The sequence below is a fragment of the Mustela erminea genome, chromosome 6 (genome assembly GCF_009829155.1).
Source record: "Mustela erminea isolate mMusErm1 chromosome 6, mMusErm1.Pri, whole genome shotgun sequence".
NCBI lineage: Eukaryota > Metazoa > Chordata > Mammalia > Carnivora > Mustelidae > Mustela > Mustela erminea.
Genome location: NC_045619.1, coordinates 119,036,626 through 119,171,391, shown reverse-complemented (window position 1 = coordinate 119,171,391; position 134,766 = coordinate 119,036,626). Strand labels below are relative to the sequence as shown.

Genomic DNA, 134,766 nt, shown 5'->3' with positions numbered 1-134,766 from the left:
TAGTACCGACATCTGCTACAATATGGATGAACTTGAAAAACATTATGCTAAATGAAATAAGCCAGTTGCAAAAGGACAGATACTGTACAATTACACAAATACCTAGACTACACAAATTCATAGAGCTAGCAGGTAGAATAGAGGTTACTAAGACTGAGGAGAGAAAGGAATGAGAAATTCTTTAATGAGTACAGAGTTTCCATTTAGGAGGATGAAAAAATTTTGGAAATGGTGGTGATGGCTACACAGCATTACAAATGTATTTAATGCCACTCAATTTTTCCTTGAATTCCTTTTTTTCTTCTCATTCTCATTTCTTCTTTACTGTTTTTCCTCATTTTCCTTTAAAAATTTTTTTCACCCTTTTTATTTAGTTTGTTAGTATTTGGTTTTGTTTATTTGTATGCTTGTCTGGCATTGTGTTTTGATTCCATTACAAAGATCAGTTCATCAGGTGGACTCGAATTTATTTTCTCTTGAGGTGATGTGGGCCAAGCTTCTCACCAGCTTCTCCCAATTTTAAGTTGACCTTGGGATGCCTTGACTCTGAGGTCATTAGTAAAGTCCACCATGCTGCTGGGCCTCTCAGCCGTCTCTGCTGAGGAGGAGATCTGTTGGGCAGTCACTGGCCCTCAAGGTCATCACCAAGTGTAACTTGACTAAGCTGAAGTTGGCTTGGCACATCCTGCCTTAGGAAAGAAGTAGTCCTTAAGATCAGTGACAAGGTGGGGCGCTGGGTGGCTCAGTGGGTTAAGCCTCTGCCTTCGGCTTGGGTCATGATCTCAGGGTCATGGGATTGAGCCCCACACTGGGCTCTCTGCTCAGCGGGGAGCCAGCTTCCCTCCCTCTCTCTGCCTGCCTCTCTGCCTGCTAGTGATCTCTCTCTCTGTGTCAAATAAATAAATAAAATCTTAAAAAAAAAAAAAAGATCAGTGACCAGGCTTAGTAGAACTCCTCCAAACTACAGACTGTCCTGTGAAATACGAATGAAGAAGGCCTTGAACCATCCCAAAAAAATCATTTTAAAGTGATCTGGACTGAGTAAGCCCTCTGCCTTGTCGTGGAGTACTCCAGTGAAAGAGAGGTGCTTGAGTTCCTAGTAGCTCGTGGAAGTCTGTAAGAAAGGCCACAGGCAAATTCTGTCAGATAATGTCTGTGGGTACAGTCCTGAGAAGTGTGTTGTTCATAGAGTTAAAGACAACACCTGCTCTTGGCAGCTGACATGCTAATGAAGTTTGAAGACTTTGGCTCTGGTAAGAGTTCACCTTTGGGAACAACTGGATACTTCCTTTGGCAGCACCGCGCCCCCCCCCCCACCCAATGCTGCCCTGGAACTCTTCCAGGGCCAAATAAGATGGACCTGCATGGAGGTGTGGAATCTGAGGGCCATGGTGAAGACACGAGTCAGCGGACCCCTTCATGGAATACACCGTATCCCTCTTTACATTCCAGGGAAGGCAAAAAACTGCTCAAGAAATTTCTCCTCAGTCCCAGCAAGAGAGACTTTGGAGCTCAGGATCCATTGGTGAATACGTGTCTTGGGGAAGGACTAAAGCCTTATGTGGAGCCACTCCTTGACTACAGGGAAGCTGGGCTGGGTTGATGGTGTCTGTGTGTCACACAGGGGAGAGATCCAAGACTCGCTGATGGGCCGTAAGGGCAACAAAGTGATGGCCACCTATTTGCTCCCAAGTCACAAGAGAGCCGAGCTGGAGGGCCTATCCCTGCAGGAGCCTAGGGCCTCCATGGCCTCTGCTTTCCTCCACACCCCACCACTGCACCCCAATCTCCCAACAAGACCCCATCTGCACCAGGGATCCACGTGCCACAGCCCAACCAGGCCTCAGGGCTATGCCCCCAGAGGGGACCTGTGAGGGGCCCCGGCCCAGCACAGACTCCCACAGACTTATGTCCCTCTGGCCCCTTCTTCCACCACACATCAGAAGCCATGGCACAGAAGGAACCAGTTATCCCCCATGCTGTGTCCAAAGGAAATTCCTTCCACCCGGCAACTTCCTACAGGTGAGCCACCCCCTACTTCTGACAACAGCCAGGGCCTGCAGGGAGCCCCTGGAACTTCAGCAGGTTCAGGTTCAAGTTTGTAATGAGACATCTGTGTGTCAGGTTTGCCAGAGGAACCTGAGAGCAGACACAGGAGACACTCAAACCTCCCAGAATGGGAGCAGAAACAGTGATAAAGGAAACGTGGGGAGGCCAAGTGGTGCTCTTTACACTTGACAGAAAGGATTAAAAGCATGAACTTCATGGAGCCCTGTTAGAAGATACAGGAGGCCCACCCTGTGCTGCCAGCAAACCGTAGCCTGTATGGGCTGAGCAAGAAAATTTGTGCTGCTGCTGGGTGTGCTGGGCCTGCCGGCCAAGGGGATTTTGCGAAGTGGACAGAGGGGGTCCAAACTCTCAACGGAGTTCCATTTAAGTGGAGAGCCAGCTGCGCCCCTGTGGCCTTCAAAACCACTGCCTCCCAAATCACGGCCCCTTAACCTTGACTTGGCAGCCAGGAGCCTCCTGGGAAACAAAAGGAGAAGAGGCCACCGTGCCCCCTCCCCTGGCAAGACTGCAGAAGCCCCACCGCCTCGTTTGCGTTTGCACAGGGACCCCAAGGTTCTGCAGTGCTTGTGGGGGAGGGGAGTTGGTGTTTCCAGAAGGCAGCTTGGCAAGGTAGGGGAGCCCTGAACAGGTAATTTTGGGAAAAATCTCCTGGGTGACTTTCACTGAGAGCTTCACTGGAGCTACATCTAGTGCCAAAAATAGTTCAGAGTTTATGGTAAGAAAGCGGGGTGTTACCGACATGTGCTCGCACGCTCAACGCTATGACACTCTGAATCCAAGTGGAGAGTGGGTGCGATAAAGTAGTTGGTCTTCGCCTGTGCTTGGCTGTGGCCTTAACCACAGGGGTTGGAAGTGGAGGAGGCAGCAAGAGGAAAATCAGCTGAAGTGTCACTGGCCCTGGTGTGACCTTCTGTCGTTTGTGATCCTCTCCATTCAACACAATCAATTCCAGAATACAGTCAAGGAAGGATGCTCTCCTGACTTGTTTTCTGCACTGGCATCATGCTGGTACAGAGAAAATAAATATATAAAAGTCTAAGGAAGGGAAGTTACAAAGTAAACATGGATGAAAAACACTCTCAAAATATAGCCCACAATCTAGTAATGCACTTAAAAAGAGAGAAACATTTCGTCAAAGTAAGCTTGAGATTAATAAGGAATGCAAGGTTGGTTTAGCAATTGAAAAATGAATTAATGTTGGGGCGCCTGGGTGGCTCAGTGGGTTAAAGCCTCTGCCTTCGGCTCAGGTCATGATCCCAAGGTCATGGGATCGAGCCCCGCATGGGGCTCTCTGCTCAGCAGGGAGCCTGCTTCCTCCTCTCTCTCTCTCTCTGCCTCTCTGCCTACTTGTGATCTCTGTCTGTCAAATAAATAAATAAAATCTTTTTTTAAAAAATGAATTAATGTAAGCCATTTCTTTAAAAGATCAAAGGAGAATGGTGCCTGGGTGGCTCAGTTGGTTAAGTGTCTGCGTTTGGCTCAGGTCATGATCCTAATGTCCTGGGATAGAGCCTGAGTTTCTCCCTTTCTCAAATAAACAAATAAATTCTAAAAAATAAAAAAGATTAAAGGAGAAACCATATGATCATCCCAGTAGAGGATAAAAAAGCTTTTGATGAAATTCTACATCCATTCATGGAAACAAATTTTGCCAAACTACAAATAGGCAGAAACCTCCTTAACATACTAAAAAATATATATCCACTGAAATAAGCCAGCTGCAGTGAACATACCACATTTGATGGTGAAACTCCGAAAGCATTACCTTTAAGAAACCATATACTACTACTCCAGTCAATATTATACGTAGGTCCTGGATAGTATAAAAAGGCAAGGAAAAGAAAGATCTGAGGATTGGAAAGAACAAAATGAAACTGTCATTATTCATAGACTATTGTTTGCTAAATAGGAAGCCTAAAATAATTTACTGAAAAATCATTAAAACTTCAAAGATTTATCAAAGTTGTTGGAATGAATTCCCTTTCTCTGTACTAGTTACAAAAGGACAAACAATGGAATTTTTAAAAACACTAACATAATAAAAAATTATAAAGTTATTTAAAAAGAAATTCACATGGAGTGCCTGGGTGGCTCAGTCGTTAAGTGTCCAACTCTTGATTTTGGCTCAGGTCATGATCTCAGGGTCATGAGATCAAGCCCCACATTGGGCTCTATGCTCAACGGGGAGTCTCTCCCTCTGCCCCTCCCCCTCTCTAAACTAAATAAGTAAGTCTTTTTAAAAAATGAAAAAAATTAGTCCACGTAAGATGTACAAGATCTTCAAGGGAGAAAATTAGAAAACTGTCTGAAAACATTAAATAAGGAAATTGATTGAAAAAGATACATGAATCATGAATAGTGACTCTCTGTGTCACAAAGATATCAGCCTCTCCACCCACACACAACGCAATGCCAAGAAAAATTCAAGAATTCTCTTTTGTGGAACTTGACTCATGAATGTTAAAATTTATAGGGAAGAGCAAAGTGCCAAAACAACCCTTCATGAAGATGAACAAAATAGATAGGATTTATTAATAAAGACAGTTTGACATAGGTGGAGGGGTAAACAAAGGGAAAGTCCCCCCAAAATGATTACAAATTGCCGCTCATGGGGACACCTGGATGGCTCAGTTGTTAAGTATCTGCCTTCCACTCAGGTCATGATCCAGGGTCCTGGGATAGAGCCCGGCATCGGGCTCCTTGCTCAGTGGGGAGTCGGCTTCTCTCTCTCCCTCTGCTGCTCCCCCTGCTTGTGTTCTCTCTCTCTGTCCCTCTCTCTGACAAATAAATAAAATCTTAAACAAACAAACAATAATTGCCCCTGGTGTTTTCTGAAACCCACTCTAATCAGCCTTCGCCCCCCACCATTGTACTGAACTTCTGTCAGTGTCATCCATGATTCTGACAAAGACGAAAATCCGATCGATAATTCTCAGTCCACGTCTAACCTGTCATGCTTTCTCATTTGATATATTTCTGCATACTATATTCTTTTGGTTTTTCTCTCACCCAAAGACCACTTCTTCTCTGTCTCATATGCTCGTTCTTCCTTTTCTTTCCAAGCTCTTTGAAGTGTTGCAATGTTGCAAACTCCCATGGCCCAGTCTTCAGTCCTTTTCTCTTTCTTCCTCTTTATCCGTTCAGTTTCTAGGGTCATCCAGTCTGAAGCATCTAAATACTGTCTCTGTGTTCATGAGTCCCACCTCTAGATGCCCAGCCCAGATTAGACTTGATATCCATCTGCCTATTTGACATCTGCACTTAGATGTCTGATGTCTCAACAGTAACATGTCCAAAACAAAACTTCAGATCTTTGCTCCTCACCAAACCTCCACCAGTGGGCCTTCCAGTTACTCAGGCCCACAATCTTGGAATTATCCTGACTCGTCTCTTTCCCTCACACCCATGTAGAATCTACCGGAGACTATCGTTGACTCTAACTTCAAAATATATCCAGGATCTGAAATACTTCTCACTAGCTACCCTCCCCCACTACCACCTGAGTGTGAAATACCCATAAGTTCTCTGGATTCTAATTATAGTAAGGATTTTGCTGCCAGCCTTGTTCCCCTATAGTCTCTTTTCAACACAGCAACAAGAGTAATTTTTTAAAAAGATTTACTTGTTTATTTATTTATTTGAGAGAGAGAGAGAGTGCAGTGAGGGGTGGAGGGCAGAGGGAGAGGGGCAGAGAGTCTCAAGCAGGCTTGGCACTGAGCCTGATGTGGGGCTCAGTCCTACCGCTGGAGATCATGACCTGAGCTGAAACCAAGAGTTGGTCACTTAACCCACTGTGCATTCTCCAGAATGATCCTTTTAGAAACTAAGTCATATCGTGTCAGATCTTAATCAAAACTCTTCAACGGTTCTGTTTCACTCCCACTTAACACCAAATGCCTTTGTGTGAGGCCATATACAATCTGGTCTCCATCTTCTGTTCTCTGACCTCTTCTATTCTGCTCTGGCCACTCTGGCCCCTTACTGTTCCTCACATCTGCTATGGAAGCTCATTCCTAAGGCCTTTGAAGAAGAGGCTGCCTTTGAAAGGGAAGTTCTTAGGGTCAGCTCTTTTACCCTCCTTCAAGCTTTTAATCAAATGTCATCGTCTCAAAGACACCTACCTGACTACCCTATTTACCATTGCATGTCACCTCTTAGATCCCACAGATCCAAGACGTCCTCTTTTGCTCTGCTCTTTTTTAAAATAGCACTTATTACAGCATATCTTTTAATAGACGATGTAATTTGCTTATTATATGTGTTATTGTCTGTAATCCCGAACCAGAATGTAATGCAAGGAGAAGGATCTTGTTTGTTCTGTTCCCTAATGTTTTTCAAGAATGAGCAGTGCCTTGCTCATACTAGGCACTCAATAACTATTTCAGTGAATGAAAGAATGAATAAGGAAGATAGGATGGGGTGAAATCAGGAGAGTCACAAAGGTAAAGGTAATGTTCTATGTCTTAAACTGGTGGTAGGTTCATAAACATGCCCTTTAGTTTTAGAATTTTACATATATATATGGATGTATGCATGTTGGATTATAATCAATCTTAAATAAATAGTAAAAAGGAAAAAATGGAACTTGATTGTCCAAATTGACTCACTCCCTAAGGAAAGCTGGGTTTTTATTGTACCTAGTAAATTATCACTGGGCAGAAGACATCAATATTTCCATTGTCTTTTCTTTCTTTTTGTTCTGCAGAACAAGACATCATGGTTCTAGCTTCTGTTCATAGGAGGGCATCTCAAGAGAAGAACATTCTAGACTTAGAAAATAAAACAGAGCACAGTGTGACTTCCCTTTTCCCTTTTCCTGATTTCTTATAATGACTACAAGGCCCAGATGCTTCAGCTCTAGACACAGATAGATACTGGAGTTCACTCCCAGTATTTCCCTACTGAAACACTGCGAGGGCTTCCTCAGCAGAGAAAGCTCTCGCTGTTCTGAAGTTGCCGTTTGCCTTTGTACCCCGACAGTGTCTGTCCCATCACCTGCAAATTTAAAAATGAAAAACCAAAAAATCCTGGCCAGTACGTTTTGCTAACATTCGTTTTCTGTCTTTTAGTTGGAAATTCATTGATTACACCATGAAAGTATTTTGGAGGATAAAATTTAAAAAAAAAAACCAAAGAATTTGCATGCAAAGGTAAAGCAAATATATTTTTTTAAAGATTTTGTTTATTTATCTGAGAGAAAGAAAGAGAGAACACAAGCAAGGGGGACCGGGAGACGCAGACTCCCCACTGAGCAGGGACCCTATGTGGGACTCCATCCCAGGACTCTGGGATCATGACCTGAACTGAAAGCAGATACTTAGCCAACTGAGCCACACAGGCGCCCCAAGCAAATATTTTTAAAATGTAGTTCTATGCAAAAACAAGCTAAAATGTTTGGGAACCATTTTTCTCCACCACTTGCGTTGTTATATGTTAGACGTTTCCGATCAGTAACTCTCTAAACCCTGAATTTGTCAGGTCTTCCAGTCATTTCGCTCCAAGAAGGTTTTTTCTTGAAAGAGTCGGAAATGAACTCCTTTGACCAGAAAATGCTGTTCCAGTTCTTTGAGAACTTAATCAAGTGTGCACCACAACCGCCTTCTGTGTTTCAGCAGACTTTCAGGGACACTGGGTTTGTTGCCCCGGAGAATGGGGTCAGACTGAATAGTGCGTACTTCTGTGTCTTTACAATAACCGAGAACCCGTCAGGGTGGTTGCAGCGCGTGTTCAGGGTGTGTTTTTGCTTTTTAAAGAGAAGATGCCTTTTTCACTCCTGATGAAGTGTGCCTAGTAGTACGAGAGGAGACTTGAGAGGTCTCAAAAACCTGCCATCCACGTTTCTAGGAATCAAGGAGAGGGCAGAGGGATATAAGTACGAAAAGGAATCCCCACTGAGATCCGTGCCCTAGGGAGATTTCTGTGGATTTCCTGCAAACGACCTCTTGAGAAAGAACTGGGGAACGAGCCAAGAGCGGAGAGGAACTCATTTAAATTCCCTGCTCCTCGCTTTTCCAGTTGGAGCGGCGCTGGCTGCAGACAACCCTCTGCGCGGCTTGGGACGCGCGGGCGGGCGCTGGGGGCAGGGCAGGTGCCACTCACCGCTTATCCCCGCCTCCCGGACTGGTGGCCAATGGGAGCCGGCCGGGCCCACAGCGCAGCCAGTGGGAGACGGCGGGCGGAGGCGCGCTTCCATTTAAGGACGCCCGACGCACGGGCTCCGGGGACCGGCGCCTCAGGAGTGCGGTGTCACCATGTCTTTGCAGGTGAGTCGAAGGGTGCGGAAGCCCCACGAGCGGGTTTCGTCCTCAGAGGGAAGAGCTCGAGTGGGCATGGGGCAGGCGTGACGCCCATGGGTGGCGGGCGAGTCAGAACTGGAGCTTGGGACAGCTGTCGCCCGCGGTCCTCGCGCCCCGAGTCCCCCCACACACACCGCCACCACCGGGAGTTGTACGGAGTGACCCCGGGGACACTTCCACCCCCATCGCGAGCGCCCGCTCATTGCAGTGGGGACCACACCTGTGCCATCTGTTGACGGCGACCTGGGGCTCCCCATGGCAACACTTGCGAACCCCGGGGATCCGTTACTCGCGAAGTAAGAGCTGCCCCCGGGAGGGCGGAGGCCGGCTTGCTCCCGGGGGACCAGGCGGCCCTGCTCCGCCTGCCCCTTCCGTCTGCGAAAGGGAGGCGAGAGCGGCTGGGGCCTCACCCGCGCCCCCTCGCTCCTTGGTGAGACAAGTGTTTTTCTGAACAGCAGAGATCTGTAAAACTACAAAATAGTAGTTTTGCCGATATGCGAAAAATTACATGTTCAGGGTGGGAAATTTGGGGAAAGAGCAAATATAAAATAAGTGAGAACTATTAGGAATTCCTTCACGCAGGTGATAACCACTGCTAACATGAGGGATTAATTTTATACTGTGAAAAATGTGTGTGTGTGTGTGTGTGTGTTTGTATGTACTTGCATGTGCACACGAATGTACACACGTGTGTATATATACACACACACTGATTCAGTTATACTCAAGTATATACAGTTTTATTCCTGTACCTGTAACTATATTAGGAACATTTTTCATCATTAAATAATCTTCTAAAATAAAATTTGAAAAAAACATCTGGATACAATTTCACGGAATACGGATTTTTTTTTTTTTTTTTTTTTTAAGATTTAAGTTTATTTTAGTGGGTGAAGGGGGAGGGACAGAGAGAGAGAATCCTCAAGTAGGCTCTACACCCAGCACAGAGCCCCAGATGGGGCTGGGGCTAAATTCTCTCTAAAGCCTTTTGCTGCTTATTGCCTTGAATCTCTCAAATCTTGATCTTCTAGCCTTTGAGCCAAGTGGCTTTTAATCTGGCCCATAGACTGTACTTTTTGTACTTTTTTCAGCTTTCTTGGAATCACTTCCTTTTCACATCCTTTGTTTTTCTTCTGCAAATGAATTTCTTTCAACTTTTCTGATGATGTCCTTATGTTAGTCTGTCCAGCTGTAATTAACGTCTCAAGAGTCTAATCTGGAAGTTTTTTTTGTTGGATAAACAGCTCATCTTCTTCAGGAGGGCTTTATCTCCAACCTGTTCCTCCCCTTTACGCTTCTTCCTGGGTGCTGATCAGTCAGCTCCTCCCCAACAGGCTTTACCAGGCTGCCAGACCAACAGGTGGTGCTCTGCCTTCTCCTCGCTGTACTCCCGAACCCTGCCCAGGCAAGGCCCACCCAGGCAAGTTTTCCACCTTCTCCTCCCCACAGGTGGCACTGTGCCCCCTCCACCTCCCCCAGGTGGAGTTCCCTTTGCCTCCTCTCCCTACCTCCTCCCTCCCCTCCCTGTGGTTCTCTGTCTTCCTCCCCCACCCACCAACCCTCACCCCAGGCATGCTGGCCCTCCTCCACCATCATTGATGCAGGGGTGTGGGCTGTACAAGGCTGGAGCTGCACCATGACCCATGCAGCATCAGATCACCTCCATTTGTATGTCTTTGGAAAAATGTCTATTTCATTCCTTTGCCCATTTTTAATTGAATTTTTCTTTTTGCTATTGAGTGGTGTAACCTCTTTATATATTTAGGATATTAACCACTTCTTTTTAAAGATAAATGATTTGCAAATATTTTCTCCCATTCCATAGGTTGCCTTTTCATTTTGTTGATGATTTCCTTTACTGTACAGAAACTTTCTAGTTTAATGGAGTCTCACATCTTTATTTTTGTTTTTGTTTTGTTGCCTTTGCTCTTGGTGTCAGATCCAAACAATTGTTGCTCAGACCAGTGTCCAGGAGTTTACCCGCTCTGTTTTCTTTCTTTCTTTCTTTCTTTTTAACCCCCTCTGTTTTCTATTGAAGAGTTTTGTGGACTTAGGTATTACATTCAAGTAAAATCTACACAAAAGGTCTTACTTGACCTTATATTAAATCATATGAGTTGGTTTTTGTGCACAGTGTCAGACAGTGGTCCAGTTTCAGTATTTTGTATGTGACTGTCAGGTTGTCACACACCATTTGTTAAAAGAGACTCACCTTTCCACATTCTATGTTCTTGACTCCTTTGTCATAAATTAATCGACCATATATGCATGCTTTTATTTCTGGGCTCTCTGTTCTGTTTCATTGATCCATTTGTTTTTAGGCTGATACCATACCCTTTTGATTACTATAGCTGGAATATAGCTGGAAATCAGGACATGTCATGATTCCAGCTTTGTTATCTTTTCTCAAGATTGTTTTGTTTGGGGGTGTCTGGGTGGCTTAGTGGGTTAAGTTTCTGCCTTCGGCTCAGGTCATGATCTCAGGGTCCTGGGATCAAGTTCTGCATTGGGCTCTCTGCTCAGTGGGGAGCCTGCTTCCCCTTCTCTCTCTGCCTGCCTCTCTGCATACTTGTGATCTCTCTCTCTCTGTCAAATAAATAAATAAAATAAAATCTTTTAAAAAAAGAGATTGTTTTGTTTGTTCAGGGTCTTCTGTGGTTCTGCATGAACTTTAAGATTGTTTTCTTGACTTCTGTAAAATATGCCATTGGAATGTTGATATGGATTGATTGCCATGAATCTGTATATTGCTTTTGGTAGTACTGACATTTTAACAATAATATTTCTTCCAGTCCATGAGCATAGAGTATTTTTCATTTATTTATGTCTTTTTTAGTTTTTAAAATTTTCTGAAATTTTTTAAAAATTTAAATTTTGTTAAAATTTAATTTAATTTAATTTAATTTATTAAATAAAATTAAAAATTTTTTTTTAATTAAGTATTTTCAGTATTAGGGCACCTGGGTGGCTCAGTCAGTTAAGCATCTGACTCTTGATCTCAGCCCAGTTCTTGATCTCAGGGTTGTGGGCTCAAGCCCTGCACTGGGCTCCATGCCCAGCATGGAGCCTACTTTAAATTTAAAAAATTTAAAAAAAAGGAATTTTTCACTAGTAACAGTTTTATGTGGTTCTTCATATCTTGTCTGCATATCAGGTAAGTACCAGGAGAGGGATCCATAAATTAAAATAAATTAGGATAATACTGGAAGAACTAGACCAGTAATAGCTCTGTTTGAAACCGTCCTCTTTCTTTTTAAGTTCCTACTGTCTGGTGGTAAAATACCTGCAAAATAAATAAGCCTGCTGAAAGTTAGTGAAGGCACTATTGGCCTTTCTTCCTTTTGTGTTCTAGGCTGATTTTGATAGGATCACAAAAGATGTGAGGAAGCTGAAAACAAGGCCAGATGATGAAGAACTGAAAGAACTCTATGGGCTCTACAAACAATCTATAGTTGGAGACATTAATATTGGTATTGTATATGTGTGTGTGTGTATGTGTGTGTATATATGTATATATGTGTGTGTATATATATCATATTTTAAAAAATAATACATTTCATTTGAGCAATGTTTATAGAAGCAGTGAGTAAAAAGTAAACTTGAAAATATATCTATTCTTCTTTTGGCAGAGTGTCCAGGAATGTTAGATTTAAAAGGCAAGGCTAAATGGGAAGCGTGGAACCTCCAAAAAGGTTGTTAATTCTTAAATAAGTGAAGTAAGCTTTCTTAATTTCCCAATACATCAGTCCGTAAGATAATCTGTTTTGTGTCTTTCTAGGGCAGTCGAAGGAAGATGCCATGAGTGCCTATATATCTAAAGCAAAAGAGCTGATAGAAAAATATGGAATTTAAAATTCAGCTATGAGAAGGTTTTTCTTTTGAGGTCTTCATAATGCTATCATGTCCTATATCTAGGGAAGAAATGCACTGTTAATTCTACATGTCACGAATATGTTTGCTATTAACATGAATTGTAACCCTTAATTAGAGGTATGCTGAAACTACTTAATGAAGTTTTACTTGCTAAAACAAGATGATTTTAAAATTTCTTTTTTTAAAAAAAGTATTGCTCTGGTTGTATGTCACACAAATATTAACAATATTTTTTGGCATATCTGTTTTCCTACACTGAGTTATTATTATTGGTATGTGATCAAAACAGTTTACTAAGAACCAATAACAAGTTTCTTCCTTTGTTGTACGTGTAGCTCTGGGATTCTCACTGAATTGGGGACTTGGAAATCATAAACATACCTGGTTTCATTCCATACTCTATAATTCTTTACTAGGTGACCAGAAACAAATTACTTAAGCTTGCTAAACCTCATCTACAGAGTAGAGGGAAAAATCAGTCTCACAGGGTTGTAAGAATTGAATGATTCTTGAGGTAACGAGGATTGATAATTGAGGTAACTTTAATGATCCTACCTTCAATTTAAAGCATACATTATATAAAACCTAACAACAAATAAACTAAAATTTTTAAAAAATAAATTTATGAGTCCATGACTATTCAAAGAAAGAAAAAAGCCATCCACCCATTATTTTTCTTTAAATTTTTACATTTAAGACAGAAAAATCAAATGTAGTATCTAATGACAATAAAACGTTCAACTACTGTGCCTCTTACATTCAGTTTTATCGGAGTGAAAATGCAGAGTCTGGAATATCATAGTGGCCTAGTCCTCAGTCTTTCTTGCTGCACACAGGTTCCCTGAAAGAACATAGTCTTGTTTTAGCATGTCTAAAATCTGTTTGAGATCGCATAGGGTAAATATCCTAAAAAACAGTGTACTTCTACTCCCTGGATAAGGGTTGGGGTTTGGTATGCTAGGACCAATGAGGGATAGATTGATTTCATGTGACTTTAAAAAAAAATTATCTAGATTGACTAGATGAATTTCCAGGGAATTATTCTGTGTGAAAAAAGCCAGTCCCAAAACGTTGTGCAGGGTAATTTATGTGACTTTCTTGAAATGGCAAAGTTACAGACATAGAGAACAGAATAGTGATTACCACAGAGGACAGAATAGGGAGGGAGGAGTGACTTGAAAGAGCAGCAGGAGGGATCCTGTGTGGATGGGATGTTCTGTCGCTTGACTGTGTCACTGGGAACATCTGGCTGTAACATTACACTGGGCTTTTGCACAAATTACCATTGGGGGAAACTGGGTAGTTCTATATTATTTCTCACAACAAAATGTGAATCTACAGTTATCTCCAAATAAAAAGTTTCATGAAAAACAAATCTAGCTTGATTCCTATTCTGGAAAATTTTAGAAAGTAAAGATGGTTCTCATATCTATGAAGTCTTACCTGAAGATTATCCGGAGTCTGCCATGATGAAGTCAACATCCATATGCAAGAAAAGGGAGACATCAGCAATGACAGGGCTGCTCCTTCCAATGGAGGGCTTGGAAACTCTCAGAACTCTTCCCACATGGACCTCACCTCTACCAGGTAGAGAGGCAGGTGAGAAGGCCCAGGCCAAAAGCCTGGCATTGGCTACATCATGTGATTCCCACTGTGGACCATATTAACTAAAAACTTTTCAATTGAATAATCAAAATCAATTTTTTTAAAGATTTTATTTATTTATTTGACAGAGATCACAAGTAGGCAGAGAGGCAGGCAGAGAGAGAGAGGAGGAAGCAGGCTCCCTGCTGAGCAGAGAGCCCGATGCAGGACTCGATCCCAGGACCCTGAGATCGTGACCTGAGCCGAAGGCAGTGGCTTAACCCACTGAGCCACCCAGGCGCCCAAAATCAAATTATTTTTGTGCCAATCCTTCCATAAGGGAGCACTGGAAATGATGTCACACCAAAGGGTAAGCCATAGCGGGTACTAAACATGTATCATAATTTACTTCAGCCTATTATAGCCCAAGTCGATTGCATGAATCCTAACCCCTTCCGCAATGAATTCTTCTTATGACTTGCCCTTTGTTAGAAAGGAATGATAAATTCTGCAAAACATCTCCCTGATGCATTTTGCTCAATCTTATTTATTAAGATTCTATGAATATGATTTTAAAATCTTAACACAAACATGAATCCGTATTATGTGACCATAAACAAATGGATGCTTTAAAATTTAACAATATATATTGCTGTGTTAAGTACTTTAAGCCTTGAGGAAGAGACGTCAGTGACACCAAGTAGTGGAATTTACTGTGAAGATCCACGAGACATAGGAAATCCGCGTATCTGAATGAACAGCCAGGATGAGTCTGGAACTCACCAGAGACTGCAGGAGCCAGGCAGCTCCAAGGGGGCAGTGCCCGTTCATTCCTATCCACTAGTGACTGTGAATCCCATTTGTAGTGTTTCGCCTTATATGGCAAATATGTTTTGCCTTATATGGACTCGGCAAATTTTCCCAATTTCTGCTTTTTTCCCTTTGAGCTCCTGTTTTTCCCAATTATTCTGCTTTCTCCTTATGTCAGCCTCAAACTGTCACAGAGCAAGACTGAGACATCCTGTCGGGCATGGCCTTTTTGCTTGGCCTTCCTTATGCCAGGGACCAGACACCAGACTGGTTGTCCTCGGCAGGACTCCCAGTGGCCCTAGTCAGTCACTGCTGGGGCAGCAGCTGCGCCCGCAGAGCCAGCAGGCACTCAGTGCAGGAGGAGCCGCTAAGGAGGGGGCCCGGGTTTACGAGCCTTCTGCAGACTTGCCTACTCAGGAGAGGCATCAGTGATCACTCAGGACTATCTTCTTTTAATAAAGCAGTAGGTTACATTTTCTCATTAAATGGGATGTACCCCCACCAAAATGGATGTCCCTACATTTCACAAGATTGGACCAAGCTTTTACCATCGTGTGCTGATGGAACAATTTGTTTTCTAGCATTTTCCCTTCTCATTTCACTGTTGAAATAATTGAAGGGGGAAAATGGATAATTTACCTCCCACAGATAAGATTCAAATGAGATTCTGAAAGGAAAATAAAGGACCCTGCCAGAAGTATTCTTTACCCCTTTGTCTACTGTCTCCGGATCCATAAGCTCTCTGTGAAGAAATACATTTATGTGTCACACATCAGCCTGGTAGTAGAGAATGTGTAATTCCCCAACCTCTGAAAAAAACCAATGAACTACTGAAAAATTAAGAGTATCATATAAACACTTTGGACTCTCTTCAAACTAAAAGGAAAAAAATCTCTAAAAATAGGCATGTGTCAATAGTTCTAGACCCTTGGTTACATAAGTCTTGACAAGGGTCTCATTGGCAGTTTCCATAAGTTAAAAGTGATTTCCTGGGAGTGTGTGAACATCAAAACTTCCACAAGTTACCTCTTTCCAGGCTAAAAATAAAATTACATTTAACAACAAATGATGCTTACCACCACCACCAAAAGATATATTTCCAGATACTGTTTCTCTAAAGCTGACACCAGGGGGTAGAGTTACTACAGAGGTCTCATGTTCCGCGTGTTCTGTATTTTTAATTTCTCTAAGACCCATCAGGACACAGTGGTATTAGCTGCACTCTCTCACTTCCCACATGACTGACCTCTCTGCACTTAGGCTAAGTAAAACCTGGGCCAAATTTCTACTTGTTGCAGTAATGGCTAGTTGATATTAGCTGGAAATCATCAAACAAATTTCTCCAAATACCCCAAACCATCAAAACAATTTCACCTTTGCTACATGTTTAGATCCAACAAAACATGTTGAATCGCAAGAAGAAACATCCTCACGTGAGGTATCAAAACAATAAATCGAAAAGAGCCGGTGAGTAACTTTCTGTACGCAGCACCTCGGAGCCTCTCCAGGATAAGTTCCCTTAAATGAAATGTTGTGTGTCCTCCCCTTTTCCAATTTCCAGTAAATCAGACTTTTTCTTTTTCTTTTTCTTTCTTTCTTTCTTTTCTTTTCTTTCTTTTTTTTTTTTTTTTTTTTTTTTTTTTGCCGGTGGTACCTGCACCTGTCAGTACCAATGTCATCTGACTTCTTGAACAATGCAGGGGGGCAGCACAATGGTGCCTGGGCACCCAGTTCCACTCAGGGTGAGGCTAGTATCAGCTAGTACCTTGAGCTGTCGTTCCCCAGAAATGTCAACCTATTTCCCAGTTCTCCATGGTTAGCAGACAGTTGTCGGGTGCAGAACAAAAGCAGGCTCACACAAGCAGGGCCCTGAGTTGGTTCCACCTGTTCCCAGTGGTCACAACAACAGCAGTTAGCATGTCCGGAGCTGGGTGCTGGCTGTTGGGTTCACCACTGGGGATATGCAGATAAGTAAACAATCTTTTCTGCAGCTTAGGCACTGGCTGGGACGTGACTAGAGAGAGGCACCAAATGCTGCCAGGGTCAGGGTGATCCGGGAGCATGACAAGGGGAGGGACACCAAGCAAGGTCTCCCTGGGGAAATGGAGTGGGCTCTGAGATCCAAATGAATAGGGACAAAGGGAGAGAGGCAACGGGAAGAGGGGATAGAATGAACACAGGTGCGGCTGCTGTTCTGAGAGCAAAGAAGGAACTGCGACAAATTCAAGTGGACACATCTCGGCCTCCTAAGGGATTTTGGCCATCCTAAGAGGGACAGGAAGCCACCAAAAGGATTGAAGGTGAGATATGTATTACCAGAGTCGACTTATTCCTTTGGGTAGTGTAGGGAATGGACTGGAGGAGGACAGAGTGTCCAAGAGGGAGTTGCTGCTTCTGCCTGGGATGGAGGAACTCTGCTCCTCCGTCCCCACCAATAAGGGGGAAAAAAAGCCCGACAAACTACAAAATCCTAACTTTCCTTGAACTTAGCTGACAAATACCCAGGAGGGGCAGGCCCCTAAAGGGAGAGGTGGAGCATGTACCCCGGCTCATGTAGGCAGAGGACAGGAAGAAGGGGCGTGTGCTGTACATTCCAGAAGAAATCATCTAAAAGTTAACAAAATGCTGGAGATCCAGTGAGGGCCAGTGTGTCAGGTGGGGCGCATATCAACTTACAGCCTCCAGTAGTTCACAAGAAAGTCGGAGCAAGCCAGGGGGCCAGAAGCAGCCCTGTCTGGTCTGCGGAGCAGGCTGGCAGCGGGAAATCGTCTGTGACCTTGAGATGGGTGCTGACCCCACTGCCCAGGCCCTTCCCTCCCACAGGCAAAAGCCTCAGCTTACTGGAGAAGAGACACCCAACCCTTTCTCCCTGGTCACAGGCAGAGACACACGGCTGCAAAGGGTTGAAGCATTAACCTTCTGCCCTTGAGGAAGGAGCAGAGAGAGGGTTTGGATCCACATGGATACCACAACTACTTCTGGGAAGGCACAGCGAACTTCCCCCACCAAGACCAACCACAGATACAAGAAGGGGCAGGTGTGCTGAGAAAGGCCCTCCCACAAGGCCCTGGCATGAAGGGCTGCTTAAGATCAAAGCTCACATCCCTCCGGGACCTCCAAGAACTCCCGCACGTTACCCCGGGGGCTAACAGGGCTATCACTGACAAGCAACAGCCTGCCAGTGGGACCTGTTCTATGAAGCACTAGAAAGACCAGAAAATTGAGAAAACGCTTTAGCAGCCTGGACTCCATGCTGGGTGCGCAGTAACACCGGGACCTGTTAGCTGTGTTGCCCTACAGTGCCCTGGGTGACTGGCCTGTCCACTCCAGATGGGCTCAGCTCCCCACAGGGCCCCGCAGAAAATGATTGACTTCCATCTCTGTTTTATGCACGATACCCAGCTTTCAAATGAAAAAATGATCACACCCACAGGAAAGCAGGAAATAACTCCATGGTCGAGAGCAAAGCAATAAACAGCATCAGACTCAGATGAGAGCCAAAGGGTCAGATGGAACTTCTAGATGTAAGTAGCACTAACAACGAGGAAACAAACCCCTTAACATCAGGGGAAGCAGCTGTGGGCATGTTCCGAGAACCCGGAGGTGCTCAATAGAAATGAACCAAACTGAAACACAAAGGGAAAAAAAAGGAATTAAAAAAAAAAAAGGACAGGACATCCAAGAGCAGGGGACACTGTCACGTGGCCTGATGTATGTAATGGGGGTCCCAGGAGAGGTGGGAACAGCAGCTTGAGTGAGGGGTAGGGGCGGTGATCCAAGGTCTTTCCAGCTGTGACAGAATCCACGTGGGCACCAGGCTCAGGCCTTGCTGGTCGGTGGTGGGGCGGGGCTTTATCAGCCCCACTGTATGCGCTTTGGAAAAAGCCCAGGGGCTGCTGGGGAAGGAGAGGGAGTGGAGGGAGGAGCGGAGTCCGGGAGGGGGTCTGGAGGGTGTTAGTGCTCTGCAGAGAGGGAGCTGACAGTGTGCTATTGTGATTTGAGTCACTGGAGGGTGAGAACGCTTAGGAAGGTTGTTTGTACTCTGGGGGCGGAATACCCCAGAGAGTGAGTTATCTTCTGTTTTGGGCTTTGGGGAGGTTTCTTTTTGCGAGCTGTGAAGAAGTGAGTAAGCCCCTCTGTAATAGTGCCTCGGCACCCACCCTGTGGGGTCAGCAGCCTGCGGCCCTTGAACAGCGCTCCCCGAGAGCGTGAGCTCGTGCCCTGGACATCACAGGTGAGGTACGTTCCGTACCACTCCGCCACCATCCTCGCGTCTCTCCTGCCTCCCAGGTGGAGGCTTTCCTTTGTGTCTCCTTAGAGGAGACCCCCGTGAACCTTACCCAAACCCACTTTTTCGCTGTTTGAATTGAGCAATCGCGCCTTAGCCTGGGACTGCCAACGTGTACCCGCCCCCACTCGTTCTAACAGAGGCCTGTGCTGTAGGTCCTGCCCCTGCACCTGGCATTGACCCCCCGCGTGGCACCCGCAGGTCCTGGACCTCCTCCAGGACCCTCAAGCAGTAAACTCTGCTTCAGTTTCTCTGGTGGTCTGTTGTTGAACCCTGTCTCACCACCCCACAGCTGGGACACTACTTGAGAAATGTTAATTTAACAAAACTCCCAAGAGCTATTGGTAGTGAATTGTGTGTGTGTGTGTGTGTTTTACAGATTTTATTTATTTGACAGAGCGAGATCTCAAGTAGGCAGAGAGGCAGGCAAAGAGAGAGGGGGAAGCGGGCTCCCTGCAGAGCAGAGCGCCCAATGCGGGGTTCGATCGTAGGACCCTGAGATCATGACCTGAGCCAAAGGAAGAGGCTTAACCCACTGAGCCACCCAGGTGCCCCTGTATTTGGTTTTAAAAACTTGCTTGTGGTTTTGTGCCAAACTGTCAACTAAGCGTGGCCTCATTTAATCCTCCCCCCAACACCTGGGGTTCCTCAGCTCCCTTCCCTGACAGGTGAGACTCAGCTCCGAGTCTCACAGCTCCGAAGGCCCTAGGCAAAGGGTTTCCATCCTGCTGAGTGGAGGATTGATATTTGGGCAAGGCTTAAGTATCAAAGCCCAATATTGCTTTGAATGTGCACAGCGATTTGGATTATTTTTCCATTTTTAGGGGGTGGTGTCAGACTGCGGTTTCTTTGATTCTGACTCTGTGCTAGGTGACCCCCCCACACACCCCTTGTCCCCATGGGGATCACACTTGGGAGGAGGCAGTAGGCAGGAATGCAGAGAGATGGGTCCACCCAGGGAGCCCCCAGAGGCGGGTAGTGGTCTTTTTGGCCCATGGGAGGTGGGCAGTGAATGGAGGGAAGTCAGGATGGGCTTGCTCTGTTCTCAAGATGCAGCAAGTCTGCGCCACCTCTCGTAGCTACTTTCTTAAATTTCTAGTCCCCAGCACTGGTCATGGTGACCCTACACTCAGTTCCAGGCTTTGCAGAGAAAATAAGATAGCATCTGTCAAGGATCTGCCTTCTAGAAACTTCACGAAAGGAACCAAAGCCAGGCGAGAGAGGAGAAAGTCATGGCAGTATACAATGGTGACAATGGGCCAGATGCTCACCCCTTGGTCACTGCCCCGGGGGAAGTTAGGACAAGAGAGCCATTTGTAGGTTTGGATTATTGGGGAAGGCTTTGTAGGATGTTTGGACTCTGTCCTCTTGGAAGGATCAGGCATCCATATACACATCTCCCGAGACAAAGGACTGAACACGGGCGTTGGAACTAAATGAGCTCTGGAACAAAATTGACCAGAAGGCAAACCACTTCTGTCCCCTGATTTACCCCCACGCTTCATGAGTAGGGACCTGGTCCTGCTGACCCCTCTAAGGGACATGAGAATGCTCCAGCATTAATTTATTCAACAAATGTTTGTTAAGTGACGAAACATGTATGTTGAACCATTTCTATATTTCACTGGCTTCCAATGACTCCTGGGCACAGAAATTGTACCTGTAAAAGCTTGACTAGAAAATATTTTTATTTAAAAAATATTTTATAGATATAAATATCTGTGCCCAGGCTCCATTGCAAACCAATAAAAATATCGCAGGTGGCCTCAAAGGAGATGAAATCAAATTCTTAGAATGTCATCTTCCTGGATCAACAGCCTTGAGAACTGCCAACCCACAGTTTTCTATGGAAAATTATATATTAAAGAAACCCACTGTCTCACATGTAATTACTAACAGTGGGTACATCTGCCATCAGTTTGGGAATATATTCTTGCAAAAGTTGTTGTTGGCAAAATCCTTGGGAGAGCCTCCAAAATCCACAAGGAAATGACCCATCTGGTTTTATATTTGTTTGTTTTTATTTTTTTTTAAGATTTTATTTATTTACTTGACAGAGAGCATAAGCAGGGGGAGGGGCAGGCAGAGGGAGAGGAGGAATCAGGCTTTCCCACTGAGCAGGGAACCCAACATGGGGCTCGATCTCAGGCTCCTGGGATCATGACCTAAGCTGAAGGCAAATGCTTAACAACTGACTGAGTCACCCAGGTGTCCCTATGTATCTGTTTTTATGTCAATACCATACTGTTTTGATTACTAAAAATACTTTCTAGGGATGTAAGGTAAAGCACGGTGATGATAGGTAAGAATATTTTATGTATATTTGACCGTTGCTAAGAGAGTAGATCATAAAAATTGTCGCAGAAAAAATTATAGCCAATATAACTGATGGATGTTGACTAAATGTGTAATCATTTTGCACACATACATAAACCATTATGTTGTTCACCTTAAACTCACACAATGTTACATGTCAATTACATCTCAGTAAAACTAGAAAAAAATCAGAATAATTTAATACACAGATTGGCAAAAAAAAATCCATAAAAATTTGATAATATTGTCAAGGATATAGACCACTAAGAATTTTCATATACTGCTTGTCAGTGTAAATCCCTACAATTCCTTTGGAGAACAATTTGGCAATATTTTATATTGTTGAACACTTGCATACCCTACCATCCAGAAATTCCACTCCTAGACGTAGACTTTCTTACACACCTGTGTAAGAAGACATATATAAGACTGCTCATAGAAGCATTATTAATAAAAGCAAAACAATGAAAATGACCTTAATGCCTATAAAAAGAATGGACACATAAATTGTCACACAATGGAATACTATATAGCAGTTAAAAATCAATGAAGTAGGGGCGCCTGGGTGGCTCAGTGGGTTAAAACCTCTGCCTTCTGCTCAGGTCATGATCCCAGGGTCCTGGGATCGAGTCCCACATCAGGCTCTCTGCTCAGTAGGGAACCTGCTTCCCCTCTCTCTCTGCCTGCCTCTCTGCCTACTTGCAATCCCTGTCTGTCAAATAAATAAGTAAAATCTTTAAAAAAAAATCAATGAGGTAGAGATAAAGATATCTACATGATGAATCTCAAGAAAGTAAATTGAGAAAAACCAGTTTTAGAGAAATGTTTACAGTGTCATACACATATATAAAGTTAGAAATATGGGAAATGATACTGCATCATGTTTAGTTCAGTATTAGAGGAGGCCAAAAGCAGAGAGAGAGTAGATGCAATTGGAGAGGAAAGACTTGGAGACCACACTTAGAATGCCTTACTCTTTGAGGGGAGCAGTGGGCATGGTTAAGTTTGTGGGATTATTCTTTATTCATTAGTATATATTACCTATTTAAAATGTGTTTAAAGGAGCAGCTTTTAATTGTCTATACTGAACCTTCAGCTGTTGATGAAAAACCTCAAATGAAATTACTTTCAATAATTAAAAAATATACATTAATAACAGGACTTTCTTCCAATAAATGGATTTTTTTGTTTTAGTATCAGATTCATGGCTGGTGAGTAGAAAGAAATGGTGTTGGAACATGTGAGGGAACAGAGGGGTGTAGTGTTGGGAAGTCCGCATTTCCCAGGGAGGGAAAGGCATCTTGGAAAGGGGAAGTATCTCTTAGAAGTCTGTTGGCAAAAATAAAGAAGGAAGGGCCTGAAGATACACAACACGGTAACAGCAAAGAAGCAGAATACAGAATCCTTCACTATTCAAACAAGGTGCCATTTAACTGCCCAGAAGAGGGCACTCTTGAACCAAGAAACAGAGTAAGCAAGTTGGACCCAATAGGACAATCTGTTATTATTGCAGGCCAGGGAGAAGCCAACAGGAATAAACATAACAAACAGAATACAGAAAGTATAAATCAAACTTTTCAGCTAATGAAAACGGTATTTAAACTCACAAAGCAGAAAATGACTTAATACAACAGTTCAACGTGAGTTAAGTTTAATCCAACAAGTTACGGAAAAGCCAGAACACTGTACCTCACAAATGTAAAAGTCTGGATAGGAACAGACAGTTGCAAAAAGAGCTGGCAGAATCCTGGAAAGAAATGGAATCAAAAGGCAAAAGTTATTTCAAAAACGACTAAAAGAAAGTTGTCTCTGAGATAATAAATAAAAAGTATTTAGCTGGATAAAAAGGACAGGAATTTGCGTAAGACATAACAAAAGGAAAACAAAGAAAGAAGGAAAGGATCCCCAAAGAAAATAATCATTGTAGAAGGCAGAGAATGCTCCAACACAGGGATAAATGGAGACCTTTAAGTAAGCTAAACGCTCAAAAAGAACTACTTGAAATTATTAACTATGCAAATTTCACTGAAATGAAATATGAAACTATCAAAAGAACCTATGATATCACCCATACTATCAGAATTTGAAGATTAAAAAAAATTTAAAACCCTCCGGACCTGAAGACAGACTAACAAGTCGTTTGATTGGGAAAGTAAATGAGGATGGTATTAGACTTCTTGATAGCAAAATGCAAAGCAAGAAAACAGTAAAGCAAATTTTTCAAGGAATTTTGGGAACATAGATACAACAATAATTTATCTCCTGTATCAAAGCAGTGCTACAGAGGCAAGAACTGACAAAATACTGTAATCACAAGCCTTACCCAAGGAATCTATTAATCAGGACCCAACAAATGATAACCCATTGGTCAAACCACTGCCTCCTGTTTTTGTAAATAAAGTTTTATTGGAACACAGCCATCCTCGGCTTGTATGGTTTGTGTCTGACAGCTTGTGTGCAACGACAGCAAAGTTGAGTCGTTACAACAAGGACGTATGGTCCACAAAACTGCTAATATTACTTAATGGCCCTTCACAGAAGGTTTTCAGTTCCTGTGCTAGAAGCTGAACTTCATCCAATCAAGAGATGATTGGGGAAAATTTGGCAAAAGGACCAGTAGGGAGCTTAGAATATTTTTAATCTTGGTTCTAAGACTACCAAAAGGCAGAGAGGGGAGGAGGGTGGAAGTTCAACATCTAAATGAAGTTTCTGATAAAGTAGGAATAATACAACTTGTTTTTAAAATTTTTATTTATTTATTTATTTGAGAGAGAGAGAAAGTGAGAGAGAGCATGAGAGGGAGAAGCCAACTTCCCGTGGAGCTGGGAGCCCGACGAGGGACTTGATCCTGGGACTCCAGGATCATGACCTGAGCTGAGGGCAGTCACCCAACCACCTGAGCCACCCAGGCGTCCCTACAACTTGTCTTTAAATGGGAGAAGGAAGACAAGGGAAAATAGAGTAAGTTCACTGGTTTCATACAGGTAAGAGGTGTGTGTCTAAGGATATTAAATCTGACAAAGCAAAGAGTAGAAGCCTAATTAAGGAATAAGAAGGCCAAGGAAATTATATAAAGTATGAAGGTAACTGCAAAATTATAAATATTGTTACAAAACAAAATTACAAATATTCTTAAATAAAAAATACATACAAAATTTAAAGAGATAAAATAATTGTGCATAATGAAAAACATGACAGAATAATATGACAGAGCAAAGACCAAACATATTCTTTTTTTTTTTTTTAAAGATTTTATTTATTTATTTGACAGAGAGAAATCACAAGTAGATGGAGAGGCAGGCAGAGAGAGAGAGAGGGAAGCAGGCTCCCTGCTGAGCAGAGAGCCCGACGCGGGACTCGATCCCAGGACCCTGAGATTATGACCTGAGCCGAAGGCAGCGGCTTAACCCACTGAGCCACCCAGGCGCCCCCAAACATATTGTCTTAACAATAAATGTAGATGAACTTAATTCATCCATTCAAAGAAAAAGATCTTTAGATTGCCATGCAAAGCAAAGCTAAACTCTATGCTGTATACAAGAGACAATGGCAAAAGCCGGAAGGAGGAAATATAAGTATGCTATTGTAATGTTCATAAACATTACCTAAAATTGAACAGCATATTAAAAGGACCATAGAGTATGCTCAAGGGGGATTTATCCCTGGGATGCGGTGATGATCCAGTATATGGAAATCAGTCAGAGTGATACACCACACTAACAGAACGAAGGATAAATCAAGTGATCATCTCAATAGATGCATAAAAAGCATTTGATACCTTTCATGATAAAGACTCTGAACACATTAGGTATAGAAGGGAGCACACCTCAACATAATAAAGACCATATATGGGGCGCCTGGGTTTTTGGGTGTCCCCCTTCTGCTCAGGTCATGATCCCAGAGTTCAGGGATCCAGCCCTGCGTCTGGCTTCCTGCTCACGGGGAATCCGCTTCTCCTTCTGCCCCTCACTCACTCTCATTCTCTCTCTCTTTCAAGTAAATAAATAAAATCTTAAAAAAAAAATAAAGGTCATACATGACAAGCCCAGAGCTAACATTGTATATAACAGTGAAAAGTTGAAAGCTTTTACTCTAAGGTCAGAAACAAGACAAGACTGCCCGCTCTTGCTACTCTATTCAGTGTCGTTCTAGAGTCCTCACCGGAGCCACTAGGTAGAGAAAAGATAGAAAAGACATGGAAATTCTGTGTTTTCAGTTGATGTGGTCTTATATACGGAAAATCCTAAAGACTCCACCAAAAAAACTGTTGAAATTGATAAATGAACTCAGAATTGCTACAGAACACAAAATTAACATGTAAAAAATCACTTGTGTTTCTATATGCTAGCAACATACTATCAAAAGAGAAACTCTTGAAAAATCCCATTTACAATAGAATCAAAAACAATAAAGTACTTAGGAATAAATTTAGCCAAGAATAATATTTGAAGATATATTTTGAAAAGTTAAAAATGCATATTGTAGGGCGCCTGGGTGGCTCAGTGGGTTAAGCCGCTGCCTTCGGCTCAGGTCATGATCTCAGGGTCCTGGGATCGAGTCCCGCATCGGGCTCTCTGCTCAGCAGGGAGCCTGCTTCCTCCTCTCTCTCTCTGCCTGCCTCTCCGTCTACTTGTGATTTCTCTCTGTCAAATAAATAAATAAAATCTTTAAAAAAAAAAAAAAAAAAAAAAGAATTTAAAAAAAAAAAATGCATATTGTAAATTTTAAAGCATCCACTAAAAGAGTAAAACAAGAACATACGGCTGGGCCTCTGGGTGGCTCGGATGGTTTAGTGGCCGACTCTTGATCCCGCTCAGGTTATGATCTCAGGGTTGTGGGATTGAGCCCTGATTGGACTCTGTGCTGGGTTCGGAGCCTGCTTAAGATTCTCTCCCTTGTTCCCCCCCCCCCCGCTCCCTTTCTAAAAATAAAACAAAAAGCTCACCTATGGCTAATGCAATAGTGGAGATAACACGGAATATTTTTTAACATAGTCTATTAGTTCACAAAGGAGAAAGCAGGCAAAATGGAACAAATCACAGATGGGACAAACTGAAACAATTGCAAGATGGTAGACTGAATGTAAGGGTATCAACCATTACATTAAAAATAAGTGTGGGGGGCACCTAGGTGGCTCAGTGGATTAAAGCCTTTGCCTTCGGCTCAGGTCATGATCCCAGGGTCCTGGGATCGAACCCCACATCGGGCTCTCTGATCAGCAGGGAGCCTACTTCCCCCTCTCTCTCTGCCTGCCACTGCCTCCTTGTGATCTCTGGCTTTCAAATAAATAAATAAAATCTTAAAAAAAAAAAGTGGGTGATTAAAATGTCATCTCCTAAAAAGTCCTTCTAGCTCTACTGAAAAATAACAAAACGAAGGTAACAGAATTTCTTACTTTAGAAATATAAGAATCATTTATTGAAGAGCAAACTTGAATGCCTATTATTAATTATCAGTGAGGAAATTCCTTACATGTTTCCAGTTTCCTATACATGCATGACATTTGGTCTTATAAATCACTTGGTGATGAAGAGTAACATACTTTCCAGTGAATTATGAATCTTTTGGCCCCATTTGGCAAAATAAAAGGAGCTATCTCCTGCTCAGGGAAAGCAAATCATTCTAAAAATTGCACCGGGGTTTTGGTATAAGTAGTTCACAACTTTTTTAGTACTAAGGAGAAAATTCAGATATATTTAACATTACATAAATCAATGAACCCATCTGAACTGAATTAAGTATGTTATAATGGAGATCTTTATTAATTATATGGAAAATATGTTCAAGTATAAAGTGAATGGCAATTTTTCCAAAAAGAAAGGCCAAAAAATGTTTTCATGCACTTGATTTTGACAATTTGAATATAAAAAAATCTTAGGGATGAAGATGAAATAATCTATAACATTTAGTAATAGTTCATAGGCACATGTAAAGTGATATCAATGTTTATTTAGAAATCCCCTTTTTCACAACTCAGGGAATATTTTTATCTTAACAGTTTATAGGGGCACCTGGGTGGCTCTGTTAGTTGAGTGCCCAACTCTTGATTTCATTTTGGGTCATGACCTCAGGGTCCTGGAATTGAGCCCCATGTTGCACTCTGTGCTCAGTGCAGAGTCTGCCTGTCCCTCCCTCTCTGCTCCTCCCCCCAACTCGTGCATACATTCTCTCTCTCTCCCAAATAAATAAAATCTTTAAAAAATCGTTTACGGGCAGCTTCTATCTACTAGAGCCAGTATTCACATCATCTGCAAGTTTTTTAGAGCACTGTTTTCACTCCTTCTGAGTGTTAAATACAGCTTTTATTTTTCTTTTTTAAGATTTTATTTATTTATTTGACATACAGAGATCAGAAGTAGGCAGAGACACAGGCAGAGAGGAGGCAGAGAGGAGGAAGCAGGCCCCCTGCCGAGCAGAGAGCCCGATGTGGGGCTCGATCCCAGGACCCTGAGATCATGACCTGAGCCGAAGGCAGAGGATTAACCCACTGAGCCACCCAGGCGCCCCTAAATACAGCTTTTAATTTGCATATAATGTTGTCATTGAAAAGTTCCCCCAACATCCAAGCATCTGTTGTACAATTGTAGACAACACTGACTCCATCTTTGGCCCTCCAACGTGTTCATGTTTGCTCTTAGGACTGTGTTCCAAGCCCCTTGGAGATTGATACAGACCTTAGAAATACCCACTAAGGCTAGGATTAGGGGAGGCTTCTTTTGGCCATGAATTTGTTAGAGGTAACATAGTATCTTCTCCTTGATGCACAGGTGATGACCAAGATCCAGTTAAAGGTTAGCTTTCAATTAGGGGCATGCAAGCCCTTGGAGGTGCATTTGAACACTTTGATCTCATGATCTGCATGTCTCCTCATTCTGTAAAAATCTCTGGACTAACGTCTAGGTTTTGCAAAGAATACTTGTGCGACTGCCATGGATTGTTGCCCACCCGATGGCCTGAATACAGTTCTGTATAAACTGTGTGGTGGGGCCTCTTTTGGTTTTTGGTCTCAAAGTGCCTTCTCAGTTTGGAACTTATTTTCTGGTCCCCTCTCTACTTTTAATATCCATCCACTGAGTATGAGGATCATTTCTTTTTAAAAAATTCAACCTAGGGGCGCCTGGGTGGCTCAGTGGGTTAAGCCATTGCCTTCGGCTCAGGTCATGATCTCAGGGTCCGGGATCAAATCCCGCATCGGGCTCTCTGCTCGGCAGGGAGCCTGCTTCCTCCTCTCTCTCTCTCTTTCTGCCTACTTGTGATCTCTGTCAAATAAATAAATAAAATCTTAAAAAATTTAAAAAATTCAACCTATATGTTTGGATTCATATTCTCCACAATCTAAACCCTTCCTATGAGGTTTTCAAATTGACCATGAAGTTGTTTACAAAAATATATAGTCTTTGTCAATGTGAGGTCATCACCCCTAGAGTAATGATTATTTGATGTTTTTTTGCTTTTTTTTTTCGGATTAGTTTTGTCAACAGATCTCTATAAATAACCAAACTATCACTGATTGAGAGCATTTTAAGGTAACATTGTTCTCTAAAGAGGACTTTATTTTTCATATAAAATAATTGAGAGGACACTCATAATATGTGAGACTTCATACAGATAAAGCCCAAGTTAAAATCTTTTCTGGAGAGTTGAGTTTGCTAAGTTCTTTATAGATTATAAAAATTAATTAAAAAAAAATCTTTTCTGGGGAAAGAACATTTTTGAAAAAAACTCTTTGCCTTATATTTGGGAAATTATGTTAATAATTGCTTATTTAAAAATTAAAAACAAAGGAAACTTTTAATTTGTCTTTTGAAAAATATTTGTACTGAAGGAATGTTCCCACTAAGGAACCCCCTTCATTGACAGTGGATCAGCCTTACGTGAGAGTTTCATGAGGATCTACCATTTTTTTGGTAGAAAAACACTACTGTCATCTTTTTTTTTTTTAAAGATTTTATTTATTCATTTGAGAGAGAGAGCATAAGCAGGGAGACAGGCAGAGGCAGAGGGAGAAGCAGACTCCCCGCCGAGCAGAGAGCCTGATGCCGGGCTCGATCCCAGGACCTTGGGACCATGACTTGAGCCGAAGGCAGATGCTTAACCCACTGAGCTACCCAGGTGCCCCATTACCTTCATCTTTTAAGGCAAGCAGGAAAAATAATAGAGTAAATGAGTGGCTTTTCTGAACATTTTTTGGCCATTGAAAAGTTAGAAAAATTACTTGAATTCAACATTTCTTTAAAGAAATTCCATATTTTTAAAGTCAAGAAGCCCTGCTTCCATCCATTTAAATTATCTACATTCTTACTAACAGTAATGTAGTAATGTACACAAGAGTGGGTGTAGACTTTGCAGTGCCTAACGCCTATGTAATTTGCTGGTGTTGGGGAGTTCTTTAAGAAAAAGAAAACAAATTCATGAGTATAGAATTAGGTGCAGAACTTTTGATAATTAGTTTCAAGGTAAAAACCATCTTCCCTTGAGCTAGGGATGGGGATGGAAGGTGCCTTGCATGTATATAGAGTGATGTCAGTCTTAGTGGGTCCTCAGAACGCATGCTGATGGGATACCTACAACGCACAGCGAACTCATGACCAAGATCTGATAAAAGGTTGAAACTGGGAGGGGGATGCCCATTGCCTCTGAGCCTGCATGGTTAGTAGAACAGCTCTCACTCATGGACTCTTGACTGCCGACCCATCCATCCAAACTCTTCTCTCCAACTAGAGACAGAATCATAGACCAATAAAAACTGACCTTGCCTAGGGCCACGAATCCTCCAGGTAGAACATTTCTACCTGAACTTTTCTTCTGCTTAGGTCCTCCCTCCTCATTTTTGGTTTAAATAATAGGATTCTAAATCTTTAGAGTTGAGATTGATCGGGGAAATCCTTAAATCCACTCTAACAACTTAGTGACTAAGGCTGAGGTAACAAAGAGACTGGGGTTCAACTTCTGGCTACAACCCTGTCGATGTGACATCACACAAATGAATGCTTAAAGTCTCCATGTCTTCATCTGTAAAATGGGGATAATAAAAATGTCTTTCTTATATTTGGATGAAATGTATCAAACATGTTGAAGATGGTTTTAGGCACACACTAAATAAAATGAATGTTACTTACTGTTATTTGACCACTGAAAAAATTGAGACCCACAGACGTTGTCACTTGCCCAAGGCTACCCAGAAGTTGGTGACAAATCAGGAATTAAAACACAAATCCTATTAATGCTAAAAGCTACTTCTCCATTTATTCCTTTGCCCATATTCTCAGCATCAACAACCATAGACCATGAATTGGCAGGAAGGGGAAAACACATCTGGGAAGCTTTGGGTCAGAGAGTTGGGCCAGAACCTCTTCTCCACTTGGGTGGGTAACTTGAACCTTACTTTCACCTCTCCTAATCCACAAGAGTACTTGAGCCAAGTCATGGATTTACAATTTTATTTTTTAAAATCACCACCAAGTCAATATCTTTTTACATAGTGAGAAGTCAGTGCCATGTGTAAAACCTTGCACTAGGGACAAAGGCTACCAAACAGGGCATCTGTGACAAGTTCCTTTCAGTCTAACAAGGTGACTATACAAAGGCAGAGTGTTATAGCACCTATGGTGGAGGAAGAACCAGGTTGCACACGGAGTGGTCCTGGCCGTCCCAGTCTTATCTATCCTCTCTGTGCTATGATGAGATGCTACGGAATTGTTGGGCTAGCAACCTGTTGGGCAATACCAAATTCAGTACCTCTTTCTAGGTAAGACCTCCAATCAACCTTGTGCAAAAAGAGAGACCAGACTTCTGCTTTTCTTGTTAAAATAAATTTATTCATTTATGTAAGACCTCCAATCAACCTTGTGCAAAAAGAGAGACCAGACTTCTGCTTTTCTTGTTAAAATAAATTTATTCATTTATGTACTTATGTATTTATTAATGGGGGGCAGAGAGAGAGAGAATCTCAAGGAGACTCCCTGCTGAGCACGAAGCTTGTCATGGGATTCCATCTCACAACACTGAGATCATGACCTGAGCTGAAATCAAGAGTCTGACACTCAACCAACTGAACCACCCAGGCACCCCCATATTTCTTTTTAAATCTCTTAACTATATTTACCTCACCAAGCCCTATTTAAAAGAAGAAGAAGAAAATGATTAGAAGCAATATAACTGATGTAAAACAGGAGCAAAGAGTTCCTGCCTCAGTTCCTCTCTGATTACCACTAAGTCCTTCTGTTAACCAAACCTCCAGCTCATTTCCAGAAAGACAAAGATGCAACATACCTAAACTCCACCACCTAAACAACTCTGCTGGCAAATCAAGAAGAGAACACTCAGTATCCACTAGAAAACTGGGGTAAGAATGGATATTTGTTTTCAAAATAGAAATATCTTGGTTTTCTAAATATTTATAAAGTGCTCTCTTAAAACTTGAAGAAGGGGTGCCTGGGTGGCTCAGTGGGTTAATCCGCTGCCTTCAGCTCAGGTCATGATACCAGGGTCCTGGGATTGAGCCCCGCATCAGGCTCTCTGCTCAGCAGGGAGCCTGCTTTCTCCTCTCTCTCTGCCTACCTCTCTGCCTACTTGTGATCTCTGTCTGTCAAATAAATAAATAAAATCTTAAAAAACTTGAAGAGTTTGGAAGTCTAAGAAAGACTCAGTACAGTGCCAACATTCCAATTCAGTATGTTGCAAATATTCGGAAAAGAGAGAAAAAATACTCCCTCAAACTCCCCAAGAGTAAAGGATTTTATCCCCTTGTTTTCTAGGAGCAGCTTGAGTCCCAAATCATGTTAGGGTCCCAGTATACTCAGCTGTGAATCTCCCTGTGAACCGTCCCTGGGAGCCTAGGCTGCGCCCTGAGCCTGCCCCCGGACCCTGTTTCTGGTCAGGAGTGCGATGCTGCTGGAGGGACAGAGCCACTTGCTTAAACAGAGGAAGAAAGTTCACCCAGGGCGGGGACACCATTCGTGTCTCTGAGTCTCACTAGTAAGGGTCCAGAGCCATCAAGCACCCTCAGAGAAACCGCCTGATGACTCACTGGGATTTCACTGACTGTGTGTGGGAGACAATGATGTAAAATGCAGGCAAGAATGGGAACTTTCAGCAAGGGGAAGTGGCTGTCAGGGGTAAACCTACAAAACTTCAATAAAATTAGGCTAAATTCCTCCGGCTCTTTCTTGTGAAAGTACGTAAAACCCTTCTTTGATGTCATTTCTTTGGCTTGGCACACCTCATGATATGTGGGAGGATTAAACATTTACCCAATGCTCAGATTTATTCAATAGACATTTGCTGAGGGCCCGTAATCCAGGTCCTGGGTCACTTCTCAACATTATCCTCAGGTTGGAACAGTAGCGACTCTGCCCTCAAGAGAAAACCACTAGATGCATCCAGTTGGAGTCCCAGAGGAGAAAAGAGAGAGTCTGGTAGAGGCAGTATTCAAGAGGTAACAGGTTGGAGTTTTACAGAACTGATGTATGATGCTGGTGGAAATTCCAAGCAGAATAAATGAAAGAAAAATCCACATATGGATGCATTATAATGAAATTGCAAGGCAGTAAGACAAAGGACTAATATTAAGAGCAGCCAGGAAGGTGAGAAAGTGGGCGTGGACTACTGTCCTGCAGGGAACAGCAGTCAGACTGCAGAAAGCTAGAGGAGGTGTAAGGATCTCTTCAAGTGCCAAAAGAAAAACAGCCAGATTAGAAATCTTTTTTTTTTTTTAAAGATTTTATTTATTTATTTGACAGAGAGAGATCACAAGCAGGCAGAGAGGCAGGCAGAGAGAGAGGAGGAAGCAGGCTCACCGCTGAGCAGAGAGCCCAATGCGGGGCTCAATCCCAGGACCCTGGGATCATGATCTGAGCCGAAGGCAGCGGCTTAACCCACTGAGCCAGCCAGGCGCCCCGCCAGATTAGAAATCTTAAGGCAGATCTTTTCCTGTATGTTTTTTTGTTTGTTTTCATTTTTTATTTTTTAATTAAACTCTAGGCCCAGCGTGGGGCTTGAACCCACAACCCCAAGATCAAGAGTCTCGTGCTCTACCGACCGAGCCAGCCAGGCGCCCCTCAAGGCAGATTCTAAGAAACAAGTCAAAATAAAGGCATTGTCAGATCAGTCAAAACTAAGTTTGTTACCAGGAAGACACGCATTAGATGAAATCAAGGAGATCCTTCGGGCAGAAAGTCAGTGATCCCAGATGGAAGACTTGGGATGCAAGAAAGGATGAAATATGTCGGCAGATGTAAACAAAGAGCGCCTGCCTGGCATAGCAGTTGTACTATCTGGTGGGCCTTGAAATATATATGGAAGTAAAATATCAGAGAAAAATACCGTGTAAGTCGGGAGCCAGTAAAGGAAGGTTTGATTAAATTTAGACTTGAATAATTATGCTTGATTTGTAAGACAAGTGTTTAAAAGAATAAAAGCACACCCTAAGTCAAACGAATTGGAAGAGAAGAATGCTTGGTTAATCACAAAGCAAAAAGTAAAGACAAAGGCAGGGTCCGAGGACCCAGAGGGGTCTTGCAGGACCTGCTAGGAGAGTAGGGTGGAAATCAAGCAGGAGGCAGCAGGAGATGAAAGCAGGATTTACCGAAGGTATAGAGAGAGTGAAGGTACAGATGAGCGTCTGGGAGACTCAGGAAAGGAGGGAGTCTCATCGTGGCTCTGGGTCTGGGTTTTTTCTTCAGGGTTGCAGTCTGGTGTCTGGGTCCTCTCGGGCATCCAGAAACTGGTTAGAACAAAGACGAGGGCCCAGGTGTTACTCATTAGAGCCAGGGGTCTTGGGGTTGAGATGTTCAGCACCAGTGTCTGGAATATACATATGATGGCTTTGTCCGGTCATTCTCACCTGGTCCTTCTGTAGATGCTATCTATTCCAGAGGAATCATTCATTCCTCCTTAGAAGGAGCACAGGCACTATGTGTGCTCAGGTGTGCATGAAGTGGAGATGCAGGTCCTTCCAAGAACAGGAAAGCAGCAGGAAAAGGAGCAAAAGCAGCTCTTTTTGAAGTCCTTCAAGTTTCCCTGCCTCACAAAGAAACATGGAACAGGGATAATAATTGAAAAAGGCAACACAAGATGGCAAGTGTAAGCCCCAAATATCAGTAATTGTACTTTATATGGTAATAGACTTCATTCTCTAGTTAAAAAAATAGATTGCATCAAAAAATAAAACCAATCCAGCTCTGTGCTGTGTATATAAGATGCACCTAAGAAGATTCCGTTCTTGTGATTTTAGAATAATTTTACAGGTTAATCTCACTTGCCGGGCTCTGGGGCTGGCATGGAGGAAACATCACAGAAGGGTGACTAGCTCTGATGCAGGCAGGCGAGGTCCCAGGACCCAGAGGGGGTCCTGCAGGAACAGTCAAGAGGGTCCTTGGTTTCCTGCAGGACAGAAATCAAACATGAGCAGAGAGGAAGTGAGAGCAGAGGTTACTGCAGATACAGAGAGAGCAGACACAGATGGGGTGTCTGGAGACTCGTCTTTGCTCCTGGTCTGGGGCTTTTACTGACCATGGTGGTGTGGTGCACGTGTCCTCTCAGGCTTCCAGCAAATGGTCAGAGCAAGGACGGGGGCCAGGTGTCCTTCATAAGACATTTACTCCCTGGAGCCGGGGGTCTTGTTGTTAAGATGTCTAGCACCGGTGGTCTGGAATGCTCCCCTGATGGCCTCACTTGTCATCCCTTAACTGTTATCTGTTGTGCTGGAAGTCTCCACAGAAATCATTAACTCTTTGTCCCTTATAAGGAGGATATACCTGGCAGGAGTAAGATGGGAACACAGGTCCTAGCAAGAATAGAAGCAGGAAAAAAGGAAAAGAAAAGAAAGGAAAGGAAACTAAAGGAAAGGAAGGAAGGAAGGAAGGAAGGAAGAAAGAAAGAAAGAAAGAAAGAAAGAAAGAAAGAAAGAAAGAAAGAAAAAGAGAGAAAGGAAGAGAAAAAAAAAAAACCATTTTGTTTCTGCACAGGGTTGTCAGCTTCCTCGTCTCAGCTGGGGCAGGCCACAGCAAAGAGGGTCATGGAGCCCATGGTGGCCCGAGGACAGGCAGAGAGAACAGCTGTGCCACAGCCCCATGGAGAGGCCGTGCATGTGGTCAAAGAGCAAGAGAAAAGGATGCCTGTGGCTGGAGGGCGAGCGTGGCCGGCAGGTGCCAAGGGAAAAAGCAAGGATGTAAGTAGAAGACAGAAGGTGAGTGACCTTGTCAGCCCCGGGAAGCATGTGGGACTTGCGCTTCAGAATGATGAGAATCTGTGGAGAGAGCTGCTGACCAGAACCGCCTTCCGGAATGAAGGTCCCAGGCTGCGGGGTTGGGGCAGAGAAAGTGAGGAGGCTAAGCTTGGGGAGCACGGAGAGCGGGCCTCACCACAGTGTGAACAAAGCCAGAGCCCCAATGGAGGGCCTCGCGTTGCTCCTGGCTTTTAAGATGTATCAGGGCTTCGGATTCTCAGTGATGTGGGCACTATTCATAAAAATGAGGAAAATATTGCTATTTTCAGCATTTTGGAGATGAAAAAATCAGGCCCAGAGAAGTTAAATGTGTCTGACAGAAAGACATGTGTGGTTGGGGAGCCGATGGGCATAGTGCAGTTCTAGAAGCCGAGCTCTCAGGCCCCCACACAACCCCTCCATTCCAGGAGGAGCTGAAGAGAAGGGGCTCGGGCTGCCCACATACTGGGTCTGGGGAGGGTGTGGGGCAGGAATCAGGAGGACTCCCAGCTTTCTGGCTGGGGCAGTGAGGTGCGCTATGGTGTCTTTTACTGAAACAGAGAGCCCAAGAAGGGGAGTGGGTCTGGGGGAACAGTGATGTGTTGAGTTTGGGATCGTTACATTTGGGGTACCTGAGAAGCCTCCCAGGGGAGATTTCCAGCAGGTCTTTGACCATAGGGATCTGGCTTTCAGGAAAGAGTCTGGGAGAAGTTGGGGGTGTCTACGTTGCTGGGTGGTTGAAGCCAAGGGACGGAGTGAGAAGACCTTGCAGAGAGCAGTCTTCTTCCCTGGGCGGGAGGCAGAGCAGGGACCCAGAGCCTCCACCAGAATCAGATGTGTACTGCGGACCTTCTTTCCAGAAGCCATGCTTGTGCCTGTTTGTTATGTTTGTCATGTTGGCACCCAATGCTGTTTTAATGGGGGTCGTGGACCTCCTCCCCCAACCCTATCAATGGACTCACTGAGAGTCGGTGGATTTCAGGTTCAGGAGGAGGAGAAAGTGGGCTAGGACAGAGTTCCGAGATTTAGATGGCGGGCAGGGAATGCCTGGGTGGCTCAGGCGGTTAAGCGTCTGCCTTCAGCTTAGGTCATGATCTTAGGGTCCTGGGATGGAGCCTTGCATCGGGCTCCCTGCTCAGCGGTCTGTTTCTCCCTCTCCCTCTGCCCATCCCCTGATTTGTGTCTTCGCATGCTCTCTCTTTCGCTCTATGACAAATAAATAAATAAAATCTTTAAAAAAATTAAACGGTAGGCAGAAAAAGAGAAGCTGCAGAGGGGACTTGGATGTGGAGGCCATGAAAGTCGGCCGGCAGGCATGTGGGCCCACAGGAAGGGGTCCCTGGCAGCAGCAGTTGCCCACATGCCGGGTCGGGAGCACGAATTCCCGTCCCTCAAAGATCAGCCCAGCTGGGGGAAGAATCTGATTGACATGAGACAGAGTAACAGGAGAGAATGGAATTTAATAGGTGTGTGTATGGGGAATCCACACAGATGCGGGAATCCCAAAGATAGTCAGCCAACACGAGGCATGTGTGTCATTCTGAACGAGGGAGAAGGGGGCAGGGGCTGGACTTCAGCCAAGAGGATGCCCTTTCCAGGGCCATAAGAGGAACCGATGTCTGCTCTACCCTACAGATGGCTCCCTCGGATACTCACCCTTATTCTGGGAAAGACCCCCAATCTAGATTTTTCTGTGTGGTTAAGGGAAGGGCAAAAGAGCCTTTGGCTCCAAATAAGCCACATGCCAGAGTGGCACATTCTGGGGGGGCTACCCCGAGCCCTTTCACTGGATACCAGGTGCAAACGTGAGTGTGGTAGGAGGGCGTTGAATGGGTGTCTCAAAAGTCATCTCCAAACACACCTTTCTAAGGAGGTTTTGTAAACAGCTTTTCTGTGAGCTGCTCTTCCTCAATCAAGATGCTGAAAGTTTTTACGAGAGTTGAGCGGTTATGCTACGGATGCCTGGGGTGACTGGCGGATGCTCCCAGGACCTGCACCCCATCACTCTCTCTTCCCATCTTCCCAGAGACTTCCCTCCCATTGCACCCCTTCTCCTGACATGTCCCTCACACCACTCTGGGTACCCATGGCCCCCACAGGCCTGCAGCTGGCCCGAGGGCTGGGGTGCAGCCTCTCCTGGTCTGTCCTGGCTGTGCTCCTAGCCCATTGCCTGGCTGGTGCAGAAGACGGCGCTCTTCTCTTGGCCTTGCTCTTGGCCAACGTTGCTGCCAAACACACAGAGCGGAGAACGGGGCTTATGATGACGAGGCCACCCAAGTGGAATGCACCCCGAATGCACCCCGAATCCGGGCCCAGGAGGAGAGGCTGTAGGGTTTTCCATACTGCCCTTTGCCCTGCTCTGACGCACCCTGTCCTGTGGGGGGCTCAGAGGAGATGGGTTGGCTGTTGTCTCAAAAGTCATCTGGTATCGGTTGGGGCCAGGTATCACCCCTCCGCCATCTGCTAGACAGCTAGTAATGCTTAGCTCCCACTGTCACTTATTCTAGAGGATGTGACAGGAAGTAACTATAGCCATAATTAAACATAAAGACAGAAACATGACTTGAATGAACAGTTATTGGCCTCTGGCCCAAGGCCTCTTGAGAGGTTCTTTTGTTCTTGTTCCTCGGTGGACTTGCTGCAGCAGGTGGTGGTGTGCAGGAGAGGTCTGGGCTGAGTCTAGGATCTCAGCCACAGTGGAACCTCAGGCACACTTCATCCCTCTGTGAGCCTGGATTTCCTGAGCTCTTGGGCCACAGGTCCTCTGAGGCTTGTTTCAGTTCTAATACCCTTTGATTCTGTGACTTTCTAAGTTGGAAAATGGTATGCTCAGTGCCTTTCTCCCCTTTCCTCACCACAGGGTCAGTTCTACTCTGTACTCTGTCCTAGGGTCCCCATGCAGTATGGCAAAAAGAAAGTACGAGATGCTTTTGACTAGGAGGAAGAAGTGGGACACAGAAGGTGGTGGTGCTCACACCATTCCCCGGATTTAGACCGTCACCACTCCAACAGGCCATCCCCTCTCTGATCTGTGGTTTCCTTTTCTGGTTTTGCTTTTCCATGTTCCTGGAAGGGCCCTCTCCCACTGCATTCTCTCCTAGCTCCCACTCGACTCTTACTTCTAGAAGTTCAATGAATGACCCCAGCTTTTCAACTCTGGGTGCTTCACTTTGGAAAAAAACTGACCCTACAATCCGAGACACCCTATGATTTCAGCAAAGACCTCAGTGGTGCCCAGCATTTATTTATTTGTCATAGAGCGGAAGAGCGAGTGTGTGAAGACACAAGTCAGGGGAGGGGCAGAGGGAGAGGGAGAAACAGACCGCTGAGCAGGGAGCCCGATGCAAGGCTCCATCCCAGGACCCTAAGATCATGACCTAAGCCAAAGGCAGACACTTAACTGACTGAGCCACCCAGGCATCCCCTGCCCGCCATCTAAATAGCATCCCAAGATGCTAACTCATTACTTCCTCATGGAGCACACCTGCAGGACCAAGATGGCAGGGCCACAGGCTCCTTCCTGCCCCTGCACACTCCGCCATGGCTCATCTTGCTTAGCTACCATTAGACCAGCTCTGTGACCTGCAACCAGTTACTGAAGCTCTCCACCATACTGGGTTACTGTGAGAATTTGAGAGTCTGAAGTACTAGCTATAGTTCTTTCAACAGAAAGAAATACAGCAAAATTATATTTTATGTGTGAGCCTGGATCCATAGGTGACTTTTGATTTTCCTACTCAAGGTAAATTCCTAAATGTTCTTTAATGAACATGCATTATTTCCATATGTAAAAAAAAAAGGTAAAAGAAAAAGAAATGTATCCAGTATTTCCCAGTTCATTCTGATAACAAATGATTCCTGCCTTTATCCTAGGGCTCTATGGAAGTTTTAATGATAGAATTCTATTTTATTAGTCATTAGTAGAATGTTATATTCATTCATTCTTCTCTCCACCCGACCTTTCTAGAACTACAGTGCTAAGAGATGCTGAGAGAGAGACACTGTAGGCGTTTGTCTCTGTGAGTTCATAGTCTCGCCCAGGAAGAGGGTGGGCAGGTATGATAGGAAAACAGATTTATAGCAGAACATGCTAAGTGCCTAAATAAGAGTGCTGTGAGGTCATGCCAGGGAAGGGCGACTAACCCGGATTTGGATTTGAGGGAGTAAAGGAAGTGAGGAAAGGCTTCCTCTGAAGTGAGGCCACGGTGAGAAGAGCAAGTTGAGAGAGGGAGCTCGCCGGGACACGCTTTGGGGTGGTTTGTGGGGAAGTGGCAGCCAGCCAAGGAGAAAGCTTGGTTAGTGAGAAAAAGCTGGGTGCCTTAAGAATCTGAAAAAACCTTAGTCAGGTGTGGAGGCTGGAGCTTCTCAGAGAAGAGGCCGAAGGAATAAACAGCAGCAAGGTCGTGAAGGGCCGTGTAGGACATTGGGGGACATTGACACGTCATCTTTAGAATGACAGGGAACATCTGAAGAGTTTTGTAAGCCAGTCAGAGTCAAGTTCGGCACTTTAGAAGGCTCACTTGGGTTGCCGTGGAGGGGAGGCTGGAAGAGGCGTGAACATTCCTGTAGTCTTCTGGAAGGGAGGAGAAGCAGCCTGGCTTAGGGTGGCAGCCGCGGGGACGGATACTGTGGAAGGCTTGGGGAAATATCCCCTTGGAGAACAGGGAAGACAGTAGAATCCAAGTGGACCCTCAGACCCTCAACTGAACGTTCCCCACAGGAAAGAGGAAACACACTTGAGGCAACATGCAAATGATGTATTAACAAGTCTCTGAGGAGCCACTTCTCCCAAAGCAAAAGAATGCAGCCTTGTTTTTTTTATTTCTTTGCAAATAAGGTCATCATGAGGAGGCTTTTCTGTGACTAAACTACAAGAAGATTCTCCCGGCTGTTCAAAGATCCTTTCTGTTTGTCTGTGAGACTATTCATGGGCCCTTGATAAAGCGATGAGGTGATTTCATACTGCAGACAGTGGCCGGTACCCCTGAGGGCTCACGAGCACGATACAGAAAGATGCCATAGAAGGAAGGGAACATGGTCTCTGCACTGAGTTCGGCAATGACCTTGGGCAGGGTTGAGGCTGTGTGTATGTGCAAGACTCTGGGATAGGAGATGGACATGTGGCTCCGGTGAGATGCTTGCCAGCACTATCTAAATGTTATGTGTGGAAGTGTTCCAGAAGAATCAGGCTGGAGACAGAAGGAGGCAACAATTCTTATACAAATCAGTGGTGATCCACTGCTACTCAACTGTTACCATCCCCAGCTGAGAGCCTGCTGGAGCAGCCTGTGACCCAGAAGCTGTCTCTCTGTCAGTGTTGGGTAATATCTCTGATACCATTGCTGGGCCAGCTGAGTGCAGGTTTTCCTGTAGCTAAGTATCCTCTTTGACTTACCTACGCAGTCCTTTGTCAGTCTAAATGTATCCGTGGCATTTCTCAATATGGCGGCTTTGCCACTGTCTTCTTTCCTTGATTCATTCAACAGACATTTATGAGAGTGTTTACCCTGCTGAGCTCTGGACACAAACATGAGTGAGCCATCATTGCTGCCCTGCAAGGGGCCACCAAACCTAATTAGAGATTTACTCAGTGAGACCCAGGCCATTCAATATCTGTGACTAGGTTCTGTTCTGCTCAGCAGATGCATCTTTCAAGATTCCCATTACCTCCCCTAATTTTTCCAGTCTCTAGAAGTCATCTTTTATCTATCATGTTCTGGCATCAAATAATGGGCCGCTAGGTTGTTACTCACTTTGTTCAGAGTTTGTTACCTTCTTAACTACATTGTGGGTTCTAAGTGGGACGGCTGTGTTAGGCAGCATTCTCCAGAGAATCAATGGGAGGTATAAGGAATTTTCTAGAAGGAATTGGCTCAGGTGTATATAGAGGCTGACAGGTCCCAGGATCTGCAGTCGGTCGGCTGCACAGCCAAGACAGCCGAGGGTGTAGTTCTAATTCAAAGACAAGAAAAGCCCCGTGTGCCTGATTGAGCCGTTGAGCAGGAGGAACTTCTCCTCACTCACAGAGAGAAGGCAGGTAGTGTCTCTTTGTTCTTTTCAGACCTTCAAATGACTGGATGAAGACCGCTCATGTTAAGGAGAGCAATCTGCTTTACTCAATCTACCATTTCAGATGTTTGGGTTGTTTTTTTTTTAACTTAAAAAATAATAATTTATTTATTTTTGTTTATTTTAAGTAAGCTCTCTGCCCAACATGGGGCTTGAACTTATGACCCCAAGATAAAGAGTTGCATGTTCTTCTGACTGAGACATTCAGTTACCATAGCATTTCAAATGTTATATCTTGTCCAAAATCATCCTCATGAACTCACTCAAAATAATGTTTGACCAAATATCTGGGCACCTCATAGGCCAGAAAACTTGACACATGAAATTAGCTACCAGAAGGGTCTACCCATGTTTCCCATCTGTTAGTAGCACCAGCCCTTACACACCAAGGGCATGTAAGCAACTGGTAATGTTTGGGGATTGGGGCAGCCTCAGGCCTCAGACTGCAGTGCATGGAGCCCTGGGACAATTAGAGAAGCATTATTTTGCAGGGGTGGAGGCATGGGCAGAGAGGCTCTGAATTAAAGAACCAGATACACAATCCAAAAAAGTCATCAGTGCATAGAGGAAGATTTTGGGTTCAAACCAGCAGAACAAAACCCAGACAAGAGGGAGACAATTCAAAGCAAAAAATGCCAGCTGGAGTCAGGAGAAACTCCCTGATCTGGGGAGTGCAGGAGACGTTTCTCTTCCTGGTGTAAGTTGGACCCGGGGTCTGAGAATGACCAGCCTGAACCCAGGGTCTTCCTCCCTCAGCTCTAAACTCCTCCCTGTGACAAAGGAGTTGGAGGATCCCCACAGCCTGTGGGAAGGAGGCACCAAAGGTGTCTGACACACTTCAGGAAGCTTTTCATAACCACTCTTCTTGCTGAGAGCGTTTTGGGGGGACCAAGTCATGAAGAGGTCACAGCCCCCTTTCTGCCGCGTAGTCAGGTCCTCCAGCGCCAGCTGACGGGGCAGTCAGGGGGTGCCAGACAGGAAGTGTGTGGAGTGAAGCCATGAGGAGGGTGGGTGGGCAGTCAGCTCTCTCCCTGAAGAGAAGCGTGTCGGAAGCCTACCAAACCCCCTGTTCTACATTCCGAGGATCGCTACAGTGTACACAACAGAGCCTTACGCTTGTAGAACCTACATTCCAGCAGGGGGTAAAATCAGATGGTAAACAGAAAATAAATAGGGTGACAGAGTGAGAAGGAGGGAGAGTAAGAGGTGCAGGGGGGAGGGAAGGAAAGTTCTGGAGATGGTGGTGGTGAGGGGCCCCACCATTCCCTCCGATTGGCCTGGGTGGGATTATGAGAATCTGGGCCAAAAAAAAAAAGGTGGCAACACCCTCCTTCCAGGCCCTGGATGAAAGCAGAGTACAGCTGGATGCCCTCAGGCAGTGGTTTTCCGACATTTTTTATTTGACATGTAGGTCAGGAAAAACGTTTTGCATCAAAATGTGGTCAGTCCATACATTCTTTTCTACCTAATTTTTGAAAAAAAATTAGCACCTTGAGCCTATGAGCCTATGAGCCACTGGCCATTGGATCCTACGCCGTGGCTGCTGGTTCAGTGTCCCTGCCGGGCCCTGCAGAATGCAGATGCTAACACCACACCTATGGGGGTTCTCAGCTGGAAAGTCTGGAGCAAGACCTAGCAGCCACATTTTTAAAACCTTCCAGGTGATTCTAATGTGCGGGGTTGTGATCCATTTGTGCTGTTGGGTAGTGACCCATGTTGTCAAAACCACTGCGTGATGGGTCGAGCTAATCGGCAACCATGAGGTTTTCCCATTCTCTGGTCCATCATCCTACCTGGTGTGCAAGACATGGGATGGGAAGAAAAATCAGGCTGTTGTCCCTGCATCCACTGGGGTCACTGGACAGAGAAGCGCTGTCCTAGTTTGTAGAGCAGTTTTGACGTGGTGAACCTCTCATCAGGAGTGGAGGGAACTCCAAGTGCCCAGGGGCCAGAGAAGGGCAAATCTTGCAAGCAGGCTTTTCTGAGGACTGCAGTCCCAGTCCCATGATGCTAGGTCTTCTCTGCACACTCTTCCTTATCCTTGTCCTATCCCTTTTGACCACTTACCTCTGCTTTTGCCACCTAGGGAGAAACACAACTTGGAGCCATATGACATCATAATGTATTCAGGCTGTCCCAGGACAGCCTTCTTGAGGGAACTTCCCAGACAAGATGGTAGGGGGCTTCGTTCCTTAAAGCCTTGAACCCCGCCCCCTGGTAGAGTTCAGGCATTGCCGGAAGCAGTAGAGGTTTCCAATAATAAATGTGTTGATACTTTGGTCATCTGCATAAAAGAAGAACTTGCCACTTTGGTTTGCAGAGATTGGCCAGAGAGCCTGATGAGTCCTGCTCCAAGGGCCTTAGCTACAGGCTCTAGAGGCACACAACTGGGGCGATGTGATGTTGCTCAAAATGCACTGCACAGCCACACACGTGAGGTTAGTTCCTCCATAGCCAAGCCTGAAAAATCTCTGCATACGATGACAAATATTTGTCTGGGATCCAGGCCCTCCGGTGGCGGTCAGGAGATGATTGGATTTGGGGTCTGAATTGTATAGAAAACAAGAGCTGAGGGCAATGGCTTTTGACCTTGCTTGCTCATTAAAATCACTGGGGGAGTTTGTGGTTTTGCTTTTTTAAAATTTAAAACCAATGCCTGTGTCCTAGTCCTAGAGATATGGTTTAACTGGAACAGGGTGGGGCTCAGGCGTCAGTATTATTTAAAATTTTTTAAATTATTTAAAAAGCATCTTGTGATATTATAAAATGCAGCCAGGTTAGAGAACCACTGTCTGGAAGAAATACATAGTTCAAGAACATTTGCCAGCTTCTGGAAAAAATGTCACCATATGCAGTTCCATGGGAGCAATCTTATGGGTGTCAGATACCATGGCAACAGGGGTCCTTCTGCAGAGGAAGAGGAAGGGCAGTTCTCTTGAAAGGGAAAGCTGTTTCCATCATGGACCGAAGCCTGTAGGCCAAGTCTCACTGAAGAGCAGGCAGTCTAGAAAGAGCGGGTGGCAATGGTTGGAGACCCCGCTCAGAAGCACCGCAGTGGTCAGCAGACACAAGTACCTTACAAAATTGGCAAAAAGGGAGCCATCGAGAAAGTGGCTTTCCATTTTCTAAGAAAGATTAGCACGATAGGAAAGCACTAGCTATACTCCCTGTAAGACCCACTGGGAAAACATGGATTCAAGGAACCAAAATCTCATCTGATGGTTCCAAGGGCCATATATCTGAAGAGAGTCTTGCTTCTGGAGGATAAAGGGGCATGTAGACCATTTGAGCTAGTTTGTGAGAAGGTTCCAGGCAAAAAGGGCCCGGCCAACTGCCTTGGCCTGGATATTATTCGTAACGTTCTCTGTGCTCCCTGGTCAACAATGGCTGATCATGATTGAAGCTCATGCAGACTCCGTGGCTGTGAATGGGGGTATTTCCTTCATCCATTCTGTGTAGGAATATGTTTCCTCTGGCTGCTGTAAAAATTACCACAAATGAAACAATACCAGTTCATTTTCTTATAGTTTTAGAGGCCAGAAGTCTGAAATAAGTCTTATTTGGTAAAACCAAGGTGCTGGCAAGATTGCGTTTCTTCTGGAGACTCTAGCCATTTGCTGGCTTTTTCTAGCTTCTAGAGGCTTTCTGCATTCATTGGATTTTGGTTCCTTCCCTACATCCCTCAGACCTCTGCTCCTTGCCACACCTCTTTCTCTAACTCCGACCAGCCTGTTGCTTCTCTAAGGACCCGAGTGATTGGATTGGGTCGACCCAGATATTCTAAGATAATTTCCCATCTCCAGATCTTTAACTTAATCACAACTGCAAAGTGTCTTTTGCTGTGTAAGGTACCATATGCTCAGGTTTCAGGGATAAAGGTGTGTTTGGAGGCAATGCAGATGTCAGGGGATGTCTTCTATCACAGCAGGTTAAAAAAAAAAACAAAAAGCATTGTCAGGATTCAGAAGATCCCTTCTGCTCAGTACGGGGCTGGCCAAATCTGGAAGAGGATGATAAAAAGCTTGAGCAGAGAGGGACAGATCAATGGCTTCAAAGCCATGAGATGATCCCAAGCAATGCTGGGAAAGACATAAAAGAAGGCATAAAAGAAGTTTATCCTTCCTGTGATGTTTTTGCTCAAAAAGACAAACGACGAAGAAGCACAACATTGATTTGTGAAAACTCATGCAGCTTCACAGTGCATACAGTTCTGGAAAATGAGAACTAAAGTTAGATGAATTGATGGGTGTGATCCCCGTATCCAAAAATCTATTTAAAGATAAGGCTTACGAATGGTGACAAAAAAAAAAAAAATCTAGTGAAAACATAGTTAAAGGAGAAAGGGTATCTTTCCTTTTTTTTTTTTTTTCCCCCGATGCAAAAAGGTGATTTTATTCAAACACAGGGACAGGTCCCGTGGGTAGAAAGAGATGCTGCCAGAAAGGGTGTTTTTCATCTATTTAACCTCAAAGCACTCAAGACTCAGGAATTTTGGGGACTTCATGTGTCTTGCAGGTTAGTTATTGCCTTGCTCATTAGCACTCAGACCATTTCTGCAGTGATTCCAGGCAGCACTGGAACAGGAACTGTCTAGATTGGAAACCCAGAAGCCAACCCTGGGACAAGGCTCCACATACAAGGAGCTGATGTAGGAGGAAGGGAACCCCTGGCGTGGAGTGGGGGAGTGGCAAGGGAGGGAGACAGCCAGTAGTCTATGTGATACAGCCAGACACTGTTGCAGGAGACTGAAGCTTCATCCTGCTGGTAAACTGGTAAACTGGGCACCACACACCTCTGATGGATTCCTCTGAGGCAGCAGGTGGTTGGGGCTTTTGAACACCTCCTCCCCAGTAGTCATTGGTTGAGGACTGCTCCTAGGGGCCGGCAGCCCTTGGCATTTCCAGTCTACTCAGCAAGAGGCAAAGGCAAAGCCTCTAGAAAAGAGGCAAGAGAAAGCCCTAGGGCCACAAGAGGCAGATCTGACAGTTCAAAATGGTGGTCTTGGAAAGTGGTAAAGGCTGGGGGCAGGGGTAGGGGTAAACCTGTAAACAACTAGCCTAATCACTGGGATGGTTTCAAATTGGGTTGTCTCTTTCTGTGCATCATGGTTACTCTACCTCGGTTAAAATAATCAGAAGAACAGGACCAAGACGAGTACAACTTTAATGCTTCTGCAATTATATTTTAGAATAGAACAGGCTGATTGATACCAGGTTTCATGGCTTTTGTGTTTCAAAACATTCAACTGAAGTCTGCATTTTGGATTATTTTGTAAAATGACATTTACATGATGTAGAATGAAGCAATGAAGTCTTAGATGATGACAACACGAAAGATGTTAGATGAAGCAATGATATAGAATGAAGCAATGAAGTCTTAGATGATGACAACACGGCAAGAACGAAAGCTAGTAAGCATAAATTTTGACTTTGTGGACTTCCTTGTCGTCACACTCCCTCTGTTTGTTGTAGTAATAGAAAGTATTGTCCCTTCTCTGGAGTTTCTTCACGTATCCCGTCTCTGGCCAACGATCTACCTGCACATCAGAAACCAGAATACAAATACTATGATGCTGGCTTTATTTTTATATAATAATTTATTATCAAATAGTTAATAGTATATCTCACATCCAAAAATTAAAGCATAAAATTAAATCTAAAAATACTTGAGCTCTCAAGAGAGTATTATGCACACCTCAAACACACCCTAAGTTGTACCCTTATACTGTAAAATAGCTAAGTTGGTGCTTCTTTCTAGATCCCAATTTCTAGATTTAAATTTCTACTCAGTGGCCAAGATAGAGGAAACATTCAAAACACTCTAAGCATTTTCTTTTATTTACAAATTATTTCAAACATCATTACTTCCTGGGACGCCTGGGTGACTCTGTTGGTTGGACGACTGCCTTTGGCTCAGGTCATGATCCCAGAGTCCAGGGATTGAGTCCCGCATTGGGCTCCCAGCTCCGTGGGGAGTCTGCTTCTCCCTCTGAACTTCTCCTTGCTCATGCTCTCTCTCACTGTCTCTCTCTCAAATAAATGAATGAAATCTTTAAAAAAAAGCATTACTACTTCCTAATATCTAAAAGTAATGCCTGAGGAGGAAGTTAGAGTCAGGCCCCACTCTGAAAGCACTTGGGTGCTGAGAATCAATGTCACAGCAGTGAGAGATGGAACCAGCTAGACTCAAGATACCTAAAGGTGCATATACAGTCCTCAAGTCCATATCACAAGTTCAGCTTGAAAACCAATTTTTTAAAAAGATTTTATTTTTTAAGCAATCTCTACACACACCATGGGGTTGGAACTTAAAACCCCGAGATTAAGAGTCTCATGGTCCACCAACTGAGCCAGCCAGGTGTCCCTTGAAATCCAATTTTTAATAGAAATTTGAGGTCATGAATCTAAATCTCCACTATCTTTTCTTACCTTTTCCCCACTATTCTTTCTCATACGTCATATAGGTTTGTTTATCATTTGGCTTGACCTAGTTTGGACATTTTTCTCCCTTTCCTCTCCAAATTCATGTTCTACTTTCTTGATCAGGTCAATGCACTTCTCTTGTTGTTTGGTATATTTCTTCTGGATTCTGTAAGATCTACTCTATCATTGCCAAAACCTGATCACTCAGGTATCATGGTCTAGATAATCAAATCTTCACCACCGCCTCTATAGGCAGCTTGTCACTTCTCATATGCCCCATCCATAAATCACAACTTTCCACTGGGATACGAATAGATCATGAATACAAAGGAATGCGTGGCCTTTGTTTTCTAACAGCACATTTTCATTTTTTATGTTGTCTCATTTATTTAATAATTGATGAAAATAGGTAGAAACATATTGGACAAACCTTGGCAGGCTCTCTGACATATACAGTATAAGAAAAAAAAAAAATCAATGGTTCCTGTCACTTAGGTCAGGTTTTTCTTTCATAGCTTCCATTGCCCCCAGCAGAGAAAGGAGGATGTTTTCAAGACACCATTATAGCTCTCTTCTTCTTGGGGCCAGGAGCAAGCTCTCTTTCATTTATTAGGGTCCTAAAAAGCATCTCATGCAGTGAAGAAATACCCTCCACAGAGCTATATTGGTTCCTATGCTCATCAACCCTTAGTCATTTTAAATAATAGCCTTTGTATTTTACAACTTTTTCTTCTTGGCTTTTCACTTGAGGACTCCCATTCAATGGAGGAAAGCTTCACTCCTTTCAGTAGAACAGAGTGGAGTGGTTTGGTCCTCAAGACCAGCTACAGAGGTCAGTAAACTTGAATAGCTCCTATGTCCCAAATGGACATATTCTTCAGGTGAGGAAAAATTAATTTGCTCAAACCCTTCCCACCTCTACCCACTGGTAGAGATATACCAATCAAGGCAAGAGTTTAATTACCATCCTGGCCTACCTTCAAGGCCCTCTGCAAATGTCTCTGGGGGCATGAAGCCCTTTTGGAGGATTGTCCCCCAGAGGATGTGATTTTGTCTTTCCCTAAATTCCTGCATCTTTTAAAAAGGCACATGTATTTTGACTTGCATAAATTTTTACTGTTCATGTCATTATTAATCTTCTATTCCAAGATAATAAAAGCTGTCAATCATTAAACACTTATCCTTCATTCACTCAACAATTCATTAAGCACTACAATGTTGAACACTTCAAACACATGATTTCATTTAATTCCTGTAACTATTTTCTAAAGCAGGCACTGCCATTACAATTCAACTGTTGAGCTCAGTCAACTTAAGAACCTTGTTCAGGATTGCTCGACGAATGAGGGAGAGGAACCAGGATTCAGACCCTGGAGAGGTTCCAAATCTGGTTCTCTTCCTACTGGCCCAGTCAGTTTCTTGAGGTCAGGTACTCATATTTTTATCTCCTAAACACTTGGCACGGAAATTTGCACATGGTAGTGACAGGGCTGAGGGCACGCTGCCCTAGAACATGGCACTTTGGCATACTGATGGTTTCTAGTTAAAGTTACTTGAGAAACTAGAGCATAAAGACTCTGGCCCTCCTCTCTGTACCCCTGAAAGCAGGAAAGAAATCCCCCCCCCCCCGCCGCCGTGAAAGGCACGCTCCCTGCACCTGGAGGTAGACAGACATCCTTATCACCAGAGACAGAGAATTCAGAGCCAAGAGGGCTGTGTAAATAAACTCTGTTTCATTTCCCCACTAATTAGTCCTTAAGACCAAGTCACTTTGTCTTGTCAGTTCTTCACACATTTCTTATTTCTTTTTCTAAAAGGTATATAAATGGCCTGCTTTGGTCACTTCTTGGGTCTAATATATTTGAGGCTCCCATATGTATGAAAGTGGATTAAACTTGTTTTTTCTCCTATTAATCTGTCATGGGTCAATTTGATTGTTAGACCAGCCAAAAGAACAAGGGAGAATTTTCTCCTTCCTTACAGTTTATACCCAATTAGTATTTACTGAAGTGAAATGCAAGACCTCTTCAAAACTGCCAAGTCATACAGTGAATAAGCTTGTTCTTCCCTATATCACACACACACACACGCACACACACACACACACACACACACACTCCTCTCACTTTGTGGGACTTCCCCTTCAAGGAGGTTCTTTGTGTTGTCTTAAATCTGATTTTACATCAGTCACATTATTGGGCACGAGAGTGTAATGCACAACCACAGTCATGGGCTCTTTAATAGTTCTCTGTCACTTATACTCTCCATAATAAAATCTAACCCCTTTACAATTCAGGATAAAAAAGAAACTGGAAAGAAGTTAATAGGTACACAACAAACTGAGTATCTGGCAATAGAATTACGTGAGTAAGGGAAAATGACTCTGCTTTTGTGGTGATCATCAACCCTTTATCTGGCAGAGCATGGTTGTTAAATAAAAGTTAGAAAGTTCTTAACATTTCCATGCTGAGGGACCACCTCTCTCTCTAGTCTACCTGAAAACCACTCCTCTGGGCCTCAGTCTCCTCATCAATAAAATGAGAGAATTGGAGTAGAGCTTTCTTTTAGTTATTCTCTGGTTCTTTGTTTGATTTTGATACTTTTCACTGAATATTTTGAGTTCAGGTTTGTAGACACATGGCTTACCATAGAAACTTGTTTCACTTGTTTATATTCAATTTCATCCCGATATCCTGCTTGCTGAAATCTGTACAGATTTTCTATCTCTTCTGACCATTTTTTGGCACGACTTATTGATTTTGGTTTCACGTCAGAGCTAGCCATGGCTACAGGGATCTTATTGCCAATTATTTCTGAAAGATGTTAAAACAAAATTAATAGCATAACAGCGACAACTTTGAAAGTCTCTTTTAAAATGAACACAAGTGGAATTAAAAAAAAAAACCTAGAATGAGAATCCCATGAAGTATATTAAATTTTAAACATTCAATTTCAAGACTGAGGAGGATTCATGCTCTACTTTGGAAATAAAAAAAACCCTGAAAGATACATAGGGAACTGTTTATTTCTTCATCACATAAAATTGCATTCTGAGCATAATGTCTTACTTCTGGTGTCCTAGGCAATAGTAAACACATTTCTGAAGTCACACTCTTATTTTTAACTACTCAGTAGATTGTCAAAACATCTCACCAACATTCCATTTGACTATATTCAAAACCGCATCCCCCACTTTTTTTTTTCCCTATAAAAGGAACACAAGATCAGTCTTCTGTCTTCTTATTCGTCTTGCTGAGAAGCAATGGTTTCCCCTTTTCCCATACCTTAACTACTTGGAGGTAGTCCAATCACTGCAATCCATTTACTCAGGAGGTCACTGTGACCCTGCTCCTGTGACAGCCCGATGTGAAAAGACAGACGCACACAAAGCCCATGAAAGCTGTATGACTCTATGATACTGAGATCACTGATTTTAAAACAATGTAAGCAGGCACCAATAGCTTTTGAAGTTCAAATAGTTCACTGGAGTATGCATGATTGTCTAGTCACCAAACTTCTAGAGTCAGTTTTTCAAAGACATGTCTTGCAGTTGTTTTCTCAGAGCCATCTTATTACCAAAATATGTATCAGTGAACTGAAATAAAGTGCCCAGAATTTTCACCATGATTCCTTCAATCCATTCTTCTATTAAAATATGTTTCTATTGGCTGAAATACATTAAATATAGACCTCATGAGTAGGTCCTCTAAATGGATCCTTATTTTTAAATTTTTTTCAATTACAATGACAAATACTCATTACAATAGTACCTCTGCACTCTCTACCTTGACTGCAGTCTGGAAGCAGGTGATCCTCATTCTGACCTAATGTAAGAAGGTCAATGGTAGCCTAAGGCTACATCCCAATGTCTATGTCATTCACCTCACTTGATCTCATCATACAGGCATTTTATCTTACATTATCACAAAAATAGTGAGTATAGGAAAATACATTTGGACAGGCTACATTCACATAGCTTCAAAACATATTATTATAATTGTTCTGTTTTATTATTGTTGATTTAATCTTTATCATAGACAGGTATGTACAGGAAAAAACATAGAATTTATAGGGTTAGGTACTACCTGTGGTTTGAAGCATCCAGTGGGGGGTTTTGGACTGTTACGCCCATAGATAAGTGGGGGCTAGTATGTGTTGAAAAGGTCAAAAATATATTGAAGTATAAAAAAAGAAAAGTCAAAATAATCATCACATCAATTAGAAGTATCCATTATCATCTTAAACATAAGATGAGTTAAGGCAGACTTTAAAAGTTTTATAAAAAAGAGTCTTACAATAAATGCTTTCAGAAGATTAATAAATTCAGCTCAGCCTGGATTTAATGAGGGGGAAGTAGGAAATGGACATAAAATTGATGGAATTTTTGAATTTCAGATAAATATTTCTTTAATGTGAAGGACGTGACCTAAAATTTCTCTCATAGTTAAAAAAGAGAGACTAGTGGAGACTGTTATTTTAACAAAAATAGATTAGTGGAGACTGTTAGGAGGCTAAGAGTCATTTGTTTGAATTTTATGTATCAATCATGTGCAAGTACCAATTGGCTCTTCCATGAAAAATAAGGGAATTGGTCCTATGCATCCCCCTAACTTCTGTAGACTTACAGAACTTAACATTACTTAACATTCTTTTTTTTTTATTTAAAGATTTTATTTATTTATTTGACAGAGAGAGATCAAAAGTAGACGGAGAGGCAGGCAGAGAGAGAGAGAGAGGGAAGCAGGCTCCCCGGGAGAGCCTGATGCGGGACTCGATCCCAGGACCCTGAGATCATGACCTGAGCCGAAGGCAGCAGCTTAACCCACTGAGCCACCCAGGAGCCCCCTTACTTACCATTCTAAAGGTTGTGGTATTCACATTCAACCTGAAACCAAAATTCTCACATTTGTTTGGGCTTAGCTCCAGATTTAAATGAATTAAAATGAAGTCATTTGAGTTACACAATTCACTCTGATGAATGTAGCAACTACCCAAATGGTTATATCATTAATATTGTTTGCATTTTTTTCATAATGCATACTAATTATATCTATATCAATATGAATATAGATATAGACTAGACCAAAGAAAATTAAGGTATTGTTAATATTTGACATTTTAAAAACTTTTGACCCTTGTTTATTAATTTCAGCTTAGGCTCATGTTGTATTTTAAGGCAATATATTGTTATTGTATGAATTTATGTAAAATATGGACTACCTGACAAAACAATAAACAAGCCATATTCCAGTGAAATCCTTGCCTTTCATTTCCATTCATTTTTTCAAATTTTCAAATTTTTATTTTTTGTTATTTTCAAAGTTTATTTTTATTTATTTATTGGTTTCTTTTTTAAAAAATTCAAATTTTATGAATTAACATATAATATATTAATAGTTTCAGAAGTAGAGTTCAGTGATTCATCAGTCTTATGTAACACCCAGGGCTCATTATATCACATGGCCTCCTTAATGTCCATCACCCAATTCCCCTATCACCCCCAACCCCCTTCCCTCCAGCAACCTTCAATTTGTTTCCTATGATTAAGAGTCTCTTATGGTTTGTCTCCCTCTGTGATTTTGTCTTTTTCTATTTTTTCCCTCCCTTCCCCTAAGATCCTGTTTTGTTTCTTAAATTCCACATATGATGAGATCATATAATTGTCTTTCTCTGACTGACTTATTTTGCTTAGCATATTACCCTCTAGTTCCAACCATGTCATTGCAAATAGAAAGATATCATTTTTTGATGACTGATTAATATACCATTGTCTATATATATACAACATCTTCTGTATTAATTCTCCTATCATTGGACATCTGGGCTCTTTCCATAGTTTGGCTACTGTGGACATTATTGCTATAAACATTGGGGTGCAGGTGCCCTTTCAGATCACTACATGTGTGATGCCAAGTGATATGGAGCATTTTTTCATGTTCTTTCGGCCATTTGGATGTCTCCTTTGAACAAATGTTTGTTCATGTTTTCTGTTCATTTCTTGACTAGATTTTTTGGTGTTTGGGTGTTGAGTTTGATAAGTTCTTTATAGGTTTTGGATACTAGCCTTTATCTGTTAAGATGTTTGCAAATATCTAGGGGAAATACAAATCTAAACCACAGTGAGATACCACTTCACACCAGTCAGAATGGCTAAAATTAACAAGTCAGGGAATGACAGATGCTGGCGAGGATGCAGAGAAAGGGGAACCCTCCTACACTGTTGGTGGGAATGCAAGCTGGTGCAACCACTCTGGAAAACAGCATAGTGGTTCCTCAAAAAGTTGAAAATGGAAATATCTTATGACCCAGCAATTGCACTACTGGGTATTTACCCTAAAGATACAAATGTAGTGATCTGAAGGGGCACGTGCACCCGAATGTTTATAGCAGCAATGTCCACAATAGCTAAACTATGGAAAGAACCTGGATGTCCATCAACAGATGAATGGATAAAGAAGCTGTGGTATATATATACAATGGAATACTATGCAACCATCAAAAGAAATGAAATCTTGCCATTTGTGATGACGTGGATGGAACTAGAGGGTATTATGCTTAGTGAAATAAGACAAGATCATATGATCTCCCTGATATGAGGACATGGAGATGCAACATGGGGGGGGTTGGGGGGTAGGAAAAGAATAAATAAAACAAGATGGGGTCGGAAGGGAGACAAACCATAAGAGACTCTTAATGTCACAAAACAAACTGAGGGGGGGCAGGGGGAGAGGGGTAGGGAGAGGGTGGTGGGGTTATGGACATTGGGGAGGGTATGTGCTATGGTGAGTGCTGTGAAGTGTGTAAACCTGGCAATTCACAGACCTGTACCCCTGGGGCTAATAATACATTATATGTTATAGAAATACATTATATGTATATAATACATTATATGTTATAGAAAAATTTAAAAATTTAATTTAAAAAAGATGTTTGCAAATATCTTTTCCTATTCTGTCAGTTGTCTTTTGGTTTTGTTGACTGTCCTTTGCTGTGCAAGAGCTTTTTATCTTTTAAGTCTCAATAGCTCCTTTTTGCCTTTGTTTCTCTTGCCTTTGGAGACATGTCTAGCAAGAAGTTGCTATGGGCAAGGTCACAGAGATTGTTGCCTGTGTTCTCTAGGATTTTGATGGATTCCTGTTTTACATTTAGGTCTTTCATCCACTTTGAGTATATTTTTGTGTGTGGTATAAGAAAATGGTCTAGTTTCATTCTCTTGCATGTGGCTGTCCAATTTTCCCAACACCATTTGTTGAAGAGACTTGTCTTTTTTCCATTGGATAGTCTTTCCTGCTTGGTCAAAGATTAGTTTACCGTAGAGTTGAGGGTCCATTTCTGGAGTCTCTAGTCTGTTCCATTGATCTTTGAGTCTGTTTTTGTGACAGCACCATACTGTCACAAAAATTGTACTAGGGCTTGAAATTCAGAATTGTGATGTCACCAACTTTGGGTTTCCTTTTCAACATCACTTTTGCTATTTGAGGTCTTTTCTGGTTCCATAAAATTTTGGGGATTATTTGTTCCAGCTCTGTGGAAAAAAATTGATGGTATTTTGATAGGGATTGCATTGAATGTACAGATTGCTCTAGGTGGCATAGATATTTTAACAATATTTGTTCTTCCAATCCATGAGCATGGGATATTTTTCTATTTATGTGTGTCTTCCTCAATTTCTTTCATGAGTATTCTATAGTTTTTTGAGTACAGATCCTTTGCCTCTTTGGTTAGTTTTATTCCTAGGTATCTTATGGTTTTTAGTGTAATTATAAATGGGATTGCCTTAATTTCTCTTTCTTCTTTCTCATTGTTAGTATATAAAAATGCAACCGATTTCTGTACATTGATTTTGTATCCTGCCACTTTGAATTCCTGTATGCGTTCTAGCAATTTTGGGGTGGAGTCTTTTGGGTTTTCCACATAGAATATCATGTCATCTGAGAAGAGTGAGAGTTTGACTTCTTCTTTGCTGATTCAGATGCTTTTTATTACTTTTTGTTGTCTGATTGCTGAGGCTAGGACTTCTAGTACTATGTTGAACAACAGTGGTGAGAGTGGACATCCCTGTTATGTTCCTGACCTTAGGGGTAAAGCTCTCAGTTTTTCCCCATTGAGAATGATATTTGCTGTGGGGTTTTCGAATATGACTTTTAGGATATTGAGGTATATACCATCACCATATTGTGAAGAATTTTAGTCAAGAAAGGATGCTGTTCTTTGTCAAATGCCTTTTCTGCATCTATTGAGAGTATCATATGGTTCTTGTCTTTCCTTTTATTAATATAGCATATCACATTGATTTGTAAATGTTGAACCACCCTTGTAGCCCAGGAATAAATCCCGCTTGGTTGTGGTGAATAATCCTTTTAATGTACTGTTGGATGCTACTGGCTAGTATCTTGGTGAGAATTTTTGCATCCATGTTCATCAGGGATATCAGTCTTTTTGATGAGGTCTTTGTCTAGTTTGGGATCAAGGTAATGCTGGCCTTGTAAAAAGAGTTTGCAAATTTTCCTTATATTTCTATTTTTTGAAACAGCTTCAGAAGAATAGGCATTAATACTTCTTTGCATGTTTGTTACAATTCCTCTGGGAAGCCATCCAGCCTGGACTCTTGTTTGTTGGGAGATTTTTGATTACCGCTTCAATTTCCTTGTTGGTTACAGGTCTCTTTAGGTTTTCTATTTCCTCCTGTTTCAGTTTTGGTAGTTTATACATCTCTAGGAATGCATCCATTTCTTCCAGATTACCTAATTTGTTGGCGTATAGTTGCTCATAATATATTCTTTTTTTTAAAAGATTTTATTTATTTATTTGACAGACAGAGATCACAAGTAGGCAGAGAGACAGGCAGAGAGAGAGGAGGAAGCAGGCTCCCTGCTGAGCAGAGAGCCCGATGTGGGACTTGATCCCAGGATCCTGGGATCATGACCTGAGCCAAAGGCAGAGGCTTTAACCCACTGAGCCACCCAGACGCCCATCATAATACATTCTTATAACTATTTGTATTTCTTTGGTGTTGGTGATCTCTCCTCTTTGATTTATGATTTTATTAATTTGGGTCCTTTCTCTTTTCTTTTTGGTAAGTGTGGCCGGGGATTTATTGATCTTATTGTTTCAAAGAACCAGCTCCTATTTTGTTGGTTCTACTGTTCTTTTGGTTTCTATTTCATTTCCATTCATTTCAGTGGGAGGCTCACTGCTTTGTTGCTGCACACTAGGTATGGCCAACAGTGAGTTCGACATGTGTGATACAGCCTGACAATCCATTAACATATACAACCATATATAACCTATTTTTTATAGAAAAATAACACTATGAAACATGAAAGGAAAAGTGCAAATTCGCTGTATAAAAATACTTTCAGAATTAGTCATGTTTGTTATATGAATTTAGTGACTGTATTATATTGCTTTTATAGATAAAGCACACTTTCTAAAAGTCGTGGCACAATCATACTTTTTGTTTTACCCAAACCATTTTTGCTTTAGGCTTGACTTTTTCATACCTAACAAAATACTTTAATATACTCGTATTCATTCAAAAACTATTTTCCTGAATGTCATCTAGATAACATTTTGCCACTTTCCAGCAAAACAGTTATGTAAACTATAAATATAAAAATAAAAATGCTTTCAACAAGGGTTCCTGGGTGGCTCAGTTGGTTAAGCATCTGCCTTTGGGTCAGGTAATGATCTCATGGGTCTTGGGATTGAGTCCTGCTTCCGGCTTCCTGCTAGGGAGTGGGTGGGAGTCTGCTTCTCTCTCTCTCTCTGCTCCTCCCCCTCTTGTACATGCATGCATGCACTCGCTCTCTTTCAAATAAATAAAATCTTTTAAAAAATAAAAAAAAATTGCTTTCAACAGAAGAGCTGTCCAACAGAAGAGTTGAACTACTGCAGGAAAAAGACCCATTTTTTTCCTCAGTGGAAATATGTATCCTCTACACATATTAGCTATTTCAAAACTTTGTTTTCCCACAATAGCTAAAGGGAACATAAATGCATTTTCACCATAATACTGTAACTACAGGTTACTGTAACTATACTATATAGTGGTGGTGCAAACCCCCCCCTAAATTTTTGTCTCCCTTATTACTTACTTTCTACTTATTAAAAACAGAATGAAACTAAAATTGGGAAAGATCAACTTACAGTTTTTCAATTAAATAATTAAGTAATTCTGGGAAGTTCAGTGACAATATTAATCCCGCTAGTAACATTCAGCACTTTGAAATTTAGTGGTTTTACTTTGCCAAGAGTTGTGGCAAAACTACAACACTATGTTGTAGCTACAGAAACAGGAAATGGCAATGGTTGACTTTCTAGTTTTGCAAAATTCTAATTTTATTAAACAGTATTAAGTTTATATAGGTATTTTAAAAACTCAGCAATATCAAACCCTTGACAATCTCGTTTTAATCTGAGATCAAAGCCTTTGATGTACGTTATCTCTAACTCCTTTCTATGCAAAAGTCCTTTTCATTTCCTTGTTCGCTCTGAAAACTGCTTTTTGCCTTTAGTTGTATTAAAACCCCAAGAGCATTAATTAGTATTGCCAAACCTCCATTTCTTTACCTATTTTATTCTGTTCCTAGATGTATCAGGATATGGCAAAGGAGCTGATCAGTTAACATTCCTGGGCTTGTTCTCCGAACCGTGAAAAGGTCTCATTTAGAAGGTCTTAGGTCCGCTTGGAAGTTACGGGGAAATCAGATTTTGAAAGTCAAGGAGTAGCAGGTAAAGACCCCTGCTAACCCAGAAAATTAGAGAAGCAAGCCGGGCAAATCTCAGAAATCACAAAGACGGGTCGGAGCAGAAGGGGCGGAGCCGAGGGTTCCGGGGCGGGGCCCGGGCGGGCACAGAGTAGGGGGCGGGCCGTTCGGGCCCCTCGGGACGTGTCCACCCACCCCCTGGGTCCCGCTCTCCGTGGTTACCCTCGCAGGCCGACCTGGAGAGGCCGAGGCACCCCGCCCGGGAGCTCGCAGGAGAGCGCGGCGGTGCTCGTGTTCTCCACTCAGGAATCCGTGGGCTGGGCAGCGAGAGGCCAACTGTCGTGCCTCGGCGACCGTCGCATCCCCTAGCAACGCGTGGCGCCCCTAGCTCCGGCCCCACCCCCTGCGAGAGGGCCCTAGCGCGCAGGTGCGAGGGCGGAGACGGGCGGTTTGGAGAGACAAAGCTGACGCCAGGATGGGCATCCTGCAGGGGCTGACCCCTAGGCAGAGGAATCGAGCAGAATGTGTTATTTGTTTCTACAGTACCAGACAGAATTCCATTGGAGATTTTGGTTCCTGCGAGTAGATCCCTCATGTCTGTCCCACCCTATTTCTCATTTTGTTGAAACTAAATGAACCGGTCAATTCACAGATTAGAGCTTAGTGATTGGCAATTTATAAACCCACAATCAACAACATCCATAATTTAGATGACTTTTCTCTATCATTACCTTTATCTGTATATTTAAAATACTATCGATTTACTTAATAATTCCCAAATTTATTTCCTCAACTCAAATCTCTTTCTGAATTCCAGACCTGTATCTCTCTATCTCTCTCTGAATTCCAGACCTGCCTATATTCAACATCCACCTAGTTGTCCCAAACAGCCCTCTCCAAAGTCCCCTCCCCAGCCTTAACTAACTGGCTCCTAGAGTCCACTCTGTCTTGCCCTATTTATCCGTCACTGTTAGCTTTTCTGTTCCCACGAAGTCCAAGCCGCTATCACCCCGCCCCCCACGCTGGTTATTGCAATAATCTGCAACAGGTGTCTCTTGATCCCCCCTGGTCTATTGTCAACACAACAGTCTGTGAAATCTGTTTAAGACATAACTCAGATTGTGTCATTTCTCTCCTCGCAGTCTTGCAATGGCTTCTCATCTTACAGAGTAAAATCAACAAAACCCTACAAGGGTTGCATAATTCCCCTTCCCTTGCTCTGGAGCCGTCCATCACTCCATTCCAGCCACACTGATCTGCTGGTTGTTCCTGGCCAAGCTTCCAGCTTGAGGCCTTAGCTGTGGCTGCTGCATCAGGCTCTCTATCTTACCCCTTACTACGTTCTAGTGTTTCTTCCGTCCACAGCACTTATCACCACTTATTATACTATTTAAATTGCTTCTTTCTTAATTTTATTGTTTATCTTCTGCAAGAACATAATTTCCACATTTCCATAAAGACAGAGGTCTTGTTGACCAAATTTCTAGAATAGTACCTAGTGCACAAGAGGTGCCAAAGCAATATATTTCGAATGAATATCTTTCACCACCATGGCCACTCGGATGCTCTGGGAGCAGTATAGCATCACGTCTAAGGCATGACCTTGGATTTGGATCTTGTTTCTACTACTTAGTTGTCTAGGCTGCGGTAGAGATCTTGCATTTCTAACAGGTGCTCTCCCAGGGCCCACACATGGAGAAACACTCTTCTGATTCACTTATTATTCTCTTGTTTCAAACCATCCAGGCTTCTCGCCGTTGCTCAAGTTAAAGTTTGAACTGTTTGCCTTGGTGTATAAGGCCCTCGTGGTCTGGTCCCTTAGCTAGTTTAACCTTGACTTCCCCTGGTAAATCCCTATTATTTCATCCCTTTGACCTAAGTGCTTTCGATTAAAAGGAACTATTTGCAGAATGCAGACTGAATAAAAGCCCATTCCAGGGACTTCAGTTGTTCCTGTGCTCAGAAGCTGAACTTGAGTTAACCTTCTCCGCTATGTTTTTCTTTCTCCTTGCAGAATTGAGCTCTTTTGCTCGGTCTTTGCACTGCATTCTTAGCAGGTTTCCAATAAAATTCTGTAAAACTTCTTGCATTTATTTCCATGAGTTTCTACTTCTGCCAGACTGTAAGGTCTCATGCCAAGGATGATTCCTTTATGTACAACCGGGTTCAAGCACAGTGTTTGGTATTTAGTAGATGCCCAGTAAATAGTAATAAGAGCTAATATTTATAGAACATTTACCATTGTCTGGGGCTTTGGTTAGACTTTATTTAGTTAGTTTGTCTTAGTTGAATAATAACACTTTAATCAATCAGAGGGTTGAGAGTAGGAGGTGTGAAGAAGAGATATGGGTGGTGAAGACATGCATGAAACTAATGCAAAATAAACATACATAGTGATTTTTTCAAAGCCACCTTCTGTTATGTGAGTTAGCCATGCAGTGTCTTCTTAACTTTCTACAGAAGGGATATCCTTGTCCATCTGGTTCAGTTTGTGTACCTTCTCCCATATACTCTCCAAACATTTTGAAAATAAATCCATTGAGCGATAATTGAAATGCAATAACTAGCACATATTTAACAGCCTATAATTTGAGAAGTTTGACATATGCATACACCTGTGAAATCATCACCACAATCAAGTTAATGAACTTGTTTCCTGTGCCCCCAGTCAACTATTGATTTGCTTTCTGTTGCTTTGGATCAGTTCACAATTTTCATAATTTTATATAAGTGGAATCATAGAATATGATCTTGGATTTCCAGCTTCCAGAACTCTGAGGCAATGAAATTTCTGTTGGGGAAGTCACCCAGTCTGCGGTGCTTGTTACAGCAGCCCTAGCACACTTTAAAAAAATACATTATCTCCTTGTATGCTTCCTTGTAGACATTTTATGTCTGTTATTATGAAGGAATAGCATAGAATATAGTAAATTTATAATGTAAGTTAATTTAGATTGACAACAGTTTATAAGTGAAGAAAAATATATCCTGTAGTTATTTCCCAACAGACTTACACCTACCTCAATAATGATTTTTTTGGTATGTAACATGCACTTAGTAGCAGTTTTCAATTCCTTTTAGGGACATCAAGGACTTAGAAGTCTGAAGAGCTTGGACTTGCAGAAAGATTCCTGATGTGGGATGAGGAAGTAGAGCAGAGCCAATGTTGTTGAGTACATTTCAATTTTCTTTACTAGCAGCCGCAGGAGGAATTTCTCTTGGGACTCAATAATCAGAAAATTGGACTTCTCCTGAAAATCTGTTATAGTTATGTCTTGAGGATGTGTAAGGCTAGTGATTATGGCTTCTTCTAGAAGAGCCAAATAATTGGCTTATGTTTTCCAATGGTTTGTGCGTGTCTGTGGCTCTACTTACCCACCTTCGCTGTTTTCTGACCTATCTGTTCCCCCTTACCCTTTACTCTGTGACACTGTACCCATTGTGGAAAGAAGAGAGAATAAATAAGTGGTTAGATAAGCATATGACTATTATCTTGACCTGCCTTACCAGGAGTTCCACATCCTGTCAGAGGTAGACACACCAGATTCTCCAGATCCCAGTCTCACTGCAGAATTTGTTTTTAGGTATATACAGCTTAGCCCTCCTTTATTCTAAGACAAACCATCCTATACCAAATCAAAGGTGTTGGCAATAGGTACTAACAGAATGCTTTACTCAAATGATTATGATGTCTATACTGCTCCTACTCTGCCTCATCTTCCTCCCTTTCTTTTTCGTCACCTTTGAGAAATCTCTATTTAAATAGAACTCCGAGTACCATGGCTGCAGGAAAATGCTGATATTCTGTGAGGGTGGCACTCTGATTCTTGATTCCACTGCTTAAAATTCATTGTTCTTGGATCTTCCCCCCCGAATTATTTTGTGTCTTTGTGGAAGCATTTGTTTATCATATTCTGCAAATGTCCTGTCTCCAAATGGGTTGAAAACCTACCTGAAGGCACATCTTAGTCATATATGTAATAAACTGCAAGGCTTATTATAATGTAATACACAAAACAACACCTCAAGAGTGTTTGAGTTGTTTCTGATTATTAATATTGTGGTGTTTAAGGAGACTTGAACCATTCAGTGGGATGGGGTCCCTCTTGGGCTCCTTGCTCAGCTGGGAGCCTGCTTCTCCCTCAGCCTGCTGCTTCCCTGCTTGTTCTCTCTCTCTGTGAAATAAATAAATTAAAATCTTTTAAAATAATAAAAAAAAAGTGAATGAGTAAATAAATGGAAGCGGGAACTAACAAGTTATTGAATCTACCATGAGTCACATACAATTTTTTTCTCATACAATCCTCATGGTTACCCCCTAAGGTAGAAACTGGGAAGAAAAGTAAAGAAGGGAAATTGAGTTGGGCTTTCAGGCTCTCAGTAGACAAGCAGGAGGTGGAACGAAGTCTGATTTCAAAGCGAAGCTTTGCATAGCCCTTCGCATCTTGGCATCCTTGGGTAGAGCACCTGCTACAGGTGTTCAGTTTCCTTTCGCGATACCGTTCCTGCACAGACAAGGACACACTGCACCAGGAAGGCCACGCGTGTTGAGTCAAGGTTTCCAGCAGGAGGCACCCTCGTCTCGCCACATCCTAGATCCCAGCCAGCTGCCCCAGCCCAGCATCCCGCCACTCGAACAATCAACCACGCGATTCGCCGGCAGCGGACTGTCCACTGAAGTTCCTCGGCACCGCCCCGCCGCCGCAGGGCTCCTCTGATTGGACGTGGCTGCATCCGGCGAGCCAATGGAGCGGCGGCGACGGCAGGTTCCCGGAAGTGGCGGCCCGGCGAGGAAAACCTCAGCTTCCGCAGGCGGCGTGGGGCCGGGGCCCCGGGGCTGTGCTGGCGCGATGAGTTCCTTCAAGGGGCAGATGGCCGAGTATCCAACCATCTCCATAGACCGCTTCGACAGGGAGAACTTGAAAGCCCGCGCCTACTTCCTGTCCCACTGCCACAAGGGTGAGTGAGCGTGACGCGCCGCCCGCCCCGGGGACGCAGGCTGCCTGTGTTCTGGCCCCGCGGGGAAGCCGCCCGGCATGCGGGGGGAGCTCGGGCAGCGGAGTGCAGGCTACGGGAGGCCGGGGCCCAGACCAGCAGATGCACCTTGTTCCCCGCCTGGCTCTTCGGCCTCTCTGAGGCTTTATTTCTTCATCTGTACGACGGGACGGAACCGAAACTTGGGCAGCACCCCCCCATCTCCGGGCCCGTTGGACTAGGGATAACACTTGGGTTATTTTGGTAGCACTCCTAGCAGCGAAGAGTCAGAGGTCAGCGAGGATTCTTTCTTGCTTCTTCCTTTACATCTTCGCTTCCACGTTATAAAGAAAACAAGTTTCAGAAGAAATCCCATCCTACCCGCCCCCCAGTATTTATTATCAAGCAAGCACCCGCACACACACTCAGACCTCGTGTCCGAAAGCTCCTGTAGTGCATGCTCCCCCTCCTTTGAGGTGTTCTGCCCGCCTCCAGTATAAAAATTTCGTTTAAGGTGAAGCAGCCAGAATACTAAGATTTCACAGCTGCACACAGTAGGTAATCCCTAATCATTAGGGATTAGGCCCTAGTGATAAAGCCTGGAGGTTAGAGACTCCAAGTGAGGCGGGAGAGTCTCTAAAACGTTCTAACCGATGTCCAGAGCTGGAGGAGCCCTCGTTTTGCAACCGTTGGCTGTGTGTATCACCTAGGATGCCTGCGTTCGCCCTTTTGGAAAGTGCCTCTGCTTTCTCGCTCTAGTCTACGAATTTTCTCTCGTCAATGCGGAAAATCTGAATTTCGTCTCTTGATTTGTCAAATAGCACTGTGAGCCTCTTTGAGGGTCTTTCTACTTATTCACCAGAATAACGTTTTTGGTTTTGGTGTGTTTTTCATTGTGAATCCCCCGCTGGGTGGGGATACCTCTGTTTCACCTTTTGTCTTGAGTGTTACTGGAGTTTCTGAACTCAGAATGTGCTTAGCCATGATTGAGGTGTGGCGCAGGGGCTCGCCCTTGATGTCTACAAGTAATGAGTTTGGAAAAGGAATCCATCTAACGGAATCTGAAATCACGATCATCTGTTTGTATGTTAAGCAAAAAACTGACTCCCTGTTATTGAGCAGTTTATAATCACGGTTTCTGTTCTCTAATGACATGTGAGTCTGTTTACTCAGCCTGAAAATAATCTCATCAAGGGCAAGAACTCAGCTTCTGCTTTTGGAAATTTCCCACACTGCTTACTGGTAGTTTTCAACCTTTTTCAGAAACAGATTTCTTTGATGTGCTGTGGACTGAATTGTGCTGCCCCACCCCCTTCATATGTTGAAGCTGAAACCACCATGTGACTGTATTTGGTGACTGGGTTTTTAGGACACAGTTAAAATTTAAATGAGCTGGATCCTAACTCATTAGGATTGATGGCCTTATGAAAAGAGGAATAGAGATTGCACTCTGTCCACACACTCTGAAGGGCCATCTGGAAGCCAGGAGGCTTCCACTTGAGCTTGGAATTTAGCCTCCAGAACTGTAAGAATTTTTATGGTTTAAGCCACCTTGTCTGTGGTATTTTGTGTCATTCTGAACAGACTGATAGAGGATATCTGACAAAATCTGTGGCCTCTTTTGGTAGAAAAAAAATCACATTTTGATAGAACGTCTCATTCCATGGCCCACTCAGTCCTGCTTATGAGCCATCTGAAACCCAGTCCTATGCTCAGGGCAGGCTTTGCTAAGCATTAGTAAGGTCTGGAGGTCAAGAGGGGGACCCGTGGCCTGATAGAGTAGCCCAGGGTTGGAGAAGACCCCACTAGGGGACAATTTCCAATGACTTGATTTGGTTCGGGAAAGCAAAAAGGCTCTGGAAAGGAGACTCTGGGTGCAGTCCTTGCAGCACCAAGTAAGCTGGCTCAGGTTCTCTTGCTGGCAGCCTTGGAGGGGTCTACAGTGGTCCAGGGCCAGCTGGTCTGGTCCTGGGCTGTCTTGATTAAAGCAGCCACAGAGGGCTGCCCGCTGATTTAGTTTGGGAGTATGGAACTGAGTCTTGATTCAGCCTCTCTTTTGCCATGGCTCAAATTCTTTGGAAATCCCAACCAGTGCCACCAGAGGTCCTAAAAGCCTGGACTAGGAGTGATCTGAGGGGATTCACCCACCGAGGGAGCAGGCACAAGTCCAGTCAAGGTCTGCTGTGCGGGGTGTGGTGACTGCATTGTTTTCTCTGGAGTTAAGGATCAGCACAGGTGATTGTGTTGAGGACGCGTGTGTGTGTGTGTGTGTGTGTGTGTGTGTGTGTGTGTGTGTGTGTGTGTGTGTTTGGGTGGTAATTTGAATAATTAGGGTTTGTTGATTCACCTAAACTGAGAAGGTGTGGTCATTGCTATCTAGTCCTTCCCATGCTGGAGATTCAGAATGTATTAGAATGACTATGTTTAAAGGCTGTCTTTCTGTATGTGTTGCTTTGGAGGGCTGCGAAGCAGACCTGTGTGGATAGAAATGCCGCATCTTTCTACCCAGCAGTCACAGTAGGCTGAGAAGAGAATAAAACCTTCTCTTGCTGACCTAAGCCTAAATAAGTTCCAGATGGACTCAATTCAGTGCCTGGAACTGGATGGGTCACATAAAGTGGGCACAAAGGATGGTTGGATTAAAATGAAGGAAGAACATGAAAGAAAGTGCTGGAAGCAGTTCTGAAGTGAGTCTCGTCACTCATTCTTCTGTGGCTACTCAGAGTGATTTAGAATCTGTCCTAAGATGGAGGGGATTGTTCTTGTAAATGATGACCAGAGATGGTCAGCTTGCAGTGGTTCCTGCCCTGTTTGCAGCTGCATTTGCCACCTGCAGAAGAGTCAGTAGCTCACACGAATCAGTTCTCTTATAAAGGTGAACCTCTTGGGGCACCTGGGGGCTCAGTTGCTTGAGTGTCCAATTCTTGGTCTTGGCTCAGGTCATAATCTCAGGGTCATGGGATCCAGCCCAGTGTAGGGCTCCCTGCTCAGTGGGGAGTCTGCTTCAAGATTCTCTCCTCTCACACGGATGCAAAAATTCTCACCAAGATACTAGCCAATAGGATCTAATAGTACATTAAAAGGATTATTCACCACGACCAAGTGGGATTTATTCCAGGGCTGCAAGGTTGGTTCAAAATCCACAAATCAATCAGCAATTGACAAAGTACAGCATCCTTTCTTGATCAAAACTCTTCACACTGTAGGGATAGAGGGCACATACCTCAATATCATCAAAGCCATCTATGAAAAACCTACAGCGAATATCATTCTCAATGGGGAAAAATTGAGAGCTTTTTCCCTAAAGTCAGGAACATGGCAGGGCTGTCCATTATTACCACTGCTATTCTACATAGTACTAGAAGTCCTAGCCTTGGCAATCAGACAATAAAAATAAATAAAAGGCATCCAAATCGACAAAGAAGAAGTCAAACTCTCAGTCTTTGCAAGTAATATGATACTTTATGTGGAAAATCCAAAAGACTCCACTCCAAAACTGCTAGAACTCATATGGGAATTCAGTAAAGTGTCAGGATATAAAATCAATGCACATAAATCAGTTGCATTTCTATATACCAACAACAAGTCATAGGAAAGAGAAATTAAGGAGTCTATCCCATTTACAGTTGCACCCAAAACCATAAGATACCTAGGAATAAACCTAACCAAAGAGGCAAGGAATCTGTACTCAGAAAACTATAAAGTACTCATGAAAGAAATTGAGGAAGACATAAACAAATGGAAAAATGTTCTATGCTTATGGATTGGAAGAACAAATATTGTGAAAATGTCTATGCTACCTAAAACATTTTACACATTTAATGCAATCCCTATCAAAATACCATCCATTTTTTTCAAAGAAATGGAGCAAATAATCCTCAAATTTGTATGGAACCAGAAATGACCCCAAGTAGCCAGAGGAATGTTGAAAAAGAAACCCAAAGTTGGCGGCATCACAATTCCAGACTTCAAGCTCTGTTACAAAGCTGTCATCATCAAGACAATATGGTACTGGCACAAAAACAGACACATAGATCAATGGAACAGAATAGAGAGCCCAGAAATGGACCCTTAACTCTGTGGTCAACTAATCTTTGACAAAGCAGGAAAGAATGTCCAATGGAAAAAAGACAGTCTCCTCAACAAATAGTGTTGGGAAAATTGGACAGTCACATGCAGAAGAATAAAACTGGACCATTTCCTTTCACCACACTCAAAAATAGACTCAAAATGGACGGAAGACCTCAGCTTGAGACAGGAATCCATCAAAATCCTTTAGAACACAGGTAGCAACCTCTTTGACCACCGCCGCAGCAATTTCTTCCTAGAAACATTGCCAAAGGCAAGGGAAGCAAAGGCAAAATGAACTTTTGGGACTTCATCAAGATAAAAAACTTTTGCACAGCAGAGGAAGCAGTCAACAAACCAAAAGACAACTGATAGAATGGGCAAAGATATTTGCAAACGATCTATCAGATAAAGGGCTAGTATCCAAACTCTGTAAAGAACTTTTCAAACTCAATACCCGAAGAACAAAATCGTGAACAACATTTCTGCAAAGAAGACATCAGATGGCCAACAGACACATGAAAAATGTGCTCAAAAAAATTAACAAGTCAGGAAACGACAGATGTTGGCGAGGATGCAGAGAAAGGGGAGCCCTCCTACACTGTTGGTGGGAATGCAAGCTGGTGCAGCCACTCTGGAAAACAGCATGGAGGTTCCTCATAAGGTTGAAAATAGAGCTACCCTACAACCCAGCAATTGCATCACTGGGTATTTACCCTAAAGACACGAATGTAGTGATCCGAAGGGGCACATGCACCTGAATGTTTATAGCAGCAATGTCCACAATAGCCAAACTATGGAAAGAACCTAGATGTCCATGAACAGATGAATGGATAAAGAAGCTGTGGTATATATATACAATGGAATACCACTCAGGCATCAGAAAACTGAAATCTTCCCATTTGAACGATGTGGATGGAACTAGAGGTTATTAGGCTGAGTGAAATAAGTCAATCTGAGAAAGACAGTTATCATATGATCTCTCTAATATAAGGAATTTGAGGTGCAGGGCGGGAGGTCGTGAGGGGTAGGGAGGGGATAAAATGAAACAAGATGGGCTCGGGAGGGAGACAAACTATAAGAGACTCTTAATCTCATGACACAGAATGAGGGTTGTTGGAGTGGAGCTGGGTGAGAGGGATAAGGTGGCTGGGTTATGGACATTGGGGAGGGTATGTGCTATGGTGAGTGCTGTGAAGTGTGTAAGCCTGATGATTCACAGACATGTACCCCTGGGGAAATAATACATTATATGTTAAAAAAATATATATAGTAACCACACTCCAGATTTTAAAAAAAGATTCTCTCCCCCCTCCCCCTGCCCTCCCACTCACGCATGTGTGTGCGCGCTCGCTCTCTCAAATAAAAGAAATCTTAAAAAAAAAAAAAAAAAAGGCGAACCTCTCATATATTTTCTCTTAAAAGAAAGCTCGAAAAGAACAGACAACTGTTTGCTTGGCTTAAGGAATCCTCTCAAAAAAAAAAAAATGTGCTTATAGTTTTTGATTCTTTTGTTTTTAGATCACATGAAAGGATTAAGAGCCCCTACCTTGAAAAGAAGGCTGGAGTGCAGGTAATTTATTTTCCTCCTTATTTGTGTGTTTTTTTAAGTAAACGTTTTAATTGAGCTGTGACTGCTACACAGGGAAGTACGTACATCGCAAGGGGACACAGTCAGATGAGCTTTTGCAGGTGAGCGCATCTATGAACCTTCCACCCAGATCGAGAAACAGAATAGGGCCCGTGTCCCAGAACAGAGCCCCACCCTCCTCCCGGTCAGTCCTCGTCTCAGAGGCATCGGTATTCTGACTTTTTGTCATCATGGTTTAACCTTGGCTGGTTGGGAACTTTGTAGAGTCATACTGAATAGACCCTTCTAGTTGTTTTCTTTCACTCGACATTCTAACTGTACGATTTATCATGCTGTTTGGGGTAGCAATAGTGTGTTCATTTTCATTTCTCCCTGTGTGTGTAGTTCTGTTGCGAAGACAGTCATAATGTTTTTGGATCTTCAAGCCGAAGTACTGTGTTTTTTTCCTACAGCCCGCTTTGCCTAAATGTTAATTCCAAATCCCCAAGCTGTGTATTGGAAAGGGCCCTGTTGACTCTTTAACTTCTGACCCAGTGGATGCCAGTCTTCTCTGCAAAGTGCTATTACGAGTCTGTGTTCGTGATGAGCGGTAGCCTGTATTCACTGAGTACTTATATAAATGTCAGGCCCTATGTGTTGTTTAGTTTGCCAGTTTCTTTGAGAGCCTGTGACAAGTCAGGCACTGTACTGGACATTGAGGCTATACTAGTAACAACACAGATGAAAATCTCTGTCTTCTAGGAGCCAACATCCTCATTAGATCCTCTTGATAACTTTTGAATAGATACCATTATTATTTCTATTTTACAGATGAGGAAACTGAGGAACCAGAGAGGTTAAATTAGTTGCCCAAGGTCACGCAGCCAGTAAGTGGCAGGACCAGGATTTCAACCAGGTCTGTCTGATTTTTGAGCCCGTGTATTAGTTATCTATTGCTGCGTAACAAATTACCCCCAAACTTAGTGACTTTAACCCACTAATCATATGTTCTCTTTCTCAGTTTCTGTGGGTTGGGAATGCTGACAGAGCACAGTCGGGGTTGCTGGTTTCTCCCTGGCTGGGTGTCTTAGGGGGACTGCCATTATCTGGGGGCCCATCATTCAGTGTTTGACACTGAGGCTGAGAGGAATCAGGCAGCTGGGGCATTTGGGCAACTCTGTCCCTAGAAAACTTTTCAGCATAGTGATTTCAAGGTAGCCGAACTTCTTAAATGGAGACTCGGGGCTTAAAAGTGTATGTCCCAAGGGAGAGCTAGCAGGGAGCCATGTTGCCCAGGAGACATAGCCTCCACAGTCCCGAGACCTCCCTCTGTCACGTTCTGTTGGTTGAGGCAGTCACAAAGACAGGCTGAAGTGGGGGGTGGTGGTGGTTAAAATAGACCCCTCTGTCAGCAGAGGGATTTCCTTATCCATCTGTAAACATAGCATGTGTGGTTGGGAATATATTAGTGTGGCCATCTTTGGAAAATACGGTCCATCACAGACTGTGTTCTTAACTCTAAGCTTTGTTTTTGAATTTAAAAATTTGAAAGCATCCCCACCCCTTTCCCTTCTTGAGACGTAGCTTCATGTGGTGGAATCGTTCCAGACATTCCTGATCAGGTACAAACATATATCTTTAAACTCAGAGTGATGGGGGACCCCCTTTTGAGGAAGTCAGAGGGCACAGTATATTCTCTTCTTTTGCTTCTTCCCTGTTGTTCCTCTGTACACTTTTTTTTTTTTTAATTTAAATTTTAAGGTGGGGCTCCTGGGTGGTGCAGTCTGTTAAGCGGCTGGCTCTTGATTTCAGCTCATGTCATGATCCCAGGGTCATGATCCCACTGTTGTGGGATCAAGCCCCCTTGTGGACTCCACGCTTAGTGGGGAATCGGCTCAAGATTCTCTCCCTCTCATTCACTCTTCCCTTTTCTCTTTCTCTCAAAATAAATTTTTTTCTCTCAAAATATAATAAATAAATACATCTTTAAAAATAAATTTATTTTTAAGTAATCTCTGCTTCATATGTGGGGTTCTAACTTACAGCCCCAAGATCGAGAGTCGCACACTTGTACCGACTGAGCCGGCCAGGCGCCCCCTCTCCCACTTCGGTCTTGATGGGACCTAGATAGTTACAGGTGGTGGCATGTGGGGAACTGTTCTGACACTTTTTGAGCCAGCTCAGTGTCTGAATGATTTGAGATAACTGATATGTGGTGAAATGTACTTTTCTGGTCACCCCGATGGCTCACTATAAAGCTGCACTGACCCAGCTTTTCTAAATTTCTTCTTTCAGCTTGAAGGTTTGCTTATACTGTTCACCTGTTACTAAAGAGTTGTTGTTAACTAACCCGAAGTACAGATTTTGGGAGAAACGAATCGTAAGTTTTATTTTTTTATGACACTATTTCTTTACCTCAAGGGGAAATATTTTTCGAGGTCGATTAAACAAAGCATTGGGATTTTTCAAAGCCCAGTTAATCCTACACTGTATTTATCCACATTAATTACAGTATTGATGTTTAGTCTTTGTAATTCCTCAGTTTAGAAGAGGCCAACATTTAGTTGTTGCAGATTTGTATTTCTTGTCCATCAGTGGCTTGATTTCAGGTCTTAGTTTTGTTGGTTTAATTTCATTAACTCTTGCTAAATTGCATTTTAATTAACAATAATTGCATCTCGGATAAACCTCATTGGCTACGATACTGCCACTGTGTAAAGCTGCTAAGTTGCATTTTAATACTGCAGAGTGTGAAATGTTTAACTGATAAATCCTATTACTTAGGTCATGACATAGTTTAGGAAAAATGAACACATCTTATGGGTTACGATAAAGGGTAACAACTGGAATAAATAGAGTGGACAACTTTGAATCTGACAGAATGAAATGGATGTGTCCAATGCAAAGCATATAGTGAAGGGAGAAACAAGGGAATGGTATATGGAAAATGTAAAGATGCCAGGAAAAGTCCTATTATAACAATAATTACTAGTTAATTTTCTAACTAATGATTTTCTCAGTTTATGTTAAGGGAAGAAAAAGGAAAGTTCCAACAGTCTTAGTCTACAAGAGGTTTAGATAAAACAAAAAGATAAATGCAAGTTGAAATGGAGTTAAAAAAACAAAAAAAGGAAAAGGTGTACTAAATAATTAGAAGCTAAAAAATCCAGAGTGGCAGTTTTTTTTGCCATACAAAATAGAATCGAAGGTAAAAAGAGATCTTGTTCCCAAGAGGATGTTATTTATTGTCAGAAGGAGCAATGGATCAAGAAGATTTGAACTTAACATGCAATTGACAAACATGCAATTGACAAACTGGATAAAGTCCTCACTGATCCCCCAGTGCTTGACCAGAGAAAGAGAAGCGCTGGGGAAATACAGTTAGGGTGCACACTATGGTTTAAACCTTAAGTTATTGTGGGAGCTGGCAGAGAAGGCCAAACAAGTGACAGGGTCTGTTTGATGTTTGCCTGCTGCCGGCTTTCAGCTCTCACATCCTCTTTCCACTTCTGCCCCACATTTGGGCAGGCTGATTTAAAAAAAAAAAAAAAAAAAAAAAGCCTTGGGGCCCCTGGGTGGTTCAGTCAGTTAAGCTTCTGCCTTTGGCTCAGGTCATGGTCCCATGGTCCCAGGGTTTGGGATCAACTCCTTCATCAGGCTCCCTGTCAGGAGGGAGACTGCTTCTCCCTCTCCCTCCGCCTGCCACTCCCATCTCCTCTTTCTCTGTCAAATAAATAAAAAAAAACTTAAAAAAAAAAAAAAAAAAGCCCACCCCCTCCCTTGGCACTGATGTGAAGTTCGAACCATGGGAGCCCAGGCACACCCCCAAACCACAATAATAACCAGGGCCACTCACTGCTCCTGTCTCTGGGGTGGGGGGAAGAGCCACTTCCTCCCAGCTGGGGCACTGCTCTACTCTCTGCAGAACCTCCCTCAGGGTGGGAAAAACAGTGTTTTCACACCCTGTTGGTGCACGTGTGGCGCGTTCCGGCTCGACTGCTGACTGTAATTGGGGTGGGGTCCATCCCCACTCCACAGAGTGGCCCAACACCAAGGCTGTAACCTCAGCCTGGTATTAGGCCTGAGTTTGCCGTGGACCTGCAGGTCAGCGGCAGGAAGCCGAGTGGAGAGAGAAGTGGAGAAGGGCAGAGATGGGCTGGAACCCACAGGGAAGCCTGGAACCCCTGTCTCGCACACTCCCCACCCTGGCTAGTGCTGCAGCCCTGTGGTGCTACTGAGTTCCACACTCCTGGCCCAGGCCTTCGAGAAGCTGAAGGTGGGGTCACTGCAGTCCTGTCCTGTCTGCCAGCTGAGCCAGCAGGTGCTCGTACCTGAGCTGGTAGACCTTCTGCCTGCCAGTTCACTTTGGCTTGCCCGATCTCGCACAGCGGTTTCCTGTGGCCAGTGCCAACCTGGAGGTATGTGTGGAGGGGACCTCTGGGACAGTTGCAGTGCAGCGAAGTCAATGGAGTATGAGGCCACCTCTCAGTCTAAGAGCAGCTAGGACACTCATTGCTTGTAGCTCGAGCGCTTCACACACCACTCGCAGAAACTGAAAGAGGGGGGCACCTGGGTGGCGCAGTCAGTTAAGAGTCTGCCTTCAGCTCAGGTCATGATCCTGGGGTTCTGGGATCGATCCCCACATCAGGCTCCCTGCTCAGTGGGGAATCTGCTTCTGTCATTCCCCCTGCTTGTGCTCTCTCTGTCTCTCTCAAATAAATTAAAAAAAAACAAAACAAAAACAAAAACTGAAAGAGAAAAGAAGCAGGACATAAGATAGATTTGAAGGGCTTGATTAATAAATGTGAACTAATAGCAATCTGAGGCACCCAAAGGGAAAGCAAGATCTTTGGTATATAGGAAACATTTACAACAATTGACCATGTGCTGTGTCACAAAAGTAGGAAATCCTACTGGTCTGTTCTCTGAGTACAATGCGGTTTTGCTGAAGTCATAAATAAAAGGAGAGCTAAAATCATCCCACACATGGGAACTGAAATACTAAGCAACCTTTAGGTTAAAGAGGAAATTGTAAAGAAAAGCATGTAATACTTAGAGTTGATGGACAGTGAGAATACGACATGTCAAAATACGTGTAACACAACTAAATTAGCGCTTGAAGGGAAATTGACAGCATTGAGTACATTTCTTAGAAAACAAAGACCAGAATTACATGGAATGAGTTCAACTCAGTACGAAGGGAAAGGAGCAACAAAGGAAATCTAACTATATGGGAAAGAAGGAAATAATTAAGGCAAAAGGACAAGTTATCAATACAGAGACCAATAACTACCACAGAAAATAAAAGGCAAGATTAACAAAGTAAAAGCTCATCTTTAGAGGAACAAAAATAGATTTCTGCCAAGATTAAAAAAAGATGCAGGGGCGCATGGGTGAGATGGGTGGCTCAGTTGGTTGAGCAGCTGCCTTCAGCTCAGGTCATGATCCTGGAGTCCCGGGATAGAGTCCTGCATCGGGCTCCCTGCTAAGTGGAGGGTTCGGCTTCTCTCTCTGCCCCTCCCCCTGCTCATGCTCTGTCTCTCTCTCTCTTTCTGTCAGTCTCCCTCTCAAATGAATAAATAAAATCTTTAAAAAAAAAAAAAGATGCATATAGGGCGCCTGGGTGGCTCAGTGGGTTAAGCCTCTGCCTTTGGCTGAGGTCATGATCTCAGGGTCTTGGGATCAAGTCCTGCATTGGGCTTTCTGCTCTGCAGGGAGCCTGCTTCCTTCTCTCTCTCTCTCTTTCTGCCTCTCTACTTGTGATCTCTCTCTCTGTCAAAAAAAAAAAAAGATGCATATAAAAATACAGAATGATAAAAGGAAAGTAAGTATTAATAGTAGCAATGCATTTTTTGAAAATTAATGATAGTATATTTGATAATTTAGGCAAAGTGGATACCTGGCTAAGTAGGAAAATACCAAATTGAGGCAAGAAAACTGGAAAACTTGAATAAGTAAACACTGAAGAAATTAAAACAATTTACAAAGATCTCTTCTTCAATAAGCCCCAGGTCCAGATGGTTTTATAGGTGCATTTTGCCACATGTTCAAAGGACAAATAATCCCCATATTGGATGAGTTTTTGTGGGATATAGTAAAGAGAGAAGCTGCTCAACCTTGTTGGCAGAATTGATCATGATAGTGCAAGGAGGAGAGAAGCCATTTCATGTATGACCATGTGAGCAGCCTGGTTAAGCTAACTGAATCTCAGGGTAGCAAAAAAGTGCGTTGTGAACACAGTCCGGTGTTTTTATTCCGGAATACAAGGATACATATATTTTTAAGATTTTATTTATTTATTTGAGAGAGAGAGTACGAGTTGGGCACTGTGGGGGTGCAGAGAGAAGCAAACTCCCCACTGAGCAGAGAGCTGGACACAGAGCTCAATCCTAGGACCCAGAGATCATGACCTGAGCCAAAGGCAGACGCTTAATCAACTAAACCGCCCAGGCGCCCCCAGAATGCAAGGATATTTTTAACACCTGAATCTCAGTTACCCTAAGTTTTAGGATATCTGTGGACTGAAAAGATGAATTGTGTGCACTGATTCATCAACTACCTACTGAATGCCTGTCATGTAAGTTGCTGTCATAGTAAAATGGGCCAGGCCGCCTGGGAGCCCCTTGAGGCAGCCTGAATCTGAACAAGGCCAGCACCTTGTGGACAGATCCAGGCTGCGTTCTGCAGCGAGAAGCCTAAGCATGCAGAGCCTGTGGCCATGCGTGTGACCGAGGCTCAAGTTCAGAGGGAGCAGGCAGTGGGAGGATAGGGATGGGGAGTGACGGGAGAATTGAATTCATGGAAACAGAATTGCCGTGTCAAAGGATATGTAAGTTTAGGAGGCATTTAACCCACGTTGCCACATCAGCCCCAGGAAAGGCACTATATTAGCTCTATCCTGTCTTCAAGCTGTTAAAACATTTAGTATTGCGGAGTCTGAAATTACGACTCAGAGAGTCCTAGTAACTTCTAAGTCTTTTTCTGTGTGTGTGTTGGAGATGGCAGAACCATGTAAATCCCTGAAAAACTGAAAAATACTGAGTAAGATAGTACATATGATCTCTTATTTTAATAGGTATCCATTGAAATAGAAACTCCTACCCAGATACCTTTAGTTGATGAAGCATCAGGTGAGGTAAGTAAATACTAAATATAATTTTAAAAAATTACTATTTAATAATCTGATTGTTTTTCTCTGTGATTTTGAGTGCTGCTCTTATCATAAATGAAAGTTATAGTAATTGGATGACTTTGTAGGGGGAAAATATATATGTATATATTTGTGTTGTATTTCTTTTCTACACGGTAGTCTACAAGGTAGACTTTGGCTTCTGTGTGAATTGCTCTTTTTTAGTATATTACCTGTTAATGATGAGAACTCCCATTGTTAATATTACTGCATGATGTCATTGTCACTTTAATTACATTTATTACGATATTCAGGATATAATATGGTGCTTAGTGCTTTTGTAGCAAATACATGTATTTGTGATTTTCTTATTTTCTGAATCATTTCTTATGGAAGAAACAGTGTCCACGTGGATCCAGTATATTTTTTGTCCTTAAATTTAGAAGCAGGTACTTTTGCGTTGTGAATGTTAATAATAAGCAAGATTATGGACCTTTTATTTATTTATTTTTTACCTCAAATTCTTCCTAGGGCCAGAAGTATTTTCCTACTGTCTGGGAAATCTAGGTAGGATTAGTTCCCTGGCCGGGTTATAACCTGCCCTGCCGACATATTGAACTCTGAAGGGTGTCCGTCATCTCTCCAGGATCAAGCAGGGGCTGACTTTGCCTCTCCTCTCTGGAGAAGATCAGCCTGTGAGGTAGTCCTCCCCAAATTGTTCAGCAAGGGAGGGCTTCAGGACTGGTTGGGGCAGGTTAAAAAGGAGGGGAAAAGGACAGCCTGAAGGTTCCCGGATGCTGTGCTGACCTCAGTTAGCGAGCGCTCGACTCCCCTGATTGCCTCGCTGTCTTGCCACTTATGTTGGCAAAAGACTTGAGCTCCTCCTGTTGACTGGAGTCTGGCGGTCCCACTCTGGTCCTGGGTTTATTCTCATGCACCACAGCTTTGTGTGTTGTGTCTCCAGAACTAACCAGGGGACCTTGCTCTAATGGGGCCATCGGAATGAATGACCTTAGACTTCTGGGAGGAATTGCCATTCTCACGTAGCGAGCCGGTGTGTCCTAATACTGGGACAAGTACTTGTAGAATGGTGACTTGGGGCAGACGACAGCAGGCTTTTTTTTTTTCCTTTTTTTTTTTAGTTTAATAATAACTTTACTGAGATATCATTCATATACCGTACAGTTCTGTCCATTTAAAATGTACAATTCAGTGGCCTTTCATATATTCACAGAGTTGTGTATTCACCACCACAGTTCTTTTTCGAATATATTCATCACCCACAGAGAAACCGTGTACCCATCAGCAGTCATTCCCTATTTCTCCCTCCCCCAGCCCATGGCAACCACTACTCTAGTCTGCAGGATTGGCCTGTTCTGGACATCGCCTATCAGTGGAATCGTACTGGACGTGGTCTTTTATGACTCACTTCTTTCACTTTGCATAATGGTGTCAAGGTTTATCCATGTCGTAGTATGATGTGAGGATTTCATCTCTTGCCGTGGCCCAAATAACATTCTGCTGTATGGGCAGATCACGTCCTGTTCATGTGCTCATCAATTGAGCGACATTTAGGCTGCTTGTACTTGCTGGCTAGTATGAGCGGTGCCGCTGTGGACATGCGTGCCCAGGTTTTCGTGTGATTGTCCGTTTTCATTTCTCTTGTGTGTAGCTCAGAGTCGAATTGCTGGGTTACACTGTCGCTGCGTTTAACCGTCATTCTGTGGGCAAGGATTTCACGCGTCTCCAGGATTTGGTGTGTGAGGAAATGAGGAAAGGCATACCACATTCTTGAGAAGTACCTGAATCTGTTTGATTAAGGAGAGCTGGGTCCTCACGATAACTTCTATTATTTTTTTTTTCTTTATTTTCTTTTTAGAAGGAAGAGGTTGTTGTGACTCTCTTACCAGCTGGTCATTGTCCAGGATCAGTTATGTAAGGGGGCTCATCTATTTTGCCATTTTCTTACACATAGATATATGTTGCATTTGTAGAAATAAATGTTTAGGGTCTAGAAAATAATATGTGTGGGGAGATTATTTCTTGAATGTGTAGATGGGTATTTCTTTAATCTTTGTTTCCAAATTGAACTTGGGCAATTGAGGTGAAAATCAAGTTGGAAATGTGGCTTTCTTATAATGGAAGTCTTCAATGGCCATTTCTCTGTTGACTTTGCATTTTCCTGTCCCATGGATTTTTCTCTCCATGATTAGTGGAGAGTGCTAACACATTTCAGGGGATGTCTGTTGCAAATGCGGTAGTACAGTCCATAATGTTTTCTAACCCCCCCTCCCGCCCCCTGAGAAAAGGTGGCGGCTGAGTGCCTGGTATGCTGTAGAGCTATTAAAATCCTGCTAATACCGTATTGTAGGTGACTATGTTTGGCAGGAAACGTTTACTATGGGTTTAGTGTGTTTTTGCTTTATGAGGATGTTGTATGAGACTTAGAAGTCACCAAGATCTATTTCCTTCTCAGGTTTTTATTTCAGGGCAATAACGGAACAGTCTTGTACACGGGAGACTTCAGATTGGCAAAGGGAGAAGCTGCTAGAATGGAGCTTCTGCACTCTGGGGGCAGGTACTGGACTTTATGTCATTCCTTTTTCTTTTCTTTTCTTTCTTTCTTTCTTTCTCTCTCTCTTCCTTCCTTTCTTTTTTTTTTTTTTTTTTTTAAGAGAGAGAGTGTGCATGAGCAGGGAAATGGGGAAAGGGCAGAGGGAGAGAAGGAGAGCATTCCAAACAGACTCCACGCCCAGCACGGAGCCCCCCGCGGGGCTCCATCTCATGACCCTGAGATTATGACCTGAGCGGAAATCAGAAGTCAGGTATTTAACTGACTGAGACCCCCAGGTGCCCCAGACTTCATGTAATTCTTGAGTGGGGGACTGAATCATCTAAAAAGTTTTACTGCTCCTTTCCTCCCAAATATAAGCCTTTGTTTCAGGTAGAAGTCGAAGTTTGTTATATGCGTGACAGTAAAGCAAAATTTTCTTCTTGGAATGGGGTGATGGTGACATTCTATATGTTGACTGGGGGCCGTAGTTACGTGAATTTGTCAAAATTCACTGAACCATCTTTACAAAATCTGTGTAATTTATTGTGTGGAAATCATTTCCCCAAAAAGTTGATTTAACAAAAAAATTCCAAATTCAATGGAACACCCTCTAAGATTACTACGAATTTAAACTTTACGTATATTTTATTTAACATTAGATGGTTAACACCAATTGTTATTGTTGTGTTTTTTTTTTTTTTTTTTCCTAGAGTGAAAGACATCCAGAGTGTATACTTGGATACTACTTTCTGTGATCCAAAATTTTATCAGATTCCTAGTCGAGTAAGTCTCCCCAGAGATGTGGGCATGGTAACCAGGGTGTGGCTGTCTATTTCTAGTAGGAAGTTTCTAGAATAACATGTCAGATCATAATCGTCCCATAATTAATTGGCATTAATAACATGAGTGTTGGGAGTGCAAAGGGTGAGTGATGTTCTTAAAGTATTAAATGCCTTTAAAAATTCCTGCCCAGGAGGAGTGTCTGAGTGGAATAGTAGAGCTGGTTCGAGGCTGGATCACTCGGAGTCCGTACCATGTCGTGTGGCTGAACTGCAAAGCAGCTTATGGGTATGAGTACCTGTTCACCAACCTAAGTGAAGAATTTGGAGTCCAGGTACTGTGTTGGCTCTTTCTTGTCTGTTGCTCCTTCCATCCTCTCCTTTCCTCCCCATCCCTGCCCCCCAGAACCAACCGCAGTAGCAGAGGGAAGCAGCCCATGAAAGGGTGTGGGTGGGGGGCTTGGGTGGCTCAGTCGGTTAAGCGTCTGCCTTCCGCTCAGGGTCCTGGGATCGAGCCCCACATCGGACTCTGCTCAGCAGGGAGCCTGCTTCTCCCTCTCCTTCTGCCTCACTCCTTGCTTTTGCACTCTTTTTCTCTTGGGTCAAATAAATAAATAAAATCTTTAAAAAACAAACAAAAAAAGGGCATGCGGGACGGGGGTTGGCAGCCCCTGTGGAGTGAGAAGTCATCTCTGTTTGTTCATGTCCTCAAGGGAGGAGCCGAATGCGGCCCTGTGGCTGGGAACTGCTGTGGCAAAATGTCCCGTAGGGGAAATATTTTTTTTTTTTCCAAATATTTTTTATGACTGTGGGTCATAAAATAGATGTAGTGATCTGAGTGTATTGCTTGCATTCCGAGTAATTATCGTTTTGTGACCACTCACATAGGGAATGAGACACGTGCATTTACGTACGTGTGTGCGTGTGTGCACTGGGTTGCGCTGGGAAATCTATTTCTTACTGCGGGTCCTGGTCCCGGTGTGTGGAAACCGCTGTCGAGCTCGGAAGCTTCAGGGCAGGCTGGGAGGGAGTTTTATTTCACCTGTCCCTTCCTCAGGGCTCAGTGCTGGGCTCTCGGACGGAGCGGCCAAGCCTGGGGCTCCTGCTCTTGTCCCCTGAGAGCAGACGGAGTTCTGGCAATGACCCTGAATAAAACAGAGTGTTAGGGCGAATTAGACATTTAAGTTCCACTCTGTTTTGCACTTTTTTTTTTTTTTTAAAGGTTTAAAAAAATTATTTGACAGAGAGAGATCACAAGCAGGCAGAGAGGCAGGCAGAGAGAGAGGAGGAAGCAGGCTCCCTGCTGAGCAGAGAGCCCGATGCGGGGCTCAATCCCAGGACCCTGGGATCATGACTTGAGCCAAAGGCAGAGGCTTTAACCCACTGAGCCACCCAGGCGCCCGTGTTTTGTACCTTTTAACATTGATCCCCCATCCAGCAAACTTGTGCCAAGTCAGTGTCATTCAGTAAAATGAAAAAGATCTAGCTTTTCTGCATATGAAATTTTAAAAATTCTTCCCCCCTCCCTTTGTAAGTCTTGACTCTCTCTGTCTCCTTTCCTTAATTTTTTCCTTCCTTGGGTCCCTCTGTCAAAATACATTGGTATAAAGTTGTGAATTCTCCATTTTGAGAAGGATTTGCTTTCATTCTGAGATTGTCATTCCTGTTTTTTTTGGTGTTAAAATGGCCTTTTATTTTTTTTAATTTTTATTTTTTTAAAGATTTTATTTATTTATTTGACAGACAGAGATTACAAGTAAGCAGAGAGGCAGTCAGAGAGAGGAGGAAGCACGCTCCCTGCTGAGCAGAGAGCCCAATGTGGGGCTCGATCCCAGGACTGTGGGATCATGACCTGAGCTGAAGGCAGAGGCTTTAACCCACTGAGCCACCCAGGCGCCCCTAAAATGTAAATTAAAATCACAGTGAAAATAGGTTATACACACACGTACCCACGCACACATGCACACACATAGACTGATCTCTATTATCTGCTTTTTCCCTCCTGTCCTCTTGGTGAAGTACAAAGGTAGCAGCTGCTTATCAGTCCCAAATTCCCGTTGTAAATACTCGTGTGTGTGTGAAATCTGGGAAGGCCTTGCAGGAAGGAACCTTGGGCTGAGGAGGGCTGGGGTTGTGGGAGAGCAGCCTTGGGGGGTGACCCTGTGACCTCAGAGTTCCCCTGGCATGAGCCCTCTCTCAGGCCCTTGAAGCCCTTTTCGGGGAATAGAAACACTTTCAGGTCAGGAATTTAAAAAGGGACAACAGGGAGGTTTTTGACTAAGGGACCTCAGAGATGATCTCTGGCAACTTTTCCAGGCTTCTTTATTTTTGTTGAGGGTAAAACTTTCTGTATCTCTGGACACCTTAAAATTTACCCCTTTTTATTTTCTTAGAGAGTCCAGAAAAGCAAATTTGTTGTTACTCCTTACTAGTCATTAGTAAACAGAATGAATGGAATAAGGCACAGGATAAAGAAGTAGTTACATTGGATTCTTTTTATTCTTGTCTTGGTATTAATTACCACAGCGATTTGACATTATTCTAATCTGTTAATCAGATTTCAAAATGAGAGCGAATACTTCTTATTTGTGCTATTTCACAGTCCCAGTATCAATTTAGGTACATGTTACTTACTTTGAAGAAGAGTCTTTTTAAACGGATACTCTGGTTAAACAATTTAAAATGTATCAGCCTTAAAATTTTAAAAGTGGCTAAGCTTGCCCCCGCCAATTTCCACATCTGTCCTCCCCCTTTTAATCCCATAAAGGGGTGTGTTGTAAGGGGGGGGTCTGGATCTCTGCTTCCTCCCCCAGCTGTGTTCCCCCTAAAACTGCCCTTAACTCATGTGGCATGTTGGGGGTGTGTCTCCACAAGTCGTGATTCTTGGTTATTCACTGCAGTATACCCAGTATTTAAAATAAAACTTGACCTGTAGCAGGTGCACAATAAATATGAATTGAATGACTCTTGGCAGATTGAAGGACAGTAGAGTTGACCCTTGAACAACATGGGTTTGAACCACATGGGTCCATTTATTTATTTATTTTTTAAAAGATTTTATTTATTTGTCAGAGAGAGAGGGAGAGCGAGCGAGTGAGCACAGGCAGAGTGGCAGGCGGAGGCAGAGGAAGAAGCAGGCTCCCTACCGAGCAAGGAGCCTGATGTGGGATTAGATCCCAAGACACTGGGATCATGACCTGAGCCGAAGGCAGCCGCTTAACCAACTGAGACACCCAGGCGTCCCACACATGGGTCCATTTATATGTGGATTTTCTTTAATCACTACAGTATTGTATCATATATAGTACTGTGTGGTGACAGATAGTGGCCACACTTGTGAGCACAGCATAACCTAGAGAGTTACAGCACAGCATAGCCTAGAGAGTTACACTATGTTGTACACCTGAAACTAATGAACTTCGTGGGTCAACTGTACTTCAGTAAAAAAAAAGTGCGTACTCTAAGTGTATTTTCTCTTATGATTTTCTGAGTAGCATTTTTTTAGTTTGCTTCATTGTAAGAATACAGTATGTGATACATAACAGAATGTGTGTCAATTGACTGTTTATAGTATTGGTGAGGGGGCTATTAGCGTTTAAGTTCTTGGGGAGTAGAAGGTTATGGGGATTTTTGACTGTGTGGGGGTCGGTGTCTCAACCCCTGTGTTGTTCGGGGTCCGTTGTATTAGCACGATTCAACGAGGTTCACCAACTGAGTCTCCAGAATGTTTTAGTGCCACCGCCTATCGGCACTAATGCTGACTGGTTGGAATATGGTTTCTGTCCTTTGCCTCCTGACATCCCGACATATTACCGTGTGCACTGAAATAGCAAGTTAACTAGGTTTTTGTTTTGTTTTAAAGCTTTTATTTATTTGGGGGGCAGCACATGCAGACTTGGTACTGAGGGGGAGCCTGACATAGGGCTCTATCCTAGGTGCCCCTCCAAAAACCAAGTTTTAAGAAAGAAGAAAGTTCACTAACTGCATGATTTGCCCGGCAGCATCACCCTTGAACAGGTTTGTTTGTTTGTTTGTTTGTTTTTAAATAGGAAATACAATTCAGGTAATATGCTTGTATGTCTTATTTTGCTCAGATTCATGTGAACAAACTAGACATGTTTAGAAACATGCCGGACATTCTTCATCATCTCACAACAGACCGCAGCACTCAGATCCATGCCTGTCGCCATCCAAAGGTGCGGAACAAATTGCTTTTCTGATTGTGGGTGTGATGCGTGGGAAACAGAATTTTAGGTTCGGAAGGAAGCTCTGAAATCCCATATTCTAGACCCTTCAGTTTACAGATGTGAAAACCGAGGCTGAGAGCCTCCGGTGTTACCCCAGGCCACACAGCTAGATGTCACTGTGTTCCGTTGCCGTAGATGGCGTGGCAGTAAACAGACACGGCTCCCCTTCGTTTTTTAATGAAATAAATCCATGTGCATTTGATGCATGTTTATTTGTAATGAATTACATAATGAGTAATGTATTTATAATGAAATTAGTAATATGTTAGAGCTTATAACTTAACGATTACAATCCATTGTTACTTATATTTGAGATTCACGACCTTTGTGCATGTTCATAACCTATTTTTCTTCTACCCATTTGAGATAAATACTTAGATATAAATATAACTTTGCTTCATACTTTGAAATGTTTTTAGGTATTGCTGGTCCGTTTCAGATGAGTGTTTTCCAACTCATTTGTAATTCATTTGTAATTCAAGGCCACCATAGAACTCCCTTCACTTATTAGATGCCCTTCTCTTATTAAAGGTCAGGTATTAAATTTTGCATTTGCCCTTAACATTTTTTTTTCCTCTCAATTTATATAGTCAGTTGGCATCACTAATCCTAAATCAGGATCTTCAGAGGTGGGGGTGTGATGGCCATGATTTTCCTCTAAATTTTTAAAATATCTGAACATTCAAATGCTGAGTGATTTTTATTTTAGTTAACACTGCTTTTATTTAGTGAGTCAGTCATTGTGGTAGTAATATTTGCTCCATTGCCAAAAACCCTCAAGTATACTTGCTCAGCCCTAAAAAAGGGATAATTAAAAAAAACTCAAACCACCAACAAATTCTTATCTATATCGTGGAATATTCTACTTGAGACCACTGTAGGAGAACTACAAGGGTAAGACGTTATCTTGATGATTGGTAAGCTGCATATCATAACCCGAGTCACGGATTTATTTCATCCTTTTGTGGGTGTCTCCACACACACACACACACACACACGCATGCACACACATCCTCACTGAATTCACGGTTGGATCAAAATCACATAGATTCAGAATAGCAACTGTTTTGTCTCGTCGGACTGGTAGTCTTTGGTCCTCACAAGCCCTGTAAATCTTTTAATTGGCAGATTTCTCTTTATTCTGAGTTTTCTTACATCCTACAAAGTAGCTGTGTTTCGAACTGTCACCTCTGTCATTTCCTACATGGCTAATTGCCTTAGAACACTCCTTCAGGCGGCTTTGTTCTTAGTCCCGTAGCCTCAGGAATACCGCCCTCAGCCCCAGAGCCCCAGCGCTCTCCCTGGCGCCCCCTCCTCCGCAGGACCTGCACCTAAGGCCCCCTGATGGCCTTGGATTGGGACTGAGCGGTAATGGTTTTGCAGGACCCGGATCCGAGCATGACATCTTCAGGAAAATAGTCCCATTGTTTTTCAGCCATTTATTTATTTATTTGTTTGTTTGTTTATTTATTTATTTATTTATTTATTAAAGATTTTATTATTCATTTGACAGACAGCAAGAGAGGAAACACAAGCAGGGGCAGTGGGAGAGGGAAAAGCAGGCTTCCCGCTGAGCAGCGAGCCCAGTGCAGAGCTTGATCCCAGGACCGTGGGATCATGACCTGAGCTGAAGGCAGATGCCTAAAGACTGAGCCACCCAGGCACCCTGTTTTTCAGCCTTTAAAAACACTTTTGTGGGGCGCCTGGGTGGCTCAGTGGGTTAAAGCCGCTGCCTTCGGCTCAGGTCATGATCTCAGGGTCCTGGGATCGAGTCCCGCATCGGGCTCTCTGCTCAGCAGGGAGCCTGCTTCCCTCTCTCTCTCTTTCTCTCTACCTGCCTCTCCATCTACTTGTGATTTCTCTCTGTCAAATAAATAAATAAAACCTTTAAAAAAAAAAAAAAACACTTTTGTTACTTTTTCCTCCAACTTTATTTTGAAAAAAATTGAATGTGTGGCCCGTATTCATTCTCCCTCGTTGTGTAGTTGTGTCCTTTTCAGCATGTGAAGGGCGAGCAGGGCGTCCCGAGTGAAGGACAGGTGTGTGTTGCCATCACTGTGGCCTCTTTTGTCTCTTGATGTAGATCCAAGTCTCCAGGCTTTTGCCCTTCTTTTAGGACATTGATATTTTCGAAGCAACCAGGCTAGTCATTTTGCAGAGTGGTCCTAAATTTGGAATTATCTGATTGTCTCCTTAGATCTACTTTTTTATTTCATTATAAACATTTGTCTTTGAGACCCTGCGTACAAACATATTTGTTGAAAGCGTAGAACTGCTTTTCTGTTTTTAGGCAGAGGAGTATTTTCATTGGAATAAATTACCTTGTGGAATTATTTCCAAAAATAAAATTCCACTCCACACAATCAGCATTAAACCATCCACTATGTGGTTTGGAGAAAGAACCAGAAGAACAAATGTCATTGTGAGGTAAGAAAGGAACCTGTGTTTTGAGACAAATCTTGCTTTTTGAGGTAATGTATCTGATTTATTTTAGTTTTGTTTGTTTCTTTTTAAAGGTTTTATTTATCATGGTGCCTGGGTGGCTCAGTGGGTTAAGCGTCTGCCTTCAGATTGGGTCATGATCTCAGGGTCCTGGGATCAAGCCCCGCATCGGGTTCCCTGCTCAGCGGGGATGCTTCTCCCTCTCCTGCTCCCCCTGCTTGTGCTCGCTCATGCTCTCTGTCAAATAAATAAATAAATAAATAAATAAATAAATAAATAAATAAAATCTTAAAAAAAAAAACAAAACCATGATTTTATTTATTTGAGAGCAAGGGAGTGAGTGAGAGGAGGAACAGTGGGCAGGGCAGAGGGGTGAGAGCAGCAGACTCTCTGCAGAGTGGGGAGCCTGATGTGGGCTGATAAGGCCCACAGAGCTGAAGGCAGTTGCTTAACTGAGTGAGCCACCCAGGAGCTCTGATTTAGTTTAGTTTAAATGCAGTGTATCCTAACTCAGAGAGGAGGATATACTATAATTGTGGGGAATAACCAAAATTTAAACCTGTTTAAAGAGGTGCTACTTCCAAACCTGCCTAATGGCCAATGCCATTAGCCAGGATTTCCCGAGGTCTGTTTACGGTCGGTTGGCCAGAGAGTGAAGGCATCTTGCTTGTCAGGGAGTGGGGATCTGCCTTCGTGGGGGATAGAAGCCCTTGATGGAGTAGAGGAGCACCGCAATGATCATCGTATTTTGGCATTAATATTGGGTATTCAGAATGTCTACAAATATTTCTGCTTCTGGAAAGAGTTCCCTCTTATCCCAGGGAGAAACCCTTGGTTGTGGGGTGATTTCATATTGGAATAGACTAAGTGGGAAGGCCTGAAATTGAGAACTTTGCTTAGTTTTGATAAGTGACCTTTTCATTTTATGTTTTCTTTTCCTTTAGGACTGGAGAGAGTTCATACAGAGCTTGTTTTTCTTTTCATTCTTCCTACAGTGAGGTAAGAGGATCGATCCCATGTACTCAGAACCCTGTTGCTAGCTGCTTTGCCAGCCCCTTCCTGTTTGACAGCAGTAGTGGTCCCTTTGGCGACCAGGGGCCTCTCTTTTCCTACTGCTTAAGATTTGGTGTGGCTTTTTCCAAAGAAATTCAGGGAAAATATCAGTAGGTGAGCTGTGTTTACTGAGTAAGAGAGGAAATTGGCTATTATCAGCTGTTTTCAGCCTAAACGTTGAAGAATACTGATGATTAAGGGTTTCTTCCCATCTTGCTTCCTGCATGTTTTAACTTTCCCACTTCAGTTCTGTTCACCTGTCATAAGAGGATCATAAATCTTACATAAGGGAGTATTACAGATAAAATCTCACACCGGCAGCCTTAAGGTGCTGTCCAGATTTCTGTCTTCTTCCCAGCTTGTATTGTGTCGAAAAACTCTTTAAAAAATAGTCCTGAATATTTGGCAGGGGGAAAGAGCAAAGGTGATTGAGGTAGAGACCTTGTTCTTAGGAAGGACATATATACTGGAATTACCCAGCTTAAGAAGGGTTATTAAATGGTTTCGTAGGATCCTTTTTATTTTTCTCTTTTCTTTAACTTGCCAACATGTAAAACATCATTATTTCAGATGTAGAGTTCAGTAATTCAGCTGTTGCATTGTTAGGATCCTTTTTATACAGGAAATTGACCTTCTCACTTGAGTGGGAACATGTTATGTGTGACGTATTTGCAAACTCCTCATGCATTTCTAAAGTAAATGCTAGCCTAGCATCTAAGAAGTGCTGAGTTTTAGTAATTTCATGTATGTATCAGGAGAAAAAGGTGTATAAAATCAGACTGTCACATACAATTTTAGTTTGACCATTTTGGCACTTAAAAATTGATTTCCCTGATAACTATTATTTTTGTATTTGGGATACATGGATACAGCCCTGCAGCAGTGAGCCGTGGACGTGTTAATGATTTGAACAGGTGGATTCTTCCAGAGCTCCAGGTAGTGGCTTTCTTACCAAGTCAGCTGTAGTATTGTAAATGATTCCTTATCTTATTATCAAAGTATCATAATGATCTCTCTATTAAATGACTGACCTTAACTTTCAGGTACAAATAGGTTATCTGAGAGTAGCTTGGAAGGAACTCATTGTGATAGTATAATGTAGTTGATGTGTTTTCCTCATTTTATCCTGAAATCTCAGATTATTGTCAGAGCCTCCTCCTAGGGGTTTGTCTTTGGTTTGGCACTGGCTCAGCGTCAGGGTTGATGAAAATCCCTCCTGGGACTTTATGCAGTTACCCCCCCAGGAAGGAGATATTCCCTGATGCTTGAGTGGAGAGAGGAAGCAGATGAGCCCCCCTGCCCTGCTGTCGGACGCGCATGCTCCCCCTAGATTAGCACTAGTGACCGTACCCATAGAGGGTCACCTTGAGCTCCGTGTGGTCATCTTCTCTCAGGGTGGTGGTGAGGAGACAGGCTTTCCTGAAAAGTGCTCTAATTAATAGGCCTATCCTAAGTATAGATCATGTTGAAATCCATTTAAAAACATAAATTATCAGTTTTTAAAAATGAATGATTTTAGAGCATGCACTTGGGGGGTGGGCAGAGGGAGAGAGAGGGGATTTCAAGCAGACTCACTGCAGAGGCGCACATGGGGCTCGATCTCATGACCCTGAGATCATGACCTGACCCGAAACCAAGAGTTTTCAGCTCTATCAAGTGAACCCCCCAGGTGCCCCATAAATAGTTCCTGTCAGTGTTTATTCTGAATACAGCGGGTCCTCCTTATTTGTGGATTCCTCATTTACAAGTTTGCATGCTCACTAAAATTTGCTCACGACCCCAGATTAATAGACGCGGTGCTGCGCGGTTGCTTGCAGACATGCCCAACAGAGTGGTGAGAAGCGGGAGTCCCCGGACATGCTATTTCCAATTTAGGTCGAAAAAGGGGGTGCTCTGCCCTCTCCGCTGAGCTCATAGGGCCAACAGGGGCCCTTTTGCAGTCAGTTTAGTGCTTCATTGTACACGTTTCTGTGCTTTCTGTTGGGGATTTCACTGTTTAAAGTGGCCCCCGAGTGCAGTGCTGGGGTGCTGTGTGTGTTCCTAAGCACGGAGGCGGGGGTGTGCTTTATGGAGAAAATCTCTGTGGCATGAGGTACCGTGCCTTGAACTGTGAGTTCAGGAGTTATGAATCAACAGTACACACAGAATAGGTAAACTTTTTTTTTTTTTTTTTAAGATTTTATTTGTCAGAGAGCAAGAGTGCACGCACACTCGTGTATGTGGGTGTGCACGTGTGGGTGGGGCAAAGGAGGAAACAGGCTCCGCACTGAGCAGGGAGCCAGATGTGGGGCTCCATCCCAGGACCCTGCGATCATGACCTGAGGCAAGGCAGACGCTTAACTGACTGAGCCACCAGGCAGCCCTGAACTGGTATCTTTATTTTTTATTATTTTTTAAAAAAGATTTTATTTATTCATTTTCATTCATTTGAGAGAAAGAGCATGAGAGGGGAGAAAGGAGAAGTAGACTCCCTGTGGAGCTGGGAGCCGGATGCGGGACTCCATCCGGGGACTTCGGGATCATGACCTGAGCCAAAGGCAGTTACTTAACCAGCTGAGCCACCCAGGTGTCCCTGAATTGGTGTCTTTAAACAGCAACACACATAAAACAGGGTGTGATGCATTGATAGGTTGACAAAAATGCAGTGACTAGAGGCTTACAGGAACCTTCTCTTCCCCTTAGGAGTAGTGATTCAGTGTTTGCTAATTCACCATTCCCAGTGACCTCAAGGAACATGACCCCTGTGGATAATGAGGATAGCTGGTGTTTATGAGTTGTTTTAAGGCAGGCATCTGACGTAAGGACATCAGCTTGTACAAGGGACAGAGGATGCCCATCTAGTGGGTGTCTCTTGTCTCCTGTGGTCACTTCATTTCCAAGTAGAAGTGAATCATTTTGGTATAAGTTGACCTTGCTTTCTTTATCCCTGTTCTCTTGAAAGGCCTCAGATTTCTGCCAGCCTCAACTTTGAGTTAATTATGCAAATCATGTAGGTTGTGGACAGGTAAGAGTTCCTGACTGCACGCCTGCTCTGAAAATACAAAAGAATTTATGAAAAATACCTGAAGAATGAATGTGTCTTACTGGTTTTTTTCTCTTATTTTAAGTAAGGTCGCCACTTTATTTTAACACGGAATTACTGTTAATCCCTGGGTTCCTACCTCTTTTGATCTGGTAAAGTTGGGTTCTAAAAATTACTCAAGAGCTCAGTTTCCCCACTTGTAGAAGAAAATAAAAACCTTTGTGTTGTCATTGTCATCTCTGCGGTGGATAATTTCATTGAATGTTAAACATATGCCAGGGGCGCCTGGGTGGCTCGGTGGGTTAAAGCCTCTGCCTTTGGCTCAGGTCATGATCCCAGGGCTCTAGGATTGAGCCCCGCATTGGGCTCTCTGCTCAGCAGGGAGCCTGCTTCCTCCTCTCTCTCTCTGCCTGCCTCTCTGCCTACTTGTAATCTCTGTCAAATAAATAAAAATCTTAAAAAAAAAAAAATGCCAGGTGCCAGGCCAGACACTTCAGATGCATTATCTCTCCCTTAAACTTTTAGATGAAGAATCTAAAGAGACTTCAGGTAACTTGACCAAGGTCACCTGCTCACCAATGAGTAACAACGCTGAAACTTGTCCGTGTTGTAGAGATGTTTTGAGGAATAGTGACAGAGTTCCTCTGGTTAGCGTTCTAAATTTTGCACAAAGTCAAGGTATTCATGAAATTTTTGCATGTAATTTTCCTCTAGATTAGAATAAAACTAGAAGATGTAATTTCCTTATTTTATTTGTTAGAGAAAAGAAATCATCTCTAAGACCTTGTTTCCTTGTGTGTATTAAGTATTCAGCTTAATTCTAATTTATTTGTAGGGAATTAGTTAATTGCAGGTGACTTTATTAGACAAGGAAACTAATGTCATTTAAAGAAGTATAGGGGGCACCTGGGTGGCTCTGTCAGGTAAGCATCTGTCTTTGGCTCAGGTCATGATCCCAGGGTTCTGGGATTGAGCCCGATCATGGGCTCCTGCTAAGCAGGGGGCCTGTTTCTTCCTCTCCCTATGCCCTTCCCCACTGCTTGTGCTCTCTCGCTCTGTCAAATAAATAAATAAAATCTTAAAAAAAGAAAATAGAATCTTTGAATTCCATTAATCAGTAATTCCTAGTCCTTACTGTGGAACAGAATCACGTGAAGGACGTTTTAATATCCTGATTCCCAGTCCCCACAGTAGCTCAGTAGGATTTTGGGGGGTGGGCCTGAGAGTTGGCTGTTTCTTTCCGAAGAGTCCCCGGGTGTCCCCCGTGCGGCTAGTATTGAGAACCGCACCGTAAGAAATTCCTGCTGCTCTTTCTCCTGCCCTCCCTTTTGTTGCTTCTTTAACACCCAGATTTTTCAGCATAGAGATAATCGAGCCATTCTGTTTTCCTTCTTCTAGATTAAAGATTTCTTGAGCTACATCTGTCCTGTGAACATATATCCAAATGTCATTCCAATAGGCACCACTATGGATAAAGTTGCAGAAATGTGAGTAGTTGCTCCTTGTGGAACTTCTGTTGTTGAACAGGATGGATTCTGAGACTAGGTTTGGGCCTAAGGACAAGGGCCGGGCTGTAAGTAGGATGGACATGGCTGTCAGTACTTTCCTGGTTGGGAGCCTGGCGGCTTTCTTCCAGTGATATGTTCTAGTAACCCTAAAGGCTTCTGGGAATCTGACACAAGGAAGCAGTTGGCAGTGAGGCCCTCCAGAAAGGAAATAAGTCATTTCCGTGCACTTCCATATTTTATCATCACTGTGCCTTAGCTTTCTGCCTCTAGAATGAGGAGATAAAATTTGTGAGATTCTTAGGAACCCCATTAAACAGGGAAGAGTAAGCAGCCAGCTGTCCTGTATTCCGTGAATGCCAGGTGTCACTGTATTACCTGATAGTCTTATAGAATTGGGACCTGCTTTTCCACAGTGCAAGACCAAATACAGGGGTTAGCCTTCGCTCAATCCTTCAGTTAGACAGCTGTGTGATGGGTTGTATTTAAGTGCTTTTATTTACCACTTTATTACAGTGAAGTGGTTTTTTCATTATTAAACATGGCTTTTAAAAGTAGTTATATGATTTTCCCCATGGCCAAGTTTTTATCTTCTCTGTAAATGATGCTTATGTTCTAGCATCATAGGAAAAAATAAAATATTCATATTCGTTTCAGCTTAAAGCCTTTATGCCGATCTTCCCAAAGTACAGAGCCAAAGTATAAACCACTTGGAAAATTGAAGAGAGCTAGAAAAACTCACCTCGACTCCGGTAAGAAAATGGGCCCTGGGTTCAGAGGTGTGGGTTTCCATGCAAAACTTTTTTCCAGGCTATTCTGGTCTGGTGAAAGCTTCATTGGGCAGAGGTGGGCCTGGGACCTTCTGTCATTCAGACTTGTCACCATGCTCTCAGGAAATGCTTTTCCTTCCTTTCGCAGCCTGTGAAGCCAGGAGTCCAATCTCTTTCACAGGCTTAAAACAAGTGACCTTAGAACTGTGCCTGTATTGAATTGTGTTCTCCGCTTTCTGGAAGTAGGCCCTGTGGTTTGTGTAGGCCATAAGGAGAGGCTGTGCTATTAATCTTGCACATTTCCTCTAAGATACTAGTATATGCTGGTAATGGGAACTTTGCTTGTCATCATTTCCAACCAGATTGATCAGCAGTGCTTCTACTAATGGATTTTCTCTGTACTTTCCTGCCTGTTTTCATTGCTACTTGGGTTTTCCAGCGAAGAGCAGAGGTAACCTCTGAGGAAGAAATCGGAGCTTCAGATTCCTAGCAAAGCTCTGCTCCTTCACAGCGGCCAGATTGCGTAGTCAGGATTCTGAAGTTAAATTGCTTTGGAGGAGGGTCTGTTACTGTACCATGGAGCTAATACATGACCCAAAAAGAGTAGGTAAGAATGATAGCATTTATTGAACCCCTGCTGTATATGGCAGGTGTTGTGCTAGGTCCCTTACATACATTACAGCTAAACCCCAAACCTTCAAGGGCTATCATCCCAATTTTACTCTCAAGGAAAATGAATTTTAGAGAGTGAAATAAATCCCCCAAGGTCCAGTCAGAGTGAGTGATGGGGCTGGGATTCTTTGCCCTCCTTAAGACTCATCCCCCCCAAACCCCTCTCTCTTCTAAAACCTTCTGTTTGTTTCCTGGAGTCCATAGTCTCTCATGGTTCGTCTCCTGCTCCAATCTCCCCCTTAATTTTTCCCTTCTCCTAATGTTCTCCATGCTATTCCTTATCTTCCACAAATAAGTGAAACCATGTAATAACTGATTTTCTCTGACTTATTTTACTCAGCATAATCTCCTCCAACCCCATCCAAGTTGATGCAAAAGTTGGGTATTCATCCTTTCTGATGGCTGAGTAATATTCCATTGTATATATGGACCATATCTTCTTTATCTCCTTGTCTGTTGAAAGCCATCTTGGCTCTTTCCACAGTCTGGCGACTGTGACCATTGCTGTTATGAACATTGGGATACAGATGGCCCTTCTTTTCACTCCATCTGTATCTTTGGGGTAAATACCCAGTATGCAATTGCCAGGTCATAGGGTAGCTCTATTTTTAATTTTTTGAGGAACCTCCACACTGTTTTCCAAAGTGGCTGCACCAACTTGCATTCCCACCAACAGTGGAAGAGGGTTCCCCTTTCTCCACATCCTCTCCAACATTTGTTTCTTGCTTTGTTGATTTTTACCATTCTAACTGGCATAAGATGGTATCTCAATGTGGTTTTGATTTGAATTTCCCTGATGGCTAATGATGAATACTTTTTCATGTGTCAGCTCAGGTCTTCTGCCCATTTTTTGATTTATCCGTTTTTTTGGGTGTTGAGTTTGAGAAGTTCATTACAGATCTTGAATTCTAATCCAAGCCTGTCTTTCCCATCTCCATTTCTGCGTTTCACTTAGAATCAAATGGAAAACCTTAAGATGCAAATTCCAGGACAGGTTCTAGGAAAACAGTTGTATTTTCAGATGTTATAGCTATCACGTACTACATTTTCTAATCCTTCGTATCTACAAACTTAATTGTAGGGTTTTGTTTTTTTTTTTTTAAAGATTTTTTCTTTATTTATCTGACAGAGATCACAAGTAGGCAGAGAGGCAGGCAGAGAGAGAGGAGGAAGCAGGCTACCTGCAGAGCAGAAAGCCCGATGTGGGGCTCGATCCCAGGACCCTGGGATCATGACCTGAGCCGAAGGCAGAGGCTTAACCCACTGAGCCACCCAGGTGCCCCAATTGTAGGGTTTTTAAAGAAAGCTTTACCAAGGTATAATTGATACACAATAAATTGCACATGTAAAGTGTCCAATTTGATAGACTTTTACATATGCATATACTTGAGAGGCATTCACCATAACTAAGATAATGAAAATATCCATTACCCCCAGGTCTCCTTTGCCACTTTGTAATTCTTCCCAGCTGCCCCTCTTGCCTCCTGTTGTCTTGCTGTGTTGCTGTGGCAACCACTGATCTGCTATACGATAAATTAAAATTTTCTAAAATAATCACATACAAATATGGCTTAATTCACTTGGCATATTTATTTTGAAATTTATTGATACTGTTGCAGGTATCAATAGTTCATTCTTTTTTATTGATCAATAGTATTCCGCTGCATGGATATACAATTTACTGATCCATTCCTATTATACATTTGGGTTGTCTCCAGTTTTTGGTTATTACAAATAAAGCTGTAAAGATTCATGTACAAATCTTTGTATGGATGTATGTGTTCATACTAGGAGTGGACATAGGGTAGCTGTGTCTTTAAGAAATTGCCAAATTGTTTTCCAGAGTGGTTGGACCATTTTGCTTTCTTGCCAGTTCTCTTGCTCTACTTCATTGCCAGTATTTATCGCTATCCTAATGCGTGTGCAGTGCTATCTCATGGTTTTAATTTGTATTTTTCTAATGCTCATGAGGCTGAGCATCTTTTAATGTTCTTACTGGTGTCCATATATTTTATGGTGTCCATATATTTTCCATATATTTTCATTGGTGAAGTTCAAATCTTTACCCATTTAAAAAATTATTTTGTTACTTTTTTATTAACTTTCCGAGTTTCTGGATATAAATTATCATTTGCATGCTTTGCAAAACCTTCCAGTTTGTGACTCATCAGCAGTCTCTTAGCAGAGTCTTTTGAAGTGCAGAAATTTTAAATTTTGACGCTACATTTACTAATGTTCATTTATTTATTGATAGTATAATAAGAACTCTATGCCTGACTCAAGGTCACAAAGATTTTCTCTTCATTTCCTGGTAGAAATTTTTGTCGTTTTAGGATTTACATTTAGGTCTATGATCCATTTTCTGTTTATTTTTGGTGTATGGTGCAAACTAGAGGTGCAGTGTTGTGTGTGTGTGTGTGTGTGTTTCTCCTGCATATGGACATCCAGGTGGTCTTGGGACCATTTGTTGAAAAGAGTTCTCTTTTTTCTACTGAATCTTCACACTTTTGTTGAAAATCAATTGACAATATATGTGGGGATCTACTTCCGGACTTTTTGTTAATGTTCTGTTATCTCTGTCTTGACAACCCTACTGCCCTGTCTTGATTATTGTACGTTTATAAATTTTGAAGTTAAGTCAAGAATCCTGGGAAGTTTGGTGAATACACACAGCTTGGCAACCACTAACCCTATAGATCTGTCTCTGCTGGACATTTCATGTTAATGGAACTATACAACATTTGGTCTTCTGTGCCTGACTTCTTAGCATCACCTTTTCAGAGTTCATCTGTGTGGTATGTATCAATACTTACTCCTTTATACTGCCACATTTTGTGTATCCATTCATCAGTTGATGGACATTTGGGTGGTTTCTGCTTTTTAGTTATGAATTATGCTGCTTTGAATATTTGCAGACATGACTTTGTGTGGACACATGACTTATTTACTTGGGGTAAATAACACAGGAATAGCATTTCCAGATGATGGTGGGGGTGACCGTTGCCATAACAAAATATCACAGACTGGGTAGTTAAGTAACAGGCATTTCTCATAATTGAGGAGGCTAGAAGTCCCAAGATCAAGGTGCTGGCAAAGTAAGTTTCATTCTGAGGCCTCTTTGCTGGGCTTGTAGGCAGGTAGCTGTCCTATCAGTATGTGCTGACATGCCCTTTCCTGGGCCTGTGCCCGGGGCAGAAGGCTGTAGGGGGAGAGGGTCGATGTCTCTTATAAGGGCACTAATCTGTTTGATCAGGGTGCTGTCCTTACTGACTTCATCACTTCCTTTGAGGCTCCATTTCCGAATACAGCCACACTGGGGGTTAGGGCTTCAACGTGTGGATTGGGAGGAGGGCACATTTATTGCAGAACATACAGTTAATCTGTGTTCTGACATTTTACCAAACTGAGAAACTGTTTTCTAAACTGAACACATTTTCATTCCCACTAGCTGAGGATTCCATTTTTCTCCACATTGTAGCTCACACTTCTTGAGGGTAGCCATTCGAGTGGGTATAAAGAGGTATTTCATTATAGTTTTGATTTGCATTTCTCTATTTATATTGAGCTTAATTCATGTGCTTATTGGCCATTTTATGTTCTTTGCTGAAATGTCTGCTTCAGTCTTTTGCCCATTTTTAAATTGGATTATTGATCTTACTGCACTGTAAATTCTTTATAGACTCTGGGTATAAGTCCTTTATTAGATATGGTTTGCAGATATTTTCAGTCTACAGTTTGTCTTTCTCTTTCTTGATGGTGTCTCCTGTAGTGTGAAATTTTGAATTTTGATTAAGTCTAATCTGTCTAATTTGTGTTTTACTTCATGTGCTTTCAGTGTTGTAATCAACTGTTGCTTAATCCAAGATCACTCCCATGTTTTCTGGATCATTTCAGTTTACCTTGTTAGGTTCTAATTTTGGATTTCAAAGAATATTCACGCACTTTGCTCTGGCATGTGGTTAAGCGGCTTGGCTACAGTGTGATCCTTTTGTGTTTTGTTTTTCATCTTGTTAGGCAGGAGCAGGGCATTTGGTCTAGAATTAACTCTCCCACTACTAAGGCCTCTTTTAGTGCTCCTTCAGCTGCCCTGTGAATTATGAGGGGTTCCATTCTGGCTGTCGGGAACAGGCATGCTCCTAGCACCGTGTGCATTCTGGGCACTGTTTCTTTCAGTTCTTTGGAGTAAGTTTTCGTTGGCCTCGGGTAGTTAGCTCACAAACATGCACTGATCAGTTTGCTGAGCACTAGAGGGGGCCCGCTCTCCAGGCCTCTGTCCTCCTGCCGCTGTGGCTTCTCTACCAGCAGTCACACCTTCTCAACTACATGACGCTCTTGAGCTCTACCTGGGTGTCCCCGTCCTGCCTAGAAACGGTCACCAGGTTAACTGGGGCAGTTTTAGGGCTCCCTTCATTTGTTTCTGTCTCAGGTGTCCTTGTCCTTCATTGCCTGATGTTTGATTTCTTGAGAGCCTTGGTTATATTTTGTCTGGTTTCTTAATTTCAGGTGAGAAGTTAATTGTAGTCCGTTACTCTTGGCTGGAAGCAGAAATCTTAACATTTTGCACCTTTTAAACATCTACCCCATGCCACTTATTTTTGTCTGCGTGTTTATTGGGCCACTAGTTCTTTTTTTTTTTTTTTTTAAAGATTTTATGTATTTGAGAGAGACAGTGAAAGAGAGCATGAGAGAGAAGCAGACTCCCTGTGGAGCTGGGAGCCCGAAGCAGGACTCAATCCTGATACTCCGGGATCATGACCTGAGCCAAAGACAGCTGCCCAACCGAGCAACCCAGGCACCCTGGGCCACTAGTTTTTGAGTTTCCAGATTGACATTTGTTTTGCCATTTTATTGCTTTTTTTTGTTGTTGTTGTTAGCTTTGACTTTGTTCCTTGTTGATTCCTTAGCATTTTTATTCCTTATTAATATAGCAATTTTTATAGTTTGTATAGGTATAGATCTTTCAGCAACCCTCTGGTGTCAGTCTAATAGTGGGTTAGATGTGTTTTGTAAGCCCTAGGAATCATGTTTGCTTTGGTCCATGTCACTGACTTTATAATTCTGTCCTGTGCCTGTGGTTTTTTAAAGTCTGTGGTGACTTATACTATTGTGTGGGGGCGGTTTTTCAGTTTCTTGTCTGTTAAATATGTTCTGTTGAAGCAAATCAGGGTTAGTACCCATAGAGTACTGGACAAATCTTAAGAGCAACTGATTTTTCTGAGGGGCAAGTTTAGGAGTCATTCTCATAGACCTCTTTTGAAAAGCATTTCAATAAAGCTCTTTGTTCTCTGATATTTTAATATTTATTTTTTTTAAAGATTTTATTTGACAGAGATCACAAGTAGGCAGAGAGGCAGGCAGAGAGAGGGAAGCAGGCTCCCTGCTGAGCAGGGAGCCCAATGTGGAGCTTGATTTCAGAACCCAGAGATCATGACCTGAGCCAAAGGCAGAGGCTTTAACCCACTGAGCCACCCAGGCACCCCTTAATAGCTATTATAAATTATTATAGTTAATTGAGAAAATAGTTCTATAGAATGCCACAACTCTGAATTATTTCGAATAGCATTTTATTTCCTTCTCCCCATTCATTTATATAAATATCCAGAACTCAGAGGCATTAAAAATGTTTTAAAAAAACATTGTTTAGGCACCACCAAAATAGCAGTAACCATAGTGCAAGAACAGGGTCCTGAAGCTCTTCAGTTGTGTAAGACTTCCGGCTGGGATTGTGGAGAGGTGGACAGCAGTCCTTAAGTAGGGACCAGGGCTGGGGGAGGGACACTTGCAGGCTTGTGCAAGGGCTGTTTACTAATAGCTGTACAAGTGTAGAGGTGCATACAAGCTGAAAAGCAGTCAACCTTTTTGTGTTAAAAAAAAAAAAAAAGTAGCTGCATATGTTGCATTATGGCTATATAATGGTGTAATCCATCTTTGTACATTTAACGTCACTTTAAGTCCGTCTCATACCTCTCATTATTGGGTTAAACTGTAGAAATTAAGGTGTTTCATTTGTTGCCCAGTATGGTTATACAGACATGACAGTGGAAAGTATCTGTGAATTGTAGTATCTGTCCTTTTAAAATTGGGCTTAGGTGTGCTTATCAGCTTGTTAACACTTTTTGTTAGATGCCTCCGTTTTCATATAGAGAAATTTAAAATTTTTATATCATAAGAATTCACAGTATAAGTATACTGTTTTTTAGATATATACATACAGAAAAGTTAGAAGAATTAATGTGAAAAATGTTTTGGCAGAGTTTTACAGTTGAAACATCATACCGTGATAGTGGTATAGTTACTAATCTAAGAATATGAGACTGTTCAGCTTAGAGATATAGAAATATTGCCTAAAATGTTAATTGTGGCAAAAACAAATTTATAATCCGTGTTTTGAAATAAAGCTATACCTTGGAGCTGAAAATGATTCCAAATATAGTCACTAGATATCTTAGCCACCTTAAGTCCTTCAGAAAAGGAGATAAATCATTGCTTAAGGATTAGGCAGAGCCAGGAATCCAACTGATCGTGTCTGGACCCAGAGTCTTGTCACACCTCCCTAGGCAGGTCTCCTCATTGGTAGAATGGGAGCAACCTGACCTCGGTGGTCCATTTTTTAAAAGCAGCTTTTAACTACATCCTTTATCACTGGAAAAATGTTATCTTTTTAAATAAGTAGTTCTAAGGTAGTAAGGTAACACTTAATTTTCTTCTTAGATAAGGTGTCATTAGAAGGTGAAAGTAATTATGTATACCCCCACCCCCGCCATTACATGCCTACTCAATTTATGAGAATTTCATTCTCCAAGTAAGGTTTCCTCCTTTTAAGAATTTAAGGGGACTGGTTTTTTTATATTGCTAATGTAACATGCTTAAAAAAACAAAACAAAACAGTAAATTCCTTGGTTTCCAGTTCGTGCCACTTCAAAGCGAGCCCCATTTGGCACATTTGTCCCCCTTGGTATCTATCATAGCCTCGTACACTTAGCTGGCTCAGGCTGCTGTGACAGATACCAGAGACTGGATACTTAGCAACAGATATTCTCACAGTTCCGGAGGCTGGGATGTCCAAGGTCAAGGTGCCAGCAGATTTGATTCCTGGAGAAGACCCATTTCCTTGTTGTAGACCGCCGCCACCTCCATGTGTGCTCACCTGGCCTTTCCACACGCCATCCATGCATAAAGGACAGTGAGAGATCTGTCTTCCTCTTCTTATGAAGACACTAATCCCGTCTTATGGGTCCCATCTCCAGATACAGGACATTGTTGCTAGGGCTCCAAATTAGGAACTTTGGAGGACACATTTTAGCCCATAAGGTGCACAAAATAGGTATCAAAATGTTTACAGAACAAAGTGAATTCAGCCAATTCACTGAGTATCCACTATTTGCCACGTAAATTAAATGCTCCTGAGACTACTGTCCATGCCAGAGCATACAGTCTGCAAATCTGGCTGTTGAACAGAAATAAAAGCACAAATCAAAATATTGGGTCCCACCTTCAGGGATTCAGTAGGTCTAAAAGGAGAGACAGAAAGCTGTATTTTTTTAAAAAAGGATTTCCAGGGGCTCCCAACTGGCTCAGTCAGAACAACATGCAACTCTTGATCTCAGGGTCATGAATCTGAGCCCCATGTTGGCTATAGATTATATAAATAAATGAATAAAAAATTTAAAAGCTTTCCAAATGAGACTAATGAACAGCCAGGTTTGAGAACCAATAGTATAGGCATTATGACCTACTTGGGGAATGCAGATCTATATTCTCAACTCAAAATCTGCCATAAGTTGATAGGCAGTCATTAAATTATTCAAAATATCCTAAAGGGCCTTTTTCTTAAAGAGTGAACTATTATTTGCAGTTCCACCAAATGAAAACATAGCTAAATGCCACAAATTGGATTTTAAATTAAAAGCACAAATTGGCTCCCTTTGCATTCTGTGTTTCCCATATTTCTCCTGTGTTTTTCCGCAGAGGAGGAAGATGACCTCTTTGATGACCCTGTGCCATTACCACTAAGGCACAAGGCTCCATACCAGCTAACTCTTCACCCTGAGGTATTTGTAATGACCGCAGCACAACCCCAGCCTGAACAGAGACAAAGCACTGGCTACCTCAAAGCAGAGGGTATGCAAACCTCTCCTTGGGCAAACTTTGTAGATTGTGAAGAATCTAACAGTGAGAGTGAAGAAGAATTACAGACTCCAGCTTTGTCTCAAGAAGACCTGGGTGCCATTACCCACCAGCAGCCAAAGGCTGATGTAGAAGTACCACAGTGGGAAGTATTCTTTCAAAGAAATGATGAAATCACAGATGAGGGTTTGGAAAACCCCTCTTCTTCCACAGAGGCAGGGGGCTCTCAGTCACCAAAGCTTTTTAGTGACTCTGATGGGGAATCAACTCACATCTCTTCCCAGAATTCTTCTCAGTCAACACACATATCTGAACAAGGGAGTCAAGGCTGGGACAGCCAATCTGATACTGTCTTGTTATCATCCCAAGAGAGAAAGAGTGGGGATATTACCTCCTTAAACAAAGGTAGCTACAGACCAAGAATCAAAGAGCATATTCCTGCCTCTCAGATGGAACAAAGTGTACTTTGTCCAAAGGAGACTCACTCTGACTTGAAACACAGAAATCAAGACGTAAAGATCGTTCCCAGTGCTGGAGAACCAACTGCTCCAAGAAGTGGGATACACATACCTCAGGAGAAAAGTTCGCTAAATCTTAGCACCACTGCAGACTCCCAGAGCTCCTCAGATTTTGAAATTCCCTCAACACCAGAAGCAGAGCTACCTAAAGGAGAGCATTTACAATATTTATATGAGAAGTTGGCAACAGGTGAGAATATAGTCATTGAAAAAAGAAAAAGCTCACTCTTAGATACTTAAAAATTAAAAACCTTGCGTTCTAGAGCAACCACTAAAAACCCTACACAAAGAGTTAAGAGTCCAAGTGGTAACAGACACAGGAGAGTGGAGTACTGAAAAATGCTCCTGTAACCTAAAACAGCACAGTGAAGGGGAAGCAGAGAACAAAAAATAGTGCTAAAAAAGAGAAAAGATATGGTAGAACTAAATCCCAGCACCAATAATTACGTTAAGTGAAAATGGTCAAAACACACAAGTGAAAACAACCCTCCCATATGCAGTCGCTGAGAAACTCACTGCAAATGATGCAGGTAGGTTAAAAGTAAGGGATGGGAAAAGATATCTAAATACCTTAGAGCTGGAATGGTTATATTAATAGCACACAAATTTCTAATGATAAAAGGTCCAGTTCACAAAGAAGACACAAGGCTAGAAGTGTATGTGCCTAAAAGCAGCTTCAGTGTATACAAGGAAAAAACCAAGAAGACAGACAGACTAATGCAGAGTTCTAGCTGGAGACGCTCCCACTCCTCTCTCAGTAACAGAATGAGCGTACAGAAGGTAAGCAAGAATACAGAAGAACTGCAGAGCACCACCAACCAACTGAAACTAATGGACACAGAACACTCCACCCATTAACAGGTGCCCGTGGCACACTGACCACGCTAGACGACCGTAACTTGCAGGGTCATAAAAACATCAAAAAACCAACCCCTTATTTATCTCAAAAGACATATCACTTAAGAATGTTGGTGTGAATACAATGACAAATGTAAAAGTGGAAAAATTAGGACCTGAAAGAAAATAATTAAATGGCAAAAGCATACGTGTGTTCTGGGAGTCGTTTGATTTCCTTCAAGTCCATCTGGGGGTTATATTTTTGCATAGTTCCGTGTTTCACACAGTCCTATTAACAGATTTTCTCCAGCACTTTGCGGTATGCTGGCATTTTACAGATTAAGGAAGCAAAGGGAGAGATGGCACTTAAAACGAGTTTAAGTGGCATCTCTAAAACAGTTTGCAGATCCATTTAAATGATATGCAGTATCGCCAGGCTGCACTGATCCCTTTTTCCTAGCTCAGCAGCTACTCCCAGCTGTTGATGAAACACATTCCACAGACTCCACATGACTGAAGTAAAAATAACGCGGATCCCATTTTGCCCCTCTCTCCTATGAGTACTATTATCTAAATGCCAATGAGTAATAAAATCACTAGAGACTAGTAGAGGTTGCAGATCATTGGTTGAATATCACCTCATAACTACAACAGGCCTAATACAAGAACCCAGAGACTTCATTTTTTATTTACAGCTCTAAAAATTTGTTACACTTCATTATTACAAATCATATAATCGAATGTAACTATATGTTCACTGACACCAAAGACCTCATCTTAACAGTCTAGTTTATAACCCAAGGTGGGAACTCACCACACGCCTGGACACATTCTGCTGAAGTTTTTAGCACTTTATAATCACATCACCAATTTACATTACACAGTGCCATGTTCTGTTTTCTAGGTCAACCTGGCATAATAAATGTCAGCTGAAGGAATTTAAAGGCTAGGAGCACTCAAACAAACTAAAAAACCACCACCACCACCACCACCATCACCTTGTTGTGCTCACCCAAGATTTTAAAGTACAGGCTCGCAGTACGGAATAACTAGCAGACACTTACGTACGGCGCTTGCTCTGGGATGATGCTCCGTTCTCTTATACGCTGGATATCAACTCCTTTATTCCTCACCAACACCCTTTGAGGTAGATAAATTTATTCTCCCCATTCATAAATGAGGAGGCTAAGGCACAGAGAGGTTAGTTCACACAGCTGGGAAGGGGGAAAGCCGGGACTGAAAACGCAGGCTGTCCGAGCTCAGAGTCTGCGCACTCAGCCGCTGGGCAGTAATGCCTCTCAGAGAGAGCACAGGACCGGGCAGGACTCAGTATAGTGGCTATTTGATTTTTACTTTAAGAACTGTGAAGTAGAAAAAACAATGTGAAAAAAAAAAAGTTTCAAAATGCCAAGATAGTCCTAGAAACAGTGCTGTGGCTAGCCACATTTGCCTTACAGAGGAATCCAAGAGTTACATGTTTGTTTAAACAAACGGTACGGAATTGAGGACCTTTTAGTCAGGTAGTTACTGGCCTGGAGCCGGGTGATCTTGGGCACACTACTGTTACTGAACTAGTCTAGACTCCCTTCCCTCTGCTGTGGTCCAGGGTGGAGAGCACCAGCCTCACCAGTTTATGAGGAGCTCAAAGAATAGGAGCTTTAATTGAAGATTCCCTTACAGTTCCAGGCAGTTTTTATTTAGCACAATGTGTTTAAGTAACCTGGTGACTAATAATGCTCAAGACATTTTACAAGTATCCATCCATACCCATTTTAGGCTATGTAAAATTCTACTTTAATATTCAAATGGATCAACCATGACCATGATAAACTTCAAAAGGAACGGTGTAAAAACCTTTGGCTAATCTCAAAAGCAAGTAGTCTGGAATGCACCAGTGTTTTTTGACCCTTTCGTACAAAGCCTTACTGGAAATGACAGTAAAATAGAAACAAAGCTAAGCCACGATAAATAGAAAATCAAATGCCAAACTAAATTTATTTTGCTGAAGAAAAATGAACTGTAAGAAAAATAAGTGCAGTCTAGATTTTGCACAGAGGGGGAGAAGACCCTGAGATTACCAACTGTTTATCACGATCCTCGTGTAGGTACTGAAAACAGTATCAATACAACTCACACAGTGGATTTACAGTTTTAACTCAATCTAAATATTACCCTTGAATATTGGCTATATTTATACTGAGAGAACAAATTCTGACAACTTGGGAAACTAAAGAAGCTAAATGTTGACTTAAAATGGTTAAAGGCTTTTAATAGCTTCATGTAGGGAGATACTGATTAGGTCTAGCTTTTTAATAAAATAAGTAACAGGTAATTAAACTCTCAAAGACCCATTAACAAATGGACAAAATGAAACAAATTTACTGAAAACAGCCATTCCCTTTGCCCTCCTGTTTTACATTTGTTTTTACCACAAGAAGTAGACAAGAATAACTAGACAGTAAAACACAGACTTTTTAAGAAAAAAATATTAAAATATTAAAATTACACCTTTAAACCCGTGAGAATTATAATTCAGAGTAAGGTTGGCCATTGAAGCACCTGTAAATCTGTGATGCTTTCTTACCACACACACCATGTGACTATTTTCTCATAAAGAAAACCTAAGAAATGGCACCCAAAAATGTATTTTTCCTTGCCACCTGCAGATTTTGGTTAATACACTGAGACTCCAAACATGTAAAAATTTACCCTATATTATGAAAGAGCAAAGTCATGTGGTAGCAGTATAATGCATAATAAAGATGCATTCTCCCCAAAAAGAGGCTCAAGATTAAGAAGATATTTGAAGTGCTGCATTCTTGAAGTCAGTTCGATTTTACCCAAACTTATTGTAGGTCATTAAAGCAATGGGGCAATGAGCTTAGGTATAATTTAATTAGGAATACTGAAAGCCAGATTTACTTGCTGCGCTTACCTTTACGTTGGACACCATGATTACAAATGCCGCAATGAGAGATGAAAACACATTTTTTCCCGACTGAGGTTTTACTATGCAGGAAAATAAAAACAAAAACCAAACAAGGAATATATTCCATTTTAGTCTTCATGGTTCAAGTAAAAAAAGCTCTCATTATTTAGGTACATACTTTGGCCAAGCCAAGTTTAGCTTTATCACATTTAAAAAATTCATGTATAAAAAATAAGTATCAGTTCAAAATATAGATTATTTTAAGAAGGGCCTGTACGAAATACAAAAATAATTAAATTTGGTGGAAATGTTACTACTGCCTGAAATTCAGAAGATGTAACATGAATGTATTGTATGAAACATTATTGTTAGGGGCAGCTACACGCAGGGGTAGCTCGTTTTACTCTTTATGTTTAGACCAGAGGTACTCTACATGGATCTCTTAATTCATGTCACTAAGAAGGGCTCTTTAAGTGCTCCCTTTCCTCTACCTGGCACTCCAAAAAACCCTCCCGTGGTCCCACTGCCCCATCCTTTCAAAGCAGCATAATGGTCAGCCATGCTACAATTTGAGAGCTTTTTGGAAATTTTTCTTTTAAGGGAATAAAAGTCTTGAAGAATTATTGGTTCAGACATACATGCTTCATATAACAGCTTCAAAATATGAAACTGAGCTGTAATTAAATTCTTTTATATTTAATTTTAACCTTAAATTTCTATATCAGTAAGACCCAATATTTTCATGAAAGTAGGAAAATAGTATAATTCAGTATCATTTGTTTGTCTCAAATACAAGTACAGTAAGTAATAATGGGAATGACAACAGAACAGAAATAACACTTGTATATATTTACCCAAACTGGATTACCTTTGTCTAAATTCAAAGTGTACGCAGGTTGAATATTTGATCTGAGTGACTGTTCACTATCAGTTCAATGCTTAAACACCAAAGGAGGCATTTCTTTATTCCCACAGACTTTGTATGTATGTATATGCTCATCTGTAAATAGTTTTCATGTTGGTATCTCATTACTAAATATGTGTATTTCAAATTAGTCTATGACCCTGTGTTCTTCTCTTCAGAAGCATCAGTAATACATTTGGCCAATAGTTTGAAACATGAACTGTAAATTAACAAAGCATATAGTCTTGATAATATGAAAAGAGTCCCAAATACTTTTTTGAAATGTCAACATTAGAAAAAAACAAAACTACAATCATCAGCTCTATTTCCTGAAAATTCAGTTGAGGTAACCTCTGCAAGTCACAGCTCCACACTTGCACACAGTTCTGACCCTCTTTTTGGCTGGGCTGTGGTCAACAGAATCTGAAGATATATCTCCAGAACCTGATTACATAGAAAAAGAAATACGGAAATAAGACAATTCAGAAGGAAGTTCAAATTTTCTATCACAGTTTTAAGTAAATGTGTATATTCAGAAACAAATCACTGAATTATCTTCAAAGGATGGTGTGGGCTAGTAAGAGATAAAAGCATATGCTATTAGCCCATATTTCTAAGAATAGCTTTCAGAAATGATGGGAATTAATGGGAAAATCTGATACGCATTTAGTTTCATACATGACTTAAGAGCCATAAAGTGAGGCCAAAACAAAGGAAAAACATTGATTGCTTAGAAAATACTTAGAAAAAATAAATACTTAGAAAAAAAAAAACAAAGGAAAGAAAAAACATATTGTTAAAGGAAACAAAATATCATTTTTCTTTTTTTTTTTTTTGAAAAAAGCCAAATCCAAGTAGGAATGGATTAAGTTCACTTGTGATTTAAGTTCTATTTTCAATCTTTTGAATATACATCTCTTAGTCAATATTCAGAAGTGCATTACAATTTTAAAATACAAGTAATATTGAGAAAAGATGTATAATAAACTCTCATAATGGAACTTATGAAAAAAGCAGGTGGCAACGTGATACAGAGAAAAGAGCATTACTCAGCTTAAGGTCAGGCAGACCTGGATTCTAGTTCTACCTCTGTCAGATTAGCTTTGTGACCTCGTTTTTTCTCTTCTTTAATACTTGCTTGGTTCAGATCTTTTGGTTCAGGTCTTTTACTACTCTGCTTCTTCATAACTGAAACAACTGGACACCAATCAAACTGTACTTGAAAACCGTACCTTTCATTTGATAATCAAAAGTGAGCTCTTCTCCAGCATATATGGTTCTTGTGGAAAATAATGCTATTCGGGGAAGACGGGTGTCAAGGTTGTCGATGAAAACATTGAAAACCTGAAGATTTGGGTCACACTAAAAAGGAACATTAGAATCCATTTATGTAAAAAATGACATGAATAGGCTCTTCTACATGCCATATAAAATATTTAATTTCTTGACTATTATTTTAAGTTCTATTAGAAATTACATTATTGTTCAGCAGTCTTTGAGGCATGCAAATTAAAAAATACTGTTTTCACTTATAGAAAATCTCAGACATACACAACACTAGTAAAAATATTCCACATATATTCACCCTGCAGCTTTAACAATTAACATTTTTACCAATCCTGTTTCATCCAGTCTCAACTTTTTAACTTCTCTGAGGATTTGTCATGCAAATCCTAGATAACATTATCATTTCACCTGTATTTAGTTCATTTCAATAAGGTGTAAAGGAATAGAATAGTTATAGTTATATTCTATTCCTTTACGCCTTATTGATAACTATTTAAAAAATCAAGTATAAAAAAATCAAGTCAGCATTATACAACTCAAATTTCATACTGCATGCAGTTCCATTACTTTAACTTCTATTTGGGTTATTCTTTAATATTTTGAAAATTCTACATTAAATTCTGGATAATGCAAGAACATCTAGTGAATCATCCTAAGAAATCAAAGTTAAGTGTTTACCTGTTTAGAATACATTTGAGAGTATCTCAAATTTATCATTAGGAAAAAAAATTAAAGCAAAAGTTTAAGTCAATCAAAAAAGCTAACAAAAGAGTCAGAAGGTCTCTGACATTTCCCTATTTAAACATAAGCTAGTTTCTTGGTATAAAATCCAAGGAAAGTTTAGCATGGCCTACTTCCTTAGATGGGCAGCTACATAACCTACCCTTATCTGTGGGCACTTAGTAGGTACCCAGTAACTATTCATCTCCCTTATTTTTACAAATAGTTTATAAAATTCTACAGTTAGCGTTCCAGGTGTATTCTAAGTTTGTTTCAAACATGAATTAAAAATACTAACTTATAATTTAGAAAAACAGCCCTAAATACTTAAGTACTCTACAAGTTCTTAAATTTTATATATGTATTAACATGTTACATGTTAACCCCTCCAGCTGCATGTGATTTCTAACCTTTCTACCTGCCTAATTCCTCCAATACCTTCATCCTCTACATTAAGACAAAACCTAACTTACAAAGTTATGGAATGATTAAATGAAGCCGTATACATGAAAACTCTGCAAAATGCATGGTATTTGGTAGGTACCTTAGTGAATTTTCCTAATACAGCAATAATACCATAAACTAACCTAAGAGGTCTTTGTATTAAAATACTCTGGAAATATTAAAAGGGTAAGTAATCTAAAGATAATTATTCCTCAACTATGGAAAATCATTAAAAACACTGCTAAGTTGATTAGTCCTGTCTACTCTTTAAGTGTCACTTACACTGTGATTCACAAAATGAGAGACATTTCCATATCGGGCTGCATCCACTGTGAATTCATCAGATTCATAATCCAGATCAAAGAGATATGTGATTCCCTTGTTGTCATATAACTGCCCCCGTCTTTCTGCTTCTTCACTTGTGATTACCTAAAAAGAAAAAACTATAGTATATTATATAGCTATTGTTGAACTGAAGAAACACTCGCCCATAAATTATTAACATACTAATGCCTACAAAGGTTTAAAAAGAAATTAGAGTGTCATCAAGACAAATATTCACACAAACTACTCTAGAAGAGCTGGATGAAAATATGTGGGAAACTAAGGGTGGAAATGACTGCAAAAGAATCAAGGCTGTTTAGGACAGGAATTAAGACAACCCACAATTAAGACAGTACTACTTTCATTCCAATGTATTCAGATGTTCAAAATGCTACCCAATTATAGCTTTCTGCAGGACATAAGGGAATGTAAAGGACTAAATTTACAAGTAAAGATACTCATTTAAACGACACAGATGGAACTAGAGGGTATTGTGCTTAGCGAAATAAGTCAATCAGAGAAAGACAATTATCGTATGATCTCACTGATATGTAGAATTTAAGAAACAAAACAGAGGATCATAGGGGCAAGAGAGGAAAAAATAAAACAAGATCAAACCAGTTGGGAACAAACCTTAAGAGACTCTTAATCAGAGGAAACAAACTGAGGGTTGCTGGGGGTGGGGGGGAGGTGTAGACGGATGAGGTAACTGGCTGATGGACATTAAGGAGGGCATGTGATAGAGATGAACACTGGGTATTACACAAGACTGAAGAATCACAGACGTGTACCTCTGAACCGGTAATACATTATATGTTAATTAAAAAAAAAAGTAAAGATACTCTAAAATGTTATTATTCCTGGAACTAATCTGTGCAGTTACAAATGGAAATTTGTTACTACAGGAAAGAAGGCATGCTAAATTTGCAGTCAACTGTATGGACAAAGTTTAGTTTTGCTGAATCAGTCGTTTTCATGAAATTCTGTAGCTCAAAACCATCATCTATAGTTCTGTTCTAAGAACACAGCTTTACCAGATGCTCAGCTTAGGAAACCAAAAATGTCTAAAGTGATTCTTGGTGTCAACCAGACTTAACCACTGCAGTCAGTAAGCCAAAATGGGAGAATTTGATTATACAAAAAGAATTTGATTATACAAGATCTGGTATACAAGATCTCAAATAGTGATTTACAATAATCTGCTGTTGTCTAAAAATTGAAGGATCGAAGTAGGGTTCCAATTTAATCTCAGTATTCTAGATGAATACAGATAATTATACATGACCCAATTCCACATAACTTTTAAAATGTCAGATGTGACAACCTGAGATACGTTAGTTACACTTGTATTCTAGTCACTACTTAATCCTTCACCCAGTTTGAGGAAGTGTAGCTCAGGGGCAAAGCACACTCATCTTAGATACTTGGTTTTGAATCCTGGCTCTTCTTCACTACAATGTGACCTTGTGCAAGTTGCTCAACTTCTCTGTGCCTGTTTCCTCATCTATAATAATGGAGGTAACACTGATACCTCCCAGTTATTTAAAGGATTAACGAGTTAAAACACAAGGTGCTCAAAATAGTATATTTTGTACATACAAATACTATTTTTTTCTAGATTTACATTATACATACAAGAATATCAGTTCAGTCTTTGGCAATTTAGAGAAGAGTCTCTTGCTGAGCTATAAGGAATTTGGGTTTTCTGGTGGATGCAATAAATGCTTTTAAGTTTATTTTACAACACTTGCTCAGAGAGCATTTGTCTACGGTATCTCTCACATTGATATAATGTTTAGTTTTGCCAACTACACTTAACCATATTTAGTCAAGTGGATGAATTATAATCTAAAAGTTTTCAAAGTCAGCAGATATTTAGATCTGATTTTCTTCTTAGGGCTTTTATGTAAAATTGATTGTCATATTTTACAAATTCCAGTTTCAATGACTATTAATGGATGGTTCTGAAAGAAGACAATTTTGTCATTATATATATATATATTTTTTTGTTTTTGTTGTTGTTGTTCATATACAAGTTTGTATTTCTAACTATGCCAGTGAACCCTTCTCTCAAACCTGAAATTTTTACATACTTGCAAATGGTAATATAAAAACATACCAATATTTGTTACTGATGTACAAAAAAAAGCATAAATCTTGCATTGTTTGTTATAAGGTGAACATACCTCTCCAACATATTCCATGACAAAACTCATCCTTTTAATCTTCACAAGGGTTTTTACACCCCAGCCACAACCATTGCTAGTTCGAAAGATGCAAAGTGAATACTGGGTGCCTTTTTGTACAATCCTATTGGGACAATCAGGTCCACACTGACACCTTGAGTTGCATTCATAAATGGGGGTACCAGGTGGGATTTTGATTTGCTGGTTTTTATTATAAGCCAAAAGAACTCCAGCTTCAGCAGGACAACATTTCTCAAAGAAGCAATCTGTACATGAACAACCAAAGGTCGCTTCATTGACTAAGCTGATTCCAGGAGCTGGTTTGTATTCATTAATGTAGTAGAAGTCTGAAGGTGGGCCCTCTAAGTCAACAGTGTTTTCAACAAAAATCATTCCTTTATGATTCTTTCTTCTGTTGAGTTCATCTTGCCATCTCTGCAGAGCTATCCTTTGTTTAGCCTTCTTTACAATGTACTCAGCAATGGCAGGTTTCAAAGCTTTGTTATTGTCTTTTAGAGATATTGCTTTGCCTTTGTTTACCTGAGATAAATAATTATGCTTGTCATTAGAGAACTGCTGTAGTAGTAATGGGCACTTGAGATTTTGCAAAGGTTCCCAAGTATTTGTAGAATCTGGCCATCCTTTCCATTTTACAAGATAATATTCCATATCCTTAAAATATAAAAGAAAATTGAAATCAGATGACAGTCCTAATTCCTTAAAATAATTTAGTATCTTAAAGAGTAAGGTAGCTGTTATCATTCTTCTTAATAAAGCTCAGAATATAGAGTCAGAGGTTTCTAGTGGATGAAATACAAAACGTAAAACATTTTTCTTTATGTTACATAAATTATGTACAGAATTTAGTTGTGGCATCATATGTTTGAAAGCACAGGTGAAAGAACTGCACATGAAGATAAGAGTACTGAAATTCACAAATATGTTGCCAGTCATTGTTAAAGTCGTATTTCTTATTTATCTCGATCCTGGAAACAGGTATTCTCAAAACTAACAATCTGTGACCTACGTTAGTGCTTCACAGCACAGATGGAGGCATCCTCTAAGGTAGGGAATTTTAATATTTTACATTGGATATAAGGCAAGTTCTATTTCTCAATATCATGGGCACACATCCCTTAGATGTTCTAGAGAGACAATGTCCAATACAGTCATTCCTAGCAGCATGCAGCTATCAAGCACCTGAAATGTGACTAGCCCAAATTGAGGAGTGCTTTAAACGCAATACACACTGAATTACAAACACTAAACACACAAAAAACTAGAATATTTCTTAACATTTGAAAAATACTGATTGCATACCGAAAAATATTGCTTTTACTGGATTAAATACATTTTTTTTTAAGATTTTATTTATTTATTTGACAGACAGAGATCACAAGTAGGCAGAGAGGCAGGCAGAGAGAGAGAGAGAGAGGAGGAAGCAGGCTCTCCGCGGAGCAGACAGCCCGATGCGGGGCTCGATCCCAGGACTCTGGGATCGTGACCTGAGGCGAAGGCAGAGGCTTTAACCCACTGCGCCACCCAGGTGCCCCTACATTATTTTTTTTTTAAAGATTAGAATGGTTTAAACTCTCTGTGCCCAACATGAGGCTCAAACTCACAACCCAAGATCAACAGTCACACACTCTATCGACTGAGCCAACCAGAAGCCCCCAATTAATTTATTACTGAAAGCAGTCTCACCTGTTTCATTTCACTTGTTTAATGTGATTACTAAAAATTTAAAGTTATATTTATGTAGCTTATATTATTTTACTGGACATCATGAATCCAGAGAATTCTTACCTTATTTAGACTCACCCGTGAATGGAGAAGGTAGCAGGCACTCAACCCATCAAAGAGCAAACATTTTGATTTAGCTTTCACACTGCTGTTGGTCCCTAGAATTTTGCCTTCCTACCCCAGCGACTTGACTAGGTTCTCTTCCCTTAAAATCAGGGAATGCCATGTTAAGTTTCTCTTTAAAAAGATAGTTAAGTGTGTATAATAAAACTCCAAAGTCCTTCAATTTTTTTCTTTGCCAGAATAACTCACATATATCCACATTCTAAAATATGAAAGGGATTAAACTGTATATTCTACAGTTTTTAGTTATTTTAAATCATGGATGTGGATTAAAAACTTAATTGGGATACACCTGCTTTTCCCTGAAATTTTTATTAAAAAAATTTAATTTTTATTAAGTTTTTATTATAAAGGATACATATAACACTTGTTTTACTATTCATAATTTACTCAGGCCAAATAACCTGGAACATTTAGGAAATGCTGCTGAGCCACAAACTGGGGTAAAGGAGCCCCCGGGCAGCTATGCTGAAGCAAGTCACTCAGCCACTGAGTTAGTTTATTTTCTTCCCACTGATCTGTCTCAATGTTTCAGTATATTCTACTCAATAAGCAATACTGCTTGTGAATTAAAGGAACTTTCCTTCTTTATGAAAATGGTCAAAATATGCTTTACCGGTTTAAAAACTGTGGTTAAATTAAGGTGTGAGGATATGCACAAAAACTGTACTCTTTTGAAAATACATATTCTGATTTCAGGGAAAAAAAGGAAAAGCTTAAACATATTGAAATGTTAGTCAAACTGGCTTACTGTTACACAGGCTCCTGTCAGGTAACTACTACAATTTAGGATTTATGTTAGTAGATATCTGCTCAACAGCAATGTGACCCACATAGGAGTATCTAACGTATTTATTCTACTTCTTAACTAAGAAAGTTTTAAATTTTTTTGACTCTGGAATAAAGCAATGCAACTCTGCCCACCCCCCCCTTTTTTTTTTGCTACAGTTTCCTACCATAACCCTGGATTATGCCAAAAGTTTTCAGCAAATAATGGAAGAAAGACAAACACTGGCTTCAAATCAGATTAAGCTAAATTATCATTCAGCAAAACCAGTAACACCATGACACTGAAGTCAGGTTCCATGCATATTGTTTATTAATGAGCCAGCTGCATTGTATGTCAATAATTTTGTATGTTAACCCCATCAGTGCCTACTTAATTTACGGATGGTAAAGATGTTTATAAAATGTGAGTGCCTTTGGATGTTTGTATAGAAATACTAGTAATATTTTATTTCTACTTGTAGACTTATTTTAGTAAGTGCATTTTACTTTAAATCCAAAAAAAGATATTTCCATCTTGAAAAAAATTAGTTATTTTACACAGAAAAATTAGTTTGGCCTAACAAATTTAATTCATTAAAAATTCCAAATAAAAGCCCAGAAGTTCATAAGCCTCATATATATCAGTATTTTCTTCTGATACGCAATCAACTCTTGATTACCCATAGAAATGGAGTACAGCTGTAAAATGACCCGTCAATCACTCCTGTATCATTTAGAATGCATCACAAGAATTTTTTCTTAAACACATTTTCCCCCACTATATTTGGCTCAGGTTAAATTCGTTCAAATATTTTAGTATTTAAAATAAGTATGTGAAAGCTCAAGCTTCTAGGGGGTGTGATGAGATGCAAGGTACTGCTAGTCTTTAGGAGTAAACTTCACTGGGAAAAGGTGGCAATAACATATAAAGTAAGTAGCAATGCAAGGCGGTACAATTTTAAATGACAAAACAAGACAGTAATTACCACTGATATAAAGGAGAAAATCAATATAGTCAGAAAGGAGCACAGAGAAAGCAGAACAAACTAAACTGTGAAAGACTGCTAGGATTTGTTGGGCAGGGAACAGGGCAGGCAGGATGAAAAACACCAGCAAAAGCGTGGGGCTAAGATTTGTATGAAGTATCCAGAAAACAGTGAAGAGATCGCTTTGGCTAGTTCAGAATACTGAAGGGAGAGGTTAAACTCTAACAGCAAGGCAAGAGCAAATTTTAGCCCTGAACACTCGACAGAGGCATTTGAACTTTTTTGTAGGCCAATGGTTTTTATAATTCTTAGAAAGCCATGGGGGTTCTGTGGGAAGCTTCATTACATACAAATACATCTGATTCCATCTTGTTTATTAGAAACAATTTACAAGTTTTCTAATTGCCAAGCCAATGACTCTTCGGTCTACATGTTACTTGACTTGGGCTTTGACATCACATTTCTCTCTTTACTATTGTTCCTTTACTGCCTTCTTTGCTGAGACTACTCACTATCACTGCCATCACCTAATGAAGATACTTGGGGCCCTGTCCTAGGCCCCTTTCCACACCAAGTATTTATCACTTTTGAGAATCTGAAGAAAGCTATGGACCTTCCCCTAACAAAAGTCACATATATACTAATTTGGATAATGGAGAATATTTGGATTCCAGAGGTTAAGAATCCTTGCTCTAAATGCTCTCTAAATGCTCCAGTGGTGTCAATTACATACTGATGATTTCCAAAACTTTATCAGCACACCCATGCATCCAATAGCCTACTGGATGTCCAGCAGGTTCTCATATCCCTCTATCTCCATGGAACTCACCACTGTCCTTCCTAAATGGATTTCCCCCACTGTTCCCCATCAAGGGTAATCTTACCCATCATCTACCCAGTCACATGAGTCACAAACTAGGAGCTCAATATAGACTCTCCTTCTCAATCCGTCACCAAGTTTCTCTCGATACTTGTTACTGTCCATCTTTACTACCACAGCTCTAGTTATTTCAGGCCTTCAATTCTTGCTGGGATTACTAAATTAATCTTCTAATTTGTTTCCCTACCTCCAAACTGACGACACCCTAATTTATCTTTAAGTTTTCTTACAAAAATAAGAAATCCATAGCACCAGTCATTCTGTAACTTTTTTGCTTAAGAATTTTAATGGCTCCCCCACTGCCTAAAGAATGAAGTTCAAACTTCCTGTTATAACAAAGATCATTCTTGATTGGGTCCTTGATGCCTAACACAGTCTTCCGGCATGGCCCCATTCACATAACCCTCTCTAGCCATACTGAAGCCATCCTGACTCATGGCTGCTAATATTTGAACATGCCAGGCCTTTTCACCACTTTCTTTACAAAGTTCTAATTAAAATGGCCTCTTACATTTCCATAATGAACTTATTTTGGTCTCATTTTTTATGTATGGAAAACCTATTCATCTTCAGAAGTCAGTTCAAATGTCACCTACCCTGTGAAGTCTTTCCTGCCTCTCTCACCCAGGGAGAACTGCCTACTGCCAATCCTCTTGTTCCCATTTCTAAACTTAACCAGAGACCAAGAGTGATGAAATCTTATTCTTCATAGCCCCCAAACCAAGCACAATTGCCTACTATATCCTACGCTTTGACTAAATGTTTCTGAATGCAAAACAAAAAATACGACTACCAACATGTATGCAATATAAAAAAAATCACTAGAGTAACCATATGGATCTTTAAAAGAAATACAACCGGTTAAGTTTGATCTGGATATTAACTTGTGTTTTTTTCAGTATTTATTCTGTCATCAGCGGTCTATAGCCAGTAAGTGGCAGCAAGCACAAAACCCTAATATATATATGAACAAAAAAACAAAAAAAAGAGAACAAAAAAACAAAAACTATCTTCCTGTTAGCTGATTTTTCCATCAAGTTTTGAAATCATCTTTTTCAGTATTAGTGGCAGAACAGCCTGAATCTAATTATGAAAACACTAGTGTTCCATGGAAAGTCACTGGATTTTCAGGCCAGTAAACTAACCAAGTAGCAATTCTGAGAATTGGGCTAGTGGCCTAAGACTGACACAACTGAGCAACATGACCCTGGAAAAGCCCTTTTTTTTCCTGATGCCTAAAATATGGATTTTAGTCAAATGATTTCTATGTTATTCTAGTTCTTAACAAACCCCTCTAAGTGCAATCAGTCTTTCAGGAATATTAATCTACGTTAGATGTGGACAATTCTCCCAGTATGAGCCATGCTCTGTGGTGGTTCTAGAGACACAGAACTACCTGGATAATTTATGAAGTCAAAGCTTTGGTAGTATTTCTTTCTTTCTTTCTTTCTTTTTTTTTTTTCCGTCAGAGAGAGTGAGCACAGGCAGACAGAGAGGCAGGCAGAGGCAGAGGGAGAAGCAGGCTTCCTCCTGAGCAAGGAGCCCGATGTGGGACTCCATCCCAGGACGCTGGGATCATGACCTGAGCCGAAGGCAGCGGCTTAACCAACTGAGCCATCAGGCATCCGAAGTATTTCTTTCTTAATATATGCTTGTTAAGGGAGAAGCCTTACCAATGTGCATGGGGGTTCTCGTTCTTCACTGATGAGCTAAGTATGTCAGAAATGTTTCCATATGAAAGGAGAACATGGCAAGAACATGGTGCAGAAAAACCATACAGGACTGACACTACCACAAATTGTTCAAGTGGACCCCAACATGAACTCACAATAGTAAGAGCCTTGCTGTTCCTCCAGTGAGTGTGCATTCCATTTCCCAAACTGGCTATTTCAGAACTCCTCCATTTTGTTCAAGGCCACAATCCCACTACCTCCCCCGTTATTTTCGGTCACACTAGACCTCTGTTCCTAATGCAGAGAGAAAAGAGAAACTCCCTTAATTTCCACCCTTCCATGGACATGTAACTAGGGAAAAGGTGGATGCAGATATAAGAGATGTACTTCATCAATTATCCCACCTCTCCTGTCTCTAGAGGTTCTCCCTACTTGTTCTCACCAGCATTTAAACCTCCCTGACTTTTTTTTTTAAGCCTCCCTCATTTTTTTTTAAGGTTTTTTTTTTTTTTTTTTTTTTTTTAATTTGACAGCCAGCAATCGCAAGTAGGCAGAGAGGCAGGCAGAGAGAGAGGAGGAAGCAGACTCCCCACTAAGCAGAGAGCCCGATGCGGGGCTAGATCCCCGGACCCTGGGATCATGACCTGAGCTGAAGGCAGGTGCCCCTTAAGTCTCCCTCATTTTTTAAAAGCAATATTAAACCAAACCACCTTTGAGATATAAATGCTGGAATATGTAAGGAATTTCAAAAAGATAGGATTAATTACTAAAAGTTGAGAGATGGGAGACTAAAGGTCACAGGGGTGAAGATTTCTTTTCAGTGTAAGTTCAATTTCTAAAACATTAGATTTCTACAGAACGGGGTTGGGGGGGTGTTTGCTGAGGGCTGGCGGCAGGCACAGGAGACTGGGCCCCCAGGCTGTAAAACATTAGATTTCTAAAATCACATACATAGATTGCCTTTGCAGATTTTTAAATATATAATTATAAACACCTTTAAAACTTGCATAGCCCTTTCTCCCTTTCTTCAAAGCTAGAATTCTTCAAAGCATGGTCCATACTACTTGACTCTACTTTCACCTCTAATTTCTTACTTTTCTTTCCTCTTCTTTTTTTCTTTCTCCTTCCTTCATCCCTTCCACCCTCCCTTCCTTTCTAAGATTTTATTTGTCAGAGAGAGAGAGAGAGAGAGAGAGAGAGAGAGAGCGCACAAGCAAGAGGAGTGGTAGGCAGAGGAAGATGCAGGCTCCCCACCAAGCAAGGAACCTGATGCAGGATTCCATGCCAGGACCTGATGCCTAGATTCCATACCAGGAACCCTGGAATCATGACCTGAGCCGAAGGCAGACACCCAACTGACTGAGCCACCCAGGAATCCTTCCCCTCTAATTTATTCTTTAATTCATTCTATTTTGACTTCTATCCATGCACAAATATATATATATATATATATATCTCTAACAGCATCAATGACCCTTCCATTGTTCAATCTAACGGGTCTCTCATGGTTCTTCTGTGACCCATTGGCTTCTTCCCTCTTGTGCTGACACTACCTTTCCCTCAGGTCTCATGATTGATTCTTCTGGTTTTCTTCCTACCTTTCTTGCCAGTTTGTCTCCATTGCTTTTATAGTTCTTCCCATGAGAACCCCTCCCCCCATTCCCCCCATACTACTCATCAGTCTAAGGGTTCTCTTCTCACATTTTCTTTGCTTGATACTACAGTAGCCTCTAACCATTTTCAAACCATTCATGGCCCAAGAGCCAGAACACCAACTTCAACACATCCATCTCATTATGTCATTCCCCTGGTCAAAACCACTAAATGTTTCCCTACTGCTTTTATTTTAATTTATTTTTTAAAGATTTTATTTATTTATTTGACAGAGAAATCACAAGTAGTTGGAGAGGCAGGCAGAGAGAGAGAGAGGAGGAAGCAGGCTCCCTGCTGAGCAGAGAGCCCCATGCGGGACTCGATTCCAGGACCCTGAGATCATGACCTGAGCCGAAGGCAGTGGCTTAACCCACTGAGCCACCCAGGTGCCCTCCCTACTGCTTTTAAAATAAAGTCCAAATTCTTTTCTTGGAGTGTAGGGAGCTGTGCTCTCTGGGTCCTCCACATCATTCTAGGGATCCTTTCGATCCCTCTTGCTGACTATGTTTCACTCACACTTTCTACTCCTTGAAGATTTCGGGTTCTCTTCTGCCTTAAGACCCTTCCCTACCTCTCGTCCCATCCTTTGGGACTGAGTTTAAACAACATTTCTTAGGAATGGCTGCCTAGTTTCTCCAGATGTTACAACCTGCTGTTACATTAGCACTTACCTCAACTCTAAGTACGCTGTACAATTACATTTAAGGTTTTCTATCCTCATTAGAAGATCAACTCCATGTATCAAGGGCCATACCGCTGTGTCATTAATTGCTGAGATCCCTAGTATCTAGCATATGACATGGCAGATGGCAATAAATATGTTAATTAATGGGTAACTGTATCCATTCTCAGAGCTTCAACTGCTATCTTTTTGCCAATTACTTCAAAATCTGTTTCCAGTTCTCATTCTGACCTAAAGCCACATTCTCAACCATGTACCAATCATCTTACACTTAAATGTTCTCAACCTTCACTTCCAAACCCAACACGGTCCTTCTATGTTAATCCTCCTATATTGCTGGGTCTTGGTAAGCAGTATTATCTAAACCACTACAAGTCAGAAGCCCATGTTTTCATACATGTGGATTCCCTCACTGCTGGATTTCTACCCAATCCTAACCACTAAATCATAGAATTGTACATTTTATAAGCATGATAATTTTTAAAAAATTTACTTATTTCTCTTTATCTCCTTTAATTTAAACATTATAATTTCTTGCCCAGATAACTGGGCAAGTGATTCCCCCATTACTGGAGAATGCTGTGAAAGTTCCTTCATTTATCTCTCATTCTTTCCCACTCCCACATTCTAGTACTCCATTCTCTGTAGAAAAACTATGAGTGACAGTGTACCTGTCTTTTTTTAGGCCTCAGTGCGATATCCCCTCTTCTGGGAAGCTTTCTGTGACCTGGCCCTGGTGCACCTCCCACAGATATATAATGAAGTCTGCTACTGCGTTTATTATACTATACTGTAGTGGATAGTTTACTTGTCCATCTTTCCAGCAGGCTGTGAGTTCCTTAAAGTGAGAGTTTCTGATTAATCTTTATTTTTCCCAGAATCTAATGTCGTACCAGACACACAAAAGAAATCAAATGTTTATTGAAATGACAGAAAGATGATATAGGAGCTATTAGTCGATAGATTGCCTCTGTAATCTAAATATGAAGCTAAGAAGATCTAGTCTACTGGTGATTGTGAGGATTGGGGAAATCACTGATGCAAAAGCCAATTCAATTCATTAAGCATTAACTAAATACCCCTTATGTACTAGAAACTACAGTAAGATAAGAGTCCTAGCCCTACATGGTTGCCAATTTAGCAGAGAAGGTATGAAAACAAGCTATAAAATGTGTCAAGTTCTAGAATACTAAGAACAGTGTTCGTTAAGTTCTGACTATAAAGCAATTAATATAGGGAAATGGGAGAGGGAAGAAGCCTCAAAAATAGGTAACCTTTCAGCTCAACTTTCCAGGCCAAAGAGAATTCTGTCAAGGAAAGAAAGGGAACTACAGTATTCCAAAGTGGGAACTGGATGAGAACAGCAAAAGGGTACAAGGGTGCCTAGCTCATAGTAGGTGCTCATTAAATGTTAGCTAAATAAAAGAATTTATACGTATTTCCGTATAAAGTAGGAGATGGAAAAAAAAAAAAAAGTAGGAGATGAAGCTGGAAAGATAGCTGATGGCCAGATAATAAAGAACTTCAGTACAAAAGGTCTCAGCTTGGATTGGTAGACATTAAAAGGTCTAAAGCAAGCTTAGATTGGTAGCCATTAAAAGGTCTATAGCAAGGCCCTAACACAATCAGAACTGTGTTTTAGAAACATCTGTAATGGCTTTGAGGAATATGGTATTGAAACAATGTCTCTTAAGAGCTGAATGGAGGGGTACGTGCCCTGAGTGTGAGAGGGAAGTAAGAAAAAAGGGAGCGGTATATTGAAATAATACCAGCTTATAAAGTAATTTGTGCTAGAAACAAGAAGAAATGAGGGACCAAAATGTGCAAGTAAGGGTGCTTATTCCAAAACAGAAGCCAAAAGGACTGATGAGAAGAACAAAGGAGCAAAAGAGCAAAAGCTATCTAAAACCTAACCACAGTAGTCAGAATCCTGTATAAGAATAAAAGTAGCGCCTTCAATGTAGGCATGGACCCTGATGTAACTAACTGTTCAAGTACAGCAAGAATGAACAGGAAAACACAAAGAGAGGGGAGGTAGAGGGTAGCCTCTATCCTATTAGATGGTAGGTAGAAAGGAAGAACTGAAAATGTCTGATCTTAAAATGTTATGGGGCGCCTGGGTAGCTCAGTGGGTTAAGCCGCTGCCTTTGGCTCAGGTCATGATCTCAGGGTCCTGGGATCGAGTCCCACATTGGGCTCTCTGCTCAGCAGGGAGCCTGCTTCCTCCTCTCTCTCTGCCTGCCTCTCTGCCTACTTGTGATCTCTGTCAAATAAATAAATAAAATCTTAAAAAAAAAAATAAAAAATAATAAAAAATTTAAAAAATAAATAAATAAAAATGTTATGTAAATGGAGGTACTACGGTTTTGTTAGCTTAGATACGGAACACTACTAGATCAGGATGCAGATTTGAGGGAGGAAAACAGGTACAGTTTTGAATATGCTGAATATGGGAACCTGTACAGTGTCCAGTTTGAAATGAAGTTCATAAAGAGGTCTATGCCTCACAAAGATTTGACAATCAGGGATAAAAATATATGTTTATAAAAAATAAAAAAAAATTAAAAAAAAGATTTGACAATCATAAGTCAAACAGATAGAAGTAGAAACCATGGGGAAAGAGGTCATCTACAGAGTCACTTCAAGGTGAGAAGAGGGCCAAGGGCAGCGCTGTGGAGGTTATTTACTTTCAGAGGAAGGACAGCCAAGAGATAAAAAAGGAGATTCAGAAAGAATAGTAAGAAAAATAGGTAGAAAAAGGAGGGAGCTAGAGATAAGTAACAATGATAGACAACACTTCTACAATATGACTATCACAGGTCAGTCTCTGTTGTAAGCATTTATCTACATCAACTCATTTAATGCTAATCATAACCCTATAGATGGATACTACAAGTATCCTCACCTTATAAGTGATGAAATAGAGAGGCTAAGTAATTTGCTAAAAGCCACACAACTAATAGATGGTAGATATGGAGTATGAGCATAGGCAGTCTCTCCTTGGACAAGAGAATATCAAAGAAAAGAGAGGCCAACAGTGTCAGACATTGCTAAGGAGAGTAAGATTTGAGGTCCTCATATTTGGAATTAGGAGTTCACAGAGAGAGGCATAAATCATTATAAAGTGGGTTAAAAATTTCATGAGAAGTGAAGAGACAAACCCCAGGAGAAAATTTTTATAAACTGTGTATCTCATGAGGGACTATTTGGCACATATAAAGAACTGTTACAATTATTTAATTTTAAAACAACCCCAATTTTAAAAATTGGGCAAAGGCTTGGAATGGACAGTTCTCCAAAGATACACAAATGGCTGAAAAGCACATGAAAAGATGCTCAGCATCATTAACCATCAGAGAAATGCAAATCAAAACCACAAGGAGGTACTACTCCACACCCACTAGGAGAGCTATAATCAAAGAGTCAGATAATAACATGTGTTGGTAAGGAGGTAGAGAAATTGAAACACTTGTAACACTGCTAGTGGGAGTATTCCTTTGGAAAAGTTTGGCATTTCCTCAAATGGTTAAACACAAACTGTATGAACCAGCAATTCAACTCTTAGGTATATATCCAAGAGACGTGAAAACATGTCCATACAAAATACTCTACATGAATGTTTATAACAGCATTATTTATAATATCCCCCAAACAGAAATAACACAAATGTCCAAGTACAGAGTAAATTATATATGCCATATCCCTATAATGAAATAGTTGGCAATAAAAAGGAATGATGTATTAATACATGCTGCAACATAGACAAACCTTGAAAACATCATGCTAAATAAAAGAAACCAATCACAAAGAACCACATACATATTGTAAGCTTCTGTTTGTGTAAATTGTCCATACAGGCAATCTACAGAAACAGAAAGTAGATTATAGGTTGGGTAGGGCCAATGGGGGAAGACTGGGGAGGTTTGGGGAGTGGTGGCTGAGTGGTGCAGAGTTTCTTTTTGGTGTAATGAAAATGTGCAACCATCACCATAGGCAACTTTCAAATAACTCTGAGAGCATGCTAAAAGCTCTGAATTGTACACCTTAATTTAAATTAGTGTACGGTATGTGAAATACATCTGGACAAAGCTGTTTTAAAAAGATAGTTGGAAACGAAGCAGAAGACAGGAATGCTTGAGCAGGGAGATAAGGCCGAAGACTGGGGGAAAACTGAATAGGTTTTACTGAGAGAAGTCAGTGGAAACACACACACACACACACACACACACACACACACACACACAAAAGCATCAGGGATTAAGAAAAATCCTAACGGGGATGGAGGAAGAAAACCGACAAACAGGGACAGCAAAGATAGAGCTAACTGGTGTAAAAGTAAATTGAGAGTTCATACTTGAAGGAACCCATTTTTCACAGAAAAAGAAGAAAGGGAAGTAAGTACTTCCCTGTCTGTGGCTGAATATAAAGATGAAGGATAGAGTAAGAAGTCCAAAAAAGTAATAGAAGTTAGAAAAGTTACTGACAAGAAAAGGAAAAGAAAGCAACAGATAAAAACCTTATGTAGAACTAAGTGGAGTGAGATTAGAAATAAGCTTTAATGGTGTGAGTATGTGTGATTATAGGATATTTTTGGCTAGATTGGTCAGGCCAGTTTATACACTGAGATGCCAGGTGACTGGGCTGTTTTGGGGTTGAAGGTTGCTGAAGAGTCTAGTGAAATGCTTGATCATAAAATCCCATTGAGTGGGAAAGGTAATTAAATGAAAAGATGATGGATGTTTCAAAGGAAGAACTGGATTTAATGACTGAATAAATATGAAAGACAAAGGAGGAGAATTTCTAATTCATATGTCTGAAAGAAATGACAACTAAATGACCAAAAAAGAGTTCTTAGAGAGGAACAGGCAAAAGAAAGATGAATTACTCAAAAATATATCATAAGGTTTAGATTGAGGAAGGTTCTTAGGAAAATAAACCTGTCATTTTTTTTTTTAAGATTTTATTTATTTATTTGACAGAAAGAGAGAGATCCCAAGTAGAGAGAGAGGCAGGCAGAGAAGAAGGCAGAGAGAGAGGAAGAAGCAGGCTCCCCAAGGAGCAGAGAGCCTGAGGCTCTGAGCCAAGGCAGAGGCTTTAACCCACTGAGCCACCCAGGCGCCCCAAACCTGTCATTTTAAAGAGAAACAGGAATCAAGTGAGGCCCAGAGAAGTTAAATGACTTTGATAAAGTCTCAAAGTATCAACCGAAGATCAGAAATGATTTCAAACTCCAAGCCATCCTACTGCATCACAGAACCTCCCTAATATCTGGAGTTTGACATGATACAGGACATATAAATGGTAATGCTTCCCGAGGAGATTCAATGGCACTAAAAAACTGGGTTTGAATTTCTAGGTTTATTTCAGATGATAGTGGGGAAATATGATTCAGGAACAAAATGAATGACAGGAGAAGCCAGTATGAGGTAAAACATTTGCTCTGGTAACCCACATGGAGATAATCAAGAGTTGGATGTAGAATGATATAAGCACCTTAAAATATTCTAATGCGAGAACATTTAATGCTTCAAAATCCTCTCAGTGTTACTTGGCAATATAGATGCTAGGACATATAAATTTATTATGGCTTAGAATTTTTAACATTAAGAGCTTTTGCTTACTTTTAAGGTTCTTTTTAGGTTACAGAAATATGAAATACTGAATTGAAGTCTGATTAGGTCTCTTTTAAGGGGCTAGATATTTGCCTTACCTTTACTACCTTGTAGTCACACAAGTATTCCACCTCATAATTGTTTAGATTCCTTTTGGTGATTCCAATCGATTTACATGTGAGTTTTTCTTTTCTACATAATTCCTGAAGAGTATCAAGTGAAACTAGGCAAGGCACACACCAAGCTACAATAAGAAAATAGAATTCTTTACTAATGAAGTAGCTACTCAATTAAAGCAAAAAAAAAAAAAAAAAAAAGGAAAAACTTAAGACCTCTATATCCCACCCTTCAACTGGCAATTTTATAGGACTGAAAATTCATATGACAAGAAACCATTTACGTGCCTTCAAGAAAAAGTTAAGCATTAAGGAACTATTTTGGTAAACTGATCTTCTTGGATTTTTTCCCATAGGTCTCTATCCTACTATGCTTAATTAATGTAAATTAAGTTCTACTAAACCACCTGAACAAAAAGCTTCAGGTCTGTAAGCTTTCTTAAAATTACATATAGATGCAAAGGTCAACAGAGATAAGGTTTTTACCTTTTCCATTATATTCTGCATAGAATACAAAGAATATAATTGGTTTTAATAAAATGTAGATCTCTAAGGCAAACTTATTAAAAATAAATAAACATCCTTACAAGTTATTAAAAACAACTTTCTCCCTTTCTCTTAGTTGGTCAATAAGAAATGAAATCTAATTGAAATATAACTCTATAGTATCATAGTTTTACATCACATGCCCTACTTTTCCCATTCCAGAATGAAGGAAATTTTAACTTTATTATTTTGCCTATGCTGTATTATTATCAAGGTAAATGAGCCCAAGAATTATAACAAATAATGAATTTATTTTCATAATACTCATTTCCTGTATTGTTTTTAAAGCCAAGATTTATAAAACAGTAATCAATTTACATAATCCATATACCCCCCCCAAAAAAAAAAAAAAAATCAGACACACTCATACTTAACCTTAGAGGAGCCAGTAACTAAATATGCTGAAGATTTTTACTTACAAATTTCTGTAAACAGTATGCTACCATATGGCATATAAAATATGTTACCGCAAACTGATGTTTAGAAATATGTAATAAACTTGGTTTTATTGCTAGTGTTATGGTAAGCACTCCAGAGAATCAAGGGTCCTCTGCCCCAGCCTTTGCTATCTGCCTACCTGACGTTAGTGATATTTCCATCTTTCCAGATTTCGGATTCACTGAAAAAATGTATGGGTGGGAGTTAAGTGGAATTAAACAAACAAAATCTACCAGTAAATTCAAGCTTTACTTGGTAGCTCTCCAAGGTAGTTCTGATAACCTTTTGTTTTGAGGTAAATTTCGAAGGAAGAGGGAACACACGGCAGCTTACTATATCCTTCCCTCACCCTTCCCAACTCATACTGGGGCTTCATTGTCAGAAACCTTGAAGCACGATTTCCACCACCTCGCTTCCCACAAAAGATTCATAATTCTAGACTACAAAAATGAAAGGTATTTTCTCAAAAAAAAAAAAAAAATTGGGGGGAGTGACTGCTTACTGTGGAGTAGTGAGTGGTTTGGGTGTAGGAGAGTGGTGTAACAGAAATGACCACTTAAAATGTCTTCCATTTAAAAAAACTTCGGGATGCTTTGTGTAAAGTTACCCTCACTATGCTGATCTCGGGCAAAGGAGGTTCCTTTTGGATATCACCCAAGCTGTGTATGGCTTGTTGTCGCTACCATTTTATCCAGTTTAACCTGAGGTTCAAGACAAGCCTGAACGGAAACGCTATTTTTGAGAAAAAGACTGTAACATAAAAACCCACAAACCCTTGGTTAACAATTCCGATTATCTAAAATGATGTATAAGATAATTCATTTGGAAGATTAAACATTTCATTACCACTACAAAAACCTTACACTAGGTTCCCAAGCGGAAGAAAAGTTTGGGGATAACGAGCTCATAATCTAGGTGGCGAGCAGTGCAAGCAAACACTTTAAATTCTAGAATGCCTTGAAAATTCCAGTCTTTCAGGGGGTGCGCGCGGCAAGCAGGCGCACACAAACAAGCACTACACGCTAGGTACCTAATTCTCTGGCGTCCGCATAAGTAACACGCAAGTTCCCGGTGGGTATAAAAATTACCTTAAGCCAGAGGCTACGTCTTCAAACACCCACTTACTGGGATATTCTCCGACGGGGAATTTACCCTTCTAGTGCGTCCATACTGAGGCGTATGCTCACTTATTTCCTGAGGGTTCACACTTCAGCCCGTTTCTTTTTTCCTCTGATACTGAGGTCACATTTACACCACCGGGTACTTCCCGCTCCCCAGTTAAAAAGCCAGCGCGAACACAAAACGTCCCGCCCAAACCACCACAAAGGAGTAAACCACACGCGTGCCCACAGGCCCTCGAGCACCCCCCCGGGGATTACCAGGAGCCGCGGCGGCCGCCCGAATACCTCCACACGGCGACCAGGCGGGGAGGGGCCTCCGGCCCAACGGGCAGCGGGGGCCGGGCCACGGGACCTCCGCGGAGCGAGAGACAGCCGACCTCGGAGCCGGGCGCGCGGACCGGGCCCCGCGGAAGCCAGGCGCAGGAGGAGACTGCGGGGAGCGAGCGGGCCGTGCCGTGAGAAGGGTCAGGGACCGGGGGAAGGGTGAAGCCCGCGGGGCGCCTTTAGGGGCCAAGGTGTCAGCAGAGTGGAAGGCGGCGTTTCGCCGCGTCGCGCTCTGGCGGCCCCACGGATCCCGGCCCCGCTTCCTGGGCCTTGGGAGTTTGCCTGGAGAACGGGGGATATTGAGGAGTGCCGCTCTCCAGCCCTCACCTCCTCGCGCCTCGGCCCCGGCCGCCGCCATCTTGAAGAGCTTTCATTCAAACTGGCGCGGTCTGACGGGATAGCTCAGCTGGCTTGACGCCCCGCCCCTGCCCGACCTGCGCGGGAGTCGGGGGGCCCGGGCTGGGGGCTGGAATCTGCGACGCGTCCTGACGTCACCGGAGACCGACCCCGGCCGCAGCGGCGAGCGCGCATGCGCCCCAAGCCCCATCCCTACGCGCGGGAGGGCTAGGAAGCCGCATGCGGGGGTTGGGGGGGTGGGGCGCGCGCGCGGTCCCGGCCAAGCGGCGCAATCTGAGTTAGCAGCCAGCCTACCTCGACCGGGTGGTGTAACTCCTAATTCGGGAGCGTACATATGCATCAGGCCTTCCCACGCTTTGTAGTTCTTCCACGTCATACAAAAATCCAAAATGTAGAGCGGAGCTGTATGGTGCAGAGTAGATTTACCTCCCATGCCTGTTCTTCAGCCACCTGAGCCCAACTAACCATTGTTTCTACACCCCTAGATCAAAGGTTCTCAAAATTGGTTGCATGTTGGGATCACTTGGAAAGGTTTTGTTTTTTGGTCCCACTCGCTGATATTGATTTAATTGGTATGGGGTGTGACATGAGCTTTGGAATTTTTTAGAGCTCCCCAGGTGATTGTAGTATGCAGCAGTTTGAAACCACCAGTCTCCATCTGTGCTTTTCACACTTGAATGGCCATAGGAATCATCTGGGGATCTTGTTAAAATGCAGATTCAAATTAGGTAGGTCTGGGCTGGGATCTGAGGTTCTGCCGTTTCTGACTAACTCTTCACCTGATGCTTTTTGGTGGGGGCTGGGGGGAGGGCAGGGTCCAGCGGAAGGGAAGTTTGCTAGCAAGGCTGCAGGACGCCTGGTCTCTGCTGGACAACTGCCTAAACTCCTAACAGTCTCCCCACCCCCCACCGCCCCGCCCCCATCCTCTCTTCACACCGCTTCCATGGTGATTGTTCTAAACAGTCTAACGCAGAAATCTTAGAAGAGTCAATTGGGAAACTCTGTGTAGAATGCCGTTTGACATTGACCAAGGATTTTGGTAATTTTTTGGACAAAAATTACAAAAATCTTTCAAAACATCATGTATAAATTTGGAGCACTGTAAACACAGAACATTGAAGAAATTAGTTTGATTCCATTGTGAAATACTGTCTAGCCAACTTAAAAAGATGTTTATGAAGCCTTTAGTTTCATGGGGGAATGTTTAACATGTTAAGCAAAAAAGCAACAACAAAAACCTATAAAAGTTTCAACTACATAAAAAGGCATAGGAAGATAAATGTAAAATCTTTGGGGGGTGATTTCCTTTTTGATTTCTCTTTACATATTTAACCATTTTCTATAGTGAGCATCTTTTTTTTTTTTTAAGATTTTATTTATTTATTTGAGAGAGAGACAGGGAGAGAGCGCATGAGCGAGGAGAAGGTCAGAGGAAGAAGCAGACTCCCCATGGAGCTGGATGCGGGACTCGATCCCAGGACTCTGGGATCATGACACTAGCCAAAGGCAGTCGTCCAACCAACTGAGCCACCCAGGCGTTCCTATAGTATCTTATTACCTTGGCAATAAGGAATAAAAAATCCTATCCAACCCTATTGCCTGGAAGCCCTAGTGTGGCATAGTGGTTCCTGTCCACATCTCAGGCCTCACTGCTCATCATTGTTCCTTCTTAATTTGTGAGTTCCTCAAATATTCCCTGCTCCGTGTTCCCAGGACTTCTTCAATTCTGCTCTTGCTGCTAGAAAATGCCTACTTTGCCCCATCTTTGCCAGGACTACTCCTAGAAACCCTTTAAGACTTAGATGCAGCTTCACTGCCTCCCTCCCCTCCCCAAGTGTATTCACTGCCAGTCCTATATGTTCTTAGAACAACCCAGGAATATCTATCTTTAACTTTAAAAAAAATATATTTTACTTATTTATTTGACAGAGATCACAAGTAGGCGGGGAGGCAGGCAGAGAGAGAGGAAGGAAAGCTGAGCAAAGAGCCCGATGCGGAGCTCAATCCCAGGACCCTGAGATCATGACCTGAGCCGAAGACAGGCTTTAACCCACTGACCCACCCAGGCACCCCTATCCTTAGCTTCTTTGTAGGTTTTTCTTTTACCTCATTGAGCTCTACACCTCACCTCTACACTGACTTCTCTTCACTCCCTTTATGTAGCCTAAAGGCTGAGGTTCCTCAGGACTTGGCCCCCAAGACATCTCTCTTAGGCTCTCTCCCTAAGTGACTGCCTCAGTTCCCATGGGTTTATATATCATATTTATGCTAAAGCTTCCAAACATTTTGTCTCCAGCCTTGACCTCTTCCTTGAATTCCAGATCTGAATATCCACAGTGCCTAGCTGACATATTCTCTTAGGTGTTGCACAAACATCTCAAACTGATCACACTCTTAAGAGTGCCCTTCATTTTTACCTGCAGACCTGCCTGGTCCTCTCCACTGTGGGTATCCCCACACTCTCTCATTTCACTACACTGGCACAACCATCAACTCAGGGGTCCAAGAAGGAAATCTAGGTGTCATCTTGCTTTCCTCTCTCCTCATTCCATAATTTCATTAGCAATTTGTGTCAATGCTATGTCCGAAATATACCTTCCTACCGCCTCCTTTCTCCATTGCTGCTGCTATGCCCTTAGTAGAGGCCACCATTTCTAACCTGCAGTCCTACAAAAGTCTGCCTGGCTTCACTTCCACTATTGCTTCTCCTCCAATCCATTTTCCATACAACTCAAAGAGTCACCTTAAACATAAAGTGGGACATGTCCTTCTCCTGCTTTAAACACTTCCTGGAGTACATAGAATAAAATCCAAACCTTCTGCTAGCTTCCTAGGCCTTAAGTGATTGGACCCTAACGCCCTGACCTGACTTTGTGCCACTCTCCTCTGTACTCACTCTTCTCTAGGCTCTTTTCCACCCATTCAGAATTTTTTATGGTGTATCTCCTATGTGCCAGACAATGTATGAGGTGCTTAAAGTATACAGGAAAGAAAAAGACCCTGTCTGCATAGGGCTTATGTCCTAGTAGGAGAAGCAGATAATAAGCAAGTAAATAAATATCTTAAGGCAACTCTAAATTACTTCCTGGAGAAGTGCTTGAGTCTCCACTTGTTCCATTTCTTCAGAGGCCTCTTCCGGGTCACCCTAACATAGGTACTTCTAGTCTTCCATTCTTTCTCCTTGGCACCAAATGCACTTCCCAACATTTGCAGTTATCTTGTCTGTTTTTTGGGGTCTTGATCAGTTTCAGCAAAAATTTACAGAATAAATTGGACTCTTTTGTAGATCAACTGTTTCCTTTGTCTTTCGTCTTTAACCCCACTAATTCCAGGGGACAGATAAGACCTTGTCTCTTCAACAGGTACTACTGTGTAACTAAGGGAAGCAGCAACTCTCAAAGTATGGTATGGAGACCCAAGACCCTTCATAAGTTCAAAACTTTTCATAATAATACCAAAATGTTTTCTGACTTCTTTACTTTCCTCTTGCAAGTATAGAGTGAAGATTTTCAGAGGATACACAAGTTGGATATTACAACAAATTTAAAGAAACAGAACACAGCTATCTTCTCAAGGCAGACATTAAAGAGATTTGAAAAACATTAAACATTCCACACTTAACACTAAATCTTAGTTTTTGAAAAGTTATCTTTCATAAAAATGTTACTTAACATGTAATTTTTTTATTTAAAAAAATGAGTGATTTTGAAAATCTCTGGGTTTTAGGACTAACCCAATGGAGGGTAACATTTTTCATAACATTCAGGAGATGAGGGGGAAACATACTACTGTAATCCGCAGCTGTAACTCAGGAAGGTTAGTTCTAGAAAGTTCTCTCCAATCTTCTCCATGGCCTGGCTTCTGAGGATGGTTCTGATTTTCCCTGAAAAACCAGAGCCATGCCAGACCCTTGGCCCCCAAAGTTATCCTTGTATCTCCCAACATGCCCAGCAAAAAAACCTCAGACTCATAGCAAAAGTTCACATAGGAAAGAGGAAGGGAAAATACGAGTCAAAGGACCTACAAGTTAAAAAAGGAAGGAGGCTGGTTCAGCAGACAAGGAGGTGCAGGAGTGATGGGGAAATCAGAGACACATACATATATATATATTGAACTAATATAGGGGTACCTGGGTGGCTCGGTCAGTTAAGCATCTGCCTTTAGCTCAGGTCATGATCCCAGGGTCCACGGATCAAGCCTTACACTGGGTTCCCTGCCATTGGAGAGGCTGCCTCTCCCTCTCCCTCTGCCTTTCCCCATCCCTGCTCATGCTCTCTCTCAGTCTCGCTCTATCTCAAATAAATAAGATCTTTAAACAAAAATAAAACCAATATAAATAAAAGCTCTTTAGATTCCTAATAATTTTTAAGAATGTAAAAGAGTCCTGAGACTAAAATGTTTGAGGATCTTGGTAAATCCTGGCTATAAATGGAGAGGGAAATAAAAGCCAGACACATATATCACTGGCCTCAAGGGAAACATACAGAAGTATGCCTCCATCCCCCAGTTTTTTCCCATGCAAACATGGTTTCTGGAGATCCATGGAGTATCCCCTCTTTCATTTGAATGTTTTTTGGGAATAGAATGGACAATGTGAATTTAAATGAAATAATGCACAGAAAGTGTTTAGAATAATAAGCAACTAGGAAAATTGTTTAAAAAAAAAGCACGAGTATTAGTTCAAAATTCACATTTACTGTCAGTTCTTGGATAAATTAACTTCTCTCAATCTGTTTCTCTTTGTACATGTAGAACACAAATAATAGAGGCTAGCTTACTCTCTGCATATTGCAACAACTCTTTAATTTTATAATGAATGTGTATCATTTTATAATTAGAAGAATGTTGAAGCTATTTTTACCTTGAAAAAGTAAAACACATATAAAAAGTTAATTGGCAAAACTTGCCCACATTCAGAAGCAAAAAACCTTGTCAGATGAGGATGCAGGACAATTTGGAGTACATTAGGCAACAGAGCACATTCGGTGACAGTTTCAAATTTGGTATGTTGGGGGAAAAAAATCATGCAAAGCTGACTAATAAAGCCAGAAGCAGAGGTATTCCTTTCTTCCTTTATTGCATTTCTAAAGAAATCATAAAATATGCAAAAGATGTACTTACTGGCCATTGTCCTGTAGAATACAAAGAGGACTTATTTTTTCTTCCATATAATGCACTTATTCGATAGACACTGACTGAACACCTTTGATGAGGTTATGTGTTCTGGGACCTGGGACATTATGATGACTAAGAGTGTCTCTGCTCTCACAATACTCACTAATCTAGTGGAGAAAGCAGTCAAGTAAATTATTACACAGACATGGAAGGAAAGAAAACTCTTGAATAAATCCTTATGATATTTTATTCTACAGGTTTCATTAATCTACTTCAGGGGATGACAAACCTTTTCTGTAAAGAGCCAGACAGTAAATATTTTAAAGTTTGTGGGCCACAGAGTCTCTGTTGCAACTACTCACTGCCTTTACAGTGTGAAAGCAGCCACAAACAATACAGATACCAGCAGGCCTGGTGATATTCTCATAAAATTTTATTTACAAAAATAGGAATGGCATACGACTGACACACTGGCGATGGCCAGTGCCTCATCTAGTTTAAAGAGCTAACAGTAACTGTGAAATAAAATCCAAAAGCACTTTCTAAAGCATAACTGAAAGCTGTTCAACTAGTTGAGATGTTACTTTCCTATTTCCTAAAAACATTTAATTTGCATTTATTTATTTATTTGGTCTAAAAGTTTTCAATAACTGGAAAAGATCCTAAAAAATAACTAAGTACTCAGCCTTAATCAAAAGGGTATGCCTTTGACTCTGCTTTGTGGACTCAGAATCATACCTGAATTCTTTTCGATTCTGTCAGTAATCTGATACAGAATAATCATGAAAAAATTTAAGTTTGGTTTCTGTATCTTTAGAAATAGAATATTACTGCCACAAAGCTCCATAAAAATAAACTATAATGAATAAAGCACACCCACAAAGCCTAAACAAGATAAAAACAGCACAAGTTTTAATTTTACCAC

General features: G+C 41.8%; 4 protein-coding genes and 1 non-coding gene across 17 annotated transcripts; 2 read left to right on the top strand and 3 right to left on the bottom strand.

Annotated features, from left to right (window-relative positions):
* Window positions 1–8,215: 8,215 nt before the first annotated feature.
* ACBD7 (acyl-CoA binding domain containing 7) lies at window positions 8,216–13,614 on the top strand. The gene is made up of 4 exons (XM_032349485.1): window positions 8,216–8,333; window positions 11,719–11,836; window positions 11,996–12,058; window positions 12,145–13,614. The coding sequence occupies exons 1-4, from the start codon at window positions 8,322–8,324 to the stop codon at window positions 12,216–12,218; spliced, it is 267 nt and encodes an 88-aa protein (XP_032205376.1). The 5' UTR covers window positions 8,216–8,321; the 3' UTR covers window positions 12,219–13,614.
* Window positions 13,615–33,218: 19,604 nt separating this feature from the next.
* TRNAK-CUU lies at window positions 33,219–33,291 on the bottom strand. Its single transcript has one exon. It is a non-coding gene; the product is annotated as a tRNA-Lys (tRNA).
* A 13,382-nt stretch (window positions 33,292–46,673) lies between these two features.
* On the bottom strand, window positions 46,674–62,356 carry MEIG1 (meiosis/spermiogenesis associated 1). 5 transcript variants are annotated; one of them, XM_032345699.1, is made up of 5 exons: window positions 58,880–58,950; window positions 58,507–58,621; window positions 50,581–50,747; window positions 46,910–47,048; window positions 46,674–46,846 (listed from the first exon to the last, which is right to left on the bottom strand). In XM_032345699.1, exons 3-4 carry the CDS (start codon window positions 50,716–50,718, stop codon window positions 46,920–46,922), a joined length of 267 nt encoding a protein of 88 aa, XP_032201590.1. In that variant the 5' UTR covers window positions 50,719–50,747; window positions 58,507–58,621; window positions 58,880–58,950; the 3' UTR covers window positions 46,674–46,846; window positions 46,910–46,919. The 5 variants fall into 5 exon arrangements, with proteins under 5 accessions (XP_032201590.1, XP_032201589.1, XP_032201591.1 ...); XM_032345698.1 differs by having other exon boundaries at window positions 58,866–58,937; XM_032345700.1 differs by lacking the exons at window positions 58,507–58,621; window positions 58,880–58,950 and adding an exon at window positions 62,151–62,356.
* Window positions 62,357–63,420: 1,064 nt separating this feature from the next.
* On the top strand, window positions 63,421–103,118 carry DCLRE1C (DNA cross-link repair 1C). Its single transcript, XM_032349470.1, is given in 15 exon segments — window positions 63,421–63,602; window positions 69,207–69,258; window positions 71,551–71,635; window positions 76,331–76,390; window positions 78,264–78,319; window positions 78,861–78,962; window positions 79,649–79,721; window positions 79,912–80,052; window positions 83,812–83,913; window positions 86,255–86,391; window positions 87,351–87,405; window positions 91,880–91,968; window positions 92,644–92,738; window positions 101,397–102,277; window positions 102,279–103,118. Coding segments are annotated over 15 exon segments (2,064 nt in total). The 5' UTR covers window positions 63,421–63,493; the 3' UTR covers window positions 102,306–103,118.
* A 95-nt stretch (window positions 103,119–103,213) lies between these two features.
* On the bottom strand, window positions 103,214–129,277 carry SUV39H2 (suppressor of variegation 3-9 homolog 2). 9 transcript variants are annotated; one of them, XR_004287134.1, is made up of 7 exons: window positions 128,304–128,895; window positions 125,923–126,068; window positions 111,705–112,376; window positions 109,477–109,623; window positions 107,976–108,105; window positions 105,846–107,187; window positions 103,214–104,271 (listed from the first exon to the last, which is right to left on the bottom strand). XR_004287134.1 is itself a non-coding variant. In XM_032349474.1 (7 exons), the coding sequence occupies exons 1-7, from the start codon at window positions 128,725–128,727 to the stop codon at window positions 104,260–104,262; spliced, it is 1,605 nt and encodes a 534-aa protein (XP_032205365.1). In that variant the 5' UTR covers window positions 128,728–128,898; the 3' UTR covers window positions 103,214–104,259. The 9 variants fall into 9 exon arrangements, 8 of the variants coding, with proteins under 8 accessions (XP_032205365.1, XP_032205366.1, XP_032205363.1 ...); XM_032349474.1 differs by having other exon boundaries at window positions 105,846–105,919; window positions 128,304–128,898; XM_032349475.1 differs by lacking the exon at window positions 128,304–128,895 and adding an exon at window positions 129,021–129,277 and having other exon boundaries at window positions 103,214–105,919.
* Window positions 129,278–134,766: the final 5,489 nt, after the last annotated feature.

Bases quoted from the DNA above. Each gene is read 5' to 3' on its own strand.
- ACBD7 (XM_032349485.1), top strand. The intron at 11,837-11,995 runs GTATTGTATATG...TTCTTTTGGCAG, and splicing joins AGTTGGAGACATTAATATTG to AGTGTCCAGGAATGTTAGAT. The intron at 12,059-12,144 runs GTTGTTAATTCT...GTGTCTTTCTAG, and splicing joins AGCGTGGAACCTCCAAAAAG to GGCAGTCGAAGGAAGATGCC.
- MEIG1 (XM_032345700.1), bottom strand. From the start codon at position 50,718: ATGGCTAGCTCTGACGTGAAACCAAAATCAATAAGTCGTGCCAAAAAA. The intron at 47,049-50,580 runs GTAAGCCATGTG...TCTGATGTGCAG, and splicing joins AAGTGAAACAAGTTTCTATG to GTAGATCGTTGGCCAGAGAC.
- SUV39H2 (XM_032349472.1), bottom strand. From the start codon at position 128,727: ATGGCGGCGGCCGGGGCCGAGGCGCGAGGAGGTGAGGGCTGGAGAGCG. The intron at 109,624-111,704 runs GTATGTTCACCT...TTTTCTTTTTAG, and splicing joins TCATGGAATATGTTGGAGAG to GTAATCACAAGTGAAGAAGC. The intron at 108,106-109,476 runs GTAAGTGACACT...GTTCCTTTTTAG, and splicing joins CTCATTTTGTGAATCACAGT to TGTGACCCAAATCTTCAGGT.